The 122656-nt window shown below is 36.2% G+C and overlaps 2 protein-coding genes across 3 annotated transcripts; both read right to left on the bottom strand.

The window, feature by feature from the left end:
- Positions 1–15665: 15665 nt before the first annotated feature.
- Positions 15666–17198, bottom strand: LOC131160123 (uncharacterized). The gene has a single exon (XM_058115475.1). It carries the CDS (start codon positions 17031–17033, stop codon positions 16011–16013), a length of 1023 nt encoding a protein of 340 aa, XP_057971458.1. The 5' UTR covers positions 17034–17198; the 3' UTR covers positions 15666–16010.
- Positions 17199–18692: 1494 nt separating this feature from the next.
- Positions 18693–59330, bottom strand: LOC131159767 (ycf3-interacting protein 1, chloroplastic). Of its 2 annotated transcripts, XM_058114925.1 has the most exons (7): positions 58900–59277; positions 58754–58798; positions 58613–58675; positions 45947–46060; positions 31053–31133; positions 20382–20543; positions 18693–18985 (listed from the first exon to the last, which is right to left on the bottom strand). In XM_058114925.1, exons 1-7 carry the CDS (start codon positions 59233–59235, stop codon positions 18896–18898), a joined length of 891 nt encoding a protein of 296 aa, XP_057970908.1. In that variant the 5' UTR covers positions 59236–59277; the 3' UTR covers positions 18693–18895. The 2 variants fall into 2 exon arrangements, with proteins under 2 accessions (XP_057970908.1, XP_057970909.1); XM_058114926.1 differs by lacking the exon at positions 58613–58675 and having other exon boundaries at positions 58900–59330.
- Between the last annotated feature and the right edge of the window lie 63326 nt (positions 59331–122656).

Raw genomic sequence — 122656 nt, 5'->3', positions numbered from 1 at the left:
GAGCCGGCCACTCTAGCCACAGTAACTACCCAATACCTAGCTATTTTACAAATTCCTAGAATCATTTTGGAACTCACGTTCCTATACATTTCAGCGTACGGTAATTAGCCGCCACATTGCTATTTTACAAATACCTGGAACAATTTGATACAACCAAACATACCACATTTATTTGGTTTACGGCAAATCATATCATTTACAATTTCAAGTATACAGTTTATGCAAATATGGATTATGGTCACCTCAATAATACAGTTTAAACAAAACGAACGGTTTTCCAAACAAAGTAGAGATGATACCCGAAATCTCCAATTTTTCCCAAAATTGTAACCCAAAAATCCCGCATTTTTACCTGATAGATTTCCCCAAATAAGTAGCCAAAACATACATATGATCGCAGCCTACAAGCTTACCAATCCTGATTTCAAAAATGGACTGATATAAACAAAATCCCCTTACCTCAACCATCCAACTACGAACTCTATGGTCCCCAAAACTACCAACCAAAACTTCAAAACCTACAAACCACAGTACAGTACATGCTTACAATCCGTACTACTACACATATACTAAATCAGGAATAAAAATCGAGCCTTACCTCGATTTTAGCCCGAAACCCGAAATCTTCCGAAACGAGATTCTAATCCGCTAGAAACGTAGAGAATCCTTCACTGATCCTCGCAGTAACTTTGGATTTGCGATTTAGGTGACAAACGATGAAGCAATCAAAGAGAGAGAGGGAGAGAGGGCTTCAAATCCTAGAGAGAGAGAGAGAGAGAGAGAGAGGAAAACCATAACTTAGCCAAGAAGCAACCAAAAATATCCTTATAAAGACCTTGGACCTGAGAGGCTTCGTCGATGAACCCTGATATTTAAATTTTCCAAACCTCTCGGCTTTTCTTCGTCGACAAATCTCTGAATTTTGTCAACAAAAACCCTTCTACCTTCGTCGACGAATTATGGTCTCGTCGATGAAGTCTGTGCAAATTCTATTTTTACCCCTCTTTTACACAATAAACCCATATATCATGGTTCGGGTTCTTACAACCTCCCCTCCTTACAAAAATTTCATCCTCGAAATTTGCAATTTCTCTTTACAATCACATTCATACTACTACATACATACTCTAAAGTGAAACGGTGACTATCTATACGTAGTCCCTCTACGATATATACATACTCACTCTAGAGAATACGGAGGCCATTTATACACAGCCCCATCACGATACATACATTCATACTCTAGAGAACACGGCGGCCATTTATACGCAGCCCCGTTACAATACATACATACATTCCCTCACATATGGCGGAGGAACACCATGGTTACCTACATGCATGGTCTCAGGAGCTTACAATACAACAGGACTCTCCTAGAGACTAACCACTAAATACAATATGATAACAGAGGATTACATACATACATACATACTCATACCGACTCTACTATCCAACTACTACTCAGAACAACTGCGGATACTTCCGACGTATTTTCGTTTCTAGTTCCCAAGAAGTTTCCTCAACCTCATGGTTACACCACAATACCTTCACCAACAGTATTTCTTTAGTATGAAGCTTCTAAACTTTATGGTCCAGAACCTGAATAGGTATCTCCTCATACGCTAAAGTATCCCTAATTTCCAACTCACTATAACTAAGAATATGTGAAGGATCCAACACGTACCTCCTCAACATGGATATGTGAAACACATCATGGACTTTTGAAAGTGCTGGGGGTAGTGCAACTTTGTAGGCTACCGGACCCACTCGCTCAAGTACCTTGAATGGTCCGATATACCTCAGGCTCAACTTGGCCTTCCTTCTGAATCTCATCACTCCCTTCATCGGAGCGATTCTAAGGAATACTTTACTCCCTACCTCGAATTCCAACTCATAGTGGTGAACATCCGCATAACTCTTAGGCCGACTATGAACCGATCTAATCATTTCCCGAATCAAACCTACCTTCTCAGATTCCTGCTGCATGAGTTCAGGCCCTAAGACTTGATGTTCACCGACCTCATCCCAATACAAAGGAGATCGACACCTCTAACCATACAAGGCCTCGAACAGTGCCATCCCTATACTAGCCTGGAAGCTATTGTTATAGGCAAACTCCACTAGTGGCAGAAACTGAATCCAACTACCACCGAAGTTCAATACACAAGCCCATAAAATATCTTCCAAAGTCTGTATTGTTCTCTCCGACTATCCATCATTCTGGGGGTGGAACATTGTACTAAAAGTAAGTTTCGTCCCCAATGCTTCCTGTAAACTCTTCCAAAATCAAAAAGTAAACCTCAGATCTCGATCTGAAATAATGGACACCAGTACCCCGTGCAATCTCACAGTCTCATCCACGTACATATCAGCTAGCCTACTCAAAAGGTACCTAACTTTCATTGGTACAAAGTGAGCAGATTTCATCAACCTATCCACAATTACCCAAATAGCATTATGCCCGTGAAGCGCTGTCAGTACTCCGGTAACAAAGTCCATGGAAATGTGCTCCCGCTTCCACACTGGAATAGGCAAAAGCTGCAACGGCCCTGCTGGTCTCTAATGTTCAGCCTTTACCCGCTGACACGTCAAATACTGCTCCATGAACCGGTAAATATCCCTCTTCATACCACTCCACCAGAAAGACTCGCGCCAATCTCGATACATCTTTGTACTACCCGGATGTACCGTATATAAAGAATGATGCGCTTCTTCTAGAATCGTCCTTCTGATCTCATCGTCATTTGGAACACACAGCTTGGTCCCAAACCTCAACACACCTTTATCCGAGATGTTAAAATCCGCATCCAAACCTTGCTGCTTTCTCCATAATCTCAGCTAACTCCGCATCACTAGCCTACGCAACTTTAATACGCTCAAACAAGGTCGGTTGGATCACCAAGCTAGCAATGAAAGCCTGATGATCACTAGACACCAACTCTACGCCAAGGCTTTCCAGATCTCGTCTGACATGATGCTGAGCTACAACTGCAGTTACTGCTGCATGCTCTAACTTCCGACTCAACGCATCTGCTAACACATTAGCCTTTCTTGGGTGATAAATGATCGTGCAATCGTAGTCCTTAATCAACTCTAGCCACCACCTCTACCTCATATTCAGCTCCTTCTATGTGAAAAAGTACCTGAGGCTTTTGTGGTCAGTGAAAATCTTACACTGAACATCATACAGGTAGTGCCGCCAGATCTTTAGGGCATAAACAATAGCAGCCAATTCCAGATCATGCGTAGGGTAATTTTTTTCATACTCCTTAAGTTGCCGAGAAGCATAAGCTACCACCTTACCTTGCGGCATAAGCACACATCCCAAGCCTTTTAGAGACGCGTCGCTATAAATCACAAACCCACCATCCCCCGAAGGAATGGTCAATACTGGAGCAGTAACCAATCGGTGCTTCAACTCCTGAAAGCACTGCTCGCAATCACTAGTCCATTCAAACTGTACTCCCTTCCTGATCAATCGTGTTAGAGGTTTAGACAATTTAGAGAAACCCTCTACGAACCGACGATAGTAACCTACCAGTTCTAGAAAACTCTGAACCTCCTGCACACTCTTTGGTCTAGCCCAGTCGACCATAGCTTTAATCTTACTGGAATTGACGAAGATACCACCCTTAGACACCACATGGCCTAAGAACGCAACCTGATTCAGCCAAAACTCACACTTTTTTTAGCTTAGCATACAATTTCTTCTCTCGCAGGATCTGTACTACCAACCTCAGATGGTGCTCATGCTCTTCCGAACTCTTCGAATATACCAGAATATCGTCGATGAACACCACTATGAACTGATCTAGGTACTCATGAAATACTCTGTTCATCAGATCCATGAACACTGCCAGTGCATTGGTTAACCCAAATGGTATGACTAAGAACTCATAGTGGCCGTATCTGATTTAGAAAGCAGTTTTCGCTACATCCTCCGCTCTAACCCTCACCTGATGATATCCTAACCGCAAATCGATCTTCGAAAAGACCTGCGTCCCCTGCGACTGGTCAAAGAGATCATCTATATGAGGCAAAGGGTAACGGTTCTTCACTGTCACCTTATTGATCTCACGGTAATCAATGCACATCTACATCAACCCGTCCTTCTTTTTCACAAACAATATTGGAGCTCCCTAGGGCAAAACACTAGGTCGAATGAATCCCCTATCCATTAATACGTACAACTGCTCCTTCAACTCCTGAAGTTCTGCTGTAGCCATCCGGTACAGAGCTTTAGAGGTTGGTGCCTTACCGAGCAGCAACTCTATCATAAACTCCACCTCACGATCCAGAGGTAAATCGAGTAAATCATCTAGAAATACGTCCAGAAACTCGTTGACTACCCGTATGTCCTCAAGCCTCAACTCATTCCACAATGGTTCCTGCACACAAGTTAAGTACCCCTGACAACCATCCAAGAGTAACCTCCTCGCCTGTAATGCCGATCAAATCTATGGCGTCAAACACACACAAGATCCCACGAACTCATACTCGTGCTTCCCAGGAGGTCTGAACACTACTACCTTCTTCCAATAGTCAATCACTGCATAACTGGAGAACAACCAATCCATTCTCAGTATGACGTTGAAACCTGACATGTCGTCTACTACAAGATTTGCCAGTAGTAGTCTTTCCTAAATCACAACTGGGCAATTTCCTAACATCTTACTACAAATCGTTGCACTCCTAGTTGGCGTAGTCACAGATAATATCTCATTCATCACACAGGTTTCCGCCTTATATAACTTCACAAAACTATCAAATATGAAGGAATGGGTTGCCCCCGAATCAAATAAAACAACAACTCTATTTGAAAGCAATAACATGGTAACTGTCATCACGTTCCCAGTATGTTCCACATCTGCTGGAGTAAGTGAATATACTCTCGCTGGAGCCGTGGTTACCTGGTGGTTCCCTTGAGGCACCTAATTACTCCCACGGTTCTGACTCTATGTAGGCATAATCCTCCTCGGTTCCTAATAGCTCTTCGCCATGTGGCCTGACTTGCCATAATTGTAGCAAACACCCCAGAATGGCCGACATTCGCCATCATGCCATTTATGGCATTTAGTGCATGGTGCGGAGGATGGATCCCCTTGAGAACTCTGCTGCTCAGTGTTCTACCGATAACCAGAGCTATAATTCTTCTTCTTCTTCCACTGGCTCTGCTGACGTCCACTCTGAGGACAAAAGGTATTGGCCTCTTCCCGTGAACCTGCACTACCTCATCTCCCCGAAGGTCGGTCTCAACTATGGTGGCTTTATCCACTAGAACAGAGAACTCACGGATCTGCAGCATCCCTACAAGACAGCGGATGTCCTTCCTCAGACCCTTCTCGTACTCATTTGGAACCAAATATGGTGCAAATCGAGATAACTCGATATATCTGGAAGCATACCTCTACACCGTCAAATTTCCCTGCGTTAGGCCCGAAAACTCATCAGCCTTCGCATCTCGGGTGGAGACTAGAAAGTATCTCTCGAAGAATACCTCCTTGAAGCGACTCCACGTCATATCAGATGGACCAGCTCTCTGCCTCTCAAGCAGACTCACCGCTGTCCACCATTGCCCTGCCTCCCTAGTCAACTAGAAGGTAGCGTACAAGACCTTCTGCTTCTCAGTGCAGTGGAGGACTCCCAAAATCCTCTCGATTTTCTCAATCCAGTCCTCTACCACTATCGGATCAGGTCCTCTCGTAAATGTTGGAGGGTGCATACATGTGAACTTCTCGATGGTACACTCCGCATTGATAGGAGAGTTCTCCCATCTCCAAACACTCCACTCAATCTCTCGAATCACCTATCTCATCAAACCACGAGACACAAAAGGAGACTCATCACTTGTCGTCTCCTCGGAGCCACTCTCCAAGTTATTATCCTTGGGCTCCATTCTGAAAAATAGAATAGGAATCGGTTAGAATTCCTATATCGTACGCAGTTAACACAATCATAGTCCCAATTATGTCAACTATTACTCTCATAGGTCTAAGTCGGTCCCATCACACCGACACGAATCCATCAATGGTCCACCCTACCTTTACTAGAATCGTCATCCCAGGAAAAATACGGAATACCGCCGACAAATCCTGATCTAGCAACAGAACAACCCCTCGACCAAGACTACCCATTTCCTACATCCTATACTCTCGTATGTACACATCAATACTCCTAGCAAAGTCTACAAGACCTAACAACCTGGTTAGCTCTAATACCAAGTTGTCACGCCTCGAACCCGCGAGTGGGTCCCAGGTGTGAATTTAGTAACCTAACCTGTTTCTGTATCAATTAAAACATACATGATACCACATACAAAGAGGGTCTGACCCCGTGGGGTGAACGGATGCCCTATATACATACATACATACATATGTCCATACTCATCAAAATACGCAGCGAAATACGATCTTTTATACATAACCAGTATCATACTAGAGTCTATACAAGTTAGGATATACCTTCCCATATACAAAACATACCCCAGGTGTCTACAAAAATCATTCCGACAACCTGGATACCAAAACTCGTACCCAACAAGTGCTAGCGGTAGCTAAACAACACCCCTCGCTTCTAGACACTAGATTCAGCTACCCAAAGGACCTAAAAAATATTTATATATATATTCAAGGTGAGACACCTCTCAGTAAGGGAGAAAATAGGTTATATCAGTGTGTGGCATACCAGTGTCATTTACATACTTCATGACACTATACATACGATACAGTTTGAAACAATTCATACAGTTTCATACATTTCCATACAGTTCCAATATTTTCAAAAAAACCATTCCAGTTCATACAATATCCAAATACATACCTACATACATACAGTCAGTGTTGTCACACTAGTTCACAACTACACAAGGTCACCTCGTCTCACAGCGATTACATTGCAACATACGCAACTACGCTGCGACAATCAAGGCCCAATAGTGAATCCATTGCTGCATACATAACTACACAAGGTCACCTAATCTCACAGCAATTACATTACTACACATGCAACTACGAATATCTACGACTTAGGCTCAATAGTGATTACATTTCTACATATGTAACACAAGGTCACCTAGTCTCACAGCGATTACTTTACTACACATGCAACTACAAAGATCTATGACTCAAGCCCAATAGTGATTACATTGCTACATACACAATTACACAAGGTCACTCAGTCTTACCACGATTACATTGCCACATGTACAACCACGCTGCGATGACCTAGGCCCACAGTGATTCCATTGCTACAAACGGTGTAGAACACACCCTTCGGTGACCAGCCGAAACATACTGGTGATATTTCACACCTCGGATATAAAGTCGACCACTCTCACCATGGTAACTACCCGATACCTAGCTATTTTACAAATCCTTGGAATCATTTTGGAACTCACGTTCCTATACATTTCAGCGTACAGTAATTAGCCACCACATAACTGTTTTACAAATACCTGGAACAATTTGATACAACCATACATATCACACTTACTTGGTTTATGGAAATTCATATTATTTACAATTTTAAGTATACAATTTATGCAAATATGGATTACAGTCACCTCAATAATACAGTTTAAATAAAACGAACGATTTTCCAAACAAAGTAGAGATGATACCCGAAATCCCCAATTTTTCCAAAAAATGTAACTCGAAAATCCCGCATTTTTACCTGATAGATTTTCCCAAATAAGTAGCCAAAACATACATATGATCACAGCCTACAAGATTACCGATCCTGATTTCAAAAATGGACTGATATAAACAGAATCCCCTTACCTCAACCCGAAATCCAACTACGAGCTCTACGGTCCCCAAAACTACGAATTGAAACTTCAAAACATACAAACCAAAGTACAGCACATGCTTACAATCCATACTACTACACATATACTGAATCAGAAATGAAAACCGAGCCTTACCTCGATTTTAGCCCGAAACCCAAAATCTTCCGAAATAAGATTCCAATCCGCTAGAAATGTAGAGAATCCTACACTGATCCTCGCAATAACTTTGGATTTGCAACTCAAGCGACAAACAATGAAGCAATTGAAGAGAGAGAGAGAGAGAGAGAGAGAGAGAGAGAGAGAGAGAGAGAGAGAAAGAAAGAGAGAGAGAGAGAGAGAGAGAGAGAGAGAGAGAAAGAAAGAGAGAGAGGAAAACCATAACTTAGCCAAGAAGCAACCAAAAATATCCTTATAAAGACCTTTGACCCGAGAGGCTTCGTTGACGAATTGGTGTCTTCGTCAACGAAGTCTTCAGGGATTTGGTAGATGAGACAGTGATTTCGTCGACGAACCCTGATATTTAAATTTTCCAAACCTCTCAGCTTTTCTACGTCGACGAATTATGGTCTCGTTGACGAAGTCTGTGCAAATTTCATTTTTACCCCTCTTTTACACAATAAACCCATATATCATGGTTCGGGTTCTTACAAGTGTGTAGAGTACGGCTTATACATAGAAGATTAGATCATCAGTTCTTATAGAATATTAGTTTATTGTTCATAGCCTTAAATGAAATTGGACACACCATTGGTAGGACTGTAGCACAAGGTTTCAATAGGTATGTCTTGACTATAGGGAATGGTACAGTTCCAACTTCTTGTGCTAGTACACTTTGTGTGTATTAAACAAGACAGTCTTGGGGTAATTATTTTTATACTGACTACATAAAATAATTAATACCTCATGGTTATTATGAGTGCTTATGCTCTTAATCCTAATATGATTATTGGACACGTGCATATAGTTTTTAATACTTTGATTCATAGAAGAGTGAGATTCTTTATGGATAAAAATATTCAGTGAGTTGGGTGATGACATTATGTGTATGGTGAACATTAATTATTGATGAAATCCACGTCCCAGTATCAGGATTGATGATACCCCCTTGAGGAAGCTTATAAGTTTTGATTGTGTCAAACCTTACAGGTGGAATTTGAATCTGGTACATCAAATAAGTTAATTTGAAGGTCTCAGGGAATTAATATGTCAATTAATTAAATTATCAGTAATTTAATTTAATAGACGGGTATATGTAATCTTTATGTGGGGAGATAAATAAACATTTAATAATAGGAGCTCTAAATATAATTTTGAATATGATAGGGAGTGCAATTGTAATTCTTTAGTGGTATGAATTATAATTAATGTAATTAAGGATGAATTCGGGTCGGATTAGGAATTCTTAATCACGTGGGAAGCCCTAGTCATATTTGCCCAGAGGTCCCTACTGTTGCCTATACATACACACGCTTCATTTAGCAACTAGGTGAGACAAGTAAACTCTCACAGAGATAGACATTTTCATGAAAGAATAAAACCCTAAAAGTCGCTTACGAGCCCACTCTCTCAGGAGCAAGGCGTGTTCAAGGAATATAATAGAAGATTCCTGGTCGTCTTCAAGAGCTTGTTTTCGTAATTGCAGATTCGGAATCAAATCAAACAAATCACGCAGGTATAATCCTAATCACATAATTAGGGATTGCATGATTTGATTTTTTTTTTTTTTGTTATCAGTATGCACTACAACTAAATCTTAGGGCTATTCCTCGAGTCCCTTCAAATGCCCAGCACAAAGAACATGTTTTCTGGTTTTTGATGGGCTTAAATGATAGTTATAGCAATCTGATTGGTCAAATCTTGTTAATAGAACCATTTCTTTTATTGAACAAAGTTTGTTCTTTAGTTCTGCAAGAAGAAAAGAGGATGAACATTGGTCATGGTACCATGGGTTATAATCTTGAAGCAGCTGCTGCAATGTTTATTAACCACAACAAAGAGTGGTTATTAACACCAATAACTAAAACAAACTAACATACTAACCAACTAAGTTGACTCCTGTAGCAGTCTCAACAATAATGCTTGCAAACTAAACAAAGCTTTAACTACATTAAAAAGGCAACTAAGATTTTTAACTATGACATTTTGAAAATTTTATCAACCTCACACTCATGATGGCAATTACTTATTTTTATGCATAGAAAAACTAAATATCAGTACACATAAGAGAAATGAGATGATTTATAATACAACAACAACACATGATTTATAATACAACAACAACACAAGCCTTTAGTTTCATTAGGTAGGATCAATGAATTTTTTTTTTTTTTTTTATCAATTCACTTGGTGAAGAGTGTTTTCCTCTATTAAATTAAGGGTTATTAAATTTTTCCCAGTTAACTCTTTCCAAATTATTTTAGGTATATCTCCACACTTTTTCATGCCAGAAGCAATAATTAACTCACTACTCCTCACAAGTGTTCTATTAGGCCTACATTTTAAATGAACAAATCATGTAAGTCGCCCCTCTTTTATATTGTCTTCAATCAATGCTATGTCTAAATTATTGCATATATGTTTTTTTTTTTTTTTTGTCTTTTAATGTTATATCACTATTTTACCTTAACATTCACATTTTTAGAACTTTTACTTTTTGTATAAATTATTTTTTATTTGTTCAACATTTTGGACCATAAACATAGTCGACCTTATAATTGTCTTATAAAACGTTCTTTTTAATTCTAAGTGTATTCTATGATCACACAGCACACCTGACATACTTCTCCATTACCCAACCTGTTTTAGTTTTATGTACTACTTCGTCTTTAATTTCCCTTCCGCTTGCATAACGGATTTAAGATATCTAAATGTGTTAGAGTTACTAATCTGAGATCAATTATAAATAGAAACTAAATTTAAAAAAAAAAAAGTTTGCTGTTTTACTATATACTAATGTAAAGTATTACATGATCATGATGTAATGATACTTTATTATTATTAAACTTTAATTACTTTATAGGATTAAAAGAATAAAGGCACTACTAATTTTTGTATTGTAAATAAACACAAATTTGAATATATATTCAATATTTTTTTTTATAAGAATTAATTTATTTACGAGAACTTGAAAATCTTCTTTGCTCCCTCGAGTAAAATACAAGATTTGAATTTCTAACCAATAATTAACATTATTTATTTGTTACAGTAAAAGATACTTATCTTTTCTGAAATTTGACAAAATAAAAATAAAAATAAAAATCTCTTATAAAATTTCAAAAAAGTTACAAAAGGCTTCAAAAATGTCACTTACCCTTCCTTACTGAGATTTGTCAAAAAATACACAGATTTCTTCAAAAAAAATTTATCTTTTTGCAAAATACAAATTAGAGAATGTTTATATATTTTTGGTAAGTAAAAGTAGAATCATGCTCATTAATTTTCCTATAAATCATTAATGGAAATTTATTATTTATTGCTCCTTCTGCATAGTAATGGTTGGCGAATGCAACTACTCATAACAGATTTTCCCGTAAATTTGGGAAATAATAATTAGAAGATGAAAAGTGTGAGGCAGGTGGACGATAATAATAATGAAATTAAAAAATAAGGTTTATGTCGCAGTCCAAACGGGACACGTGGCGGTACAAATTGAGAAATAGCGTGAACCGCGTAACGGCGCCTGTCTCGGCGTCTCTTCGCCTGCCTCTGCTCGCGTGGACCGGACACCACCTCTAGGCGACCGACAGGCGAAACCCGGCTTACATCTCCGGTGGACACGCGGCCCCATCTACGACGTTCATCGATCTGAATCTCAAATCCGACGGTCTATAAGGAGTCAAAGCTCCTTCCGGTTTCTCCTTGCGATTTAATTTGGGGAGTTTGAAGGGCAGGAGGACTCTCTGGAATCTGATTTATTAATTGTAATATTAATTGCGATTTAACGTTTGACACAAAATGACGTCGTTTTAAGTGGGAACTTGTAAACAAATCTCACATCAGAGGTTTAATTAAACGAAAACGACGTGTCACGTGAAACTTGACCCAAAATGACGTCGTTTCTCAAGTGACATGACGTTGGTGTCCCGCCCACAGCTGCCGACCAGTTGATTACGCGCGCCACCAATCGCAAGTAAGAAAAAACTAAATTTAAAACTATGAAAAGTAAAATTATATTGAAATTTATTAAAAATAAATGAACTTAATATTAAATTTGAGATTGGAGTTCTCTATTAAAAAAATTAATATATAGATATATATATATATATTTTTTTTGAATTACGCACTGAGTTTTCACGTATTCGTTTTACGGTCTATATGACTAATCATGCGCCCCTTGAAACTGACCCCACAACTCCAAAGGGAGATAAATTTTAGGAATTCAGAGTGGAAACGAATTCGGGAGAATTTGAACACTTGACTCGTGAGAGGCACTCCCATAACCTACACTCCCACCTGAACCACACCTTAAGGGTTGTGATATATTTTTTATATTTTACCCTGCATGAACAAAAATTAGAAGTAATATAATTTTATAATATTGCGGGTAAACTTTTTGTTTTAGCCTGCGTGAAAAAGAATTTGGGGGAAGCTTCTTCCAGGAATCAAAATTCCAAGTAGGGAGGGAAGATTTGGGGGAGGTGGGAACCTTCTTCCATGCATAGAAATCTCCAAGAATATTCAATAAATTATCTGATGCAATTTAAAATGCCCACTTCGAATATTTAATTTAAAATGAAAAAATTTCTGTAAAACATGATATAAAAAATTGCACTAAAAAATGTACTCAATTTTAAATTAAGGAATATAGTTTTAGAATATTTAGGGTAAACAATTCAAAATTGTTTCGGCAATGATGCCCTAGATGGGGGAAGAGTGGAGGTGGACGTTTGCTGGGGAAGGTGGGAACCTCCTTCCATGAATATGAATATTCAGATGCCCTTTGACTTTGCTTCTTTTTCTATGGAGAGTTTGAACCATTTTTTCGCACGACTTTCCTAGCTTCCTGAGCAATGGCCAGAACGGAAGAGTTGGCATAGTAGCTGAGATTCCGTGTTTGGAGGGGTAACCTTTGACGACGGAAAATTCATTTACCGGCGATCCTATTGCTGCATTGCTTGTAATCCTAAAAACTCCTCTTCACTATTCCTTTTTTGAGTCAAACTTAAAAAGGGTTTAGTCACTTTATCTTTGATGCTTCAATCAAAGCTCATCAGAAGCACATTCCATCTTTCAAGCTTTTGTTTTTTTTTCTTTTCTTTCTCGTAATTGAGGATGTCTGGTGTGAGTTATATATTATATATGTTGTTTTACAATCTTTTTTCTTGGAGTTTTATATCGATCTACAAATGAAACTATTATGTTACGGTAATATTTTTGTTTAATTTGCTCATTATAATTCTTGAGTATGTGTGTCATTTATGATGCTACATTGAAGTGGTTGGTAAGATCAGCTACATGGGTTTATTTGGACTTAAATGGTTGAGCATTAAAGGTAATAACAGAAAAATAAGATAAAATTCTCCCAGAAACAACACCAGCAACACCAAAATAACAAAATTAAACAAAGCTAACAAAGAAGGTAAAATATGTCTTCAAATATTTTGTGGGGTTTCCAAGAGGAGTCATGGGTTTAGGTTTCTAATTTGAATAGTCTAGTGATTCATATTGTAAAATGTTTACTGATTTATACTCAAACTCAGATATTGTTTAAAAGATTTAGATGATTTTATGAAATAATACAACTTCTTCTTGTGCCATCTATCGTTTTTCTCCTCTATTTTCATCTGTCGTTTTTCTCCTCTATTTTTCTCTATCTCCAACCTCATCTCCACTAATTTTATTTCATTCTTCAATCTAGCCAAACTCTTTGATCACCTCCCTTATTCCTTCATCCTTGTACATCTTTACTATCTTTACAATTCTTCTTTCCATACACCTCATATGATATTCCAACCCTTGCTACTTAATACATTTCTATCTTTTTTAGTCAGCTGGGACGTGGGCAACCTAACCTCCTCTATCTCACTCTATATCCTTTCTAAATTCATAAAAATATTTTTTTGACACGTCCAAGGATATTCCATAATACTGTTGCCAGCTACCAGAGGTTGAGTGAAAGGTGTCCATATATATATAGGGTTTCAATGGTGGCATGCACCACTAACCTAATCAAAGAACTAGGACACAGGATACCTGGTGATCTCCCATAATTCTCAAGAGTAGAAGCCTATTGGAGGACGCTATATATCTTCATGCCAGAAGCACCTGTGAGAGAACAGACCACCCCCAAGGATGGAAGTATGGGCAGAATACAATAATCGCGTAGTGGGTAGAAGATAATCGTAAGTCTTCATCACCAAGTAGCCTCTAGTTCCTTGGGTAATCGGCCAAGAGGACAGACTTTTCGATATTAGACAGTTGATGCATCTGACTAATCCAATTTCGCATCAACATAACTATTTGTTAAGTCATTAATTTATAAAATCAAAAATATTAAATATAGATATAATGCGTGATTCATGGAAAACAATCAACGATGATAAAATAATTTTTGCTCGTTGTGTTGCAGAAAATTTTTTGGCAAATTCTTATATAAATAAAAATTTAGTTGTCGAAAATATTTTTTATTTTTTATTTTAATTTTTTTTTATTTTTACAACATTTGCATGAAATAAATGAATAACAATAAAATATTTAACCCCATTTCTCGTAAAAAAATATATATATATATTTTAACTTTTCAAATAATTTCAAAAATACCTTGTTTTTCAATTATCTAGTTTATATAGAAAATTTGGAAACTGTTTTTTTTTTAATCAATTTTCTAAATTTTTAATCCTTTACTTGTATATGGAATCATAGAATTCGTATCTTAAATTTTAATTTGTGTGGATTATGTATGAACCTTTTTTTTTTTTTTTTTTTTTTTTTTTTTTTTTTTTTTAAATCCACACAAACCCAAATACGAACTACAAAATTCATGATTCCAAACATTAACTTATATAAAATTATGAAAATTAAAAAACAAGTTACTATTTGTTTTTATTTTTAAAATTTTAAAAATAAAGAATAAAAAATTATTGTACACATTTAAACAAAATCTTTATTTTTTACATTTTTAATATGAATGTTGACAAATTAAAGAATATGATAAAACTTTTGTAATAATTTTAAAAACTAAAAATTAGAAAACATATAATGTTTTTCACAACTAAAAATGCCCTTAGTACTTCAGCATGGATCCTCTACTTAAATACGTACTCCTTCAAACTTTTGAATGCATTTTGCTCATACATATTATGAGTATTGAAAGTTGTGGAGTACTTGAGACGCACATGCTTGGGTCTAATAATTACATGTAACTCAATTTTGATTTGCCCTGATGCAAAGGCTGTTGTATATATATATATATATATATATATATATATATATATATATATATGGAGGACATCGATAGAAGAACTTGCGCAAGCTGGGATTCTATGACCATTTCAGAAGAAATAATATTCTGCATGATAAAGAATTTAAGCTTATATAAGAGGTTTAATGATTTTGCTTACTTGTTGCCCAGTACCAAACAGTTCCTCTAAATTTCATCCATTTAGCCTTTTTAGGGGCAATGACAATTTCAGCTTGGCCTATTTTATTGGTCAAAACTTGTGTCTCTTTTATATTGATCTATTTTTATTTTCGTACTTGCAGCATAAATCTCTAAAGCTTAATTATACATACTTCACACTACAACTTTAGTTATAATAATTAATTCAGTCTCTAGAGTTTTACATATCTAAACCTGTTCAAAGGCATTAATTATTCATAAATCCCATCAAGCCTAATTAGAACTTGAAACACCAAACGGTAATAATTAAAACTGCCGAGGGAAATACAATCCGTTCATATAACAAAACACTGGCATTCATGTCCAAATCAAAATTTCAAAAGAAGTTTATTCAGAGAGATGGATCATCATCCGTGGACAATACCCTTTCTCCATTGTTAAGGTACCCAATCAAGTTATCAAGCGTTGCAAACCAAGGAGTCAAAAATTTTCTTGGCTAATAGAAAAGTGCACTAACTAGGAAAGACGAGCATAACGCAAGCTTGCATGCATGCACCTTGGAAGATGGGAGATGGCTTGAAATATGAAAAGGGTGCCGCCAATATGGTAACTTAAAAACACAAAACCAGTTCAGGTTTCAGAACCCAGCGACTGTGCCTGTGCCGCTCATGCGCTCTGCGCCTCCAAGAAGGCGTTGAAATCCTCCCTTGCCTTCCGCAGCCGAGGCGTGATGCAAGAAGGGGACGAGACAGGGCTTGCCGCCGAAAATCGAACGTGGCGAGACGATTCCTGTGACTTCCCTCCGCCCCTAACGCTCTTCAGCACGCCCTTCCGATGATCCTTCTCGAACACGAAAGCCGCTGAGACTGGGGAGCTTGCCTCATTGAATCCGCTTCGGATCAGCTCCGTTGGCAGATCAAAGTACAGATTCGCCGACTCCCCGTCTTCCTCCGCAACCATGTCGTTGATTATGGCGGACGAAGACCAAGATCCGCATTCAAATTTCTCGAGTGAAACCGTCCTGGATATCACGTTCTGTGTCTCCAATACAACTTCCTCCTTTCTGGCCTTCACCGGCTTTCCTCTCCCCAAGCTCGGGAGAAACAAGCACAGCGCTCCGCATTTGAACCCATCGTCGTCGCGAGAGCTGCCATTGCCGTTATCTCCACCCCTGGAGTTTCCAATCCCGGCATCTTTGTAATTAGCCTCGCTTCTACCGCAAAAGTTGGCATCGGCAATATTGGATCTGTTCCGAACCCAAAGATCAAGCTCGTCGGCCAATGCACAAGATGATCTTCCGGTGCCGCAGGATTTACTCCTGTCCAAATGCAGAGTGAGATTGAGATTATGTGCTTGGCTCTGGTTTCTCCATTTCTTATTCTTGAGCATATTGGAGGCGAAACGGGGCGAAGAAGAGGCGGAATTGGGAAGGCTGGAGCTCAGGAACTTGGGCCTTGCAGGGAGCAGATCCGGAGGACGATCGATGGCAACCATTTTTGGACCTGTTGACTCCTTCACTGATACTGGATCCACCAAAATCTGCTTCTCCTTCTGCAAGATCGCTTTGTTCATGAAACTGGAGGAGATTGGAATGGTACTGGCGCAGATGTCTGAAACTTGAGGGTATGCTTCATTTTCATATGCAGCTGGGGAATAGGAGCCATTTCTGTGCCCGACTGGAAAAGCCATGATGGTGGAAGGGTGAAAGGTGAGAGAATTAAGTGATGGATTGAACTGCTTAAGTATGGTGAGAGGGTTGAATTTCAGTAGTGCAGAGTGGGCGGCATGTCATCTGTAGGATGCGGGTAGTGATTTCCATGTTCTCCCTATATATTTTGTGCAGCTTCGTACAAAATAGGAAGTCATCGATATGCAGTTTGTCAAGTGTTTTATTGATTATTATGTCAGTCAAGTGTTTTTTTGTTTTCATATATTCCTCGACATAAGTAGAGGTTATTAATAAACTTAGAATGTGACCGTTATATTGGTAACTTTCGGCTCTCTTTTTTTTTTTTTTTTTAAATTATAATATTATTACTTTAGTATTATATATCCATGCAAAAATTCCTATTCATATGGGAGTTGACTTTGACTATATATGCTTTCCTATGCTACCAAACAGGATGCAGAAATATGGACAATTATACTGTACGAGCCAAGAAATTCCATGGCTGAACTTATCCTCAGTTGAAAAATAGAGTGAAGGCACACATGAATGGAATCAAGGCTTATGGGACTTTGGTGTGCTCATCTTCTCTAAAGTAAGTTTTACATGGGTATCACATTTTCATGAGAATTCTACTCTTGCCTAGTAAAATATTTTCTCATTATTTCGGCAGTTGAACATACAATAATATCCATAGCTATAATATAACATTATCACTCTTAAAATAATAATTTTTTAACAAAAATAAACTATATATTATTGTAATTTTTATAATAATTTAAAAATAATAATTAATATTTAAACACTACATTACCTTCAATTATTTCAATTAATTGTCTATTCAGTGTTAAAATGATACCGTTGAAAATTTTACGATGTAAATTTAATTAAGTGTATATTCTTAGTAAGTTTAGCTTATATATTTGTTATGCACATCTTAAAGATACAATAGTCAACTTCTTAAAATACATGAATTCTCATTTTGAATCAAACATTGACATTGAAACATATTCCTAAAAATCTTACAAAGCGAACACAATAAAAATAGTACTACTAGACAAACATCGTATTTGGGGTAATAAAATTCTCAAAACTATCATTTCATAAAAAAAATATATATTTTTTGATACCATGAACAATTACCTCCTAATAACTTTTGTTATTCAAGTATATAGTCATATATATATATACATATATACGCTCCTCCTAATGCTAACTAATGGATTAAAGAATAGCCTCTTCCACAACAGCATTCAGGTCAAAATCTATGCTCCACCAATCTACATTAAAGGCTTTCTGGTCCTAAGAATGGGAGCATGCAGTTTGAACATTCAATTTGATACATGAAATTCAAATATATAAATTTATATAGTATTTTGACTAAATATACAATTCTAAATCTAGACCAACATGCCCATGCCCATGCCCATGCCCATGCCCATGGATAAACTATTCTGCAAACAATTCATTTGCTTCTTTATATACAAGATGTGCAATGAAGTAACACCCTGCTCAAAGATTTAATCATAGTTGATGCATCATTCATCATTCATATAGTTGAGTAATGCTGCTATTCATCACATGATGCATGACGGGAGGAGAGAGGTGAGCACATGTAAAGCCTCTACTGGTCTCCCCTCTCCATCCTGCTAGCTACATGGACCCATAATATTATCAGCTCGTGACATTTAACATTTTTCCATATAGTTAATTTTAAAAATAATACATAAAACAAAATACTTCACACAGCAGCAGAGCTCTATCTATTCAATAAAGACATCTATTTATTCAATGATAGCATCATACAAAACTGGTAGAGCGAAAACATTGGCCGCTTCATCCATAGCAGTTACAAGGTACAATGATTTTACATTTGAGACAATTTCTACCTGAGAGAATTGTAAAATAGGATCAGCACAACAGCTATACCAATGACGATTGGAAATGCTGTGACTAAGTACAGAACCCCATATCCCTGCAAAGAAAATTAGCTCCATCAGTTATAACCCAGAAGACTAGTTATGGCAAGATAACGTGACATCGGGTTTGCAAAATGATTATTCTGATGAATGGAACGGTCATACTATTTAAGGTTTTAGTAAGCTATGAGGATGTGTCATCATAAAGAATGATAATGCCATGGAATAAAACAATTTTCAAATTTTATTCTGGGAATGCCTCTTCCACATTGAATGGAATTCCACAAGCTTTAACATCAGTGATTTTTTCTTAAAATTACTATATCTCTGAACTTTTTTTATTACATTCCCATCTCACTCTATTCAAGACATTCTGTAACCTAAGAGTTTGACAAGCAGTTCCCCATCGGACCACGTCCTTAAAAGATCAGTCTTGCTACATCACAATCACATTGCTCTGAATTCAATTGGCTTTTATCCCTTTGGGCAAATTCAAACTACACAATCAGCTTTCATACTCATCAAGGCAAATTCAAATGGCCATCGGCACACAATGTACAGCGATGACTGCAGACAAGGTCCAAGACAACATTGAAAAGATAAATAATCCGAAGTGCTGAGCTGAATAGCTTTTCCAACTAGAGACCCAGATTTCCTGTCCTGAAAATTGCATTTTATTTATTGCACTCAGATGCTCCTTGCATCTGAGCAACAAAATAATCCAGCCCACCTTTCATAATAATTGATATCAACTTCTAAGTACTTTTTTCTGCTGGGAAACTATTATATGCACTTGTACAGTTACATCTTCCTACAATTCAATTAACTTCTATAATTTTACTTTTTCTAAGTACTTTTTCTGTTTCATTTTCATATTTTGATTTGCATAGTATTTGGCTTGTTTCTAATACAAAAAATCTTTTTTCTCCCTTCATATTTCAGTTTGTGTAGTATTTGGTTCGTTTCAATGCCCAAAAGAGCTTAAATATGTTTCTACACCGGGAACCAAATCATGTTTTCCTACTTCTCACATAAGAAACTGAAACTTTGTAGAAATCCCGTAAGGTGCCACCGAAGCTCCAGGTAAGGCATGTATCAGTGGAACTGCAACTTCCATTCCTAACCTCATATGAGAGTATGGAGATGAATAGACCGGCCTTCATCTCACACTAATCACTGTCGTCTTGTCCTCTAGTTCTGTCCTTTTGTGTGCTGAAGTGCAGCCCCAAACGATATTGTAGACACAAATATTTGTATTGTTATCTTAACCATTTGTGACAATGGAACATGATTGTGTGTGTGAAACATAGGTGCAGCAGAAATACTCAAATAAAGTGGATCAAAGGCAGTCCCATTTCTACCAACCTATTTTATTATTTCAAAACTGACTGTAAATTTGTAAAGCAATAGAAGAATTGCTAAATTTGTTGGGAGAGAGCTAGGGACACAAACCACAGCCGCGGGCACTTCTGGCTCATCACTGACGTCATCATCAATCTCAGCAGCTGAATCCCAATCTATATTAAGCCTCTTAGCAGCCACTTGCGGATCAACACCAGTGTCTGTGGCTTTTGCATATAGGGATCTGCTACGCTTTTTCTTCGGTGCTTCAACCTATTTAATAAGCACAGTACAGAAGCTGTTTTATGAAAGATAATATATACAAAATAAAACTGTCATTTTATCTAAATGATGAAGAGTTAAAATAAAAAATAATCAAATCTGAACATGGAATGCACCTTTTCTTTGGGGAAAACGACATAACATGCCATATCAGAAACATTTGTTAATTGCATCCATGGTTCTAAACAGTGCGTTGTTTTCACAAGCTAAGGGAGGATAAGTTTGGCTAATGTTCCCATAACCCATGTATGCCAAAGCCAAAGTCAGGGATTGAACAGGCTATCCTCCCATAACCCATATTCCATGTACAACAAAACAACAGAGAAGCACCAGCAAAGGCCAAGGCAAATATGGCTATGTAAATGTAGGTATTAAAAGAAAAAAACAACAAACAAAGAACACACTCATGCCCTCGCACAACTGTAGATAGTAGCCTAAACACCTGACAAGATAACTATCATACTCAACCGTGTCCAGCAAAGCAAACTTTCCCTAAATGCGCATCTTAGGTGTGCAAGGCTCACCACCATAAAGACTTGCACTTGGGGTAGCCTCTGGGTGAGACAACCAAGTAACCAATATTACGCATGCATACCGAAGCCAAGCACCAAGTGTAGAAAAGGCACACCCTAGTGCATACACAGATTGATAGAAATGGCATACAAGTAAAATTGAACTGGTACCATGGTTTTAGAATCTAGACTGGACTAGCTGGGATCAAACGAGGCACATCCAATGCATATTCAAACTTATACTAGTGATATATAAATTGGAGTGTAGAGGTACAATGATTTTAAAACCTAGACCAGATCAGCCGGGATCAAACTAGAACCAGTCACCTGGCCAATCTGGGTGATAGCTAAGATCCGGAAATGGGCTGACCCAGTAGGAAACCACTTGACCTGGAGTGAACTGGCTCAAATTAAGTTCGAACCAGGTTAAAAAAGCTGGGTCTACCTGGCCCTTAAAAAAAAAGAAAAAAAAACTCACGCTGCAAACGCAGCTACTAGGATATGAAGACAGGATCTCAACAAATGTGAAAAGCAGGCGCAGCAGTATGCCAAGAGCTGTTTCTTGTCTTCTTTGGGAGCAAATGATAGATATAAATTAAATGTAGAACTCACACACAAAGGTATATTTAGAACTTAACACATTTTTAATTAAAAACCAAACCATACTCTCCCTACAACAACAGCAAGAAGACTTAAATCCCACTAGGTGAGGTCGGCCACATGAATCGTTTTTCGCCAATTCACCCGATCAAGAGTGTTTTCCTATATTAGATTAAGGGCTATTAAATCCTTCCTCACTACCGCATTCATTATTTTAGGTATACAGTATACTCCTTCCCCTTTTCGTGCCAAAAACAATAATTAACTCGTTACTCCTCACAGGTGCTCTACTAGGCCTCCGTTTATAAACCCTAGTCTCCCTAACTTAATAATAATAATAATAATTGTTAAATTATTGAGAATAAAGGAAAGACCTCATCACTATGATAGGTCTCTCCCTCTATTTATAAATATATGTCAAGTACATAGCAATGACCAAAAAACCCTTACTAACTCACACTAACGTAACACTAACACATACTAACAATGCTAAATGTCCATTAACATTGCCCCTCAAGTTGGAGCATAGATATCATATGCGCCTAGCTTGTTACAAATGAATTTAACACAAGTACTCCACAAATCTTTAGCAAATCAATCAGCCAACTGCAAATCAGACTTCACATGAGTGGTTATAATGAGCTTCTGCACAAGTTTCTCCTCAACAAAGTGGGAATCAACTTCAATGTGTTTTGTCTGCTTATGGAAGACTAGGTTGGAAGCAATATGAATAGTAGCTCGATAATCACACATCAACTCCATAGGCCGCAAACTTGGAAAACCTAATTCTTCCAAAATGTTCTTCAACCACACAACTTCACATGTAGTGAGAGTCATGACCCTATACTCTAATTTAGCACTTGACCCTAGCCACCACAATTTGTTTCTTACTCTTCCAAGAAACCAAACAACCCCCAACAAAAATAAAATATCTTATTGTAGATCTTCAATTGGAAGATGACCCAGCCCAAATGCATCCATGTATCATTGAACAGAAGTGTGAACCTTGATCTTGATATAAGAGGCCTCTTGGCTGCACCTTCAAGATATATCAAGATGCACATTACTGCATCCCAATGAGTTGTTCTTGGAGAATCAAGAAATTGACTACCAACACTTGTTGCAAAAGATAAATCCAGTCAAGTGACTATAAGATAATTCAAATTTCCAACAAGTCTCCAGTGAGGCAACAAATCACTCATATCTAGCACTAACTTACTATTGGGATCCATGGGCGTGTATCAATAGGCTTGGATCCTAATAGTCCAACCTCATCTAGAAGATTAAGAAGATACTTCCTTTGTGGCAAGACGATTCCCATATGGGATTTCGATACTTTTAATGGTCCCAAATCTTTGGTTTGAAACTTAGTCTGTAAGAAATGCTTTAGGCTCTAGATACCTTGATCATCATCGTCGATAACAACAATATCATCTACATGCACAATAAGGAGAATCTTAGAGAATAGAGTATGACAATAAAATAAAGAGTCATCTATTGACACTATCAAAGACCAAACTCAAGTACTATAGCAGTAAAGCGACCAAACCATGCTTTATGAGACTATTTTAAACCATATAATGATTTCTTGAGACAACACACTAAGCTTAACTCCCCCTGTGCAACAAACCCAAGTGATTGCTCCATATAAACCTATAAACCTCCTCTTGAAGATCACCATGTAGGATAGCATTCTTCACATCTAAATTGATGTAAATACCAATGACAAGTGGTGGTTAAGGAGAAATGAACAGACATAATGAGCCAAGTTTGGCAAGCGAAGGAATCTGTCTAAATAATCTAAACCATACGCTTGAATTCCTTTAGCAACACGGTGAGCCTTTAACCAAGCCAAAGAACCATTTGGATTGACTTTAACATTGTACACCCAACAACAACTAGTTGCAGACTTAACAAAAGGAAGAGGTACCAAATCCCCAATATCTTTATTATGCAACCCACACATCTTTTCAACCATTGCAGTCCTCCACCCAAACTGGGATAGGGCTTCAGAAATAGATTTTGGAAGAGCAATAGAAGGCAGAGTACTAAAAAAAGGGTACTACGAGGGTGACAACAAATTGTAGAAAACAAAATTGGAGATTGGATGTTGGGTGTAGTGTGTTTACATTTCCAAACAGCTAGAGGAGGATCAATATGTTGGGCAATGGGATCATCTGCGAGAGGACTTGAGCATAGTAGTTAGCAGAGCGCCACAGGCGCGAGGCGCAGAGAGGCGAGTAGGCCAGCGTCACATACCATCTGAGGCAAGGCGACTTGCAAGAGACGCAATGAGGCACGCCTTGAAAATTTTGAGTCTGTTAAATAAAGAAATAGCCAGAGGCCAAAGCCCTAGCCCTCTTCGACCCTTCGAAGCCCCACGACCCTTCGCGAGTTCCTCTTGCACATTTCGAACCAACAAGAGCCTTCGCGAGCCTTCGAACCAACAGTGTGAGTTTGTCTGCGAGCCTTCGAACCAACAAAAGCCTTCGCGAGCTCGTCTTCGAGCCTTTGAACCAGTACCGTGAGTTCGTTTTCAACATTTCGAACCAGCACGACCCTTCGCGACTTTGTCTTCCACATTTCGAACCATCAAAAGCCTTTGTGACTTCATCTTCCACATTTCGAACTAACAGGAGCCTTCGCGAGTTTGCCTGTGAGCCTTTGAACTAGCAGGAGCCTTCATGAGTTCTTCTTCCTCCTCTCTTCTTCTTCTTCTTCTTCTTCTTCTTTTGGCTGCATCCTTCTTATAATATTATATGTAATTTAAATATGTAGTTTAATGTAAGTTTATAACTAATACATAATATTCTTTTTACTGAATTTAGCTACCGTTTTTTAATTTTTTTGGAAATGCATTATGCAAGTCTTAAATCTTAAATGGGTTATTGCCAATATTAGGCTATTAGTTACTAATACAAAATGAGTTATTGTCTGAAATATATGATACATTATTTTTGTAGTTAGGATACCAAGACTAAAATCTTAAATGGATTCTGGAAGTGAAAACTCGGCCTCTGAAAAGAAAGATCTTGCATGGAAGTATGCACATTTGGATGATCAGAAAAATAGAAATAATTTGACTTGCAATTTTTGTGGCAAAGTCACAAGGGGAGGAATATTTAGAGCAAAACAACATATTGTCGGAGGATTTCGAAATGTAAAAGAATGCTCCAAGTGCCATGCTCATGTACGTGAGGAGATTGAGTATATATTGAAGATATAGAAAAGGAGGAAAATGAGTTATTGCCCGACTTTGATAATATAGATCATTGTGGTGAAAATGAAGAAGATGAAGTTTAAGAAATTGACACTCGTGGCAAGAGAGTGCTTACTAAGGGAAGTAGAAATCAAAGTCAAAGTTCATACCAATCCAACTTGAAGAAACCAAAATAGAAGGGGCCTATAGACTTGCTTTTCACTCCTAATCCAAAGAAAGCAATTCAAGCTAGGAAAGAAGGGAAGATGAAGCAAACATCAACAAATGAGGTGTGCAAGAAAGAATTTAAATAAAAAAAAAAAAAAAAGAGGCAATGGAAGATTTTTCTAGGTAGATGTATGATGTTGGAATACCATTTAATGCTATACATTTAAGCAACTTTGCAGTGGCACTTGATTCGATTCGATAATATGGTCCTGGAATAAAGCCACTTAGCTATCATGAAGTGAGAGCTCCTTTCTAAAGCAAGATGTTGGTTGAATGAAAGAGTTGTTGAAGGTCAATAAGGAGGAATGGGAAAAATAGGCTGCTCGATTATGTCTGATGGTTGGAGAGATTCAGAAGCTAATAAGGACATAATAAATTTCTTAGTGATCTCTCCAAGGGGATCAGTGTTCATCAAGCCTATTGTTGCTTCTAATCTTGTCAAGAATGTAGATAGAATGTACAAATTACTTGATGAGATGGTAAAGGAAATTGGAGAATCAAATGTGATTTAATTAGTAACGGACAATGCTTCAAACTATGTTACAACAGGTAAGAACTTATTTCTAGAACTACATTCTATAGTGTATAAATTGTTTATTTTAATATTTTAATGGCTTCAATCCTTGATTATTGAACAAGGAGATTATTGGAAGCAAAGAGGCCACATTTATATTGGACGCCATGTGCTGCCCATTGCCTCGATTTAATATTGGAGGATATTGGGAAGATGCCTTCAATTCATATAATTTTTAAAAAAAGCATTGTTTTTGAATGGTTATATTTATTACCATGTTGGTGTGGTGAACTTGATGAGACAATTCATTGGAGGAAAGGAGTTACTAAGGCCAGCAATTACAAGATTTGCAACTACCTTCATCATCCTTCGTTCAATCCACCTTCAAAATAAAAACTTGAGGAAGATGTTTACTGTTGAAGATTGGAATACAACTAAATGGGCAAAGGAGGCGGCTGGAAAAAAAGCAACTAGTATTGTTTTGATGCCTACCTTTTGGAGTACTATCGTCTATGCTCTTAAGTTGACAGACCCGCTTGTCTGTGTACTTCGTTTGGTTGATGGGGAAAAGAAACCTACAATGGGATACATTTATGAAGCAATGGATAGGGCGAAGGAAGTCATAGCTAAGGCTTTCAGTAAGAAAGAGGATAAATTCAAGGAGGCATTTGAAATTATTTATACGAGGTGGTGATGCCAACTCCATCAACCGTTGCATGCAGCTGCACATTACTTGAACCTGGAATTTTTCTATTCAAACTCCAAAATTTGGCAAGATGAAGAAATTATGGCAAGTTTGTACAAATTTATTGCAAGGTTACTGCCAACCCTTGAATAAAAGATAAAGTTGTACATGAGTTGGAAAAATACAATAGCGCTAGTGGCATCTTTAGAATTAATTTGGTAGCGAGACAAAGGAAGATAAAAGCACCAGGTAAAGTGGCATTTTTACTACCTCTTTCTTTTTAAAATTATTTTTTCTATTTACCTAGTAGGTATTCATTTAAAATTTATTTTATAACAGCGAAAGGGTGGATGTCATTTGGATCATCGACTCCAAACTTGCAAAAGTTTGCAGTGAAAATTCTTAGCCTCACGTGTAGTGCTATCAGTTGCGAAAGAAATTGGAGCATATTCCATCATGTAAGTCTCTAGCATATCGTGGATTAATTATTCAAGAACAAGAACTACCAATCTACTGCTTTTTCGAATTATTATTTACCACATTACTTTAAACTTTTTGCAGCATAGCAAAAGGAGAAATAGGTTATCCTAGCAATGCTTGATTGATTTGGTATTTGTGAAATATAATAACTCTAAGGCGTCGATATGACAAGCGTGACACCATTGATCCCATCCTCCTAAAGGACATTGATGATAGTACTGAGTGGTTAATTGGTAGGATGGATGGCAATTCCAATGAGGATGATGAACTTGTGTTTGAAGATGATATTTTGACTTAGGATTCTATTGCTAGAGCTGCTAGACTAAATAAACCCCCACATCACACTAGACCAAGAATAAGTGCAAATACGTCATCATCGTCTAGAGGAAGAGCTTCATCTAACAGTGCAGCCAGTGCAAAGGGCCGGACCACAATGTTGGAACTTGTAGATAAGAATAAAATCCAAGTGGATAGTGCAAAGGAGACAAAAGAGGAAAAAGATGTTGGAGAAACAATTCTGATGATGAAGAGGAAGATGATGATATCTTGGCAGACTTGGTTGATGATGAGTGATGATTGAGGAGGATTTTTTAGATTTTAGACTTTGAAATCTTTAATTGTACTCTTTCATTTTGATGTTGAACTATGTTGAATTGTTGATGCTTTTGGCCTTGGCAATTTCATTGAATTCCCAATTTTGCTATTGAATGTTTTGACATTTTAAATTGTAATATTACTAGATATTCATATGTTCATATATCAATTACCCCAAATAGGCATTTTACAGCATTTTAATAGAAGGTGAGGCGCACACCTTCGCCTCACATCTCGTGCCTCGCCTTCAAATACCCTTTGCGCCTCGGCTCGCCTCGCACCTATGACTATTATGGACTTGAGGCATAGAAGTAGAAGCTGGAAGAGGCTATCCTCCCTTAATTCATCATGTATACCTGCAAATTATGATGATCCAAGAGACAAGAAGGACTCAAATTGGATGAGGATGTAGGAGGACTCGGCATAGTTAATAGGTTACGATCTGGAAGACTAGGCAAAGTAAGAGACTCATCAAGGTCTATAGAAATCAAGGACTTGTAATAATAACATGTAGACTCAAAAAAGGTGAGGTCACCGGAAACAAAGAATCAATGTAAGGTAGGGTTATAACATTGATATCCCTTGTGAGTGTATGAATAGCCCATAAAAATACATTTGATAGCCCTAGGTTGAACTTGTCCATTCCAATTATACTCTTAATCAAAAGAAGCTAACTATCTACACGTGATGTGCCTGAAAAAAATTTCCCCTTTTTGCCCTTATTCCCATAATGCCTTTAAAATTAATTTTTTATAAAAAAAATCAATTATTCAATCAAGAGCTGCTAGCTCTACACATGATGTGGCTAAAAAGATTTTTTTATTTTTTTCCATTAATTACATAATGCCTTTAAAAATAATGTAAAAAATATTTTTTCCAATTAAGCCCTCAATTAGGAGCTACTAGCTTCCTACACTGATATGGTTGAAAATATTTTCCCCCTTTTGCCCTTATTTATATAATGGCTTTAAAAAAAATTTTCTTATTTTGCCCTTAATTATATGCTGCCAGCATGGTAAATTTTGCTTTGAAAATATTTTTCCCCTTAATTACATACTGCAGCATGGTTCATTTGCCTTTGAAATTTTTTTTCCTCTCTTTACCCTTATTAAGCCCATTTCCCATTACTTACCTTCAAAACAAAAGAGACATCTCTATCGAATGGAAATTAGTCTTCAATTTTACATCCATATCTAAATAAAACAAAAATAATAAATTTTTGGCAATTAGATCCAAATCTAAAAATATACTTTTTTATGATATGCTCTCATTTTGCACACTTTTGTACTAGTCCGGAACTCACCTTGTTAGCAGAAAGAGCAAGTCTAAAATTGTGAAGAATATCAAAAAAACACACTAACTAAAATAGACTAAAGAACAATAATCATTATCTGTTTTAGAATATTGTGAAATAAATGAGTTTGCAAGTAATCCAAAGTTACATAAATAGTGAAGCAATGAGAGCTAAAAATTTATTCTTTTTTTTTCCATTAGATATGAAGGTAAAATTGAAAGTTGATTCCCATTTGATAGAAATGTCTCTTCTGCGTAGGCGATGTGATATGGGCTTAACAAGGATAAAAAAGGGGGGGGAAAATTTTAAAGCTAAATGAACAATGTTGTAGCATGTAATTAATGGGAAAAAGAAATATATATATATATATATATATATATTCAAAAGCAAATTGAACCACGTTGGTAGCATATAATTAAGGAAAAAATATTTTTAAAAGCATTATGTAAATAAGGGCAAAAAGGGGAAAAAATAGTTACATCATGTGTAGGAAGCTAGTAGTTCTGAATTGAGGGCATAATTGAAAAAAAAAAAATTTCTTTTTAAAGACATTATGTAAATAAGGGAAAAAAGGAAAAAAAAAAAAAATAGCCACATCACGAGTAGAAAGCTAGCAGCTCCTAATTGATAGCATAATTGAAAATATATATATATATATATATATATTTAAAATTCCATTTGAATACAAAATGAAAGTATACATGAGGGGTATGAGTATCCATAAATTCAAACTTGAGGGGAGGTCTGTGGGATTTTAAAAACCTCAAGGGAGGTCCTTGTCTTTTTGGCAATCCTTAGGGAGGTGAGTGTTTTTTGTCCAAAGATAAATTAAGGAACGAGCATATACACAATAATATAGGCATAGCACCGATCGAAGATAAGATAAGGGAGGGGCAGCTTAGATGGTTTGACCGTTTGAAACACAGGCCTAGTAGCGCACCTGTGAAGAGTGTGTTAGCTGCTGTTCGTGACATGAAAAGGGATAAAGTTAGGCCTAACTGCCTAAGATAACTTGAAATTAGGCAGTAAGGAAGGCTTTAATAGCTCTTAATGTAGTAGAGGTAAATTCTCTTGATCTAGTGAATTGGCGAAAAAGGATTCATGTGGTCAACCCCACCTTAAGGCTGCTTCTTGTTATTGTTATTGTTGATGTACTTCATAGATAAAATAGCCGGCTGGCCTGCAGTAAATTCCTCTCAGATTTCTTTCAAATTTTCGTTTCTGTCCAATGAAGAAATAGGTTATGAAAACACGTTAATTTCTGTTGCCAGTTTTCGGTTTCTATTGCCAAATTTCAATGGGTTTTCAAAAAAAAAAAACAAAAACAAAAACAAAAACCAGATTTTATGGTTTTTTTAGTTTGTTCTGGCAACATGTTGCCATAATACTTTAATATCCAAAATAAACTTTCATTGATTAAATCATTCATCTTATACATAATTTTTAATTAAATTAAATTTAAACAATAATATAAATTTAAAATATAATTAAAATAAAAAATCTATAAATTTTCAAAAAAAAAATAAAAAATAACATAATCCATTTATAAAATATTTTTATTATTTTTCTGTTGTTGCGTACAATAAAATTGTTCTTATAAAGTGAATTCTGAAATGTAATAACTAAGTAAAATAATTGTTGTTCTCGTATGTACCTTTCTTATTTTAATAATATTCTCAATTGCTATTTGATTCAAGGACAAAAATGAGCATTTGTTCAATCAAGTTTTTAATTTGTTTTAATTTTAGAAAGATTAACCAAGAAGGTTGTTGGTTTTCAGTTTTTAGTTCCTGTTTTTGGTTTTTAGTTTTCCTTTTGGTTTTGTTTTCATAATTTTTGACAATGATACCAAATGGCCCTAAGGTTTATAACATTGTATCATCAAACTAGGGATCACTTCTCCGTGCATGAATCTCTTCAATTACTGTTCACAGTTACTAATCATTGCCATTGTCCATCAGTCATCACTAGTTTTCATGTCACTGTTCATACCACTGCTTGCTCTGGTATCTTCCTTCCTTTCTTGTGTGTGGTGTAAAGTAGTTGTGTTTTGTGTAAAAAGAATTGCAACAGTTGCAATGTTTGATGCCCTTCTCTTTGGGTATGCAAAGGCCGATTCCTAAAGCCTGTCACAGCTAGTTTTGTTACGTCTATGTTTACTGAGAATCATGCCTTTTAGAAGCTTTCAAGTGTAGTATTTGGAACTTGCCGTTTTGTGCAGTCAATCAAAGAGCTGAAGCTCTTGTTCGTGGTCTATTCTGGTTTTGTACACTTGTTGTTTAGTGTCTACGCCATCATGTATAGTCAATGTTGATTACCAAAAAAATTGAAATTAGGAGTACAATCAACCTCGCTAATAATTACAAAATGCTCAAGCCTCAAGTTACATTATACCTCCACACTAGGCCATTGCATCATCTCTTCCGCCAACATCCGAAGAGCTTCGCGATTTTTAGGGACTCGTCCTTCATTGACCTACATCAATTAAGGAACAAACCATATGTAAAACCATTTTTTTGTGATTGAAGATGCAATTACTTAGCTACTTATTGTTATTATTATATGAATTGCATCATATCCATAGCTCAGTCAAGTTTTCAAATGACCATGTCTATTAGACTCAAACAAAATCAAGGTCAATCAAAATCCAGTCCATTAAGTAATAATGCTCAAATAATCAAGCAACCTAACTCCATCCAATTTTATCAAAATTTGAATATTTGGTTTTAAATTATATTATTGAAGATAAATAATTTCATACAAATATGATGCTAGAATTTACATTAGACATGCATACGGACTATATTTCATGCATATGGTAAAATTATACATGTTGATGGAGAACACGAAGTAAATTTACTGCGACAGTTCCACTGTCCCTACTGCGACAATTTTCTAGATTCCTAGAAAATTAGGTTATTTTAAACAGCTAATATTTCACCTATTATAAATCAGTTACTTAGGGAAGTGGTGCAACATTTCCAATAGGGTTCCTGATTTATCTGCCTGGTCTCCATTCTCCAAGGCTACCAGCCTCTAAATTGTATCATGTAATGGACATTAATTACTATTTTGGAAATTGAAATTTAATTTGCATAAATTGTATTACTTGGGGCTAGGCCATGCGTGCCCATGTCAATATCAGAGCTTCGCTGGCTGTTGTTGCCACCACGAAGATGCCGTAGCTACCACTGCGCAAAACCATCACAACTGAAATGAGCATCCACTAAACCATTAAAATCCTAATCAATCACCTTACCAAAAAGCCCTTAGCCCCCATGATGCAGGACAAAAAGCAAGACCTTGGGAAGATCCTTGTTGGATTATAATTAAGAAGAATTTAGCCAAGGGATTGTTGGATGGGCTCTCATACTAACTATTTGTTTGTACCCTAGAGTAAGATCTATAAGCATCCATGGCAAGCCAAGGACTTGTTGACTGCTAATTTACAAATCGTCCATCCTTATTTGATGAGTCCAATTACAACTTATTGGAAGGCACAGATGAAAACCTACATCTAGTCAATTGATGAGGAAATTTGGATGAACATTCTAGAAGGACCAACGAATCCCATGAAAATGGTGAATGGTTATCTAATTCCCAAGTCCGAGGACAAATGGAATGAAGGAACCAAACAAATTAAAAATTCAAAAGTAAACGTGCTCATGAGTGAGTAAGAGATATTCAAAATGAGAGATGAAGAATCAGTAGCAGGCATGTAAAATCACTTTACGAATATCATTAACCCAATGAAGGGGCTTGGTAAGATCTTTCCTACTCGTGTCATAGTTAAAAAGATCATGCGATCTTTACCAAAGAAATGAGGAGCAAAAATTGTTGCAATAATAGAAGCAAAGGACTTAAACTCTAACCATAGATGAATTTATTGGTTCATTGATTACACATGAAATGGCTATGAATAATACTAACGCTTCACTTGTGCAGGAAAAGAAAAGCATAGCTCTCAAAGCAGTAGAACCAAGTGAAAGCTTTGAAGATGAGAGTGATGAGAGCCAATTGCGAACTTGGCTAGATATTTCAAATGCAAGGGGATCAAAGGGAAGTTCCTTTACAAATCCTGCAAGGATGACAATAACAAAAGCGAGGAAAGTACAAGATACGAATGTAAGAAGCAAGCACATCTCAAATCTGAGTGTCCATTGTACAAGAAAAAACAAAGCAAAGATAAGAAGAAAAGCACTTTGGTAGCCACTTGGAGAGAATCAAGAGCTTCAGACATCGATGATGAAGGAATTGCACAAGAAATTACAAAACTACGCCTTATGGCAAACATCAAATAAAACCAAAAGGAAACCGATAACCCTCCCCTAACTATTAATGATACTTTTGATGGATTAGAGGACCTGCGTCGAAAATATATCAGGTCGAAGCAAAGGTTTTTCAAATTAAAAGCTGAAAATCTTGAACTTAAAGAAAAGAGTCAACAAGAATTTGAAAGCTATGAAACTCAAAAAGCTCAACTTTGAGCTAAAACCCACTTTTTACATCCTAAGGTTGCTAGTCGTTGCAATAATCTTCTAACTCTTTCTATCCCTCTCTCATCTATATAATTTATGTACCTAAATTTCTCTCAAATCTTTTATCAATTAGTCAATTATATAAATCTCATAAGTCATAACTACTCTACAACCTTCTTCCTTATTGCGTTATTCAGGATCTCTATGAAGAAGAGGATTGATGAAGTCATGAAGATCTTGAGAAAGATGGTTTGTACTATTTTGATGGTGGTGGTGGCACATAATTCTCATCATACAACTTCAATTTCTACTCATTGTGTTCCTTTGGATCAAGGGCATGCTTGTTTGGGTCATCCATTCCTACAAAAAACTGCAAAAAAATAAAAATAAAAATAAAAATAAACTTCCCATCTTCAACCCTATTTTTCATTTTGAGCATTATGCATGTAAGTAGAAAGCATGCACATTAGGACATCTTTTCCATCTAGAGTTGAGTCTCAAACTAAATCATTGAATTCTCTTATTCACCCACATATTTAGGGTCCACATAGAGTCAAAACTTCTACTAGTACTTGGATCTATTTGTCAAAATTGTTGAATAATTGGGTGAAATGGAAGACCTAAACACAATGATAGGTCTCTCCCTCTATTTATAATATATGTCACCTACAATGGAAATGACCATAATACCCTTACTAACACACTTATTATTAACAAAACTCAACACATAATAATAATACTAAATGACTAAATAACCATTAACATTCCCCCTCAAGCTAGAGCATCATGGTTTTAAGTAACAGCCACGACCATTACGCAACGCCGTTATGTAACGGTTTTTAGGGTTACCGATACCGTTACACACTGCGAAATCAGTGGGAAGAAAAATCGCAATCGTAGCAAACGTTATGGACTGCGACCATTGCGTAACCGCTATAGGACTGTTACGCCAAAAAAGTTATTTTATTTTTAATTTTTTCTTCACACTTTTTCCCTCTCTTTTATAAATCATTCTCAATATGCTATGTGGCAAGAGGGGGAAAAGATTATAATAAGGATGACAATGATACAAAATTACAATTTTTTTAAATACTCACAAGAGATGCATTAATTAACAATTTAAAAATACTAACTTATTAGGAAAATATTTTATTTTTATAATATTAGTAATTTGGTGTTTATATTCCATATTTTTCAACTTCAATCTTCTTTCTTTTCTAGTCATTTTATATTTGTATTATTCGTATGTCTTATGTGTCTAATAAATTAATGGAGTGCAATGTGTATAATGTATTTTGTTATTAATTAATTTAGCAAACATAAGAATTTATCACACATAAGAAGTACAAATACGCGCACACACATAATTTTTCTGTCAGTGGTGGTTTAAAACAAATGTAAACTTCTTGCCCTAACCAAATAACTTAGTTAGTTGAACTAAAGGATCCAAATACACTAAAACTCTTTCTAAGAAGGGTTAAAAGCTTAAAACATGCAAGTGCGCTAATATGCACAAGGTTGTACGTGCTTGAAAAAAAATCACGGTCATTACACTGGCTTCCCGTTATGTAACATACGCTACTCTTGCTTCCAGTTACATCTGTTACCATTATGTTACACTACCTGCTACCACGATTTAGAACCATGTAGAGCATATATATCATATGCTCCTAGCTATTACAAATGAGTTTCACACAACCACCTCCCAAGGCTTTAGTGAACAAATGAGCAAGCTAAAAATCAGATTTAACATGAGTGGTTGTAATGAGCTTCTGTACAAGTTTCTCTCGAATAAAGTGGCAATCAACTTAAATGTGCTTTGTTTGCTCATGAAAGACCAAGTTGAAGGCAATATGAATAGTTGCTTGATTATCACACATCAACTCCATGGGATGAGAATATGGAAACATAGTTCTTTCAACATGTTCTTCAACCAAACAAGTTCACAAGTAGTGTGTGCCATAGCCCTATACTATGACTCAGCACTCTACCTATTTCCAAGACACCAAATTATCACCAACAAAGATACAATACCCGATTGTGGATCTTCTATATCAGAAGGTGAACCAGCCCAGACTCCATCAATATATCCCCAAATGTTAGTGTGACCTCGACATTGATATAAGAAACCTCTCCCAAGTGCACCTTTGAGATATCTCAAGATGCACATTACTACATCCAAGTAACTTGTTACACTTGTTGCAAAAGATATATCCAGGTGAGTGATTGTGAAATAATTCAACTTTCCAACAAGTCCAAGATTGTCCTGGGTTGGGCAACCAATCACCCAGCACTAGCTTGCTGTTAGGATCGATAGGTGTATTAACGGGCTTGGATCCCAACATTCCAATCTCATCTAAAAGATCAAGAACATACTTCCTCTATGACAAGACAATTCGAGTACGAGATCTCAATACTTCTATACCCGAGAAGTACTTCAATGGTCCCAAACCCTGTGTCTGAAACATAGTCTGCAAGAAATGCTTTAGGCTATGAATATCTTGATTGTCATCACTAGTAATCACAATATCATCCACATACACAATAAGCAAAATCCTTCTGAATGGAGTATGACAAAAAAATATAGAATGATCTACTACACACTGCTGAAGGCCAAATTTAAGTACTACAACACTAAAGCGGCCAAACCATGCCCTTAGAGACTGTTTTAAACCATATATTGACTTCTTGAGCCCACACACAAAGCTTGACTCCCTCTAAGCAACAAACCCAGGTGGTTGCCCCATATAGACTTCCTCCTAAAGATCACAATGTAGGAAAGCATTCTTCACATCTAACTGGCATAGAGGATAGTGATAAGTGGTGACTAAGGAGATGAACAAACGTAGTAAGGCAAGTTTGGCAACAGAGGGGAATGTGTCTAAATAGTCCAAGCCACACACCTATGCATATCCCTTAGCAACAAGGCAAGCTTTCAATCGAGCCAAGGAACCATCTAGACTAACCTTCACAGTATACACCCAACGACAACCAACCACAGACTTATCAAGAGGAAGACACACCAAGTCCCAAGTATCATTATCCAATAGAACATGCATCTTTTCTATCATTGCATTCCTTCATTCAAAATTGGACACGGCTTCAGAAATAGACTTGGGAAGAGCAATAGAAGAGAGGGTACTAACAAAACAGTAGTATGAGGGTGACAAGAAATCATAAGAAACAAAATTAGAGATCGGATGCTGGGTACAAGTACGTTTACCTTTTTGAACAACAATAGGAGAATCAAACACTTGGGGAAGAGGATCATCTGACGACGAAACTGGAGGCGTAGAAGTGGAAGCTGGAGGAAGCTCTCCTCCCTTGAGTCGTCATGTGTACACTTGTAGATTGGGACAATCCAAGCAATGAGAAAGACTCAAACAAGATGAAAATGCAGGACTAGAGGAAAAAAAAAAAGGCTAGGATTGATAACGCTAGGCAGAGGAAAAAACTCATCAAGGTCAATAGAACTCAAGGAATCAGAATAGTACGGTGTAGACTCAAAAAGGTGGCATTAGCAAAGACAAAGAAACAATGTAAAGTCAGATTGTAACATCGATATCCTTTTTTAGTATAGGAATAACCTAGAAAAATACATTTGATAGCACAAGGATCCAATTTATCCCTCCCTGCATTTAATTGATGAACGAATGACACACGACCAAATATATGAGGAAGGGAGAACAAAGGAGCCTCAGGGAAGATAATTGAATATGGGATTTTACCACAAAGGACAGGGGATGGCATTTTATTGATGAGAAAGCAAGCAATGAGAACAGCATCACTCCAAAAAACTTTGGGGACATTCATTTGATACAAACAGGTTTGAGTGACTTCAAGAATATCTCTATTTTTTCTCTTTGCAATTCCATTACTTTGTGGAGTGTGGACACAATATTATTGATGGATCATGCCAAAGTCTGTCATATAGGTAATGAATTGAGTACTAAAGTACTCTTTAGCATCATGACTACGAAGTATTTAGATTGGCATATCAAACTGAGTTCTTATTCGAGAACAAAAGGCACAAAAGATATTAAACCAACTCAGAGCGATTTTTCATCAAATACAACCAAGTCATTATGAAATAGTCATCGAAAAAAGTGACAAAGTATCAAAACCCCAACTTTGACGTGACATGAATAGGACCCCAAATATCATAATGGACTAATGTAAAAGGGCTAACGACTCTTTTATTGGCTTGAGAGTCAAAGGGAACATGATGATGCTTTCCTAATTGACAAGACTCACAATCAAGGATAGACACAGAACTGAAAGTAGGAACTAGATGTTTTAACTTGTCCAATGATGGATGACCAAGGCAATAATGGATTTGATGTGGTGTGACAGCAACACTACAAGCAATAGGAGAAGAGAGTGACTCAAAGTAGTAAAGTCCATCAGCCTCACATCCTGCGCCAATCATCTTCCTTGTCTTCAGATCCTAAATAAGAGCACAATTAGGATAAAAGGTTACAAAGCAATTTAGTGACAATGTAATTTTACTAAAAAACATAAGATTAAAGGGAGATTTAGGAATGCAGAGAACAAAAGAAAGAGAGATGAAGGGAGTAGGATTTACTGTTCCTATTCCCTTAGCAGCAGTAGTGGACCCATCAGCAAGGGTAACTCGAGAGAAGAGTAGATAACCTAGGGACTAGTGGGAGAGATATTGGACAACATAGAGACGGTATGGTTAATTTTCTGAGCAAAAGATGTAATATGATGAGATGCATTAGTCAACATCATCAGTGGTAGTAACAAGAGCCGGATGCCAAATCTCTAGTAGTGCCTACAAGAAAATTTTCAAATCAAGGAATTGGGTACTCTTATTTTCCTGGTTATTGAGATAATACGATAAATAAAATGATTGGAACTATCTCAACGAAAATACACCTTGGACTTGCTAAATGAGAGTGGAATATTGGGAGCTAAACCAATTCACACTCCTATGGATCCCAATGTGAAGTCATATAGGGATGTTAGACTGTTTGGCAACTGATTGGCAAGCTGATCTGCTTGATTGCCACTAGACCTGACAAATCATTCGTTATCAATGTTGGTGAGTTAATTATGGAAAATCCCAAATAGGCACACAATGTGGTATCTCAAGAGATCTCCTGCAAAGCTTTGGTGTATAAATGTAATAGAAAGTGTGAGATCTTGGGATACTTTGACGTAGATGGGCTGGATCGTTTGAAGATTGAAGGTCTACTACTAGATACCATACATTTGTAGGTGGCAATCTTATGTTAAAGCGTAAAAAAAAAAAAAAAATTAATAAAAAATAAAAAGAACTACTATTACAAGACCCACTACTAAAGCTCATTTTTTGTTAGTCTGTTTGTGTGGCCAAAAGTCTCTTCTGTTAGACGTGGGATTCTCGGTGACAAAGCCCATTGATATGTTTTCTAATAATCAAGTTGACATTTATATTGCTAACAACCTAGTGTTTTATAAGAAGGCAAAAGCACATTGAAGTGGACTGACATTTTCTAAGGGATGTGGAATGTGGTGTTGTTGACGAAGGTTGTAAGGACTCCATTTGTGAAATGGATCCAATGTTTTCATAAAGGTTTTTTTTTTAAACATGACTTTTCTAATTTTTGTAACAAAATGGGATTAGGTGATATTTACATATCTATGACTTCAGGGGAAGTGTTAGAACTTAGAACAGTGCTATTCCAGTAATTAGGCAGTGTGGGGGTACTTTTGTCTTCAGGTCCTTTTGTTATTAATATATAGAAAGGGCAAACCTCAAGCTGTATATAAACTCTTGAGGACTGCCAACTGGGTTTTCTCCTTCGTACCTCTTCTTCTCTTCTTCCCTTCTAACCCTAAGGTCACATTTGGTTCACAGAATGCCTATTCCTAGGAATAGATTAGTTTTAGTAGGTTAGTTACAATTGGTTATACAAGAAATTATGTTGTTACTATAAAGCAAAAACATTGTGAAACCTTTTATGAGTCCATAATAAGGAATAGACAAGGACTAACTATTCCCAAATTTCACCATGGTGATGTCTATTCATTTCTTATTACATGTTAAATGAAATAATTAGGAATATACAAAGAATAGTTATTCCCTTGATCCCCAAAAATTTAAACTGTATTCTATCGTATTCCAAGGAATAACTATTCCACAAAACCAAACGAGCCATAAGATTACATTTGGTTCACAGAAATCACATTCCTAGTAATAGTATGGTTATAATAAAAGAATTTGAGGGGTGCTCTTTGTCTAATCTTCTAAGGGATTGAGAGCTGCACTTTGTAATTGTTTTGAAAATTCTTTTATTCCTTATCATTTTTGTTTTTGGCTAAAAAAAGAAGATTTCATTAATAGATAAGGAATTTACAAGAGGGAGAATGAGATATCTGAGATATCTCCCAAGACAAACTGGGACAATCCAGAAATATACAACTAAAAATAATCAAAAGAGAAGAGATTATGAAATCAGCATGTTCCTCCAATCTCTTTAAACTCCTAGAAGCTTGCGTCTCTGAAAAATCCATAACTGACACACCACAGTGAGGCCAAGTACTTAATTTTTTCCAAAACCAACATTCAATTTAATTTTTTCCCAGAAAATATCCGAGTATTATGTTCCATCCATATTCCCTATATCACCGGCCAAAAAAAAAAACCACACTTCCATAAAACTGCCGTCTGTCCTTTTACCAAAGCCTATGAAGGATATATCTAACAAGTCTTTCACCGAAAGAGGACATACCAGCTCTTTCCCACAACACCAAAAAGCATATTCCATATCCTACTTATCTAGCATATGGATTTTGATCTTTTTCATGGTTTTGTGAGTAGAATGAGACACAATGTTCTCTCCTCTCTTCTCTCGTTACTGTTCCTTGGCATCATGGCTGCTACACTATATGGAAGGAGGGGAGTGCTATCAATCCATCAGATCAAAGGTAAGACTGGGTGAAGTGGGTAAGCGAGATTTTTTGTGTGTTCTCGAGTGTAATATGAAGCCAAATTGACGGTTGAGGCTTTCTGTGAGAGCAACAAAATGATTTTCCGATGGTATGGCTTTGAATTTTTGCAGACTGGGGAGGGGTTTTTGAAACACTCAATTTGATAGTGTGAGGTATTTGTTGGCAATTTGGCCAACAAAACTCGGAAGCTTTTGGAGATAGGGTTGGGATGGAAAGGAAGACGGTTTTCAGTTTCTGGAAGACCAGAAGGGGATGAATGGGAAAATTCGGGCAAGTAAGGATTTTCCTGAATGAAAAGGATGGTGTTGAAAATTCGGTGATTGTTCTTGGAGCCAGGTAGTGTCAACACAGAAGAACGGGACCTATGATAAATGTGGTTGCGTGATCTATTCCCAGCAGCAACAAGCGATGCAGCAGATACAGCAAAAAGTGATGAAGCAGATACAGAAACAGGAGAACGAGCAATGCAGGCAAAGCATCAGACTCAAAAGCAACTGCAGTTTGATCATCCATCATCGGCGGGACATCTCCGTATGGAGATTATGGATCCGATGGCAGAGGCACCTAGGGTTTGGGAGTGCAGTGAAGGCAAGATGGAGTGGGTTGGGTTGCCTGACCATCAAATTGGATTTGGGCTGGATTTTGGGTCCCTCAGGATTTGAGAACTTGGACAGACACAGAAAATGGGTAGTTAGCCCAAATGTCTTTAGTGGTGATCTGGCCCAACTTCCAGTCCAATGGAACTTGAATAAAAGCCAGCGGTCACCTGGAGCTCATAGCAATTTTAATGAGTTTCTTGCCCAGGCCCAAAATTCTAATTATTGCAAAACCCAGTGCAGCGAATTGTCACATGGAGACTGCTTCTCCCCCTTCTGAAGAACAAGTTTAACGCATCATTGCAGGAAAAGGATCCAAAGCCTTCCACTGAGCAACACGAGGGGATTGGCAGGGTGAATCAAGCAGGGCAACCTCCAACCAGGGAAAGTAACAACTCAGTCTTGAGAAAACAACCAGAAATCCTGTGCTTTTGGGTTTTGATGCAAGAGGGTTGCATGCATAAAGGCTCACAAAGGTGCTACAGATAACATACAGAGGTGGGGATAATGATCCTGGTCAGGGAAGGAATTTCAAGAAGATCTATGTTCACCAAGTGGACAAGGAAGACGGTTCTTCTAAGAAAACAGGGAAAAATGGAATGAGCAATATTGAAAGCACATCATGTGTCATGAAGCCCCAGAACTTTTTGAAGGGAGATACAAATAAGAGGAGTATTAAAAGGAAAGGAGAAACGGTGTAATGTGTTGGATAATGGAAGCAATTTATATTAATGACTTTGCAGACAAGGGTGATTTGCTCATGGATGAGATTTGAGATCATAGTGGCTATGCTTCTGAATCATCTGATTTACTTGGGGATTTATCATATGTGGTGCCATCTCCAGAATAAGGTTTTGAGGGCATTTTTAAAAAATTCTGGATGGTTTGGGTAAGAGGAAACAGCCCAAGGAAGGGATTTTGCTCATTCCAGTTGTTGAGGTTGATAAGAAAGACTTAGAAGCTCAACAATTAATGGATGATATGGGTCTGTAGCCTTCTGGCCCTGGAGGTAATGAGGTTTGCTTGGATGAAGTGATCCGTGAACTATGAGGACAAGGGTTTAAAGAGGGGTTTCTTATGTTCCTTGTTAGTTAGGTTTTCTATTTTTTAATTATTTTATTTCGTTTTATTTTTTAGGATTGATCGTCCTCTTTATCGTTGTAATCTCCTCTTCTTTTATTAATCAAAAAAAAAATAAAGACTTTGATAGTTTGTATCAAAAGATGTTCTCATCATAAAGAAAATCTAAAGCTTTTCACGAATCCACAAGGAATAACTACTCCCAACTCTCACCATGGGAATATCTATTCCTTCTTATTCCATTTTTGATGGAATAATAACAAACGAGAAGGAATAACTATTACATCTATTTCCAAAATTCTTGTTGTATTCCATCATATTCTTTAGAATAGCTATTCCATGAACCAACTGTAACCTAAGTGCTGTATTTTCTTCATTGGAACTTCAACAATTTTATGCTAGCAACAGTCCACATATTTTTATTTTTATTTTTTCATATTTACCAACCAAGTTTCAAAGTTTATATTATCTAAATTTATGAAAAATAACATATAGATAAATTTTCAATATTTATTTTATATAGTTGGTACTTGGTAGATCCTCAAACTAATCCTGAACCAAATAAATAAAAATAAAAGACCTTACGCTTTCAATTATAAAATCCTTGGACTGCCATCACCACCCATTGCAGTCAGAACACTACCTTTTGTCTAACCCAACCCGTGAGGCATCCGCACACAAAACCAAATTTGTTTAAATGACCAAATCCATTAATATCACCTAACACCAAACCCCTCATTCAATCAGTCAAGATTCCCAGTAACCCAAGCTCCATATCCTAAAGTCTTGTCCAACAAAAAAAATGGTGAAAATTTTGAACTTTGATGCTTTGGATAGCATGTTTATTAATTGGCAGCTAAAGCTGAAGCAAGCAACAACAAATTGATGACTGAACAGGATAGGTTGGTTGCACCAAACAGAAGAGATGTAATAAAATGAACAATAAAAAATTGCTTGCTATCTACAAGCAACCCCCTGCCATTACATAATGACATTACTGAAATAGAATTATGCATGCTGGAAGCCAACATTTGTTCTAATCACAAGAATGGAACGCACATACCCGTTCAAATTTCTTGGTGATCCAGATTGGGAAACACAAGAAAAGGGTCAGGCTATATGGATCACTGTTCCATAAGGGGTGTACAATCCTTGTATCACTGACCTAGAAAAACTATAGGTTCAACATTATGCACAATGGAGGTCAATTTTTGTTCTTGAGATCACAAAAATGGAAGGCAAATATTTGTTCACATTTCTAAGTGATCCAGATTGGAGACACAAGTGGGTCAGGCAATATGGATCACAGTTCCGTAAGGGGTATACCAATCCTAGTATCACTGGCCCAGATCAACTATAAAAGAATTTTATACTCAAAAATCTTATAAATTCCAACCAGCGGCATGAATCTGAGAAGTTTTGATAATGCTCAATGATAAACCAGGCGATGTAGCAGAAACAACTAATGCAGTTGACAATAAAATGGGACATATTGTTGTCATTATCTTATTTAGCTTTAGCTTCTGGCTACAAGAGGAATGAAGACAGGGAAATCACCAGCCAGATGACATAACCAAGAAAGTACTTGAAAATGCTGATATGAGGATCTGGTCACACTTCTTGAATAGAATCCCTAAAAATTACTGTTTTGAGAAGGAAACTATGTCCACCAGGGAGTTGTTCATTCCTCAAAGGAAGATACTGGGGGCAGCCTCTCCGCAGTGGCATGGTACCAAAAGCCAGATTTCTCATATGATCATCAATCAATAGACATGCCAAAAGAAACTTAAATGAGAAAGCATTGCGTGATGACAGACTATGGACTTGTATGATGTTCAATTTTTACTGATCCAGGATTCTAAATCAATGTAAGAGCAGTTAAACAGACATTAGATATTGGCATACAAATATATCAAAGAGCTTAATAAGCAAGATGGCATGTTGGTCACATGATAAGTAGAGCGAGCTCTATGTAGAGAAAAGAAGTGATCACACAGTAACTGCAACTTGGGTATTTGATGACGGATATTCTGTAGCAGCTTGCACTGGAAATTTGTTCAAGCCTGAGAACTTCTCAGAATCTGAAGTTGAGGATCTCATAACTTTTTACAGGTTAGCAACTATCATAAGTATCGAGAGTATGATTACCATTCAGAGTGTCAGAGTTGAAAAATGCTTGACAACTTAGGGCTACTCTATTATTACAACAAGAAACACCTCTATTCTAACAATCTGGAATTAACCATATGAATCTTTTCTCCCCACTCAGCTCCTGTTTTAACCATATGAATCTTTTTTTCTCCAACTAAGTTCCATTTTGGCCATCACCTCTGCTGGATTAAATTTAATAAGTATGCTGTTGACACTCTTAGCTCACATTCTTTTCTGTCTACCCCAGCACTAATTTGTTGTGTTTCAATACTGCAAAAAAGTTTTGCAGAGTTGGATTTGCACGCCAAAACTGTACTGCAAAGGACAAGTAAAAGAACAGCCAAACAGAAATAATGATATAATCACCATAGTGGTAAAATCCAAAAGCCATAGCCTTTTATCTGATATCAAGCATCAAGTATCAATTGACCAATGAAAAAATATGAGCATCATCCTTTGCTGCTTGCTAGCATCTTCCAAACTCCAGTTTTGTACTTTTGTGTATAGAAGTCAGTCCAAACAACTCCAAAGCAACCAAAGAAAAAGGAGCCACTATATCTCTAACCTTGCTTGAGCTCAAGAAGCACTGAAACTGCCCCCCTTTTATCTACACAAATACTTGAGCTATCAAAGATTAAAAATTTATACAATAAAAAAAAATATTAACGATTAGAAAAAGAGACATACTACTTATTTGATCCCAAAAGGCATCTTGGCCTACTCACTGAAACAACAAGTTCTCCACTCCATAACAATGCCAAACATATTGACATGGTCCATGACTTCATTAGGAGGGAAGCTCACTGCAAAGCTTAGATGGAAGTGAGATGCCAGCAACACAAAAATTTTCAAAACGCCACAAATTTTTATACTATGTAAGAAAAGTTTAAAGATAATTCTATGGAACACATTCATTTAGAGATTCAAACTAAAGAAAATGGCAAAATCGTCAGCATCAAAGCAATCTTAAATCATTCCAAAGAATATGTGGATGAAGTTCAAATAGAGCACATGCATCTCATATTGGGCAAGTAAAAAACAGAGGGGGCCCACAACAACATCTCCTCTCAAAAATTTGACTTTCAAATTTTGATATCTAATTTATGAATTGTTTTAATTAATTCAATGAAGTTTCAGGCTATGAAGATTTTCCTCCTGCAAAAATTATGTTTTATTCGATTACTTTCAAGTTTCAATTCTAGTGCCTTAAGTTCTATTAGGGAGTTGCTACTATATTTAAGAGACTGAAGAGTCATGATTGGTGTTTGTAAATTTATAGAAAGCTCGTAGACTTATTAACTTGAGTTTCTTTTGTAGTTTGGAAAGAATTTTATTTATTCCAAACCTTCCACCAATAGTTTCTATTTTGGACTGGCTTTGCAGGTTTTTAGTTGATTGCAACATTTCAGTTCTTCTTTTTTCTTTTTTTCTTTTTTTCCTCTTCACACAAAGACTTCTCCAACAGTCTTCTTTTACTCTGCTATCCAATATTTTCCCAGAGCCAACCCTCAGCTCCCCACTTCCGAACCAAAATCTGTGCTCACTCTTCTGCACTACTAGGCTTAGAGCCTTAGAAGCAGGAACCTCCATGACATTTCTACTTTGGAACCTTTATTTAGTTTCTTACTCAAAACCTAATTAGAACCTCATTCCTATCATGACAAATTTTGCACTCATCATGGTATAACTTCCAACTGACCAAACACCACCACCCCCAAAACACACCTGTTCTCTCACACATAATCTTTTCAATGGAAAAACCAGAGGACAAAAAGGTTTACTTACTCTTCATCCTAAGATTTTCTAGTCTCGGAACCTCACGTGTATTTTGTGTGTGTGTGTGTGTGTGTGTGTGTGAGAGAGAGAGAGAGAGAGAGAGAGAGAGAATCCTAAAAAGCATAGCCCATGGTCTGTGCTTCTTTAGAATAGCACACCACAATCCTTAGTACTTCATAGAACAATAGAATCTCAGTTCTCAAGTATGCATATTCTTTAGTCAAGAGGACAAAAAATTAAAAAATCTTACTTCTTCTAGTGCAGCAGCCAAATCATCCCTTGTAGGAACATCAGAATCTGCAATACCAAGTAAGCTTCTACGTTCATCTTCTCTTGGATCCTCAATCATTATGGTCAACTTAACCTAAACAGATTCACAAAAATGAACAAGTAAATAACACGAGTGATTCGCCCAAACACATAACATGGTCACATAGGAAAAGAAATATGAAACAAGACAACAAAATGGTATCTGAGGCAGCTACAATTCAGGAAAAAGTAAATAAATCACAAATTAGCAAATTCAATAGCAATAAGGAATAACAAAATGGAGCCAATAAAGCTCATGTTAAAATGTATGAGGCAGTATAACTTATGATAGCAAGGAACAGTAACACAATGTTTGGATAACTAATAGATAAAAGAAAAGAAATGATAGTGGTTACTTTTAAAGAACTAAAGAAAAAGGAAAGGATAGTGCCTTCCTTTTTTCTGTTTGGATAAGTAGAGAGCAATTTAAAGAAAGGAGAAATTTCTCTCTTACATTGTTTGGATAAACGAAAAGAAAGGAAAAGATTAATTTATTTTACAAAATTGACCTTTCATTTTGTTTCTTTTTTTCTATAGGTTTATGCTTCATGGTGTGATTCTGGTATTCTCAAAACTTTTTTTATCATTAAATGGAGATATACAAAACGAGGGCTATGAGGGGTTTTAATTTCCCTACGTTTCTCTTTATTTATTTTATAAAGTGTAAACCAAATGAGTGATATGGAAGGACAGAATTTGATTTCTTTTCTTTTTCAATTCAAACCAGTAGTAGAGAACAAATGGATTAAAGGATAAAGTAGACCACATGAAGGCCAAAACTATTAACCCAAACATGCTTGATAGAAACAAAATTTTTCAACACAGATATGAAGAAACATAAAGAGGCAGACGGGAAAAGAGGTTAGAGGGAGAGAAAAGAGACACAGGGAAATTCTAAATTTCATAGAATTAAACTCTCCACATACAACTGCCATGATAGATACATTGAGTTAACTAGAAAACATACATAAATAATAACCCCCTAAAAGCTAAAAATATATAACAAACTGTGCTTTCCAGAATTAAACACAAGAATCCTAATCTCCTATGCCTAAAATAAGTGTGTTGAATTAACAGCCCAAGTGGCACTGATGGCCCCCCATCGTTGAGAGGAACTCTTTGGAGAGTTAAATACAGCTCCAACAGCTCAAAAACTCTCACAAGCAGCATCCTTAGTAAGCCATTCAGCGTCCGAAGCAGGATAGTATCTCCATTGAACCAAATATCACTGAAAATCACTCTAAGAAGAAGCCACAAACATATCATTCAAAGTAGCATCTACTGTATCCCAAGGCTGAGAAATGGAATGAGCCTGGGGGACTGCAGAACTTGCATGAACACTAGAAAAGAAGGGAAAAGGCTCAAAGGTGCCCCAGAAAGATATCAAGTCTTCTGCACTGAAAACAGTACTAGTGCTCATACGGTCAAGCAAATCAAGTACACATGCATTAGGTCTAAGTTATGGAGAGATGGGCCAATGCAAGGGCATGGGCATGCAGCTTCTTAATGGAATTTTTGGGATAGCATTCAAGTCTACCTCAAACCATGAAATACATTAAATTCTTTAGCCCTGAAATGAACATCAGGCAAACTTATAATTCGTATTAGTAGTGAAAAATTTACACCTAATCTCAACATGCAACTCATGGATGTGACAAACAGAAGATGACGCTGGCTCAAAGACACAAATGTCTCGCGGTAAAGGAACCAGGTAAATAGGAGCAAGGGGTTTATAGTCGAAGACACACTCGAAAAGACTCTTGCATGTGGACCTATTCATTGATATGCAAGCAAACTCAACTACCATGTTTTTCTCCCACTACACATATAAGCAGACCACCCAATCTAGGATTTACAAACTATGGATTGGGAATAACATGCTAAAGAAAATTGTTGAAACATCAAATTATTATTATGCATCTTCCAAAGTGTCTTCCAAGAGAAATAATAAAGGTTCTACAACTTAGCCACATGTGAATTGTGATCTAGCAAAGGTCCTACGACACAAAATGAAATGAGCCATTTTGGAGAAACAATCAACTCAAACAAAGTTGGAATCATGTGCTCAAGCTGTTTTTGGGAACCCAAGAACAAAACCCACAACAAGTATCTCCAAGGCATGTGGCAAAGAAGAGGGGTATAACAACCAATGTTTTGTTTTCTAAATTTAGCTAGTTAACAAGTACACAAATCAAAGACTACTTAGCTCCTTCTCTCCTCAAAAATGACCATTACAACCCATCCTCAACTAAGTCAATACCTAATCTCTAGCCAAATGACAAACCAAGTCACCAACAAGTAATTCTCAAACTACAAGATTTCCAAAAGAAGCACAGAGGATGCATAACTCGAAGCCCCTGAACAGAGAACCCTTGTGGATGAGAAAGTCTATTAACCTCTAATTAGTTAATTCCTTAAAAATGAGCCAAAGACAAGCAGAATATTCATCCTTTAAGGGCTTGAATCCTATGACCTTGTTACCCATGACATGAATGACTAAAACCCAATAAAGAGCCATCAACAATGTTTCAACACAATGTGTACTCATTAAAGTATTTTACCCAACAAGAATGCTTAGCACCAAATTTTTTTACGAAAATAGTTAGAAAAAGAGCACAATAGCTTTAAGTAAAAGATAAAATCTCTAGTGTCAAGGGGATCTCATCACTGAATAAAATCATATATGTCGTATTCTGCATAGCCTCTGAGAGTTTCTTACTGAATGTTCAAGGGGGCTCTATTGACTCAACTCCACTTGTATGTGCCTCAGAGGCATAACAAGCAATTTCAAAGCCTCAACAAAAATCTAGATGGATGCCCAAGTATAGTGAGTCATCTTCTACTTATTCCAAATTCCAATCAAACTCCTGTGTTAAGTCATGGGAGCCATAATACTGACAAAAGCCCAATTGAATTGCCTATATAAAGTAACTAAGTCATGTACAAACCTAATAAATAGTCATAGGCTCAAGCCTCTTCTTAATGACACTAATATTATGAAGATCAACTCATCAGCTACTACACCTTTCGTAGAAACCACAAAATCAAGAAAGAGCGGGCACTTCTCAAGGTTGGCATATAGCATAACTTTCCTTCAACATGACAAAAACATCAAGAAAATGAACCAGTGCTCCCTTTTAGTCCAAGTATAGATAATATATCATCAAAATAAACCACTAAGAATTCACAAATGAATAACTGCAAACAAGAGTCATAACCCTTATACAAGTGCTATTAGCATGTCCAAAGGGCACGACCAACCACTTAAAACAAACCATCGTGGACCTTATCTCCACTACAGAGATCAATCTTCAAAACCCATTAGAGCTACCTAACATGTAAAACATGACCTCAAGTCTAGGTATAGGAACCTACACTTCAATGGGAATCTCATTTATGGTCAATGTTATCAATGCACTCCTCCAAGACCCAACCTTTTTAAGGGTTAAAGGCCTGACACAGTGCAAAGACTAAGTCTATGCCATACAAAACCCCATCCTAAAGCTTCTCCTACCTACATATTCAATGCAACACCCTCCTTAGGACTCAATATCTAGTGGGGAAGATTAGGGAACTCAGATCCAGGAACCAAATCTACAGCATGATAAATATTTCTTATTGGCAACAACAGTCACGAAGGAGCACATCTAGTGCAACATCTGAAAACTTAGTCAATGAATCTCCTACAATAGGAGACAGCTCAAAAGCAAAAATCACTGACCTCCAAAGAAGTCTTCCTGAAAACAATAGCTAAAAAGTACTCACTCTTCAGACCTTTTTCAAATGCCTCACGGTCTAGGAGACTGATTGCTTTCCCCACTGGACCTATGGGGCTAATTCTCATTCCCAATGTACTTGGCAGGAATAAAAACCTAAACACATAAGTGTTCGCCCTAGTTGGTTACATACAAATTATATAACCAAGGACACCCATAGTAGTCAAAATAACCGCACCTGAGGCGCATCTAGGCACAAGGAGCACTGAGGTGATGAGGCTTGCACCTCATAGGGGTCAAGGCAAGGCAACCATTAAGAGGTTCAGTAAGGCGGGCCTCACACATGTTTATGGTATACTTTGTTTTTTTTTTTTTTTATCTTTTAATCTCAAGCCATCTATTTTTTTCCTTCCTTTTTTTTTTTTTTTTTGTGTGTTTTTGTGGAATTTCTGCACTTTTTCCTAACATATCTGCTCAGCTGCTCTCACTTCTCAGGCTTCTTCTTTTCTTCTACTGGCCTGCTGTGCTCCTCTCAGTCAGAGCAGCAAACCACATCGTTGAATTTTTCTTCTTTTTTGCTGTCAATTTTTTTGTCAGAATTTCTACTCTGCTGCTTCTCAGATTTCTTCTTCTTTTGAATTGCACTGCCGCTCTCTCTAAGCCCATCAATGTGCTCTCTTTTCCTCTTTTTTTTTTTTTTTTTTTGCTGTTTTATTTCAAAACTAATCTGCTTTTTTTTCCCTGGAAGCATTTCTTTTTCTTGGCATTTCTGTTTCTGTTATATGGAATTTCTGGCATCTCAGCCAGAGCTGCACTACTGCTGTTTTGCTGCTTTTTTTTTTTTTTTTTTCCAGCTGCCTACTTCTGCTTCTATTTTGTGGAACATATTCTATAAGTGTTGCATATTATTGAAAGTTCGTGTTATAGTATTCATTGTTATGTTCTAGTATTTGATATTTTAAAATTCAAATTGTAGTGCTACTGTGTTCAAAATCAAGAACCCATTGGACAGGGCATTCACAGACAATTTTAATTCGCTGTTGCTTCACACCTCACGCCCAGGCTCCAAGTACACTTCATGTCTCAGTGCACCTTGCACCTTTGACTACTATAAGGACGCCCTAATTGGGATCCATTATATAGCACATCAAAATAGACACAATATACCTATAGTCTCCTAACTAGATGAAAGCTAAACATCTCTAATCTCTCTATAAAAACAACAACAACAACAACAACTACAAGCCTTAAGTCCCAATAGGTGGGGTCAGTTACATGAATCCTTTTCCATCAATTCACCCGATCAACAGCATTTTCCTCTTTTAGATTAAGGGCTATTAAATCCTTCCTCACTACCTGGTTCCAAGTTATTTGAGGCCTACCTCTACCAATTCTCATGCTAGAAACAATAACTAATTCACTCCTCCACACAGGTGCTCTACACTAAGCCTACGTCTCAAATACCCAAACCACCTAAGCTGCCCCTTCCTTATCTTGACTGCAACTAGTGATATGACTAAATTATTCCATATGGGCTCATTTCTTACTTTATCTTTTAATGTTTTACCACTCATCCACCTCAACATTCACATTTCAACAACTTTTACTTCTTGTACATGTTATTTCCTAGTTTCCCAACATTCTGAATCATAAAGGATAGTTGGCCTATCTTATAAAACTTTTTTTTTTAAATTTTAAGGTATTCTACGATCACACAACACACCTGACGCACTCCTCCATTTTACCCAACCTGTTTTAATTTTATGTACTACATCTTATTCAATTTCCCCTTCCACTTGTATAATAAATCCAAGATATCTAAATCTATTAGTGCTATTAATCTCTTGATTATCAAGTTTAATCTTCTCTCCACTATTACTCTTTACATTACTGAAATTACATCTCATATATTCAGTTTTATTCCTACTTAGCCTAAACCCTTTAGACTCTAATGTGGCTCTCCAAAGTTCGAGCTTAGATTCCACTTTGTTCCTACTATCATCAATCAACACAATATCATCTGCAAACAACATACACCAAGGGATCTCATCTCGAATATTCCTAGTAAGTTCATCAATCACAAAAGTAAAAGAAATAAGAACTCAAAGTAGAACTTTTATGTAAACCTATTGTGATTGAAAAATCTCTAGATTCCCCTCTTATAGTCCTCACACTAGTCACTACTCTATCATACATATATCCTTAATGACCTCAGTATATCTATTGCATACCCCTTTCTTTTCAGAGACCCAACAAAGAATTTCCCTAGAACTCTATCGTATGCTTTTTCTAGATCAATAAAAGCCATATGCAAGTCCCTCTTCTTTTCCCTAAGCTTTTCCATTAAACTTCTTAAAAGATAAATAGCTTTTGTTATTGATCTCCCAAGCATAAAACCAACTTAATTTTCTGAAATCCTTTTTTCTAGTCTATTCTATGTTCAATTACCCTTGCCCATTCATCGTATGACTCATAATTTTAATTTCACAATAGTTATTGCAGTTTTCAACATCACTTTGTTTTTGTAAAAAGGTACTAAACTAGTTTTCTTTCATTCTTCTGGCATTTTCTTGGTTTTTATAATAGTGTTAAATAGAATAATTAACTAAATATTTTCTTTATCACCTAAACATTTCTGAACTCTAATTGATATTTTATTTGGTCATATAGATTTCCCATTTTTCATCTTTTTTAATGTCATCTTAACTTCAAGGACTCTAATTTTGCAAATAAATCTCTTATTATTAGTCTTCTCCTCATTTGTCACTTCCAAGTTCAAACTTTCATTTCGGTTTTCATTAAATAACTTACCAATATATCTTCGCAAATTCTCTTTTATGTCTTCTCCAATTAAGACATTACCATTCTCATCCTTTATACATTTTACATCACTTAAATCTTTGCATTTTCTTTCTCTAGCTCAAGCAAGTTTATAAATGTCTTTTTCTCCTCCTTTTGCATCTAGTCTAATATATAAAGTATCATAAGCTCTATGTTCAACTTCGCTAATAGTCATTTTTCATTTTTTTCTTGTCTCTTTGTATTTTTCAATTTTTTCTATATTTCTACAATTTTTCCATATTTTTATACCAATTTCTTTTTTTCTTAACAGTTTTTTGGACTTTTTAATCCCACCACCAACTTTATTTACTACCCGACTATCTTCCTTTGGACTCACCTAAAACTTCTTTTTCTATCCTTACAATTGAATTAGTCATTTTATTCCAAAGAGTATTTGCATCTACCTTACCTCTATTGTTCAATCACACTCTTTGATCATTTTATCTTTGACTTTTACTATATATTATTTCCCTTCGAGCTCCACCATCTAGTCATCTTGTGTTGATTTATGTTACTCTTTCTCTTCCAATTTTTAATAGTATATCTAATACTACAACTCTATATTGTGTAGCCAAACTTTCACCTGGGATAACTTTACAATTCTTACAAGATAGGTGACCCTCATTCCTAGTTAAGAAGATATCTATTTGCCTTTTATTATACCCACTCTGAAAAATTATTAACTGTTTTGCTTTTTTATAAAGCAAGTATTCAATATAACCAAATCGTAAGATATGGCAAAATCTAAGATTGTATCACTAGCCTTATTTTTATCTCCATATTCATGGCCTCAATGTATCCTTTCACAGCTTATATTACCCTTTCCAATGTGTCCATTAAAATCAACTCCTATGAATGTCTTTTCAAACATTGGTATCCCTTGTAAAATACATTCCATATCTTCCCAAAATTGTCTTTTAAGATTTTCTGCTAAGCCTATTTAAAGAGCATATGCACTAATGACATTCACTATATCCAAGTCTTAACATCTACTACATTATCTTTTAGGTCTTTGTCAACAATAATTCTAACCCTTTTTTATTTCTTTTTACCAGGGTACCAAAGTTTAAATCCTAATTTTTCAATTTCTCTAACTTTCTCTCATACTCATGTCATCTCTTGAAGGCAAATTAAGCTAATTTTCCTTCTAAACATTATTTCTACTATTTCTATACTTTTGCCTGTAATAATCCAAGTTGCTAATCTAATATTAATTTCTTGTACTAACTTATTACCTCTCCCTTCTATACTGACCCGGTCTATTCCCTTGACCTAGGTGAATTTGGTAAGAGTTCATGATACTAAGATCTAACAAAGGTTTACACTGGTTGTTAACTACCCTAACACAACCCTACTCCTTTACTGAGGATTGATTTTTTCACTTCCAAGAGAATAAAATTCATGAAGTGGGAGCATGTATGTCACTCAAGATTTCAAATTAAACAAGTAGGATGACGAAGAAAAGAAGAGAAGAGAGAGAGAAGCTCCACAAGATGACAAAGAAACTTGTAAAAGAAACCACTTTGAAGAACACCAGAACGACGGAGAGAGAGGGGGGAGAGAACGGAGGGTGGCAAGTGGAGTCCAAGATGTCAAATTTCTTTGCTACTACGGCAAGTGATGGCGGAACCCAAACAAAAACTCATACAAGAACATCGATGAAACATCAAGAGAAATCAAGAAACATCTCTTTATAATTATTAAAATAATCTTATTAACCCAAGCTACCAAGGGCGCAGCTCTGCTTGAAGATTCTATCTCATCAATGCAACCTTAAACACAACACTCATACCACTTACCCCATCATTGATTAACTTACAAGAACTATCGCCCATTGTATTGAAAGTGTGGAAGATAGTTGATGCAGGGGCAGCATCAATGATCCGCAGCCATGAAAGAAGGGTGGAAAGGGGAAAAGGAAGAGGGAATATAGGAGAGAGGGATACAAGGGGGAAACACACATTCACTTTCTCAATTCAAATTCAGCAGCCAACTTCTACATGGCTTTCGCACACTCTTTAAAAGAAAACCAATAAACACATGAAATTTACACATATACCCCTGAAATTACATGACACTCAAACATAACTGTAAGATACACAAATATTACAAACCATTTAATAATCCTACTACAAGCAAATTAAACACGCATAATAGACAACTAATTAACTAAGCATATTTGGGTTTAGGCCCCAATAAACCATTGACCATATTCTTCAACATAGGCCTCCAAATTGCTACAAATTGAGTCAAAATGATCCATCGAAATACTAGGTACTCGTCCCACATCAATTGTGGTCCTCATTCAATCATCAATATTTGTAATAGTGAACAATACACGTCTCATGACACCAACATTATGTCATCAACCTCAATCATCACCCATATCTCCAAAGGATTCAATGACAACCATGGTCTTAAATTTCCATGAAATTGTCGAAATTTCCAGTTTTTGTTACCCTCAAATTTGAGATGGCAGTCAGTTTCCGTCTTGCATAATTTCCATCGAAATCTAAATGAATCATCTAAAATTTATTGAAATCTTGAAATTTTAGCAAAACTTATTGAAATTTTAACTATACAATGAAATTTCCGCGAAATTCAAATGAGAGATTTAGGAGTGAAGTCAAATTTCTCTCTTAATTTATTTTATTTATCTTTATCGAAACAAAATATTATTACAAGCACTTTTGAGATTATATGAAAAATAAACTTACAGCAACATTTTATTTAATCATTCATGTCTAAATTATCATTATTTGTATAATAAATAATATTTAAATGATTTATGAATTTCATTTGTATTAACTGAATATGCTTAATGTACATTATCTTACAAACATGTTTGATACACATACTATATCATAACTTTTCCACCTCATACACAACACAGATGTGTTTAACTTATAATATATTAGTCCTAAGACTTACATTATTATGTTTCACAAAGAATTTCATGCTTTACTACTAATTTCCACTATTTTTTGAATCGAAATCGAAATTTCCGTATTCTTGGAGCTTCGAAATTTGAGTCTAAAACGAAATTTAAGATCTTGATGGCATCTAAATTCTATGTGGAACAACTAGCGCACACTCTAAAGCTGAAGTTCCCTAGGGATGTTAAGCAATAATGTGAATCTACATTGGATTGAAGAACTACTAGCTTGGGAATCACAAAATAAAAAATCCCAGCAATAATTTATGAAAAACCCTAGTTTCTCCCACACACCTAAATGAGTTTCCTATAAGAATGAGCTTTTAGGAACTTCTAAATGGCAAAAAACTTTTGGTGGGTGTACTCAACAATCTTAAGAGAATACAACACAACCTCTCCTAAGCTCTTCTTTAAGACCAATGACAAACTTAGTAACCATGTGAGATGCATCCTCCACAATCCTAATTTGAACAATAAGCTCCTAAGGGTGGTCCATATAGGTCAAAAAGTTAAGGTTTCTTGTTCATGGTTTAAAAGTTTCATGATCGATTCCCATAGGAGGAGGGAAAGTATGTATCATTTAATCTCAATTAGATGGCCTCAAATTGAGTGATAGGGGACTCTTTTAACCGCTAAAGGTTCTATTTTACATTTGAATGACATTTCCTCGCAGGTACAGTCAACTTTATTTTGGAAAAACGTAGTTTTTCCTCTACCCTGATCTAGCACCACTCAAAAGAATCCTCCACCACCTCTATCCAATTTGAAAAAGTATTAGAACCTAATTTTTCATAACATGTTCACATATTATCGACATAGACTATCTAATTCATATTTCCTAAAATACCCTTGGTCAAGCTTGGGTGGGTGTAGGAGATGTCTAGGATTATGCTCACACTATGCATGGTTAATCTCATCAACACTACCCTCTCCAAGCCTAGAGTCTAGATTTACCATATGCTAGACAAAATATGCCCACTAGGCAGCCCAAGGGCCTAACTCTTCCTATTTGTAGTAACAAGGTACCCAAAGCAGAAAGAATACCCTAGGCTGAATATGGAGACCCACTAGGATTAGGTTGCCTAAGCGACTGACCCAGGTCTTCCACAATATGGCACTAAGCCAACAAATTTAGGGCTAGTGCAAATAGTTCATTGACCTGTGCAACTATTGGAAAGTGTTTAGTTGGATAGAAAAAGTTACAATGTAAGTTGTGTAGGTTCAATAAGGGCAAGTTCATTTGCTGTATTGGTGGCATGGAGAAGTGCATTCAACTGCAGTTGAAGAAGTGATGCTTAGGAAGGTTACGTTGCACTGCAAAATTACAAATAATATGAATCCTAAATTTATTACAATGTGGATGCAACGGAGCTAATTAACTTTGCCAAGAAAATTTGGAGGAAAATTTATTTCTTCTGGTTCCAGCACCTACATTCAGGATTTGTGGAACCTTTTATTGTATCTGCTTAGAATTGAGAGTTATGGGAGATATTCAAGAATACAATGAGAGACTGAATAATGTTTGCAAGAAGCTCAAAGCTTCTATGGAAATCAGGAGCAAAGCTTGAGAAATTGCAAGATCAGCTGAGATTGAATGCAAAGTTGTGTGTAGGGTATGTAGTAATGTAAGAAAGTCTACCATTATATTTGGTTAATGTTTTTAGTTGATTAGGAAAATTAGTAAATACTGCACAATTCCAGCTTCCAAGTTTTTCACTTCCATTAAAAAAAAAAAAAAAAACTTAAGAGGAAAAAAAATACTGTTGCTGCTTTTCATATGAATACTTTAAGTGCTTATTTGCATGCATCCTTGTTTATGTAATTAGCCGCTTGTCTGTTGCTCTAAGCCAAATTTGCTCCTGATTTCCAAAGAAGCCTTGAGCTTCTTGCAAACATTATTCAGCCTCTCATTCTATTCTTGAATATCTCCCATAACTCTCAACTCCAAAAAGATACAATACAAGGTTCCACAAATCCTGAATGTAGGTGCTGGAACTAGAAGAAATAAATTTTCCTCCAAATTTTGTTGGCAATCAATATCACAAAAGGTCAAACTATCACAAAGTACAATAAGAATATCGTGAGAGATAGTCAATTTCATGTACATAGGAGAAAACAGCACCCCAAAAAAAGGGAAAAACAATAAACAGACAAATTCACTCTGTCCATCAGCAGTGAGGTACACTGCTGGTGGTGCAACAAGAAACTCCAACAAGACAAATTTCGAAGAGGTGGCAAGTATAGTTTCCATGGGGCCACACATATTGTCAAATGACAACCAAATTTGAGGATTGACTAATCAAAGGTCTCTGACTTTAATGGTGGGAGAGGTGTCAATTTTTTTCTTGGGGAAGTAGAATTTGTAAAGAGGCAGCAGTTGAACAGTTTGCCATTGAAGTGAATCAAAGTTAGAATTTTGGAGAGAAACTTTAGAATCCAGAAGTTTTGAAATAAGAAGAAATAAGACAGAACACATTAAATGCAATTTTAGTTGTTTCGGAGGAATATTGAAGAAAATGTTAAACTGGCCAACAAATTACTAGCACTAGTAGGATTTTGATTCCTTGTATCTATTAGCAAACTAAAGGAGAAATCAAAGATGTAATACATAGAGTTATGACTCGTTAATAAAAATGGATAAGATCTTTGAACATAAGTGGTCGTAGAATACTATTAGAATTAAAATGAAAGCCTCTACAGCAATTATAAGACCAACTACATTTTTATATGTAACCAAATGTTAGGCAACTAAGAAGCAACATATCCAAAAATAAAAAGTTGATTAATGATATTGCGAAGGTAAATGAGTGCCATAACTCTCAAAGATCAATTGAGGAGTGAACATACCTATAGAAAGCTAGAGGTGCAGAAGAAAAGATAAGGAAACAACAACTAAGATAGTTTGGCCACCTGCAACATAGGCCAGATAACACACTATTGAGGAGGAGTTAATTAGTTGTTGTTACTGGCAATATGAGATGAAATCATGGAATGGAAGACTTAGAATAACTTGGACTAAGATAGTGAGTAAGATTATGCCAACACTCCAACCGTCGGAGAATATTGCCCTATATTGTGCGGGATGGCAAAAGGAGATTCAGGTAGCCAACCCCACCTGGTGGGAGTTAAGGCCCAGTAGTAGTAGCAGTTGCTGTTGTCCGTTGTTTGAAGACAAGGGCTGCAATTAAAAGCATTTGCCAAATTTATCACATGAACTTTAATCTACCGAATAGGGGAGACAGTCCTCCATCATTACCTCGCCGAAGAGCATATTCCTGTTTTTCCTGAGAAGCTCCAACACCTGCACAAGCATCCGGGAGTATGAACTAGTAAATTGTTGTCCACAGAGAGAGAGAGAGAGAGAGAGAGAGAGAGAGAGAGAGAGAGAGAGAGAAGATTCACTCTTCTGATCTGGCTGACGTATTCGAGGTCCTCGGGAGTGGGATCCTCTTGGAGGTCATCTTCGTCTTTGGAGGTGGAAACCTGCAACTCGGTGTCTTCATCCCCAGCGAAGGAGAGCCCTTGAGGCTTTCGGCCGCGGAGAAGACCAAGGGATGGGATGCCGACAGCCGGCTTAGAATGCAGATTGCAATGCCGGCGGAAGTATACAGTGACGGTTTGAGCAGAGTACGAAGATGAAGGCGAAACCCCAAAAGGAATTCGGAATACGTGTACGGCAACCACCGTCGCCATCCCCCCTATCTGCCCCCCTATCTCTTTTCGCTGCCCGTGACGCATTTCAATTAGGTGGCTTCTTTATTTGGAGTCTTCGATTGCCCAGTTCAAACGTTCAAAATATGGGAATAATACTAGCATGTTTTCAAAATAAATCTAATAAAATTATTATGAGTAAGTTTAAAATGGAGACCAATGAGTCCTTTTTCTCCTCCACCAAACTCCAAGGGCACTAGATACTTCGACTCACAATAGTGTCAAAATCGGGACCGTACAATCTTTCTGATATGCAGGTTCCTTCTGGAGACGAAAGCACTGAGCATATTCAAATCCTTTTTACAAGTTCATAGAAGTGGATACAAAAGTCTTTCAAGCAACAGTTTTCAGGAACTTTAAAATCTAAAATACCATGGAAGAAAAGGGAAATCTTTAGATAGTTTTTTTCTTCTGGTGTTGCCCCAAACGAGAAAGCAATCCCTTATTTATACATATGGAAACTCATAATTATTACATGACTTACCATAACACGACTAAAACAACTTTAATAAAGTGGTTTAACACAAACTTTTACATGACATAAAGCAATGACATGACCCAAAGCAACTTTAATAAAGTAACCTGACACAAACTTTTACATGACATAAAGTAATGACATTACCCAAAGCAATTTTAATAAAGTGACCTAATACAAACTTTTACATAACATAAAGCAATGACATGACCCAAAGCAACTTTAATAAAGTGACCAAAATGTTGACAATGTTGGGTCTACATGTGGTGTGAAGGAGATAAGTTGAGATTGATGTAGTTTTCATCAGTAATTTCTCCATGCACTAGATGGTAATAAGTGGGTGGAAAGTCGTCGCACTCATCAATTTCCATAGGATCTTGGGAATCCTGAAATAGTTCTCCTACAGGGATGTCCCGTGGTGAAGTGAGATAGTAAAGAACAAGTTGGATATCTTCAGGGTCATAAGGAGTATTGTTAAGACCACAAAGAAATTGAATCAAAGGCTCCTTATATCTTGGTCATAGCTTGGTGAGGTCATGAACTATTACCCATAAGAAGGCAGAATTGTGGGACCATAATAGATTCTTATGGGAATTGTAGAAGTACGGTCTATGTAAGATGAACACAAAATGAACTCTTGAGGCTTCTTCTGAAGTTAATTTCCAAATGTTCTGGTTTCCCATGAATTCGATCATTTTTTTCCTCCATGACAGCATAGGGTCGAACCATGTAAAAGGATCCAAAGGAGAGAGTCCTGATTGGTTGGCTTGTAAAAATGTTCATACATCTCTTGTAGGGGAAAATGATTGCATGTAACTGCAAAATTGAAACACACCAAATATACCATAAAATATTAGGATCAAAAAATGAGGTCGGATTGAGGAAATAAGGATTAAGGAAGGGTTTTGAAGGGTCAGATAAATGATGTTTGATCAGGGCGACATATGTAGGAACATGAGCTTAGGCAATTGATCTTGCTGGGGGTGAGGGTTTGGCCTAAAAGGGAACCGAGGAGTTCAGGAGGATAGGTCATTTCTTTTGTGAGGTGAAAAACTTCTTCTAGTGAAGCCATCAAGATTTAGGGTATGGATTTCTTGGCAACGATAAAGAGGGATGATTGTTCCGATCTACTAAGCATATCTATCAAGGTATTGTGTTTTCTTTTTATATGTTTCACCGTGAAATCTTATCTGGAAAACTAGTATTTTAGACGAAGTATTTGAGGATATGGGAGAGTTTTGTTCTGGAATTCAAGTGCTTTTGGAAAGTTAGAATTATCCATCTCGATTGTGAAATGTCTGGTTCTGACATGAAAATCGAATTTTTGGATCTCGTATCTTACGGGAAGGATTTCTTTGTAGACCGTGTGATAATGCTTTTGTGAAGGTTTGAATTCTCCACTGGCATGTCCACAGTAATTTCTTCTGCTATCCTTTTCTTCAAGCAATAATGCCCCCCATAAGTGATTACTTGCATCGGTTTGTAGGACAAGATTCCCAGTTGATGGGATTGTGAGAGGTGGTGGATTTTGTTCAGCCTTTTTGAGGTGCTTGACATCATTAGTTTGATCTGGACCCCATGGTGGTGGATCCTTTTTCAAGAGTTTGGACAACTGGCTAGTGAAATTGCTCACATGGGGAATAAAATCTCTAATGAAGTTAATAATGCCAAGGAACAGTTGAATTTGCTTTTTTGAAAGACATTCATCTGGGAAACGCAATAATTCTTCGGCAATATGTGGTCTAGGAGCAAATTCATTATGTGAAATTTTCATTCCCAAGAAATCAATTTCTTGTTTTCCAACGCTTCTTTTCTTTTGAGAAAGCATAATTCCATGTTGATCAATAAGATAGTGAAATTGTTACAGCAATTGATAATGATCTTCCGAGGTTTTGGAAAATAAAAATATATCATCAATATATATCAAAACGCTATGGAGAATAGGATTGAAAATTCTTGTCATGGCCTTTTGAAACAATGAAGGGGTCATTTAGTCCATTGGAATTGTTCATTTGGGATGCAGAAAGCTGTTTTATATCAATCCTCGCGATGAATTCCAAGTTGCCAAAATGCTTCCTTAAGATCAAATTTCGAAAATATCTTTGCTTCTGCAAGATGAACGAATAAAGTTTTGTGCTTTGGAATAGGAAACTTATCATCCTTAATGAAGGCATTTAGGGGCTTATAATTAATCACCAATCTCTTTTTTCCCCTAACCTTTTCTGAACGTTTTTCCACATAGAAGGCTTGGCTTGCCCAATGAGAGTCTGTGGGCTCAATAAGGCCTTGCTTAAGTAACTGTTTACATTCGTATCGTACCATTTTTCAGATTCGAGGGTGTCATACCCGGATGAGAGGCTTTTACTAGATTTACATCCTCATTGAGCTTACAAGACAACTTGATAAAGAAATCAGGATTTTTCCAAAGAGGTCTCTGATGAATAAGTTGATCATGGATTGACTGATAATCTGGATGTCCTTCTTCTAAAGAACATATTTTGGTTATAGGAGTAAAAGGCTTGAACTCCTGTTTACACTTAATTCCAATGGGAAGGATTTTGAAGGATTTGGACTGACAATAAACATCCCATCCTAATACAACATCTTTATCAGGAATAGAACTTCCAATGACATGTGCCCAGGCTGTATAGTTGGGAAGAAGCTTAAATCCAACTTTCCTTTTGGATACCAAGGAAGTGGTAAAGATTTGGTCATTAGCCGCTTTGAAAAACTGAATTTTATGAGACCAGTATTTTGAGGGGAGAATCTTTGGATTAATCATAGTTTTGTAAGAACCTGTATCAACATATGCACTAGCAGGAATGGGCTTGCTGTATTTTTCCGGAAGAATTTGGATTTGGACAGGGGGCTTAACTGGGACTGTTCTAAAAGGAACATATGTTTAGCCTGGAACATTTCTTCAGGAGAATCAGAATAATCATCTTTATCCGAATTAGAAGGATCAGTGATAGGAAGAACAAAGACCATATCACTGTCTATTTCTTCTTGCTCTGAGTAGATGGATTCAATATCAGCATCTTCAACTTGTAATTGTTGAATCATTTTTGCTGATTTTGCACGATCATGAGGACACTGTTTTGTATAATGTCCCTTTTTGCCACAAATAAAGCATCGGGAAGATTTCCTTGTTCTTTTGTACTTCTTTCTAAAAAATTTAAACTTCACAGACTTATTAAGACCAGGGACTTTACGAAAATGCTTCTTCTTTTTTTGGCTGCACATGCAGTGTTTATCTTTGCATTTAATCTATAAATAGGGCTTTTTACACAACTTATTAAAACTGTGATTTTGTTGAAGCATCTTGGAAAATAATTCATGAGTATCACAGAGTTTATCTAAAGAAGCAAGGGCCAGTTGCTAAATTTCTCCAAGAGAGATTTCTTTGAGTGGTATCTAGAGAGAATTAATTTTCTTCTAGAGCTCTACTTGAATTTATTTAGGCAAAGAGTTAATATAGACTTATCTCAAATTTTCATCATTAAAACCCCCCAAGAGATAGTATATGTAGTAACCTGGATAATTATAGAAATTAAATAATAAAGAAATGAGAGAGAAAAGGAAATCTCAAAGGGGACTCAACGGGGTCTCGTCGACGAATAGTCTCTTTGGGCTCGTCGATGTGGACACGTGTCTCGTCAACGAGAACTTACCGAGAGGGCTGATTTCAAAGCTTGAAACTCATCGACAAGGGTTAGGTGTTCATCGACAAACTCCCTTCTTGGACTCGTCGACGAGGTGTCGTGGCTCGTCAACGAGGCCACGTGGCCAGAAGTCTATAAAAAGCTGAAAACGACATTTCAGCAAGGAAATCAAAAATCTCTCAGTTAGCTCTTTCTCCTGCTCGACTCTCTCTCCTTCTCTCTAGATTTCTCACTCCGTTTCTCCCCGTTTCGACGATCAGAAGCCGCCACGTTGATCCTAAGGAGATTTTCTACAAGTTTGCTGGAATAGATTGTTGATTACGGCAACTTGGGCACCATCCCAAAATCAAGGTAAGTAGATTATTTAGGTATTTCTAGTATTACCAAGTTTATCTGAGTCCAGATTTTGTGTTGTATGAGAATATATTGATGTTTTGTGGAGTAAAATTAGGGTGTTATGATTTCAGGATTAGGGTGTTTTTGGGACCCCGCAGGCATGGGTTAAGGACCCCAGCGGCTATCTTTCCAGGAGCCCAAGAATATTAAAATTTAGGAAATTACAAGTATGCAGGTTTAGGAAATATGAGTGAGATGATTTTCTAGGAAAATCAGTGATTTATTGAGGAATTTGTATGAATGTATTATTATAGGATTTTGAGGATAGTACACAGTGAGCGTGAGCGTGAGAGTGGAGTTGGAAGCAAGCCTCCTAGCCAATTAGGTAAAGGAAATATGCTATGCTAGGAATTTTAGAACATTTATCTATAATTTATATATTTTTCAAATTACTATTCAGTTTATAAATTATTAGTATTTCAGAAATACAGATTTCAGAGTATGGGATATTTATTCATGTAGTTGTGTGGCATGAGATATTATCATATTAGTACATAATTTATACAGTATTCAGGCTAGTATGATTTACAGTATTCATGTACAGTAATATGTTTTACCAGATTTTATAGTAATATGATTTACAGTGTATATACAAATAGATATGTTTTACAGTAATTACAGAATACCATGATTCCCATAATTTTAGAAAAACCATAACACTCAGATATTACAGTATGTATAGTTCATATATTTTAGATCAGATAATATAGATATTTCAGCTCAGATAATATAATACATTCAGATCAGTTTATAGTGTTATGATTATTTTGGAATCATGATGAAACAAGAAGATAATTATATATATTAGTATTACATAGTATCAGACCCTGATGAATCAGTTCAGTATATATTCAATCAACAAAGCACGGTATCATTGCTATATTAGATTAGAGTGCAACCACATATCTCAGATAGTGTGCGGAATACCGTCAACCATGCCTGGAGGGATTGTAGGCTCCCCAAAAGTATGGGTTGAGGTGGTCGATTTGACGAGGTAGAGATCAGTTACCGTGCCCGGAGGGATTGCAGCTGGCTGGATAAATGATGGTAGAGTTTTAGATTGACTTATCCTGGTAGGCCAACTAGTGTTAAGTCCCGCCTACGGGCCGCACAACCCTGTCATGAGGGGTTAAATCATAACGTACAATTTTCGAGGGTATTATCACAGTTATCAATATGTATACGATTTTACAGAACAGTAGCAGATATATTATATTACTAGAAGTACGAATAAATAAAAACTCTGATACTATAGTTGTATTTTAAAACATATAGGTGTGAGTTGTATTGCGTGTTGTTTTATCAACTAAACTCAGTTTCAGATATTTATCAGTATAATATTTATGTAAGCTCAGTTGCCACACACTAGTAATAATATGTTTTACTAGATTTTATAGTAATATGATTTACAGTATATATACAAATAGATATGTTTTACAGTAATTACAGAATACCATGATTCCCAGAATTTTAGAAAAACCATAACACTCAGATATTACAGTATGTACGGTTCATATATTTTAGATCAGATAATATAGATATTTCAGCTCAGATAATATAATACATTCAGATCAGTTTATAGTGTTATGATTATTTTGGAATCATGATGAAACAAGAAGATAATTATATATATTAGTATTACATAGTATCAAACAATGATGAATCAGTTCAATATATATTCAGTCAACAAAGCACGGTATCATTGCTATATCAGATTAGAGTGCAACCACATATCTCAGATAATGTGTGGAATATCGTCAACCATGCCTGGAGGGATTACAGGCTCCCCAAAAGTCTGGGTTGAGGTGGCCGATTTGACGAGGTAGAGATCAATTACCATGCGCGGAGGGATTGCAGCTGGCCGGATAAATGATGGTAGAGTTTTAGATTGACTTATCCTGGTAGGCCAACTAGTGTTAAGTCCCGCCTACGGGCCGCACAACCCTGTCATGAGGGGTTAAATCATGACGTACAATTTTCGAGGGTATTATCACAGTTATCAATATGTATACGGTTTTACAGAACAGTAGCAGATATATTATATTACTAGAAGTATGAATAAATAAAAACTCTGATACTACGGTTGTATTTTAAAACATATAGGTGTGAGTTGTATTGCGTGTTGTTTTATCAACTAAACTCAGTTTCAGATATTTATCAGTATAATATTTATGTAAGCTCAGTTGCCACACACTAGTAATAACATATTTCTTCTTACTGAGCGTTGTCTCATCCTAGTAATTTAATATTTTTCAGGTGATCCAGTTAGGTGAGCAGATCAAACTCACAAATAGAGAGGTCATTTACACTACGCTGTATATAGGGTAAGTGTTTTCAGGGAGTCGGATTTTTGGTTAGATATAAAGGTTTTGGTAGATGTTACTAGGAGTTATGTAATCGTGTATGTGTATTTTGTAAAATACAGAATTCTAGTATTGTAAATATTGATTGTATAGTTTTTTGCTTTCCGCTGCATAGGTATGTAATATGATCAGGGTTTCCTCAGTGCTCACTTGGGGCCTAAGATGTTATAGTGGATGATTTAGGGGTATTAGAGTAATTTTAATTAAAAATAAAAAAAGTATAATTCAAGATCCTTTCTTTTTAGAAAGCAGCATCACATCTCAAAATATTCTTGACTAACGTGAGTAGCATGCGTATCTAGGTCTCCAATGAATTCTCTGTAGAGAGTACCAAGTGCAAAGGAATGTGACTGTGATCTGATAAATTGTAGCTGTTTGTAATCTCCTAGAACTTGGAACCAATCTCTAAGAGATCTAGTAAACCTGGATGAGAATTCCACTAAAACAACTTCTAAAAGATTCCTTATCTTGGATAATTAAAGATCAATCCATGCTCCGAATTCTCCTATTTTGTCCCTCCATTTGATTGGGGAAATATCATCAAAGGAGAAACAAGGGCCATTAGAAGGCTTTAGAGGAAGGTTCCTTGGGTTTCCTGAGCTATTGTTTCAGCTTCCATGGGTTCTTCAACAATTGGAGTAGTTTCAGATATGTCATCTGTATCTCGAGCCCTGGATGGTTCAAGGTCTCTATGGGTGGCCATAAGCATCTAAGTGATGCCAACAACATGTTCTTCATGGGATGAGGCTTATAAGGCTTTAGTGGAAAAATCATTGTTATCGTCACTTACAGAGGCTGATTCTGATGGAGAAGGAATCTCATCAATGAGTAAGGATGGGTACTTGGCTCAAATTCAGATGAAAGCATAGGGGTCTTTAGTTTTTGTTTAAGATAAGAGGTGGGTGGCACTGGTATGGGTGATGGAGAATTTTGGTTGTGAGATTGTGGAGCTTGCCTATATATGGATGAGGTAATGTTTTCTGAAAACCTCAATCGTGGACTTAAGGTTTTTGAAATAATCTAGTTGTGTATATGAGGATGGGAAAGATGGCGAGGAAAAGAGGGAATAAGAGGGAGTGTAAAGATAGGCCTTAGTTTTATAAAGGGATGGTGGATGTGGAGGTTTGTAAAAATCTTGCTGCATTTGGGATACTTGATCTTTTAGCTTTTTGATTTCTGCCTCTTTGAAATCAAACTCTACTCCGAAGTAGCATGTCTTAATGTAGTATCTCTTAGACATTCTTTGGTAATGGAATTCAAGATCCTTTCTCTTCAAAGAGTAGATCGCATCTCCAAATATTCTTGCCTAACTTGAGTAGCGTGCTTATCTAGGTCTCCAATGAATTCTCTATAGAGAGTACCGAGTGCAAAGGAAGGTGACTGTGATCTGATTGGTGATTGATTATGAGCCCCTAAATGCCTTCATTAAGGATGATAAGTTTCCTATTCCAAACAATGAATGTAGAGACTCAAAGAATTAAAGAAATTAAGTAAATAAAAGAAAGGAGAGAAAAAAGATTTTTCAAAAGGGGATTCTGTAGGGTTTCATCGACAAGTGCAGAGTGCTCATCGACGAACAGGCTTTTTGGGCTCATCAATGTGGACGCATGTCTCGTCAATACGACATTACCAAGAGGGCTGATTTCAGGGCCTGAAATTCATCGATGAGGGGTAAGTGTTTGTTGATGAACTCCCTTCATGGACTCGTTGACGAGGTGACGAGTCTCGTCGACGAATCTGCACCTTATAAATAAGTTGAGCTTGGCGAGAATTTTGCATGAGCCTCTTTCTCTTTCTAAGTTTCGACTCTCCCACCTTCTCTCTAGGTTTCTGGCTTCTTCTTTTACCAGTTCGATGATCGGAAGCCACCACGCTACTTTTGAGAAAATTCTCTTCAAGTTTGCGAGAGTAGTTCGTTGGTTATACCAACTTGGGCACCATCCCAAAATCTGGGTAAGTTGGTTATTTTAAATTTTATAAGGTATTTGGTGTTTATGGACTGAGGAAAATGCTTTAGATAGACTAATACAGAAGTGTTTTGTTGGGAAAAATGTAATTTCAGGGTGTTGAGTTGGGAACACCGCAGGAGTAGGTCTGGTTATTTCTGTAGGCTTCTTAGTAAGTCAAGTAAGGGGATAAATTAAGTCAGTATTTTTCATGGAATTATTTATTATTATACAACATTTATTTTCAGGAAAAAATGTATGATATAGAACTATGTTTGGAAATATTGTTGTTGAATAGGGAAATGATTTGAACACATTTTATAAGAAAATATGATTTTAGAACAAGTTATGAGTTTAGAAGGCTATTTACATTTGTGTGGCATGAATATAATATTTCCATAAAAATTATTTTATATTAAAATATTATGATTTTTCCAAGATAAGCATGTTATATAGCAGTTTTTAGGAAAACCATAAAAACAGTACAGGAACTATGGTTTTACGAATATTATGTTGAACAGTGATAGAATTTCATGTTCAAGTATGTTTTGATAAGTCAGTGCTAATGCGTGATTCACATATTATGATAAGCCGGCACAAATGTCGTGATTTACATGTTATGATATGCTGACGCAAATGCTGTGATTTTCACGTTATGATATGATGGCGCAAATGTCGTAATTATACATGTTATGTCAAGATTCAAGAAAATATTATCATATCATGTTTTACTCTGAAATATGAAACTGCTATGTTCAATATCATGGAATGTATTATATGTTATTAGAACCTGGATAGCTTAGTTTAGTTTCACGAAGCACGGTATCGTAGCTATATGTTCACGATTATGAATATGTTAGTGCTACCACACATCTTATGTAGAGTGTGGGAGATGGCCATCGATATGGCTTTATGGGAGTGTCATAGTTCCCCTGTTAGTCTGGCACAAGTGGAATGGGCCCATCGTACTTACACACCTATGTTTGACTTAGCATGGTTGGCTAGCCATTGCTAGGTCCCACCTTCGGGCCGCACAACCCTGTCATGTGGGGGGGCAAGACATGACAATAGATAACTATCTATCCTAGGTAATGATTCAAGTATGATATGGTTATACAAGATGATTTTCCAAGTATAGAAATTTAGTATGTTAAGTTATGTTATGATAAATCATGTTTTATTCAGTTATGATACAACTGTTTATACTAGTTATGAATTATGTACTGATTACATGTATATCACGAAAAATACTCATGTTGCCACACACTGATATTAGTTTATCTCCCTTACTGAGAGGTGTGTCACCCCAACATTACAAACATTTTAAGAAATCTAGGTAGGAGGGCGGATAGAGCCCTGCAACAATAGAAGTGGACTGAGCTACCCTGTTAGTAGGGTAAGTGGTTGAGTTAGGGTCAAATGGGTTTTTGGATTGAGACCGTAGGATACTTTTTGGGTCTTTTTGTGGATGATTGTGTATATATGACAGATTCAGTAGAACTCTAGTATGGTTTCTAGTGTTTTATGGCATGTATGTGATTTTATGTTTTCCGCTGCTTAAGTATCATAGTTGTATGGTAGATATATCTCTAGTACACTTGGGTCTAGGTTGATCACAACTATGATAGCTTAGCAAGATTATTATGTATGTAATTATGTGAAATATATATGGAAAAATAGGCAGGTCGTTACAATTTGGTATCAGAGCCTAGGTTGCTAGGTTTTGTAGACTCTAGAGTGCAGCGGAAACAATACCAGAGTATAGGAAAAGGATTTGAGGTTTTGTTCTGTAGTTTGGAGGCAGGACTTTCATGGTGGTTTCTGTGTTTTTCCTAGTGTGATGATTTTAGGAAAGTCATAATAAACTATTGTAGGGTTGTGTTTCTAAAATATGGGATTGAATCTTGAATTAAAATAAGGATGTCAAGATAGAAGGGATACTAAGAGTTTTTGTTAGATACGTAAATTATAAGGGTAGGGTCCCTAAGTCATGTTTATTGTCTTTTCAGGATGGACCCGGGTGTTAGCAGTGCTTATGCGAGTGGTAGTGAGGGTGCAAGGCTCTCGGGTGCAGGTGGGGCTGATTCAAATGCGGTACTATGCAGTGTAGCTCAGCAGGTCATGGCTAAGATTGCACAAAACTCTAGAAAGCAGGGAGGCCCGTCTATAGGCCATTGGTGCACAATAGAGAAATTCACCAAGATGAACCCTCCAACTTTTTTTGGAGGAGCTGATCTTGCAATTGCCAAAAATTGGATGCAGGAAATTGAGAAAGTATTGGTGATACTGCAGCGCACTCAAGAATAAAGGGTCTTATTTGCCACCTATAAACTGACATAAGAGGCTGAAAGATGGTGGACTGTGGTGAAATTATTGGAGGAACAGAGGGCGGTGCCTATAGCTATGACCAGGTGCCATTTTAAAGATTTGTTCTTTGACAGATACTTTTCGGCCACTACCAAAGGGGCCAAAGTGGAGGAGTTCCTGAACTTGAAGCAAGGATAGTAAATAGTTCAGCAATACGTGGAAAGGTTTATAGAATTGTCCCGTTTTGCCCCGTACATCATACCCGATAAGGCAAAGAAGACGAGGCAGTTTGAAAGAGGTCTGAGGTGAGAAATATACAAATAGGTAGCGATGTTGAAAGTGCAAGACTTTACTGAATTGGTAGACAGTATAGTTGTGGTTGAGGCCGGTGAGCGGATGGGTGCACAGGAGTAGGGATAGAAGAAGAGGCCCACACTTTTAGGCTTTCAGGAGGGATCTAGTTGAGGCTAGTGGAGGAGAGGAAATTATAGCAGAGGAAAGAGGTAGGAGACTGGGGGCCATGAGGTTCAGGGAGTGCAGACCTACCCTTTATGTCAGACATGTGGAAAGAGACACTTTGGAGAGTGTCGAGCAGAGAGAGACGTCTGCTATCGTTGTTGTAGACTAGGAAATTTGATACGAGATTGCCTTACACCACCTAGTATAGCACCTGCACCCAGGCTGCACCGAGGAGGTTATCAAGTGCCTCGTGGAGGCTAGCAGAGGAATGTAGCCCTGGTGAGGGTTTATGCTTTGACATCGGGAGACGCGGAGACCGCATACGACGTCGTGACAGGTACCTTTACTACTTTATCATATCAAGTTATTGTTTTATTTGATACAAGTGCCACTCATTCCTTTGTGTCTACTAGATATGTTAAATTGTAGGGTGTTGAGGCACAGTTATTAGATGTTGAATTGTCAGTAGCAACACCGATAGGGTCAGTGGTGAGGTGTCATAGGGTGCTCAGGGGTTACCCAGTAGAAATTTAGGAGAGAATATTACCACTTGACCTAATTGTGTTAGATTTGCATGGATTCGATGTAATATTGGGTATGGACTGGCTGGCTAACCATGCTAGTATCGACTGTCATTTGAAAGAGGTGATTTTCAGACCACCAAGAAAGCCATAATTCAGATTTGTGGGGTTGCAAGTGCATTCTCCACCTCAGTTAGTGTCAGCCATGCAGGCAAGACGACTAGTTCTGGACAGATGTCGGGGGTTTATGGTTTATGTAAAGGAGGTGACAAAAAATGAATTGAAGCTTGTTAGTACACCAGTGGTTAAGGAGTTTCCAGATGTATTTGCAAAAGAATTACCTGGATTGCCACCCGACCACGAGATAGATTTTGCTATTGACTTACTTCTAGGGACGACGTCGATCTCTAAAGTTCCTTACCGAATGACTCCAGTAGAATTGAGAGAATTAAAGAATTAGTTGCAGGACTTATTGAATAAGAGTTTATCAGATCTAGTGCATTACCCTAGGGAGCTCCAGTTTTATTTGTGAAGAAGAAAGATGAGTCTATGAGGATGTGTATAGATTATAGAGAAATAAACAAAGTAACAATTAAGAACAGTGTCAGCTTTGGTATATTCCAAAGAGGGGGGGTGAATTGGGTATTTAAAAAATTATCGCCTAGGTTAAACCAGATCAATAGTATTACTCAACCTGGGGTTTGCCTATGCAAAAATAAACCCAATCATTCACAATGAAACATACACGTGCAGTAAATAAATTACGAAAATATAAAGAACATGCATGATATGTTATCAAGGGTTCAGCCAACTGTGCCTACGTCCCCGCCTCTAGCTCGCAAGCCCGAGGATTCCACTAATGCTCACTTAACGGGTAGGGCAGCACTTAATACAACCAGGTCAATTAGCACAGGGCTGACCTCAATCTTTACAAATTCTCCTTGCGGGGCGAAGAAGACCCTAACAATCCTTACGGGTTGGATTACCGCCCCCTCAGGCCACGCCTGAAATACAACAATATTTTTCACAATATAACTGGAACAATGATTATGCTTCTCGAGTAAAGCAGATACGTACCCAATATAAGCAATCGCATACACATCAACAATATAGGTAATGTAAGTTCAGTGATGTGAATATATGTGCAAATAACACTCAACAAGATATGATCATAATAATGTTCAAGAGTGTTCTAAGCAAGTTGTATCTTTGAAAAGAGCTAAATGAAATCTCAACAGCAAATCAGGGTTTCAAAGATGTGAATCAAATATTTAAACTTAACTCAAAATATTTTTCTTCAATGTAATGAGCACAAGAGTAGTTTGAAAATATTTTAGCGTGTTGACAATTGCACACCAAAATCAAAGTTGTGGGACACTTGCAATAACAATGCAAATATCCTAAGCTTGCTAGCTTATCCCAACACAAGATTTATAATATTGAAATCTGTGGGATAAATTTAACTAAACTCCCAAAAATGAATTAAACAATCAACCAAACAAATGGGAGTATTAGCACTATCTAATAAACATAAGAACAATCAATAACCTCTCATAATATCAAGATCTATTAAGGGAATAAATATTTGAGAGTATTTTGGACAAAATGAGATTTTGAGATAGAGAAGATTTTTGCTAATTATTTTGGCTAATCTTTTACTAATCCTCACAAATGAACCCATATTTATTGATAAGGTCAAAAATATAACCGTTTGGGACCTATTGGGTATTCTTAGAAAAGTCTAAAATGTTTAGGAAATATTAATCCCAAATTAACCCTTATTTACCACATTTAAAATATTTTTAACTCGGCGAGGTTCGGTCGTTCGAACAGACGAGGTTATAAATGTCCTTTAAATTAGTTTGGCAGCCCGAGTTCTAATTTAGTGGCCTGAACAAAACTCAGAAGCATTTCTTCAAATTTTCAGGTGCCCGGTCATAGGTTGGTAGCTTGAACTCATGTGTTCGGTCGCCCGAGGCTTAATTTGAACTAAATCTCTCGGTAGCCCGAGTTGGTGAGAGGTCCTTTTTACATGGTTTGGGCGCCCGTGGAAGGTGTGCACAAAATTGTTCGGTCGCCTGAGAGCCTAAGTCAACTGTTGACTTCTCAATAGTTCGGGCGCTCGAAGAGTTTTGAGCTCCTAGGGTTTGGTCGCCCGAGCTCTCTCAAATTCCCTAATAATATTCAATTAAGTACATTTTTAACACTTCTGTATTTTGTATGGTATATGTGTATGAGTGTTAGGACCTAGAGTTGTACTAGGGTCTTACTGAGCTTACCATATATTCTATACGCATGATATGCATGTAATTATTACATACCATATCCCTAGTTACTATTACAGACCCATATTAAATTAATTGAATTGGCAATATGAATTAAAATCTTTAGGGTCTTCATGTCTTGCTTCAAGTGTCATTCCTTGAGATGCTCATCTAAGCCTGCACAAACACTTGAAAACCATCAAATACCTAAGTATATGTCATTACCAAAATCGGGTGTGACCTATGAGGTCAACATTCTTCGTCTTTTTGATGATGACAAATACATCATGCAAAAAATAGGTATAGCCGTAGAAGGCTCCTCCTAACAATGTGCATTATGTAAGACTTTAAATAATTTTCCATTTAAGTTCAATTCAACCCAATTTTGGCCCTCTTATCCATCTCCCCCTCTTTGCAATAGCAAAAAGGGCCATGAAAGTAATAGCCTTAGGCAATGGGTAAGAATCATTTGTATACAAGAGAAGTTTGGGAATTTTTAAAATTTCGGCAGAATGCCGTTTGAAAATAAGACTTTTCCCAAAAATTCTTGTATAAAAATGACCTGTTTTGAGTTTTAAGATCTAATAGTTTATCCACAACTACTTAACTCAAACAGTTCCAATATGATCAAGATATAAAACATAAATGCAATCATCATCATGTAGTAGATATGATAAATGTGCATCGTAAAATATAATCAATTTCATAAAGTCCAAGTCAATGAAAGATATCAATAGTTATATTAGTTGTTAGACTTTAAAATTATTTGAAAGCTGCCCTAATCATTGGATGATTATGTGAGGATGGAGTTTAATATTCAATTAGTTTTCACTCATCCTTTCAAAAAATATTTTAACGTTAATTTTATCATAATCATCTTTAACACAAGGTTTTAGTTTGGGAAAAATCCTGTCAAAATTTTGGCAGCATGTCGTCTGTAAATCAGACATTTCCTAAATTTTCATTCACCAAAACCTGATAGGTTCAAGCAATCAATTCAAAATAATTCAATTTAAGCATGCGAGAACTTATTTTTACTACCAGCATGTAATACACAACATACTGCATTAGCCATGTAGTTGGTGTTCCATACAAGCATGCAAGTAAATAAGTTTCAGCCTTGCAGATGACATTCCATGCAATCTAGTATTATCAAACAGTATATTCAATAACAATTCACAATACTAGATAATCACAAATCACTATCCATCAAGATATAATATGAACAATGAACAATAGTGGATAGCCATGAGTTTAGTGTTGTGTTGCTTGTCATAAAGGCATATGGAGATATAATAATAAGAGCACTCAAAAGAGTCATGAGATTTTGAAAAGAAATGCTCCCCCTGAGTTATGCACTCAACTCATTTTAATATCTTTTTCATTTCTATGTATTTTAGCCAAGATTCTTAAGACATTCAATGGTTTAATCTTGGTGAAGAATTCTTTTTGCTTATCAGACCAAAAAGTCACAATTAATATTCTTTCAATGTACAAAGCCTATATAACCTCTTTTCTTGTGCCTCTCAACTGATCATGCATATGTTTCTTTCAAACTTCATTTCATAATCTAGATCTGAAACCTAGTGTAAATAATTTTAGCCATTCAACACATCTCTAAGTATATTAAGCTCTAATAGATTTAATTCTAACTTGAGAGCTTATAAAGTGAAAATGAGTAAATACTCTTAACAATCAAATTATCATTTAGTTCAGAAGAGTATTTAGAATGAGTGGATATTTTCTAAAATATTTTCATGCTTAATAATGATGTCTAGGTATGTGCAAAGAGTGTCTAGGAGAGTATGAATTTTTTAATACAGTTCTTTGGACAGTGGTATGTATCCTTTAGATATAATTATAATTATAAAGCAAGGATATTGGCCGGTGAGTAGAAGGGACCTTACCGAATATGAACGTGGTTTGGCAAAGATTTCCTATGGATGGGATGGTGAGCCAAAATTAGGGGAGTTACAATTTAAACTCAAAGGAAACAATCCCCTAGTGGATGCCTCTAATTTGATTATGAAGTATGTCTTTAAATAAGCACCAGTAGAATAAGAACTTATTATCAGTGCTTATACCTAGAGTGATGACCAGGTTTTGACTAATGAGATTAGGGTAAAATGATACAAGGCAAGACGAATTCCCTAAAGCTCAATTCTGTGCCATGGACAAAGTATGCATAACTTAAGATGTTTATATTTAAGTGTGAGTTAAGCATTTTGAATTAAATACCAGACATAGATACCATGTCCATTTGGAAGTGGATAAAGGTTCTTAGTAAAACAAGATAGTGTTTAGTGAGTGCGTATACTAAGATTTTCATTTTAAGCAACAACCAATTCCCAAACCTATAGTCATCACATCCTCCTAAACCTAGGAACTAAGGAAGAATAAAATAATTATGCAATTTCTATTGAAACCATCCTTCCTCATCTCCTACTGGGTTTGCTATCATGATAACCCATATCATCTCTTTACTTAAGCCTCTGGCACTTCTAAATAGAAAGTTAAACCACACATGCCCTTTTCTTTCATGAAATAAGCATATTTTGTATATACGTGAAAAATTATGCTTATTTAGATTCTTTTTGCTTGATAAGGCAAGACTATAGGATATATGAATTAAGCTTGAACCCTTATTGAATAGAATTTTCCTTTTAATTCTTAAGGGTTTATTATGATTATTCTTTGCTATCGACTTACTTCTAGGGACGACGCCGATCTCTAAAGCTCCTTACTGAATGACTCTAGCAGAATTGAGAGAATTAAAGGATCAATTGCAGGATTTATTGAATAAGAGTTTATCAGACCTAGTGCATCACCCTGGGGAGCTCCAGTTTTATTTGTGAAGAAGAAAGATGAGTCTATGAGGATGTGTATAGATTATAGAGAAATAAACAAAGTAACAATTAAGAACAGTGTCAGCTTTAGTATATTCCAAAGAGGGGGGGTGAATTGGGTATTTAAAAAATTATCGCCTAGGTTAAACCAGATCAATAGTATTACTCAACCTGGGGTTTGCCTATGCAAAAATAAACCCAATCATTCACAATGAAACATACACGTGCAGTAAATAAATTACGAAAATATAAAGAACATGCATGATATGTTATCAAGGGTTCAGCCAACTGTGCCTACGTCCCCGCCTCTAGCTCGCAAGCCCGAGGATTCCACTAATGCTCACTTAACGGGTAGGGCAGCACTTAATACAACCAGGTCAATTAGCACAGGGCTGACCTCAATCTTTACAAATTCTCCTTGCGGGGCGAAGAAGACCCTAACAATCCTTACGGGTTGGATTACCGCCCCCTCAGGCCACGCCTGAAATACAACAATATTTTTCACAATATAACTGGAACAATGATTATGCTTCTCGAGTAAAGCAGATACGTACCCAATATAAGCAATCGCATACACATCAACAATATAGGTAATGTAAGTTCAGTGATGTGAATATATGTGCAAATAACACTCAACAAGATATGATCATAATAATGTTCAAGAGTGTTCTAAGCAAGTTGTATCTTTGAAAAGAGCTAAATGAAATCTCAACAGCAAATCAGGGTTTCAAAGATGTGAATCAAATATTTAAACTTAACTCAAAATATTTTTCTTCAATGTAATGAGCACAAGAGTAGTTTGAAAATATTTTAGCTTTTGCATACCAAAATCAAAGTTATGAGACACTTACAATAACAATGCAAATATCATAAGCTTGCTAGTTTATCCCAACACAAGATTTATAATATTGAAATCTGTGGGATAAACTTAACTAAACTCCCAAAAATGAATCAAACAATCAACCAAACAAATGGGAGTCATCTAATAAACACAAGAACAATCGATAACCTCTCACAATATCAAGATCTATCAAGGGAATAAATATTTGAGAGTATTTTGGGCAAAATGAGATTTTGAGATAGAGAGGATTTTTGCTAATTATTTTGGCTAATCTCTTGCTAATCCTCACAAATGAACCCATATTTATAGGCAAGGTAAAAAATATAACCGTTTGGGACCTATTGGGTATTATTATAAAGGTCTAAAATGTTTAGGAAATATTAATCCCAAATTAACCCTTATTTGCCACAGTTAAAATATTTTTAACTCGGCGAGGTTCGAGTGGCTGAACCGTGGTTCAGTCGCCGATCAGACACAGTTACAAATATCCTTTAAATTAATTTGGCAGCCCGAGTTCTAGTTTGGTGGCCCGAACAAAAGTCAAAAACATTTCTTCATATTTTTGGGTGCCCGATCATAGGTTCGGTAGCCCAAACTCAGGTGTTCAGTCGCCCGAGGCTTAATTTGAACTAAATGCCTTGGTAGCCCGAGTTGGTGAGAGGTTCTTTTCAAGTGGTTCGGGCGCTCGTGGAATGTGTGCACAAAATTGTTCGGTCGCTCGAGGAGTTTTGAACTCCTGGGGTTCAGTCGCCCGAGCTCTCTTAAATTCCCTATTAATATTCAATTAAGTGCATTTTAACACTTTTGCATTTTGTATGGTATATGTGCATGAGTGTTGGGACCTAGATTCATACTAGGGTCTTATTGAGCTTACCATATATCCTATATGCATGATATGCATGTAATTATTACAGACTTTATCTCTAGTTACTATTATAGACCTATATTACATTAATTGAATTGGCAATATAAATTAAAATCTTTAGGGTCTTCATGTCTTGCTTCAAGTGTCATTCCTTGAGATGCTCATCTAAGCCTGCACAAATACTTGAAAAACATCAAATACCTAAGTATTTGTTATTATCAAAACCGGGTGTGACCTATAAGGTCAACAAACAGGTATCCTCTATGCCATATAGATGACTTATTAGATCAGTTTAAAGGTATACAAGTCTATCCCAAGATTGACCTCAGGTCAAGTTATCTCCAAGTGAAAGTTAGAGCTGAAGATATATCAAAGACAACTTTCAGGACCAGGTATGGGCATTATGAATTCCGAGTTATGCCATTTGGTTTGACGAATGCTCTTGCTGTATTCATGGATTTGATTAATAGAATTTTTCACCAGTATTTAAACTAGTTCGTTGTGGTTTTCATTGATGACATACTAGTCTACTCGAGGAGTTTTGAGGAGCATGAGATGCACCTAAGGCTAGTACTTTAAATGCTCAAGGAAAATAAATCGTATGCTAAGTTTAGGAAATGTGAATTCTAGCTAGAGAAAGTTACATTTCTGGGGCGTGTTATATCAGGGGATGGAATTTCAGTAGATCCCAGCAAAATAGAGGCAGTGGTGAATTGGGTCAGGCCAAGAAACATATAGGAAGTTAGGAGTTTCTTAGGACTGGCAGATTATTACCATCAGTTTGTAGAAGGATTTTCAGCATTATCAGGCCTCTGACATGACTAAGGGACTACAGGTTTGAGCTAAGCTTCCAAGAATTGAAGTAGAGGCTTGTCACAACACCAGTATTGACTATTCCATCAAGAGGTGATGGTTACGTGATAGGGGCTCAGAAGTGTATTGAGGCAGTAGGGCAGAGTGGTAGCATTTGCCTCTAGACAATTGAAAGAATATGAAAAGAATTATCCCACTCATGATTTAGAATTGGCTACAGTGGTTCATGCACTGAAAATTTGGAGGCATTATCTGTACGAAGATAAATGTGAAATATTTTCAGAATATAAAAGTTTAAAGTACTTCTTCACGTAGAAGGAGTTGAATATGCGGCAGAGAAGATGGTTAGAGCTCATCAAGGATTATGACTCCACCATCAATTACCATCCAAGTAAAGCTAATGTGGTGGTTGATGCGTTGAGCCGAAAGTCCATGATAGCAGCATTGTTAGCAGCAGAAATTCAGCGCCCGATCTAGATGGACTTGGAGAGGCTTGGTGTGGAATTAGTAAAAAGTGATCATTAGGCATTTATTGCCAATCTGGTGGTGTAGCCTACGCTATATAAAAGGATTAAAGTAGCCCAGAAGAATGATGTAGAGTTGATGGAGTTGATAGAGAAGGTATAGGAAGGACAGAGGGAGGAGTTCAGTATTTCAGATGACGGAGCTCTAAGGTTCTGTACCAGGCTATGCGTGCCTGCGGATGTGGATATCAGAAGGATGATCCTTGAGGAGGCTCACAGATCCTTATACATGGTTCATCCAAGCAGCATTAAAATGTATAGGGATTTGCGAGAGTCTTTCTGGTGGAGCGGCATGAAAAGAGAGATTGCCGAATTTGTGTAGTAGTATTTGACATGCCAGTAGGTAATGGCTGAGCACCAGAGGCCGACGGGCCAGCTACAACCACTTTATATTCCAGAGTGGAAATTAGATCACATTTTTATGGACTTCGTGACGAGTTTACCACTAGTACAAAAGGGACATGATATTATTTGGGTGGTCATAGATCGACTGACAAAGGCCACTCACTTTATTTTTATCAAAGTCAAATACTCTATGGACAGACTGGCATAAATATATATTCAAGAGATAGTACGATCACATGGTGTGCCAGTGTCTATAGTTACGATCACATGGTGTGCCAGTGTCTATAGTTTCTAACCGAGACTCACGTTTCACGTCACGATTTTGGAGGAGCTTGCAAGATGCTCTAGGGTCTTAGTTGTCATTCAACACAACATTTCATCCTCAAATGGATGGGCAGTCATAGAGGACGAATCAGATATTAAAGGATATGCTACGGGCATGTGTGCTGAATTTTGGGGATAGTTGGACCTAATATTTGCCGCTGGTAGAGTTTACATACAATAACAGCTATCAGACAAGCATCAACATGACATCTTATGAGGCGCTATATGGTAGGAGATGTTGTTCTCCTCTATATTGGGATGAGGTAGGTGAGAGGTGAGTTTTGAGACCAGAAATAGTGCAGCAGGCATATGATAAAAGTACGACTTATTAGATAAAGAATCAGTGCAGCTCAGAGTCGGCAGAAAAACTATATAGATAATTATCGTCGAAAATTGGAATTCGAAGTAGGAGACTATGTATTTCTGAAAATAGTGCCATTGAAAGGTACTATGAGGTTTGGGAGGAAGGAAAAGCTGAGCCCTAGGTTTATTGGCCCTTTCGAGATAGTGGAGAGAGTGGGGTCAGTTGCCAACTGACTAACTTTACCGCCAGTTTTATCCAGAATACATGACATGTTTCATGTTTCTATACTGAAGAAATATGTCCCAGATCCCTCCCACGTGATCAGTTGTGTAGGGATAAAACTCAGAGATTCACTGGTTTATGAGGAGATAATAGTGTGGATCTTAGATAGGAAGGAACAAGAATTGCGCAGTAAGAGAATTCCATTAGTAAAAGTCCTGTGGATAAATCACGCAGTGCAAGAAGCTTCTTGAGAGCTTGAGGAAGAAATACATCAGAGGTACGCACATTTGTTCAGTGGGGACCAGCAGTAGACAGACGGGAAAAGCAATAATAATTCAAGTAAAGTAGATAAGGTTTGATTTATTTTATGCTAAGCAGGATAATGTATGCATAAATGTTATTATAGGTTATAGGATAGGTAGTATTTTGGTTTTGAGAGAATTTTCTTTTATATATATATATATTATGTAATCTCCTAGAACCCTGAATGTAACCACGGTATTCCTCCGCCACAAGTGAGGGTAAGTAATAAAATAAGTAGCCCATTTTCTTCAAAGGATAGTGTTCAATACATATAGTAATTTTGAGGACAAAATTTTATAAGGAGGAGAGAATGTAGAGACCCAAAGAATTATAGAAATTAAGTAAATAAAAGAAAGGAGAGAAAATGATTTTTCAAAAAGGGATTCAGCAGGGTCTCGTCGACGAGTGCAGAGTGCTCATCGACGAACAGGCTTCTTAGGCTCATCGACGTCGACACATGTCTCATCGACAAGACATTACTAAGAGGGCTGATTTTAGGGCCTGAAATTCATCGACAAGGGGTAAGTGTTCGTCGGCTAACTCCCTTCATAGACTCGTCGATGAGGTGACGTGTCTCGTCGATGAATTCGCACCTTATAAATAAGTTGAGCTCGGGTTTTTTAGCGAGAATTTTGCATGACCCTATTTCTCTCTCTAAGTTTCGACTCCCCTACCTTCTCTCTAGGTTTCTGGCTTCGTCCTTCGCCGATTCGACGATTAGAAGCCGCCACGCTACTCCTGGGAAGATTATCTTCAAGTCAGCTGGAGTAGTTCGTTGGTTAGGCCAACTTGGGCATCATCTCAAAATCTGGGTAAGTTGGTTATTTTAAGTTTTATAAGATATTTGGTATTTCTAGACTGAGAAAAATGATTTAGATAGAATAATACTGAAGTTTTGTTGGGGAAAATATAATTTCAAGGTGTTAAGTTGGAACACCACATGAGTAGGTTTGATTATTTTTATACGCTTCTTAGTAAGTTAGGTAACGGGATAAATTAAGTCAACATTTCTCATGGAATTATTTATTATTATACAATATTTATTTTCAGGAAAATATGTATGATAAAGAACTATATTTGGGAATACTGCTGTTGAACAGGGAAATTATTTGAACGCTTTTTATAAGAAAATATGATTTCAGAACAAGTTATGAGTTTCGAAGGCTATTTACATTTGTGTGGCATGAGTATAATATTTCCATAAAAATTATATTATATTGAAATGTTATGATTTTTCCAAGATAAGCATGTTATAGTAGTTTTCAAGAAAACCATAAAAATAGTACAGGAACTATGGTTTTACGAATATTATGTTGAATCGTGCAAGAATTTCATGTACAAGCATGTTATGACAAGCCGGCGCTAATGCCGTGATTTACATGTTATGATAAGTTGGTGCAAATGCCGTGATTTACATGTTATGATATGCCGACACAAAAGCCATGATTTTCACGTTATGATATAATGGCGCAAATGCCGTAATTATGCATGTTATGTCAAGATTTAAGAAAATATTATCATATCATATTTTACTCTGAAATATGAAACTGCTATGTTCAATATCATGAAATGTATTATATGTTATCAGAACCCGGATAGTTTAGTTTAGTTTTACGAAGCACGGTACCGTAGCTATATGTTCACGATTATGAATATGTTAGTGCTATCACATATCTAATATAAAGTGTGGGAGATGGCAGAGAGATGGCAGTCGATGTGGCTTTATAGGAGTGTTGTAGTTCCCCTGGTAGTTCGGCACTGGTGGAACAGGCCCATCGTACTTACACACCTATGTTTGACTTAGCATGGTCAGCCAGCCATTGCTAGGTCCCACCTTTGGGCCACACAACCCTGTCATGTGGGGGGCAAGACATGACAATAGCTAACTATCTATCCTGGGTAATAATTCAGGTATGATATGGTTATACAAGATGATTTTCCAAGTATAGAAATTTAGTATGTTAAGCTATGTTATGATAAATCATGTTTTATTGAGATATGATACAACTGTTTATACCAGTTATGAATTATGTACTGATTACATGCATATCACGAAAAATACTAATGTTGCCACACACTGATATTAGTTTATCTCCTTTACAGAGAGGTGTCTCACCCCAGAATTACAACCACTTTAGGAAATCCAGGTAGGATGGCGGATAGAGCCCTGCAGCAGTAGAAGTGGACTGAGCTACCCTGTTAGTAGGGTAAGTGGTTGAGTAAGGGTCAGATGAGTTTTTGGATTGAGACCGTAGGATACTTTTTGGGTCTTTTTGTGGATGACTGTATATATATGACAAATTCAGTAGAACTCTAGTATGGTTTTTGGTGTTTTATGGCATGCATGTGATTTTATGTTTTTTGCTGCTTAGGTATCAGAGTTGTGTGGTAGATATATCCCTAGTACCTATGGGTCCAGGTTGCTCACAGCTGTGAGATCTTAGCAGGATTATTATGTCTGTTATTACCCCTCATTATAATGACCTGCCTATTTTTTCATATATATATATATATATATATATATATATATATGAAAAAATAGGCAGGTCATTATAATGAGGGGGCCTCTTAAAGCCGAAAGGGTAGAAAGTCCATTGGAACTATTCATTTGGGATGCAGAAAGCTGTTTTATATCAATCCTCGGGATGAATTCCAAGTTTCCAAAATGCTCCCTTAAGATCAAATTTCGAAAAGATCTTTGCTTCTGCAAGATGAATGAATAAAGTTCTGTGCTTTTGAATAGGAAACTCATCATCCTTAATGAAGGCATTTGGTCGGACTGAGGAAAGGTTAAGAAAGGGTTTTGAAGGGTCAGATAAATGATGTTTGATCAAGGCGGCATATGTAGGAACACAGGCTTCGGCAAAGCTATTGATTTGGCTGGTGGTGAGGGCTTGGTATGAAAGGGGACCAAGGAGCTTAGGAGGATAGGTCACCACAAAAGGTTAGGTGCCCCAAAGTCTAAAATAGAGACACCAATAAGCCCTTTTTCTCCTCCAGCCGACTCCAATGGGCACCAAATACTTCGATCCACAATGGTGTCAAAATCATGACTAGAGGGGATCATACAATCCTTTTGATGTGCAGGATCCTCCTGGAGATGCAAGCACAGAGCATACTGGAATCCTTTTTACAAGTTCATAGAGGTGGATACAAAAGCCTTTCAAGCAACAGTTTTCAGGAACTTTAAAATATAGAATGCCATGAAAGAAGAGGGAAATCTTTAGATAGGTTTTTTCTTCTGGTGTTGCCCCAAATGGGAAAGCAACCCCCTATTTATACATATGGAAGCTCATAATTATTACATCACTTACCATGGCAGGACTAAAGCAACTTTAATAAAGTGACGTGACACAAACTTTTACATGACATAAAGCAATAACATGACCCAAAGCAACTTTAATAAAGTGACTGGACACAAACTTTTACATGACATAAAGCAATGACAATACCCAAATAAACTTTAATAAAGTGACCTGACACAAACTTTTACATGACATAACGCAATGACATAACCCAAAGAAACTTTAATAAAGTGACCACAGTGTTTACAATGTTGGGTCTACATGTGGTGTGAAGGAGATAAGCTGATATTGATGTAGTCCTCTTCAGTAATTTCTCCATGCACTAGATGGTAATAAGTGGGTAGAAAGCGGTCGCACTCATCAATTTCCATAGGATCTTGGGAATCCTGAAATAGTTGTCTTGTAGGGATGTCCTCTGGTGGAGCGAGATAGTCAAGAACAAGCTACATAACTTCAAGGCCACAAGGAGTATTGTTAAGACCACAGAGAAATTGAATCAAAGGCTCCTTGTATCTAGGTCATAGCTTGGTGAGATAACGAACATTTTCCCATACGAAGACATAATTGTGGGACCATATTAGATTCTTATGGGAATTTTAGAAGTGGGGCCTATGTAAGATGAACACACAATGAACTCTTGAGGCTTCTTCTGAAGTTAATTTCCAGATGTTCTAGTTTCCCATTAATTCGATCTATTTTTTCCTCCGTGACGGAAGAGGGTCGAACCATTGTAAAAGGATCCAAATGAGAGAGTCTTGATTGGTTGACTTGCACAAATGTTCATACATATCTTGTAGGGGGAAAATGATTGCATGTAATTGCAAAATTGAAACACACCAGATATACCATAAAATATTAGGATCAGAAAATGAGGTCGGATTGAGGAAATAAGGGTTAAGGAAGGGTTTTGAAGGGTCAGATAAATGATGTTTGATCAGGGCAGCATATGTAGGAACATGAGCTTGGGCAAAGCTAGTGATCTGGCTGGTGGTGAGGGCTTGGCCTGAAAGGGGACTGAGGAGTTAAGGAGGATAGGTCATTTCTTTTGTGGTAGAGAGGTGAAAAACTTCTTCTAGTGAAGCCATCAAGATTAAGGGTATGGATTTCTTGGCAACGATAAAAAGGGATGATTGTTCCAATCTCCTGAGCATATCTATCAAGATATTGTATTTTCCTACTATATGTTTCACTGTGAAATCATATATGGAAAACTAATATTTTAGACGATGTATTTGAGGATCTAGGAGAGTTTTGTTCTAGAATTCAAATGCTTTTGGAAAGCTGGAATTATCCATCTCAATTGTGAAATGTCTGATTCTGACATGAAAATTGAATTTCTGGATCGCGTATCTTAAGGCAAGGATTTCTTTGTAAATCGTATGATAATGCTTTTGTGAAGGTTTGAATTCTCCATTGGCATGTCCACAGTAATTTCTTTTGCTATCCTTTTCTTCAAGCAATAATGCCCCCCATAAGTGATTACTTGCATCAGTTTGTAGGACAAGATTCCTAGTTGATGGGATTGTGAGAGGTGGTGGATTTTATGCAGCCTTTTTGAGGTGCTTGACATCATTAGTTTGATCTGGACCCTATGGTAGTGGATCCTTTTTCAAGAGTTTGGACAACTGACTAGTGAAATTGCTCATATGGGGAATAAAGTCTCTAATGAAGTTAATAATGCCAAAAAACTGTTGAATTTTCTTTTTTGAAAGATATTCGTCTTGGAAGCGCAATAATTCTTCGACAATATGTGGTCTAGGAGTAAATTCACCATGTGAAATTTTCATTCCCAAGAAGTCAATTTCTCGTTTTCCAATGCTACTTTTCTTTTGGGAAAGCATAATTCCACACTGATCAATAGGATGATGAAATTGTTGCAGCAGTTGATAATGATCTTCCCAGGTTTTGGAAAATGACAATATATCATCAATATATATCAAGACACTACGGAGAATAGGATTGAAAATTCTTGTCATGGCCTTTTGAAACAATGAAGGGGCCGTTTTTAGCCCAAAGGGTAGAACGGTCCATTGGAACTGTTCATTTGGAATATAGAAAGCTGTTTTATATCGATCCTCAGGATGAATTTCAAGTTGCCAAAATGCTCCCTTAAGATCAAATTTCGAAAATATCTTTGCTTATGGAAGATGAACGAATAAAGTTCTGCACTTTGGAATAGGAAACTTATCATCCTTAATGAAGGCATTTAGGGGCTTATAATCAATCACCAATCTCTTTTTTCCCCTGACATTTTCTGAACGTTCCACAAAGAAGGCTTGACATGCCCAAGGAGAGTCTGTGGGCTCAATAAGGCCTTGCTTAAGCAACTACTTACATTTGTCACATACCATTTTCAGATTTGAGGGTGTCATCCCCGGATGAGAGGCTTTAACTAGATTTACATCCTTATTGAGCTTAAAAGACAACTTGATAAAGAAATCAGGATTTTTCAAAAAAGTGCTCTGATGAATAAATTGATCATGGCTTTCAGCATAAAGTTTTAATAGTTAATCTTGGATTGGCTGATAATCTGGATGTCTTTCTTCTAGAGAATATATTTTGGTTGTAGGAGTAAATGGCTTGAACTCCCGTTTGCACTTAATTCCCATAGGAAGGATTCTAAGGGATTTGGATTGACAATAAACATCCCATCGTAATACAACATCTTTATCAGGAAGAGAACTTCCAATGACATGAGCCCTGGCTGTATAGTTGGGAAGAAGCTTGAATCCAACTTTCCTTTTCGATACCAAGGAACTGGTAAAGATTTGGTCATTGGCCACTTTGAAGAACTGGGATTCTAAGGGGAGAATATTTGGATTAATCATGGTTTTGTAAGAACCTATATCAACATGTGCACTAGCAGGAATGGGCTTGCTGTATTTTTTCGGAAGAATTTGGATTTGGACGTGGGGGCTTAACTGGGACTATTCTGAAAGGAACATCTGTTGAGCCTGGAACACTTCTTCAGGAGAATTAGAATAATCATCTTTTATCTGAATTAGAAGGATTAGTGGTAGGAAGAACAAAGACTGTATCACTGTCCATTTCTTCTTGCTTTGAGTAGATGAATTCAATATCAGCATCTTCAACTTGTAATTGTTGAATCATTTTTGCTAATTTTGCACGTTCATGAGGACACTATTTTATATAATGTCCCTTTTTGCCACAAATAAAGCATTGGGAAGATTTCCTTGTTCTTCTTTTGTGCTTCTTTCTAAAGAATTTAAACTTCTTGGACTTCTTAAGGCCAGGGACTTTACGAAAATGCTTCTTCTTTTTTGAGCTGCACGTGTAGTTTTTATCTTTGCATTCAATCTGTAAATAGGGCTTTTACAATCCTTATTAAACTTGTGATTTTGGTTAAGAATCTTGGAAAATAATTCATGAGTATCACAGAGTTTATCTAAAGAGGCAAGGGCCAATTTCTGAATTTCTCCAAGAGAGATTTCTCTAAGTGGTATCCGGAGAGAATTAATTTTCCTCTAGAGCTCTGCTTAAAGTTCTTCAGGAAAATTGTTAAGATAGACTTGTCTTAGATTTTCATCATTAAAACCCCCCAAGAGATAGTATCTCTTGGACATTCTTTGGTAATGGAATTCAAGATCCTTTCTCTTCAGAGAGCAGCATCGCATCTCAAAATATTCTTGCCTAACTTGAGTAACGTGCGTATCTGGGTCTCCTATGAATTCTCTTTAGTGAGTACTGAGTGCAAAGGAAGGTGACTGTGATCTAATAAATTGTGGCTATCTGTAATCTCCTAGGGCTTGGAACCATTGTCTGAGAGATCCAGTAAACCTGGATGCGAATTCCATTGAAACAACTTCTAAAAGATTCCCTATCTTGGATAATTAAAGATCAATCCATGCTCTGAATTCTCCTATTTAGTCTCTCCATTTGATCAGGGGAATATCATCAAGGGAGAACCAAGGGCCATTAGAAGGCTTTAGAGGGAAGGTTCCTTGGGTTTCCTAAGCTCTTGTTTCAGCTTCCATGGGTTCTTCAACAATTGGAGTAGTTTTAGATATGTCATCTGTATCCCAAGCCCTGGATGGTTCAGGGTCTATACGGGGGGCCATAAGCATATGAGTGATGTCAGCAACATGTTCTTCCTAGGATGAGGCTGATAAGGCTTCAATGGAAACATCACTATTACCGTCACTGTTACCATTAGAACATCTTTCAAACTTAGCTTTTGAAGGATGGATAGGTTCCTTTTGCTGATGAAGTTGTTCATAATTGGTAATCCATTCTAAAGGAATAAGCTACTTCAAATCATCTTTGGAAATTCGCCTTGGAATTTGAAGAATGGTGGGAACATCATCTCTCCTTTCTGCAGTGATCAGAATAGTGTTTTCAGCATTTCCTAGGAGTGGAAGATCAACAACATGATCTCATAATCGATAAATGAGTTGCTGATGAAGAGTAGCCATATAAGAGGATGCTACTTGTGGAGCTGTTGATATCTATAATTAAATCTTTATATAGTTCTTGAGATTCTTATCCCTAAGAGGGATATTGAAATTAGGGAAGAAAGTAAGTGAAATGCTTCCTGCCTAGAGAGCAGTGAGAGTGGTTCCAATCATGGCATGCTCATATTGAGTTAATGTAGTGTTAAGAAGGGTTTCTAGCAGTGAATGGGAGACCGTTTTGACCATGGAGGGTGAGGATCAGATGGAAAGCACCAAAATGAAGATGGGTAAATCCCTCCTTGATCCATTGATCAATCATATCTTGGAAAATATCAAGGTCTACATATTGTTCCTTGGAAGAGGAAGGAATGAGGCACTTATCAAGGGCAATGGTTTGGACATACTCTTTAACTGGTGATCTTTGATGAAATATAAGGGTTCGCACTTGTTGTGAGAGAGATCTCTTTCTGCGGAATATATTGTAGGGACTTAGGAGAGAAATGGAAGTTTCTTCAATCTGGGCTAAATGAGGTATGTAAAATTATTCAACAAGGTTTGTGATTTTTGAAGAGACGGTTCTCTTGATGGAAGGAGGAAGAGAGATGGAAGAAGAAAGTCGTGCAAGAGTGATTTATGTGTTGTGGGATTCCACGGGGGAGATAAATTCCTTACTTCCTATTGCTTTCATTCTTATTGTATTCACCTAAATGATCTCAACTTCATGGACTCCAGGATAGCTCTAATACCACACAGGGTCGGGAGCCCCAAAGTCTAAAATTTTTGAAAGAATTAGTTAAGGGACTGCCCAAGACAAAATTTGTGAAAGATAAAATCTGTGATGCATGCCAACTAGGGAAACAAGCAAGAACAAGCTTTAAGAAGAAGAAAGAGATCTCCACTACTAGGCCACTTCAAATGCTGCACTTAGACTTATTTGGACCAAACCAAATTCAGAGTTTAGGAGGAAAATCATACATTTTTGTCATTGTTGATGACTTCTCAAGATACACATGGGTACTGTTCTTAGGTCATAAAGATGAAGCATGTGAAAATTTTATAAACCTATGCAAGAGAGTACAAATGAAAAGGGATACACAATTACCAAAATTTGAAGTGATAGGGGTAGAGAGTTTAAAAATCAAGGCATGGAAGACTATTGCAACTCATTAGGAATTGCCCATAATTTTTCAACTCCTAGAACACCACAACAAAATGGCGTAGTTGAAAGAAAGAATAGATACAAAAAATGGCCAGAACTATGCTTAACGAACATAGATTACCCAAATACTTCTGGGCCGAGGCAGTGAATACCGCCTGCTATGTACTAAATAGACTTCTAATTAGACCATCACTTAATAAGACTCCTTATGAGTTATGGAATGGCCATAGGCCAAACATATCATATTTTCATGTTTTTGGCTGTAAGTGTTTTGTGCTTCGAGACAATGAACATTTAGGAAAATTCGATGTAAAATCTGATGAAGGTATCTTCCTAGGGTATGCCTTAGATATTAAAGCCTTTAGAGTGTATAATAAACAAACATTGACGGTCATAGAATCTATTCATGTAGTGTTTGATGAGACAAATCCCTTCTCCAAAAGAATTGATGAAGATGAACCTGAATTAAACAAGGAACTAAAAGAACTATCAATTGAGAATGATTTAGAAAAGAAAATTGAACTTAGAGAACCATCCATTGAGATTGAAGAAACTACAACTGAGGTAAATGCACCACCTAGAGAATGGATATACATAAAGAATCATCCCATAGATCAAATAATAGGTGAACCACTACGAGGAGTATCCACTTGCTCCTCTCTTAGGAACATGATGAGTCATTGTGCATTTTAATCACTAGAATAACCTAAGAATGTGAGTGAAACTATAGAGGATGAATCTTGGGTGCTATCCATGCAAGAGGAATTAAATCAATTTGAAAGAAATAGAGTATGGACTTTAGTTCCCAGACCAGAGGATAAGTCAATCATAGGGACCAAATGGAGATATAAGAATAAGAAAGATGAAAATGGAATAGTTGTGAGAAATAAGGCTAGATTAGTAGCTCAGGGATATAACCAAGAAGAAGGTATAGATTTTGATGAAACATTTGCCCCAGTAGCTAGGATGGAAGCCATACGAATGTTATTAGCATACGCAGCGTTTAAGGATTTCAAGCTATATCAAATGGACATGAAAAGCACATTTTCAAATGGCTACATAAATGAGGAAGTGTATGTAGAACAACCCCCTGGGTTTGAAAACCATAAGAACTCAGATCATGTTTATAAACTAACAAAGGCCTTGTACGGTTTAAAGCAAGCTCCTAGAGCTTGCTATGAAAGGCTAAGTGGATTTCTATTAGAAAATGGATTTATAAGAGGAAAGATAGATACAACCCTGTTCATAAAGACTAAGAAGGATGATATTCTCCTAGTGCAAGTATATGTAGATGACATCATCTTTGGCGCTACCGATAAAGAATTGTGTAATGAATTTGCCAATAAAATGCAAAATGAATTTGAGATGAGCATGATGGGTGAACTAAATTTCTTCCTAGGACTTCAGATTGAACAAGCAAATCATGGAATTTTCATAAATCAATCAAAGTATGTTAGATACCTACTCAAAAAATTTAACATGGAAGACGGAAAAATACTAGGTACACCTATGAGCACTTCATTGAAATTAGATAAAGATGAACAAGGTATACCAGTAGATGTCAAACTATATCGTGGAATGATAGGTAGCTTGTTATACCTGACAGCCAGTAGACCAGATATAATGTTTAGCGTATGTTTGTGCGCAAGATTTCAGTCTACTCCAAAAGAGTCTCACTTGCTAGCTGTTAAACGTATACTTAGATGTTTGATAGGAATCGTGGACATTGGGTTATGGTATCCTAAGCACACATCATTTGAGATTCTTAGTTATTCAGATGTTGATTATGCGAGTAGTAAAGTGGATAGGAAGAGCAGTAGTGGTACTTGTCACTTCTTAAGATACTCCTTGGTCTCTTGGGTTTCCAAGAAATAAAATTCAGTCGCTCTTTCCACAGCTGAAGCTGAATACATAGCGGCAGGTAGTTGTTGTGCTCAAATGCTTTACATGAAGTAACAGCTGAAGGATTTTGGATTAAGTTATGAAACAATTCCCATAAGATGCGATAGTACAAGTGTAATAAATATCTCAAAGAATCCTACATTACATTCACGAACTAAGCATATAGAAATATGACATCACTTTCTTCGTGACCATGTACAAAAAGGGGATGTAAGACTTGAGTTTGTATGCACGGATGAACAATGGGCCGATATGTTCATGAAACAACTTGTGGAGGATAGATTTATACAAATTAGACGTGAATTAGGTCCCATGCATAGTTGAGAGGTTACTTAGAATCATGATTAAATGATATAATTCAGGGGGAGCAACATCTCTTACGACTTAATCACTTGAAAGTGCATATTATTAATATTTGGTATCAACATTTGGATGCATTCAAAACCTTAAGATCTCTAAGGGGAAAAGAACATAAGGTTGCATCTACTCATGCTTTATTTGTTTACACCTTTTTTGTTGATGTCAAAAGGGGGAGAAAATCTAGAAAAGCAAAAATAATAAAATGGAAGCAAAGAGTCTTGGTAAAACTAAGTTGCAAAGGGCGAAACTAATTTGCAAAGGGTGAGATATTCAAAGGGAGAAATCTAGCATATTTCATTCATTACGAGCATATTTCATATTTCATTTGGATTCAGGACAAACACTTTGTGTATGAACATGAACATATTGTCATTCATTGAATATTTGATGTCATGCATTGAATATTTGATGCATTAATTGAGGGAGAGCCTTGTTAGGCGTAACCCATTATATATATTTTTGCTCGTGCATATGTCATCATCAAAAAGGGGGAGATTGTTGACTCTACGAGTCCAATCTTGTTTTGATAATGACAAATCACTTGATATTTGATCTGTGCATTGAGTTTGTGAACATGAATTACACTAAGCATGCACGGAAAGTTAACAAATCTTGGCAAGATCCATGGAACTCAAAGAGTATGAGAATCAAGATGCTAGCGGCAAAGTTCAAGAATATCTTGGGAAAGGGTATTTAGAACTCATGTATTAACATTTTCATATGATTTAATTTAAGGCTCATTATAACTTAGAATGGTTTTAGGATTCATGCATTTCATGCACATCATTAGAAAACTATCATGGACCTTAAAATGTTTTCAAAATCATGAAAAAGTAGCTTGAAGATTTTTTAGTTAGAAATGAAAATTTGAGAAAATGGGGATTTCGGTCGCTTGAACTCAAATCTCAATAGCCTGAAGAATTTCTTCGGTTGCCTGAAGACTAAGGTCAGTCGCCTGAAGAATTAAATGGAGAAGACAGAACTTTGCCGAGGCTCTTCGATCGCCTGACCTTGGAACCTTAGGCACCTAAAGTTGATACTTCAGGAGCCTGAAGTCGAGTTCGGTTGCCTGAACTCACGGGAAAGCCTAAAAATCAGTTCTTTATTAAAAAGACACGCGAAATATCTTATTGATCCAACAACTGAGATTAATTCTAAGGGTAATATAATATATATTATGAATATCTAAACCCTAGAACACAAGCTAAGAGACACAACAAGAAAGATATACATCTCATTGCAAGACTTGAACCCTAGAGCCGATTTTCTGCACTTCAATCTTCATCCATCTTCGTTGGGAAAATCTCTACTGAAATCAAAAGGGCATTCATTCATCCAACTAAACTTTACTCCAGTATTAAGGTTTGATCTGTCAAGTTATTACTTTTCAAGAACCTCTTATCTCTTTACTTGTTTATCATTAGAAAGAGGTTTTGATCTTGAGTGTGTATTCACATATAAAAACTGATTTTCGAAAAGATCATGTTTTGAGAAAAACTTGTTAGCTTGGTTGATTGATTTGCGATTCAAGAAGTACATAAACACATATTCATATATATTATTCATTGGGCTTCATATTGAAAAACCTACTTTGATTAAAATATTGGAACTTGAAGGAAAACTTTGTGATTTTTGATTGAGTTGTATTCAAGTCAAATTTTTGTTAAATAGCTCACTTCAAATATACTTGTGCATCTTTACAAAGTGAATCAAGAACCCTAGTGGACTCCAAAGCATTCCAAATATATTTTCACTTGGGAGTTTTGATTAAATACGAATTTGTGTGTTGACACATATCATACATCAAACGATTGTATCGTTTTTCATACATTCTTAAGCTTCAAGTTATATCATATGTTAATGTACTAGGAAATTGAATTGTACTCACAAGCTTTTATTAGAAGCATTGTTTTGAGTATTATTTTCAGATTTTATTGTAAACAAGGTTCAGGTTGTGAACCGGGTGTGAGGAGGAAGCTGTACCTCTTGTAAGCAGCGGATAAGGAGGTAGTTGTACCTCTTGTAAGCAGCGGTTTGTAAGGGAAGTTCCGTACCACTTTAAGGAGTAGGGTTTTTAGTGAATCCTTGAGCAAGGCGAGGACGTAGGCTAAGTCGGCTGAACCTCGTAAAATCGCGTTTGTCTTCTCTCTTCCTTTTACTCTTTATTTTCCGCGTTATATTTAAATTGAGTATATTGCATGCATAGATAGGATTGCCACACTCATATATAATTGAACAACTAGAAGTAGTTGGTAAACTTATAAGAAGTGTGTAAAAGAAAATTAAGCGGATTATTTTTTTAATATCCAATTCACCCCCCCCTCTTGGGATTACACCTTAATCAACACTTGGTGTACCCATTATTTGGTTGATAGTGGAGGTTTCAACTGGACTAGGTCCCGTGATTTTTCTTCCTCACACTAGGGAAGTTTTCCATGTAAAAACTTGCTTGTGTTTTTGTGGTTTGGTATGATTGATTATTTTTCTTATTATTTTCAGCACGTATAAAAGTAAAGATATACTATATTTGCTTACATATAGGGAGAAAAATTACTCCACCGTGGTTGTTTGTTGATATCTCTCCCAACAATGCCAATCTTTTGTTGTAAGTTTTCTGAATTTAAAAAATTTTTAAACTAAATTTTGGTTGGTTGGATTTTTGTTTTATACTATATGCTATTAGATTTTTTAGATATGATTTATAATTGTTATGGTACATGCTTAATGACCAATTCTCTTTTTGTATTAAACTCCATGCTCATCCTTTTTCACCTCACTTATAAGAGTCCCTTTTGATTTAAATGTTTTTTTTTTCAAAAATTAATGAAAAATAATTTGAATAAAGCTCCAAAATTGAGTAATAAATCAATATGAAATCATAACAATTATAAAAATAGATTTCAACTCTTTTTGGGCTTCCTTAACAAAATTAAACTACTTCTAAAAGTATAAAAGGAAAAATCTAGTAGTCCTTTAGGTGACAAGAATTCAATTTTCAAATTTACCTTTCATGCGTTATTCAAAAAAAAATTTAATTTCCTCCATGCCCTAAACCCCAAAACTGAATAGTCCATTACGGGTAGTTCCTTGGGTAATTAATGTGCTCACACATCCTTCCAAGTGAAATTAAAGATGTAATCCCAAGAAAGGGGTGAATTGGGTAATTACAAATTCCTTAGAAGATTTTCAGTTTATTTTAACCCTTTAAATTGCCACAACCACACAATCACAATAAGTTAATCAGCGATCATACTATACCAATCAACAATCCTAGATATAAATATGAATGTTGAAATCATTAATCAAATTTAAACTTCAAGTATTCCAATATTCAATTATGAATTTCAACAACAATTAACAATTTTCTCAAGGAACAAATTCAGTAAATAAATTGAGTCACTTTGATATCTATGCTTCAATCAAGCATTCAATCACAAAACTTTACCTCAGCAATTTCACACCTGAATTCAGATATTAGTTCTTATCTGATTTTTTAATCCAATCAACATAAAACAACTTTCAAAATAATAACTTGATTCAATCACAATCAAAACCCAATATTTAGCAAGTTCCCAATGAATTTAAAATCATACACATAGATTATAGCTTACAAGAATTAAAGAGATAGGGAAGAAGAAGATTGAACACAAGATTTTTTACAAGGTTCGGCCAGCAGCCTACGTCCTTGCCTTTAGTAGCATGCTTTGAGGATTTCCTTTCCCACTTCGTTAACCAAGTGAAGCACTCCTCTCTTCGTTCAAGGTGGAGATCCCTCTCTAATGAGAACAACCTCTCTCTAGGCAATGATTCAACAACTTGAATCGTCAATAACAAAACCAGCAATACAAGTTTGTTTGTACAATAAAAACACTCTTCAATATAGCATAATTTGTACACGTTAAAGCACAGTACACTTCAATAAATCAATAAAGAGATGAAGCTCATGAAGATATTAACAATATTCTGTTTTTAGAGTGTGGATTTCAAAAAATAAAATCAGAATTTCACTAGGTTTTCAGCAAGAACTCACAGCAACCTTTTCAGATAGAATTTTAGTAGTATAACACGAATTTAGAATTGTATGTGTGTATCGGTTACCCTAATTTGTGAAAAGATTAACTTTATATAGAGTAGAGACAGTAGTTACCATTTTTCCCAAGTTTGCTTCAAGTTTGGAAACCAAATCGTTCAAATTTAGAAACAAAATCCGCGTTGTTAGAAGTTTAAAACATTGACATCAGTCGCTTGATCCATAGGGTCAGTCGTTTGAGCTTATTTAAAATAGTGCATAAGAACAGTCAGTAACAGGTCAGTCACCTGACTCCGAAGGCTCAGTCGCCTGATCCATTCTGTTCTTTCATTAACAAAGTCAGTAGCATTTCAGTCGCTCGATGCAAAATAATCAGTCGCCTGACCACTAACTACTCAGTGTTTTTCAAATTCTTAGTTCCAAAACTTAAATTAGTAACTTGGAAAACTTATTTTAGACCTTATGAAAATATTTTCCAAGTACTAAATCAGGTCTCTAAGTCCACAATGAATCCTAAGAGTTTCAACTTCAATATTGAGAATAGAAGTACTTACATGAGACTTAATCAAAATAAAACCATCTAAGTTCATAAGTCTTCATCTTGTAAGACTTTCAATAACCATCTAAGCTTTGATCAATTCTTCACTATTCTTCATGTTCCTCATAACTTGTAGCATTAAGTTTAAGCTTCAACAAACTTCTTCAAGTAGAATCACTTGACCTCATAAACACTTGAGTCCTGAAATTTAACTTAAAAACACCTTAAGTAACTGTTGGCCTTACAAGGCTTAACATCCTATTTTGATGCTAACAAACAAGTGGAACTTAACATATTTGATTGAGTGATGATTTTTCAGATCATACATATGTGAAAGCAAGGTCAAGTACTCACAAGGATCAATTGAAGCTTATATTCCAAAGGAACATGATCATATGAAGCTTAAATGACATGAATTCAAAGACTAAAACTTGAAGATTATGAGAGCATGGATATTAAAAAGAATTGGATGAAAAACACAAAGTATCTTAAAGCTTGAAAACGAGAAAGAAGACCAAAGCATGAAGATTTAAGTGTTTAAGAATGACAAATGGCTTAGAAGTCTTTATGTAAGTGCTTTAATATTTAAATATCTTTTGAAATATTGTTGAAGCTCTTTACGGGAAATACATGGATTTAAATACCTATTTTAAAACCCTTGGAATTTTTTTATGAAAGACCAAAACAATAGAGCAAAATTAATTTTGAAAACTAAAAATGAAAAATCATAAAAAGGATTGGTCAGCCGACTGACCAGAAATACTCTGGGTTTAGTCAGCCGACTGACAGATAAACAATAGCAAAATTAACTGTCCAGCCGACCGACTCAATAAACTGAAACCACCTTGCCGACTAATCTATTTTGAACTGTGTCACGCCAACCGACTAACTATTTCCTGATTTTAATTTCTGAAAGATAGAAGGGTGTCAATCGCCTGTCCAATCGACTGGCCCTGTGGAAATACATACCTAGTCACCTGGTCAGCCGACTGACTCCACGGGTTTTTATTTTTTAAACTCGAACGGGAAAATTTCAAAAATTGGTTTTTCAAATATGAACGTTATAAAAACCTGGTGGACACTCCAAGTTACTTGGGGAATAAGGAAACTAATCCTAAATTACCTATACATACTCCTTTAATCCCAATAATTCAAATATACAAGCAATCACACAACATACTTGCATCAAATCTTTCAATCTCTCTTAAAGTTTCATATTGCTTATACTCTTGGTGGAGGGAAATCATCTGAATTGTTAAAACACCAACCTAAGGTTCTTATACTGAGCTTTCTCAAATTACGAAAGAACCCTTGGTGAATTCTACACTTGAGCTTCAATTCTATTTCTTATTGGTATTTGAATTGTTAAAGTACTGTTAGCTTTACCATGATCCCAAAAGGGGGGGGGGGGTGAATTGGTATTTTTAAAATTTAAGCTCTAGGTCGATTTCCTAACACCAGTATATTCACAACCCTATGGTCAATCTAGTGCAAGCAATGTAAAAGTATACCAAAAAGTAAGTAAAGCAATTTAATCAAATATACATGCACCAGAAAGTAATAAAGTAAGGGTGACACTCATAATATTATCGAGGTTCGGCCAATTTCCTACGTTCCTGCCTTGGCTAACGAGCACAAAGATTACCACAATAACTTGCTCACTTAAATGGGTGGAGCGGCACCAATACAAACTAGGTCAATTAGCACAGGGCTGACCTCAACCTTTACACCAATCCTTACCGGGCTGGATTACCGCCCCCTCAAGCCACGCCAAGAATCACTCAGATTTACAATCAAATGGTACAGGAAAAAGTGCTTTCATGTAAAGAAGATATGTACCTAAATGCGTTTAATCACATACACATCAATAACATGAATATAGTGTAAGCTCAGTGATGTAAGATTTGTTCAATCAATACTCTATATAGTATAATCAATATCAAGCTCAAGAGTATTCAACACAATACAATCTGTTTGATGCACAAAAGTATTCAACATAAGCAAAGTCTTGGAAGCTAAACAGGATATTTCAGTAGCATATCAATATTCTAAGTATACTAAACAGATAATCAAACTAGTTCCAAAATGGTTTTCCTCAATCAAATAAGCCCAGTACTAGTTTGAAAAATTTCTTGCTTGTTCGAAAAATTCTTTGCACACCAAAATAAAGCTATTGGACACTTGTAATGGAATGCAAATATCCTAAGCTTTCTTGGTTTAATCCCACACTAGATTTATAATAGAGAAATCTGCTGGGATAAACCTAGGCTAAGCTCCCAAAGAAATAATCTCAAGCATACACACAAATGGGAGTATTAGCAAGGAACAATAATCACATAAACACAAGAGAAGTTCTTACAAACTTAGATTTTATCAAGTGGACGTAAGTTGAAAGTATTTGGGCAAAGGGTGATTTTTCAGTAAAGAGAATTTTTGGCTTAATCACTTTTTGCTAATCATACTCTTAATCATACAAATGAAGGTATATTTATAGTCAGGTGAAAAAATATAATAGTTTGGGACAAGATGGGTATTATTAAAAATGTCCCAAAAGATTAAAGTTCAATTAGCCCTATTTAACTCGGTTTTACTGCGGTTATTTTAATTTTAACTAGGCGAGGTTCAAGTGGCTGAACTTAGGTTCGGTCGCCCAATAAGACACATACCAAAAAGTTATTCAATGTAGTTCGGTCACCCGGATAGATCTTCAACAGCCTGAATCAAAGCCAGTAGCAAAGCTACATGACTTTGGGTGCCCGATCAAACGTTCGGTGGCCCGAATCCCTGTGTTCGGTCGCCCAGGGGTCTTTTTGAACTAAAAGGATCGGTCGCTCGAGTTGGTGAACAGTCCCTTTCGAGGGGTTCGGGTACCCGAGGAAGACACGTGCATTTAGGGTTCGGTCACCAGAGGGATGGTCAACATTTTGACTTTCAAGTTCAAGCACCCGAGGAGTTTTGTACTCCAATGGTTTGGTCACCCAAGCCCTCTTATCTTGCTTAGTTTTTTTTCAATTTTGAGCACAATTAAAACACACTCATATATTTTATGCCATGTGTGTGAGTGTTGGAGCCTAGGGTCTTGCTATGGTCTAATTGAGTTTACGTTATATCCTGTATGCATGATGTGCAGGTGATAAACATACAACCACAACGTAGGTTACTATTACAGACCCATATAAATTATTACAGACCGATATGAATTAAAATTACAAATTATAAGTCTTCACGGTCTTCTTGTTTCTTCAAGTGTCCTTCCTTGGGATATTTATTTGAGCCTACACAAGCACTTGACAATCATCAAATGTCAGTATTTGTCATTATCGAAACCGAGTGTGACCTATAAGGTCAACAAGTACCTAGAGCTGAAATTGTACTAATCTACTCTGTTTTGAGAGTGCTATTGTACACAGAGATTGCTTCATATCTTTTGTAGTTCTTGGATGATTCAAGGTGTTCGGATGATTGGCTAAGGGGATATCGCTTAGAGAGGTGCTGCTCTAACCTAATTGAAGGAGTGACCAAATGAGGGTATATCGTTTGGAGAGGCGGGCTGAAGGAGTGTGTAAATGGTGTTGTTCCGCTCGAAAAAGGAACTGATTTTAGTGAATCCTTTGGTGGTTTGCCAAAGGTGAGGACGTAGGCTGGGTATAAGCTGAACATCGTAAAAATCCCAGTCTCACTCTCTCTTTCCCTTACTCTTTATTTTCAGCACATATAAATTGTATGGATGATTTAATTTTTAATCATATATACTACATATATTTGGAAATCAAGTAAACTTAAAGTCTAATTTTTATTTGGGTTGCGGAAATCGAAAGGGAGTGCGTTGGTTAAACCATACTTTGTGGAAACCATAAGAGAGTATGTTACTTGGTTAACACCTAGAGATAAATTAACTAAGAGTTTATTTGAATTCTGAATTTTGGGAAGAGTGTGAATGTTTTGTTGAAAATCACTTTGAGAAAGCTAATTCAATATCAAAGGGATTGCCTTAACAACAGGGTTGCAAACAAACAAAAGCTGAAATATTGTATCTTATATATCTTGGTTTGGATATTGTGTTTGATTGGATAATTAGTTTGGTTGATTGATTGATTACTTGATTGTTTAAGCAATGGTGTTGTGGATTGTATAAAAAGAACTAAGTTCTTGTGTGGTTGATAAATTAAAAAAACAAGTCAAGAATTGGTTAAAAGAAATAAAAGAGGTTAAGAGGTCTTAAAAGGAATTAAGAGAAAATTTTTAAATCCAATTCACCCCCCTCTTGGGACTACATCTTAGTTTTCAATCTCCCTTTTTTTGATGATGACAAATAAGGAGCAAAATGAGAAAGCCTTAATAAGGCTCCCCCTCACAATAGTATTGCCCTTAACAAGTCATTACATGAATATCAACAATTTCAAAGCTTATGTCAGAATTTTAAGATAACATATAACAAACTATCATGCATTACTCCCCCTGAATGTAATATCTCCTTTAAACACTATCCAATATTCAGTACATTCACAAGGGAAACATATTCAGCATGAACATCTCATCAAATTGTATAGCATGTACCATGGAAAACTAACATGTAAACTTATGTTTATATCAAGACTATTATCCATAGACTATAAAAAACTCATCATATCATATCATATCATTGTATCAAAACTTAACATTTCATCTCATATCATTTTGCCCACTCACTTCTCCTAGCATGACTTATCATTTTGTCACACACTTCTTCCTCTTCTAACATCAACTAAAAGAATGAACTCAGAAAAAAAAAAAAAACATGCAAATCATCTTAGGACCAAAAATCAACAATCAATTCACAAATACATGGTCCAAAATTTAGCATGCAATTCTCAAGTCAAACATCCATCAAGATGTCCAATCCAAATATTCAATAACTAACATGAAAATAATATTCAAGAAGATCCAAAATCTACATACAATACAAAATATCCAAATTAAACAGTAAGAGGAAGTAGCAAAAGATAAAAGAGTATTTTCAAAAGTTGTAGAAAAAGCAAATCTTATAATCCAATTGTTCGCAATAAAAGAGATTAAGAAATTAAGGTCTAGTCTTTAGCATTGTCATCACCATTGAAATTAGGATGTATTCCAAGGGGGGGGGGGGTGTGAATTGGGTTATTTTAAAAATTTTTCGCAGAATTTTAATTACTACAACCCTTAACTATTCAACCTTCCAATATATGTATGTATGTATGTATGTATGTATGTATGTATGTATGTATGTATGTATGTATGCATGTATGTATGTAGATATACAACAATCAGAACTATGTTCATTACAAGTCTTTAGATATGAATATGGATATACAAACTAAATATACAATACGAGATAACACATTCAGTTGAGCACTTGTTCGTATTATGACTTTCAGCTTAATTCAATAAGATTCACAATAATGTACTTAAGAATAATTATTGACCTTATGGGTCATACCCTGTTTTGATTATGACAAATACTCCGATATTTAATGTCTATCAAGTTTGTGTGCAGGTTCATATTAGCAAGATCGTATGATGGCACATGTTATCTTGAAACAAAAGAAGACCCAGAAGATTCACTTGTCGTAATTTTATATTAAGTTTAATTTGGGTCTGTAATAGTAAAGTAGGAAAGGTCTGTAATAATTAATGCATACCATGCATGTAGGAACTAATAAGCTCAAAGACCTTAGAAAGACCCTAGGTCCTTGTACTTACACTTAAGTTAGTCCCTAAAATCACATATGCTATCAGAGGAACCATTTGAATTAAAACAAGACTTAATGTATAAGAATAGTGAGGTTTCGGGCGACCGAACCTTGGTGTTTAAAACACCTCGGTCGATCGATCCGTTGAACTGTTAGTGTGTTGACCTGACTTTGGGCGACCAAACTCAGAATGAACTGAGCGTCCACAGTAAACCAAACTCAAAGCCTAACTTTTTCCAATAACTCGGGCGCTCGAACATTCATGTTCAAATCACCCTCGGGTGACTGAACATGTGAGTTCGGCAGACCGAACTTGAGACCAGGCAACCGATCCTCGGACAGATTGGAAAATCGGTTTGGTTAGCAAACTGAATCCTCATTCAGGCACCCGAACATGGAAAAGTTAATTTTTTCGTATACCAGTTTGGGCGATTGAACTTATGGCTTGGTCGACCGAAACTCTCGGGTTGGCTTAAATTTTACCACAATTAATTAGGGTTATGGGTTAATTTTCTTAAACTTATTTAAAAAAAATTTAATTATTCCGTATGTATCCCCAACGGTTATAATTTAGGCCTTCTCTATATATATGGGTTCATTTGCTCAGATTAGGAATTAATTAGCAATCCGATTAGAAAAATATTCTCTATATTTTTTAGAACCTTTTTGCAAATTACAAAACCCATACTCTCTTATACACTCATTCCTTTGCTAAACCAAACCTTATGAGAGTTATTTGAGTGATTATACATTGCTAGAAACTCTCATTGCATTGTTGTTGTTTGATTTTCATATTGAGAGTTGAGCAAGGACTTTTCCCTCAATTTTATTTAATAAATCTGTGAGTGGGAAGAATCTTATAGCTAGTGAGTCTTTGCATCTTCATTGCAAGACTTATTGAGCTTGTATTTTTGAGGTTGCAAAAATCTTTTCACAATTCATTTTTTGAATATCTTATATGCTTGATTATTGAGAAAATATTTTTTGAGATATTCTGATTACGCTTGGTAGAAATCTTTGAAACCCTAATGTTAGCTTTACTGTGATCCCAAGAGGGGGAGTGAATTGGTATTTTTAAAATTTAATCCCTAGGTCAATCTCTTAACACCAGTATATTCACAACCCTATGGTCAATCTAGTGCAAGTAAAGTAAATGTATACTAGAAAGTAATAAAGCAATTTAAATAATCACACAAGCACCAGAAAGCAGTAAAGAAGGGGTGACACGTAGAAATGTTATCGAGGTTCGGCCAATTGCCTACGTCCCCACCTTGGCTAACAAGAACAAGGGTTACCACTATCACTCGCTCACTTAAATGGGTGGAGCAGAACCTATATAAACTAGGTCAATTGGCACAAGGCTGACCTCAACCTTTACACCAATCCTTACCGGGCTAGATTACTACCCCCTCAGGCCACGCCTGGAAACACTCAGAATTTACAATCAAATGGTACGATGAAACAGTGCTTTCACGTAAAGCATATTTGTACCCAAATAATACATTCAATCAAATATGCATCAATAGCATGGATATAGTGTAAGCTCAATGATGCAAGATTTGTTCTACCAATACTCAACACAGTATAGTCAATATGAAGCTCAAGGGTATCTAACACAATACAATTAGTATGATGCTCAATAATAATCAGCACAAGCAATGACTTGGAATCTAAAAAGAATATTTCAGTAACACATCAATATTCCAAGTATACAAGATAGATAATCAAACTAGTTTCAAAATGGTTTTCTTCAATGGAATAAGCATAAAGTTAGTTTGAAAAGATTGCTGGCTTGTTTGAAAAATTCTTTGCACACCCAAAAACAAATCTTTTGGACACTTGCAATGGTGTGCAAATATCCTCAACTTTCTTGGTTTAATCCCACACAAGATTTATAATAAGCAAATATGTGAGACAAACCTAAGCTATGCTCCCAATAAAATATATCTCAATCACACACAACAATGGGAGTATTAGCAAGTTTTGAGAGTATTAGAGCAGAGAGTAGATTTTCAAGAGAGAGAAAGAGAGAATTTTTGCTAATCACTTTTCTAATCTGTGTCTAATCAAACAAATGAAGGCATATTTATAGGTAGGTGAAAAATAATAACCGTTCAGGATAAAATGGGAATAATTAAGAAAGTCCCAAATGATAAAAACCTAATTAGCCCGTCTTAACCCAGTTTTACCGCGGTTGAAATTATTTTAACCGTCCGAGGTTTGGGTGGCTAAATCGAGGTTCGGTCACCCGTATGAAGGTTTGGTAGCCCGAATCAAAGTCAGTAGCAAAGCTATGTAACTTAGGGTGTCCGGTCCTGTGTTCGGGTGCCTGAACTCATGTGTTCGGTCGCCCGGAGTTGATTTTGAACTGAAATCCTCGGTCGCCTGAGTTGGTGAGCTGTCCCTTTCGAGGCGTTCGGGAACTTGAGGAAGATAAGCACGCTTATGGTTCAGTCACCCGAGGGCTAGTCAACTTTTTGACCTTCACGGTTCGAGCGCCCGAGGAGATTTGTACTCCAAAGGTTCGGTCGCTCGACCCCTCTTAGCTTGTTTAGATATGTTTAGTTTTCAGCACAATTATTTCACACTCATATATTCTATGCTATGTGTGCGTGAGTGTTGGAGCCTAGGGTCTTACTATGGTCTAGTTGAGCTTACACTATATTCTGTATGCATGATGTGCAAGTGATGAGCATACATCTACAGTACAGCCTAAGTTACTATTACAGACCCATATGAATTATTATAGACCGATATGAATTACAATTACAATTAAAAGTTACAAATCTTCGCGGTCTTCTTGTTTCCACAAGTGTCCTTCCTTGGGATATTAATTTGAACATGCACAAGCACTTGTCAATCATCATATATCAGTATTTGTCATTATCAAAATCGGGTGCAACCTATAAGGTCAACATTCTGCCCCTTTTTGATGATGACAAATACACCATGCAAAAATATGGGTATAGCCTAAGAAGGCTCCCCCTATCAATGTGTATCCAATTTATTTTAGCCAAATTAATTATTTTACCCATTATTTATTTTTGCCTCTCCATCTCCCCCTTTTGGCAACAGCAAAAAGGGTTGTAAGAGTGAACACGCTAGGCAATGGATAAATGTTACATTTATACATGAGACATTTTGGAAAGATTAAAAAAAAAATTTGGCAGACTGCCGTTTGTAACTCGAACTTTCCAAAAATAAATCCTGTATAATTGTAACCTATTTGAGTGTAAATATTTCCTAGCAGTTTATCCACAACTACTCAAACAATTTAGCATAATCCAACAATCCAGTATAAAATTCAAAGTAATCATGAAGTGGACAGAGGAGTTGTGCATCACAAGTACTAATCAATATTCATTGCATTCAATATTATCATGCTTTAGATATATGTATATATATATGACAGGTGTACATGAGCAATAGTCAACATCCACAAAGTCTAAAGCAAGAAGGGAAATTAACAGTAATGGTAGTTGCTAAAACTTATAAGTTTCATATGAAAGCTCCCCCTAAATTTATGCAACCCATGAAGTATCTAGGAAGCCTCTCTACTATGCATCATACCTAACTCACGTCTAATTTGTATGCACCTATCTTCGGGAAGTGGTTTAGTAAATATATTTGTCCATTGTTCATTAGTACATACAAACTCAAGAGTCACATCTCCTTTTTGCACATGATCACGAAGAAAGTGATGTCTAATCTCAATATGTTTAGCTCGTGAATGTGAGATAGGATTTTTAGAGATGTTGATTGCACTAGTATTATCTCATTTAATCGGTACTGTTTCATAGTGCAATCCAAAATCCACAAGTTGTTATTTCATATAAAGAGTTTGGGCACAACAACTTCCAGCCGCAATATATTATGCTTCGGCTGTGGATAAGGCGACTGAGTTTTGCTTCTTGGAGAACCAAGAAACAAGAGATTGTCCTAAATAATGACAAGTGCCGCTAGTACTCTTTCTATCAACCTTACTACCAGCAAAGTCAGCATCCGTATAACTCACAATCTCAAAGGATGTATGCTTAGGGGACCACAAACCTAACTCTATAGTCCCAACTAGATACCTAAGGATTCTTTTAACAGCTTTTAAATGAGATTCCCTAGGGGCAGCTTGAAATCTAGCACACACACACACACACTAAACATAATGTTAGGCCTACTAGCAGTGAGATATAGGAGACTCCCAATCATGCCACGATACAATTTTACGTCAACAGGAATTCCTTGCTCATCTTTATCGAGTTTATTAGAAGAGTTCATAGGTGTACCAAGATTTTTGCAATCTTCCATATGAAATTTCTTTAGCAAGTCCCTGATATATTTAGATTGGCATATGAAAGTTTCATGATTAGCTTGTTTAATTTGTAGTCCTAAGAAAAAACAAAGTTCACCCATCATGCTCATTTCAAATTAATTTTGCATGCATTTGGCAAATTCATTACACAACTCATCATTCGTTGCTCCAAAAATGATATCGTCCACATAAATTTGAACAAGCAACATATCATCATTTATGGATTTGATAAAAAGTGTAGTGTCAATTTTGCCACGGGTAAACCAATTTTCTTGTAGAAAACCGCTAAGCCTCTCATACCAAGCTCTGGGAGCTTGTTTCAATCCATACAAGGCTTTAGATAATCGATAAACATGGTCGAGATGTTTATGATTTTCAAAACCGGGTGGTTGTTCTACGTATACCTCTTCATTAATGTAGCCATTTAGAAAAGCATTTTTAACATCCATTTGAAACAATTTAAAATTTTTAAAAGCGGAAAAGGCAAGTAGCATGCGAATGGCTTCTAACCTAGCAACGGGAGCATATGTTTCATCAAAGTCAATCCCTTCCTGTTGGTTATACCCTTGGGCAACTACTCTAGCTTTATTCCTAGTTACTACCCCATTCTCATCTTTCTTATTTCTATATACCCATTTAGTTCCAATGATGGTGTGCTCATTAGGCCTAGGAACTAGAGTCCACACTTTGCTTCTTTCAAATTGGTTAAGTTCTTCTCACATGGACATCACCCAAGACTTATCCTCTATGGCTTCTTTAATGTTTTTAGGTTCTTATTGGGATAAGAAAGCGGAGTGATTTGCTATATTTCTCAATAAGGATCTTGTGGCTACTCCACGAGATGGTTTGCCTATGATTTGATCTATAGGATGACTTCTAATGAATTTCCAATCTCTAGGCAACTTCTAATGTTCATTATCTTCAGATGATTTTTCATTTTCTTCTGGGTTTTCACTTGCATTATTTTTGATAGAGAGTTGGTCTAAGCATTTTCTAATATCAATATCATCTTCATCATCTTTCTTAGAAAATGGATTAGTTTCATCAAATACAACATGAATAGATTCAACCACAATCAATGTTCTTTTGTTTAAAACCCTATATGCTTTTCTATTTAATGCATATCTTAGGAAAATACCTTCATCCGATTTAGAGTCAAATTTTCCTAGATGCTCATTATCTATAAGCACAAAGTTACAACCAAACACATGAAAATAGGAAATATTAGGCTTATGGTTGTTCCACAATTCATAGGGGGTTTTGTTAATCAAAGGTCTCATCAATACCCTATTCATAACATAGCATGCAGTATTAATGGTCTCGGCACAAAAATACTTAGGTAAGTAATGCTCATTCAATATAGTTCTACCCATTTCTTGCAGTGATCTATTCTTTCTTTCTACTACACCATTTTGTTGAGGTGTCTTAGGTGCAGAGAAGTTATGTGATATGCCCTTTAAGTCACAATATTTTTCTATGCCTTCATTTTTGAATTCCATGCCTCTATCACTTCTTATGTGAGTTATTTTATATTCCTTTTCATTATGGATTCTCCTATAAAGTTTGGTGAACTGTTCACATGATTCATTTTTATGTGCAAGAAACAACACCTATGTAAATCTAGAAAAGTCATCCACAATTACAAAGGCATAAGATTCACCACCAAGACTTTGCACAAAATTAGGTCTAAACAAATCTAGGTGAAGCATCTTTAAAGGTGAAGCAGTAGATATGAATTTCTTTTTCTTAAAACTAGATTCTGTTTGCTTACCCATTTGACATGCATCACAGATTTTACTCTTTACAAAAGACATCTTAGGCAAGCCTTTAACTAATTCTTTTCTAACAAGTTTAGACAATAAATCCATGCTAGCATGTCCTAAATGCCTATACCATAACCAACTAGCTTCGTTTATAGCAGAAAAACATGTTACTTGTTGTGAATCTAAATTATCAAGAGAGGTAGTATAGACATTTTCATGTCTATCAACAGTAAAAAGCACTTTGTGATCTGTTTTGTTTTCTACTATGGATTTGTCATTTTCAAAAGATACTTTATATCCTATGTCACACAACTGACTTAGGCTAAGTAGATTATGTTTCAGTCCATCAACCAACAAAACATTATTAATAGTAAGAGAGGAATCCTTACCAACCTTACCTACCCTGATGATGCGTCATTTGGCATTGTCACCAAATGTCACATAACCTCCATCCTTGGGAATAATTGATGTGAATTTGCCCTTGTTGCCGGTCATGTGCCATGAGCACCCGCTATCCAAGTTCCATCTGTCATTGGAGGAGGACGATCTTAGGCATACCTGCAAAATAAGCTAAGTGACTGATGCTGGTCCCCAAATTTTGTTAGGTCCACGGAGGTTAGTAGCAGGATCTCCCTTAACTACCCATACCTTCCTAATTCTAGCATGCTTATTCCTAAGTGGACAATCAAATTGAATGTGACCAATCTGTTTACATTTAAAATATCTTAATCTACACTTAGGCTCTTTAGGAGGAATATGAGATTTTGACTCACGTGTAAAGTGTCCTAAGTGAATATTAGGTCTTCTAACATTTTCAATACCATTAAAACCAAGACCCTCTTTACTTAAGGAGTTTCTTTGGGCACCAAGTAATTTTTCAAAATTTTCTTTGCCCTTAGTGAATTTAAAAATGATTTTGGACCTATCCTCCAATTTCCTCTCAAGCTCAACAATAGTAGCATCTTTTTCTGTTAAAATAGAGGCATGAGAGGTTTTTGCCATATTAAATAATTTTGACCAATTTTCACATTTTTTTTTTCAAATCATTATTTTAATTGGTCATTTTACCTAACAATTTTGAAATATGAATATACTCAAACTGTAATTCTCTAAATGTAGGCATGCAGTCAGATTCACAATCATCAGATGAATAATAAGAAGATAATGAACTAGAAGACAATAACTCATCCTTGTGTGCCATCAAGCATAGATTAGCAACCTACGTGTCACTATGATTTGAATCTGAGTCGCTGCTATTGAATTTGTCCCATGGAGTCCCAGCCTTCATAGCTTTCTTCTTTTTCTTAGCCTCCTTTTTCAGTAGTGGGCAGTCGGGTTTGATGTGCCCCACCTTTTTGTAGTTATAGCACGTGAGAGCATTTGATTTTTATTTTCTTTTGCTGGACTCTCCCTTCTCATTAGTGAACTCTTTATATTTTTTATATGACCTCCTATTATTTCTGAAGAACCTGCTGAATTTTCTGGTTAGCATAGCCATTTCATCATCAGTGTTAGACTCATTGAACTCACTAGATGTTTCATTAGATGCTTTCAATGCAGTCACTTTCTTGATCCTATTATGATAATTAAGTCTCTCATTTATGGACAATTCATAAGTAATCAAGGAACTTATCAATTCATCTAAGGTCATGGCCTTAAGATCTCTACCCTTAGCAATGACCGTAGCCTTGGCTTCCCAAACAGGAGGTAAGCCTCTAAGGATTTTCGTAATCATCTCATATGTGGGATAGGTCTTTCCTAATGCATGCAGTGAGTTTATTATGTGTGTGAATCTAGTGTACATGCTCTGAATGGACTCACCTACATTCATCCTAAATGCCTCATACTCACTGGTCAACATATCTATTCTACCGTCCTTCACATCCCTAGTACCCTCATATGTGACTTCTAACTTATCCCATATTTCTTTTGCAGTAGAACATGTCATAATTCTATTAAATTCATTTACATCAAGACTACAGTACAAAATATTCATGGCAGTGACATTAAGACCGACAACTTTCATATCATCATCATCATACTCATCCTCAATCTTAGGAACCCTAGCTGCACCCTCAGTTTTCATAGGAACATAGTTCCCCTTAGAGACAATCCTCCACACCTTCCAATCAGTATTTTGAAGGTAGATACGCATCCTCTATTTCCAGAAGGTGTAATTAACACTACTGAAAAAGGAGGTCGTGTGGAAGACGGTCCCTCAGGGAAAAAGGTCATAGTGCTATGAGCCATAAGTGATCTTTTTGTAAAATAACAGCTAGTCTATGCAACTTGGCTCTGATACCAATTGTTAGCTTTACCATGATCCCAAGTGGGGGGGGGGGGTGAATTTGTATTTTTAAAATTTAATCCCTAGGTCAATCTCCTAACACCAGTATATTCACAACCCTATGGTCAATCTAGTGCAAGTAAAGTAAATGTATACCAGAAAGTAAATAACGCAATTTAATTAATCACACAAGCACCAAAAAGCAGTAAAGAAGGGGTGACATGCAGAAATGTTATCGAGGTTCGACAAATTGCCTACGTCGCTGCCTTGACTAATAAGCACAAGGGTTACCACTATCACTTGCTCACTTAAACAGGTGGAGCGACGCCTATACAAACTAGGTCAATTAGCATAGGGCTGACCTCAACCTTTACACCAATCATTATCGAGCTGGATTACCGCCCCCTCAAGCCACGCTTGGAAATACTCAAAATTTACAATCAAATGGTATGATGAAACAATGCTTTCACGTAAAACAGATTTGTACCCAAATAATACGTTTAATCAAATACGCATCAATAGCATGGATATAGTGTAAGCTCAGTGATGCAAGATTTGTTCTACCAATACTCAACATAGTATAGTCAATATGAGGCTCAAAGGTATCTAACACAATACAATCAGTATGATACTCAAGAATAATCAGCACAAGCAATGACTTGGAATCTAAACAGAATATTTCAGTAACACATCAATATTCCAAGTATACTAGATAGATAATCAAACTAGTTTCAGAATGGTTTTCTTCAATGGAATAAGCATAAAGTTAGTTTGAAAAGATTTCTTGCTTGTTTGAAAAATTCTTTGCACACCCAAAAACAAAGCTTTTAGACACTTGCAATGGAATGCAAATATCCTCAGCTTTCTTGGTTTAATCCCATACAAGATTTATAATAAGCAAATCTATGAGACAAAACTAAGCTATGCTCCCAATAAAATAAATCTCAATCGCACACAACAATAAGAGTATTAGCACAAAGCAACAATCACATAAGCACAAATGGAACTCTCACAATCTAGGATTTTATCAAAGGGATGCAAGTTTTGAGAGTTTTAGAGCAGAAAGTAGATTTTCAAGAGAGGGAGAGAGAATTTTTGCTAATCACTTTTCTAATCTGTGTCTAATCAAACAAATGAAGGCATATTTATTGGCAGATGAAAAATTATAACCATTTGGGATAAAATGGAAATAATTAAGAAAGTCCCAAACGATAAAAACCCAATTAGCCCGCCTTAACCCAATTTTACCTCAGTTGAAATTATTTTAACCATCCGAGGTTCGGGTGGCTGAACCAAGGTTCGGTCGCCCGATTAGACATAGTCATAAAAGTTTTTAAATGAGGTTCGGTCGCCCGTATGAAGGTTCGGTAGCCCGAATCAAAGTCAGTTGCAAAGCTACGTACTTTGGGTGCCTAGTCCTGTGTTCGGGTGCCTGAACTCTTGTGTTCGGTCGCTCGAAGCTGATTTTGAACCGAAATCCTCAGTCACCTGAGTTGGTGAGTTATCCCTTTCGAGGCGTTCGGGCGCCTGAGGAAGATAAGCACGTTTGTGGTTCAGTCACCCGAGGGCTGGTCAACTTTTTGACCTACACAGTTTGGGCGCTCGAGGAGATTGGTACTCCAAAGGTTCAGTCGCCCGACCCCTCTTAGCTTGCTTAGATATGTTCAGTTTTCAGTGCAATTATTTCACACTCATATATTCTATGCTATGTGTGCGTGAGTGTTGGAGCCTAGGTCTTGTTATGGTCTAGTTGAGCTTACACTATATTCTATATGGATGATGTGCAGGTGATAAGCATACATCTACAACCTAAGTTACTATTACATACCCATCTGAATTATACAGACCGATATGAATTACAATTACAATTTCAAGTTACAAATCTTCGCGGTCTTCTTGTTTCCAAAAGTGTCATTCCTTGGGATATTAATTTGAACCTGCACAAGCACTTGTCAATCATCAAATATCAGTATTTGTCATTATCAAAACCGAGTGCATCAATACCTAAACTGTGATTGAGATGATTAGCTTGTTGATACACTCTTATGCTTGATTGGATATAGTCATTATTATTGAGTGTTGATTGCACACATATAACACTGAGCTTATTGTTCTTACATTATTGGTGTGCATTGATTAATACTGGTGCAAATCTGTTTGATTGAGAAGCAAATATTTTGTACACAAATTGTATTGTGATTGTGTTGTATTCCAGGTGTGGCCTGAGGGGGCTTTAATCCAACCTAAAAGGATTGATTGTAAAAGGTTGAGGTCAACCCTGTGTTAATTTGATCTGGTTGTATTATGGTGCCGCTCCACCCGTGAAGTGAGCCTTAGTATAATCCTTGTACTTGTGAGCCAAGGTGGGGACGTAGGCAGTTTGCCAAACCTCAATAACATATATGGTGTTATCTCTCTTTACCTGCTTTACCTTGCATGTGTAATTAGCTTACTTGTATAATTTAATTTTAGCATATATATGTATGACCCTAGAGTTGTGTAATACTTCTGTTGGTTAATTGACCTAGGGGAGAAATTTTAAAATACCAATTCACCCTCCCTCTTGGGAATACACCAATTCCAACAATTGGTATCAGAGCCTCATTGCATAGACTTAAACATTTTTGCAAAAGATCACAATGACTCACATTGGTGTATCCCCATTCGGCAAGGGACATTCACCTTCTAGCTCTCCATTGTTTTGTGGTGTAAATTACACCCATTGAAAAATTAGAATGAGCATATTTATAAAATCTATGGACTGGAGGGTCTGACTTGTGACTGCTAAGGGAAGATGTGCACAAATAAATGAAAATGATTTTAATATGATTAATTCTAATGCCATGGATATACTGTACTGTGCCTTAGAGACTAATGTGTTTCATAAGATCATGGCTTGTAAAAGTGCATAGGAAATTTGGGTAGAGTTGGAAAGGAAATATGAAGTGACCCAAGAAAAGGGTAATGCCACTTCAGAAGCTCCAAGCTCTAATGATCTAGAAGTGGTAAATCACAGGGATAGTGCATTTACAGAACAAGAGGTATATAATCCTATCTCAGCCTCTATAGATGATCCATTTGCTGAATTCTGTGATACATTTATGCTGATTCATCTATTGAATATAATGATAGTTCTGTTGTTAATGCATGCGATGATTCTCGTGAAAAATTTTGTGATATAACTTGTGATGAATCATCTGCTAAAATTTGTGATATACTTGCTGATTATAATGCATGCACTAATTTTGGTAACAGTGATTGTATTAAATTTTGTGATGAATCATGTGTTAAAATTCAATAATGAAAACATGCATGTGTATGAAGAACTAGAAAATGCTTCATTGAAAATACATAAGTTTCTAGTGAAGATATTTAAAATGAAAAAAGTTTTTGAAAAATGAGGATAAAAAGGTGGCAAAACAATTAAAAGAATTGAAAGCTTATCATTCCACCTTAGAAAATAAAACTATTGAAAAGATTTTGAAAATTATCTGCTTAAGGAAAGAAGTAAATGATTATTTTAGAGTTATAATCAAAGTTGAAAATGAAAAGAATAATCATAACGAACCATTCGCAGTTAAAATGAAAAATATTTTGAAAAAGGGTTTATGTTCTGCTTATCAAACCCACAGTTATGCCTCATCAGGTAAAAATAGAATAAATAAGCATAATCTTTTATGCATATTCTATACCTACGTATTTTGCAAAACTATGTGGCGTATATGGTTTAATTATTTACTTAGAAGTGCGAGAGGCTTAGACGAAGAAATGACGTGGGTAATCATGAGAGCAAACCACGTAGGACTTGAGGGAGAGTGGGATCAAATAAGAATTAAATATTCATTTTAAATTCTTCCTTAAGTTCCTAGGTTTAAGGGGTAGTGAAGACCAAAAGGCTACGAAGTGGTCTATGCTTAAAATATCAAATCTTAGTATGTGCATTCATTATATACTAAGATCATTAGAAAATCTAGCAAATATGCAATCTCAAGTAATATATCCAATCTGAACTTAGCACGAATAAATATCATAATGATTGGATAAAATATGAAAACACTAGCTATAACATACTTGAATGAAAGCCACTTCCAAATGGACAAGGCATTCTTGCTTGGTAAATAATTCTAAATGCTGAATCCATACTTGAATATAAAACTTTAAGCTAAGCATACCTCTTGTCCATTACACAAGCTTGAGCCTTAGGGAATCAATCTTGCCATATATTGTTATATATCCTAAGTTCATTCCAGAACATAAAAGCCTGATCGGATATCAATCATCACTCTAGGTTTAAGCACTATTGATCATAAATGCCTATTCTACTAGTGCCAATTAATAGGTATCCTTATGATTATATCTAAAGGATGCTTTCCATTCTCCAAAGAGCATGGTTCATATCGTCCATATTCTCCTATATGCTCTTTGCCCAAGCCTAGACATAATTACAACCATGAAAATATTTTGGAAGATGTCCAACGTCTCCTAAATACTCTTCTGAACCAAATAAAAAATTTTAAGAGTATTTAAATCATCTTTACAAGCTCTCAAACTTTAAGTCAAATAATTTAGAGCTTCACCTTCTTGAATTAATTTAAATGGCTAATATGATTGGCATAGGTTTCAACATATATGAAAATGAAAAGTTTCAAGAAACCTATGCACAAACCTTAAAGTTTAATGTCATTTGAACTTGTGCCTCTCACACGTATTGAGATTAATAAGAAAAAAGGTAAGATAGGCTTAGCACAAGGAAAATATATTCATTGACTTTTTGGTCTGATAAGCCTATAATCAAAATGCCAAGTTTATATCATTGAATACTTTTAAGTCACTTGGCCAAGAAATTTAAAGCATATGATGGCATAAAATGAGTAAAGTACATAATTGAGGGGGAGCATTTATCTTTCATGTCTATATAAATTTGAATGCTTTCATATTCTTATATCGTTTATGCTTTTATGCCCACATGTGTATAACATTGCAACACACTATCAATGATTTGATTAATGGCTAAATTTTTTTTTTGATGGATAGTTTATATCTTTCTTAGCAGGAACTACTATTGATCTATACTGTATATCTTGAGTTCATTATACTACTAGATTGCATGCTTGTATTGAATGCCTCCTATATGACGGATGCAGTTGATGTGTATTGCATGCTGGTAGTGGTTTTGGGTTCTCGTGTGCCTTGAACTGAATTATAAATTGCTTGATTGAACCTATTAGGTACAGGTTTTATGAGAAAATGTTCGATTTATAGACGGCTTGTTGCCAAATTTTTGAAAAAATTTCCCAAAATAGAACCTTGTACATAGATGATTATGATAAAATTAATGTTAAAATCTTTTTGAAAGGATGAATGAAAATTGAATATATTAAACTTCATCCTAGCATAATCATCAAACGTTTAGAAAGACTCAGATCCATCCCTATAGGAAGCGCATAAATGACTCATATGCATCACTTTCATCTACTGAAATATTGAGGCTCTTCTGAAATCCCTGAACATTATATCCTGCGCTTAAAGTTTTATGTTTTTATATGGAATGTTCTTGGGTCATGAACTCTTTACCATGCCTTAATATACACTTTTCTTATGTATCTATGGTCTATAGGGATAACTATACTGATAGGGATAAATATAGTTGATTAATATTCAGTATAGTTGATTTTAAAGATTTAAATTGATGGCTTATATTACTTAGCATAATGAAATTAGTCTTTAACAAGTATAAGCAGTTTATTGCATCTAAGGTAGAATTCAAATCGATAGGGGAAACATCCAAAAATTAAAATGCCTATCTTATTATGCTCACAAACATTTGCTTAGATCAGTTCTTGAATTCTATGTGGCTCTTGTGCTTAAATGAAAGTCATTATTGAAAATCATAATTTGAAATATGTTGATTTGCCACAATCATTTGATTTTGCCATATGATCCTTGCTTTAAATTGTCTGACATCTTTAGGATCATTGTGGTTGTATTTTTCTGGTTATATTTTAGCATGTGCTTAGTTGACAAACCAGAAAATGTTGCTTGCTTGTTTTAAATTAAAGTTTCTTTTTCAGCAAGCACCCCCAATACTTTTTGAAAAACAACAAAGGGGGAATATATATATATATATATATATATATATATATATATTATGCTTTATGGAAAGAACTATTTTCAAAACTAAACTCTTTATCTCTTGCCTTATTATTATTATATATATATATATATGTGTGTGTGTGTGTGTGTGTGTGTGTTTTTTTTTTTTTTTTAAATTGCATAACTGGTTCAATAACTACACATGAAAATGCATACGAACTAGTTAGACTGTTTTATGCTCAAACCTTCTATTTGTTATCATATGCCGTATGTTTTAAAATCAAATATTTTACGAGTCTTATGATATGACTTAAATTGCTATGGTTTTTGGATAATTCTTGTCTAATCATGTTTGTTATGTCATTTTAAATTTAAATGACCAGTTATATTGTTTGTGTGTTTAATTGCTATATATTTCAAAAACCAGTTATATTTTACATACCCTTTTTACTGTTGCCAAAATAGGGAGAAGTAGGCAAAACTAGGTAGCCATTAAATGTTTAAATGTTTACATTTTCTTTATGCATATTTTCAGGGGGAGCCTTTCTTGGCTGTACCCACTTCTGCATGATGTATTTGTCATCATCAAAAATAGGGAGAATGTTGACTTTATGGTCATACCCTATTTTGATTATGAAAAATACTCCGGTATTTAATGTCTATCAAATTTGTGTGCAGGTTCATATTAGAAGGATCGTATGATGACACAGGTTATCTTGAAGCAAAAGAAGACCTAGAAAATTCACTTGTTGTAATTTTATATTAAGTTTAATTCGGGTCTGTAATAGTAAAGTAGGAAAAGTCTGTAATAATTAATGCATATCATGCATGTAGGAACTAATAAGCCCAAAGACCTTAGAAAGACCCTAGGTCCTTACACTTACACTTAAGTTAGTCCCTAAAATCACATATAGGGGAACCTTTTGAATTAAAATAGGACTTAATGCATAAGAATAGTGAGGGTTCGGGCAACCAAACCTTGGTGTTCAAAACACCTCGGTCGACCGAACCGTTGAATAGTCAGCTTGTTGACTTGACTTCGGGCGACCAAACTCAAAATGAACTGAGCGTCCACTGTCAACCGAACTCGAACCCTAACTTTTTCCAACAACTCAGGCGCCTAAACGTTCACGTTCAAATCACCCTTGGGCTACTGAACATGTGAGTTCGACAGACCGAACTTGAGACCAGGCAACCAAACTTAGGATAGATTGGAAAATTGCCTTGGTCAGCAAACTGAACCCTCATTCAGGCACCCAAACACGGAAAAGTTACTTTTTTCATTGTGTCTGTTCGGGCGACCGAACCTATGGCTCGGTCGACAGAAACTCTCGGGTTGACTTAAATTTTATCGCAGTTAATTGGGGTTAAACTGGGTTAATTTTCTTTAACTCATTTAAAACAATTTTAATTATTCCCTATGTATCCCAAACAGTTATAATTTAGACCTTCTCTATATATATGGGTTCATTTGCTCAGATTAGGAATTAATTAGCAATCTGATTAGAAAAATATTCTTTGTATTTTTTAGAACCCTTTTGCAAAATACAAAGCCTATACTCTCTTATACACTCATTCCTTTGCTAAACCAAACCCTGTGAGAGTTATTTGAGTGATTATACATTGCTAGAAACTCTCATTGCATTGTTGTTGTTTGATTTTCATATTGAAAGTTGAGCAAAGATTTTTCCCTCGATTTTATTTAATAAATCTGTGAGTGAGAAAAATCTTACAGCTAGTGAGTCTTTTTATCTTCATTGCAAGACTCATTGAGCTTGTATTTTTAAGTGTGTAAAAATCTTTTCACAACTCATTTTTCGAATATCTCTTGTGCTTGAATATTAAGAAAATATTTTTTGAGATATTCTGATTACTCTTGGTAGAAATCTTTGAAACCCTAAATTATGATTGAGATTTACATCTATACATAGTTCCAAAGATTAGCTTGTTGATACACTATTGTGCTTGATTGGATATAATCATTACTATTGAGTGTTGATTGCACACATATAGCACTAAGCTTATTGTTCTTATATTATTGGTGTGCATTGATTAATACTGATGCAAATCTATTTGATTAAGAAGCAAATATTTTGTACACAAATTGTATTGTGATTCTGTTGTATTCCCGGCGTGGCCTGAGGGGGCGTTGATCTGACTTGGAAGGATTGGTCGTAAAAGGTTGAGGTCAGCCTTGTGTTAATTTGACTTGGTTATATTACAGTGCCGCTCCACCCGTGAAGTGAGCCTTAGTGTAATCCTTGTGCTTATGAGCCAAGGCGGGGATATAGGCAGTTTGCTAAACCTCGATAACATATCTAGTGTTATCTCTCTTTACATGCTTTACCTTGCATGCAAAATTAGCTTACTTGTGTAATATATATATATATATATATATATATATATATATATATATATAATTTTATATCTGCACTAGATTGACCTTAGGGTTGTGTAATACTGCTGCTAGTTAATCGTCCTAGGGGAGAAATTTTAAAATACCAATTCACCCACATTTTGAGAATACACCAATTCCAACAATAATGTTGACTTTTTGAGTTCGATCCTTATTTTGATGCTGACAAAGCACATGTTTCTTATGTGTGTATTTAGTATGTGAACAAGTCCATTAATTTAACACACATATAAGAAAATGACGATGGAAGCTTGCAGAACTTAAAGCCTATACGATTAAGCGCATTCCATGAAGTCAGAAGAGCAAAAAGACGAAGAAGATGTTTATTTCTTATTATAATTGCATTTAGTTTTTATTATTTTGTTTGTAATAATACATGCATCCGCATGATATGTCTTGAATGCTTAGATGACCATAGACTTACCTTAAGGCACCTAGAGTTTAACCAAAAACCCTTTTCATAAAATCTAAAATCAAACAAAGGTTTTGGAACAACTTTGTTTGGTTGACCGACATCGGGTTTTTAGGCTAAATTCAAAAGCCTTTATCGACCGAATCCTTTAGTACAAATCAGCTTGGTGCACCGAACCAGCCCTAAGTCAAAGTTGGACTGTCTCGCTTAACCGAACCCTTGGTAGTATAAATGCCTTGGTCGACCAAATAGGTCAGAAGTCAACTTGTTGACTTTGCTCGGTCAACCGTTTAGTTTTTGAACGTATTTTCCGCGATTGACCTAATTGACACGTGTCTGACACCCAACTGTTCAGTCGATCGAACTTATAGATCATTTTGGCCACGGTCGACCGAACCATATAAGCGATCAACTGAACCTACGAAGGGTTATAAATCGCCCTAAGACGGTCGACCGAACCCTTAGTTCAAAATTGATACGGTTGACCAAAGCTATTAATATGGTCTACTGAACCTTTAATATGGTCGACCGAACCTCTCGGGTTAGAGATTTTTAAAGGCCTAAAACATCATTGACTTTTAATTAAACTTTTTCAAAATACCGAGCGTGTCTCCAACGGTCATAATTTTCATAAAATCTATAAATACCCCCTCATAACTCCTAATTAGTAACTTTGATTAATCCAAATTTTCTCTTTAATCCATTGTTAATCAAAGTTTCCCCAAAACATTTTTTATTGTCAAAATCATTCTTTTGGGGCAAAATCTTTTATACAAATCTCTCATACTCGCTTTCATGCTTTTATTTCAAAATCATTTTTGAGGAGAGTATTTCATTTAGGGTATTTTATTTGCATATAATCTCACTTAGCACTTAATCTTTGAAAAATATTTTTGAGAGTATTGCTTAGTTTTTCTCTCGATTATTTCTTTAATAAGTATTTTTAGGAGAAAATTATTTACAACACAAATATTTTCTTGAGCTTAAATTCCTAGATTCTCCAAATATTTTTTATTTGCAAAAATATTTATAGGAGAACAATAATACTCATTTTTCATATATTTTATTTGTGCAAAATTATTTGATAGCATCCTTACTCTACTGAGCATAATGCATATCATTAGAGAGTGCATATATTTTATGAGCTTAAATGTATACATCTCAACTTATTGTTTGAAGCATGTAATATGTACAAAATTTTTTTTATTGTACCGGTTGGGTTCATCCTATTAATTGAACTGTGGAGTCTCAACCCTGTAAGTGAGACTAGTTGGGTTCAGCCCAGAAATTGAACTGGGGAATCTCAGTCCCGTGAGGGAGACCAATTGGGTTCAACCTAGTAATTGAGCTGAGGTTTTCCTCGCCTCATAAGGAGAGGATTTAAACGGCTTCTACTCCGCCCGTTTTAGTGAGCAGGGAGAGTGTAATGCTTGGGGGGTATGCCCTAGACGGGGACGTAGGCTAGTTTGGCCGAACCTTGATAACAAATATTGTCTCTCTCTCTCTCATTAAATTTCCACACTTTAATTCCATATGTGTATGTTTGTTTATTTACTGTTATAATTATTTGCATCTACATATTTGAGTTAAATGAGATATGCCACACGTGTATGTTTAAGCGTATAGCTTCATTATTTTTTATACACACTATAATACTGAATGAGATATGAACTGTGGTGAATCAGTGTAAATGTTTAAATTAGTTGAAATATTTTTAAAACCCAATTCAGCCCCCTCTTGGGATCACACCAATTCCAACAAATAAATTCAGTGATTGATTTATGCATTAACAAAAATCAATATTAAGATCTAACTTTCAGCACATGTATTTTCTTTCAAAACAGATTTTGTAAAATGCTTGTTTAGCTTCAGCACATATACTTTATTCAGAAAATATGTGTTGACTTTATGAGTCCAATCCTATTTTGATAATGACAAATCACTTGGTATTTGATCTATGCATTGAGATTGTGAACAGGAACAATATTTAGCATGCACGGAAGGATAGAAAGTCATGGAAAGACATGAAGACTAAAGTATATCCATCTTGGCAAAATCCATGGAACTAAAAGAGTTGAAAAATGAAGATGCAAACAACGAGTTCAAGATCGTCATGGGAATGGGTATTTTGAACTTTGCATATTTCATATAATTTAATTTGAAGCTTAAAATATCCCTAGATTGACCTTTGGACTCATGCATCTCATGAACATCTTTAGGGGATATTTATGGACTTAGAGATATTTTAGAACCTAAAAATATTTTATAAAAGAGCAAAGAAAGAGTGCAAAAGGAGATTTCAAAAACTAAAAAGGAAAATCCAGAAAATTATCTGCTCAGAAGACCGAACTCCTTGTTCAATCGTTTGAAGATTCAACTTTAGAAGACTGAAGTTTAAGCTCAGTCGTTTGAAGAATTTCTTCAGAAGACCGAAGATTAAGTTCAGTCGTCTGAAGAATTATCGGATAAACACAGAAACAGGCAAAAACACACCAGAAGACTGAACCCTGACTTTAGTCATCTAAACCCGCAACTTCAGAAGTCTGAACTCAAACTTCAAACATCTGACCTTGTGACCAGGTTAATTTTTAGAAACTCTAAGGAACTTTAGTCATCTGAGCTCTAATCCTCAGTCGTATGAACTTACAGGAAGATTAAAAAAATTGATTTTTAATGAAAGAACACGTGATTTATTTTCACAATCAAGTTGATCCAACGGTTAAAAATCATCTTAAGGGAAAGGTTACCTATATAATCAACATCTAAACCCTAGTGCCCCCAAGAGAACGAACCTTTGGCATACAATTGAGGATATTTTACGTTTAGCACAACTTGGGAGAACTTTGAACACACTGCTGAAGTTTTTTCTTGGGATTTCAAAGTTTATACATCAAATCTGAGCTAAGGCTATCTTGATCTTCAAAAGGCAATCTAGCAATCGTTGTGCTTTCATTTTGGTATTGAGGTTTGGTAAATC

The sequence above is a fragment of the Malania oleifera genome, chromosome 7, assembly GCF_029873635.1.
Source record: "Malania oleifera isolate guangnan ecotype guangnan chromosome 7, ASM2987363v1, whole genome shotgun sequence".
Lineage (NCBI taxonomy): Eukaryota > Viridiplantae > Streptophyta > Magnoliopsida > Santalales > Ximeniaceae > Malania > Malania oleifera.
This window is presented reverse-complemented; position numbering and strand designations above follow the sequence as displayed.

What these genes read in the sequence shown, in the direction of transcription:
- LOC131160123 (XM_058115475.1), bottom strand. Translation starts at nt 17,033, where the DNA reads ATGGCTTTTCCAGTCGGGCACAGAAATGGCTCCTATTCCCCAGCTGCA.
- LOC131159767 (XM_058114925.1), bottom strand. Translation starts at nt 59,235, where the DNA reads ATGCGTCACGGGCAGCGAAAAGAGATAGGGGGGCAGATAGGGGGGATG. An exon ending in ACGTCAGCCAGATCAGAAGA is followed by an intron (nt 58,799 to 58,899) that starts GTGAATCTTCTC and finishes ATGCTTGTGCAG; the next exon opens with GTGTTGGAGCTTCTCAGGAA. An exon ending in GGAATATGCTCTTCGGCGAG is followed by an intron (nt 58,676 to 58,753) that starts GTAATGATGGAG and finishes TTTTAATTGCAG; the next exon opens with CCCTTGTCTTCAAACAACGG.